Genomic DNA, 144179 nt, shown 5'->3' on the forward strand with positions numbered 1-144179 from the left:
GTTAGGCTTATCCTATGTATACTGTTATTTTTGGTTTAATTGTAAATGGTATTGTTTTCTTAATTTCTCTTTCTAGTGCTTATATTATTAATGTATAGAAATACAACAGATTTCTGCACATTGGTTTGTATCCTGCAATTTTACTGAATTCATTTGTGAGTTTTAGTAATTTTTTGGTAGAGTCCTTAAGGTTTTTTATATATAGTATGTCATCTGCAAATAGTGAAAGTTTTACTTCTTTCTTACCAACTTGGATTCCTTCTATTTTGTTGTTGTTGTTGTTGTTGTCTGATGGCTGTGGCTAGAACTTCCAGTACTGTGTTGAGTAAATGTGGTGAGAGTGGACATCCTTGTCTTGTTCCTGACTTAGGGGAAAAGCTCTCAGTTTTTCCATTGAGTATAATGTCTGCTGTGGTTTTTTCATGTATGGCTTTTATTATGTTGAGGTATGCTGCCTCTAAATCTACTTTGTTGAGGCTTTTATCATGAATGAATATTGTACTTTGTTAAATATCTTTTTCTGTGTTTATTAAAATGATCACATGATTTTTATTCTTTCTCTTATTGAGATGTGATGTATCCCGTTGATTGATTTGGGAATATTGAACTGCCCTTGCATCCCAGGAATAAATACCACTTGATTGTGGTGAATGATTTTTTTTTTTAACGTATTGTTGGATTCAGTTTGCTAGTATTTTGTTGAAGATTTTTGCATTTATGTTAATCAGAGATATTGGCCTGTAGTTCTCTTTTTTTGGTGATGTCTTTATCTGACTTCAGTATCAGGGTAATGCTGGACTAATAGAATGAATTTAGAAGTTTTCCTTATTCTTCTATTTTTTTTTTTTTGAGTGGTTTGAGAAGACTGGGTATGAACTCTTTTTAAATGTTTGGTTGAATTCACCTGTGAAATCTTCTAGTCCTGGACTTCTTTCTTTGTTGGGAATTTTTTGATGACTAACTCCGTCTCCTTGCTGGCAATTTGTCTATTCAAACTTTCTATTTCTTCCTTCTTCAGTTTTGGTACTTTATATGTTTATGTTTATAGAAATTTATCCATTTCTCTAGGGTGTCTACGTTTTTGTCATATAGTTTTTTATATAAAGTTGCTTGTGTTTCTGTGATGTTATTTTTCACTTCATGTGTGATTTTGAGTACTTTGTCTCTTTCTGTTTTTATTTGGTTTTGTTTTTCTGTCTTTGTTTTTTGATGAGTCTGGCTAGAGGGTTTTTCAATTTTGTTGATCTTTTCAGGGAACCAGTCATGGTTTCACTGATCTGTTCTACTGCTTTTTTAGTTCCTATATCATATATTTCTGCTCTAATCTTTATTTCCTTCCTTCTGCTGGTTTGGGGTTTTGTCTGTTCTTTTTCTAGTCATGTAGGTATAAAGTTAAGTTGTTTGAGATTTTTCTTCTAGATACAGGCCTATATTGCTATAAACTTTCCTTTTAGAACAGCTTTTGCTGCATCTCAAAGGTTTTGGACTGTTTTCATTTTCATTTGTTTGCATATAGTTTCTTATTTTTTCTTTGATTTCTTAGTTGACTCATTCATTGTTCAACTACATGTTATTTAACCTCCATGTATTTATAGTCTTTCCAGATTTTTTCTTGTGGTTGATTTCTAGGTTCAGAGCATATGGTCAGAAAAGACACATGGTGCAGCTTTGATCTTTCTGAATTTGCTGAGGTTTGTTTTGTAGCCTAATATGTGATCTATTCTGGAGAATGCTCCATGAGCACTTGAAAAGAATGTGTATTCTGCTGTTTTAGGATGGAATGTTTTGAATGTGTCTGTTAAACCCATCTGGTCCAGTATGTCATTCAAAGCCACTGTTTCCTTGTTGATCTGTCTGGATTATCTGTCCGGATTATCTGTCCATCAATGTAAGTGATATATTAAAGTCCCTGCCTATTATTGTATTACTATTGATTAATTCCTTTATGTTTGTTATTAATTGTATTATGTATTTGGGTGCTTTCATGTTGGGTGCATAAGTATTTATAATTGTTACATATTCTTGTTGGGTTGTCCCCTTTATTATTATATATGTTCTTCTTTGTCTCTTTTTACAGACTTTGTTTTAAAGTCTATTTTGTCTGATATAAATATTGTTACTTTCTTTTTTTTTAAGATTTTATTTTTTATTTTATTTTTTTAAGATTTTATTTTTAACTAATTTCTACACCCAACATGGGGCTCAAACTCCTCACCCTGAGATCAAGAGTTGCATGTTCCACTGACTGAGCCAGCCAGGTGCCCTGCTTCTTGGCTTCCTTTTGACACCCATTTGCATGATAAATGTTTCTCTATCCCCTCACTTTCAATCTTCTGGTGTTTTTAGGTCTGAAATGAGTCTTTTAAAATTATTATTATTTTAAAGGTTTTACTTACTTTTTTGAGAGAGAGCATGAGCGAGAGGGAGCACAAGCAGGGGGCAGGGGTAGAAGGAGAAGCAGACTCCCTGCTGAGCAGGGAGCCTAATGCAGGTTTAATCCCAGGACCATGGATCATGACCTGGGCCAAAGGCCAATGCTTAATTGACTGAGCCACTCAGGTGCCCTGAAATGAGTCTTTTGTAGGCAGCATACAGATGGGTCTTGATTTTTTTTTTTTAATCCACTGTCACCATATGTCTTTTGCTTGGAGCATTTAGACCATTTATATTCAAAGTAATTATTGATAGATATGTATTTATTGCCATTCTGTTACTTGTTTTGTGGTTTTTGTAATTTTTCTCTGATCCTTCTTTTTTTCTCTTTCATGGTTTACTGATTTTCTTTAGTGATATATTTGGATTCCTTACTCTTTATTTTTTGCATATCTATTACTTTTTTTTGATTTGTGGTTACCATTCGGTTTATATATAACATCTGCAGAGAGCAGTCTATATTAAGCTGATGATCACTTAATTTTGAACTCATTCTTTACTCCTCTCCAAATTTTGATACTTGTTACCATATTTTACATCGTTTATTTGTGCTCCTCTTGACTGATTTTTACAAGTATACTTAATTTTTTTCCTTTTATACTTCTATTTTTCTTACTGTTACTTATGATTTAGCTTTCTACTCAGAGTCCCCCTTAACATTTCTTGTAAGGCTCATTTAGTTGTTACGTATTCCTTTAATTTTTGTTTGTCTGGGAAACTCTTTATCTTTCCTATTATTCTGAATGATAGTCTTGCTGATAGAATGTTCTGGGCTCCAGATCTGTCTCTTTTAGTACTTTGAAAACATCATGCCATTTTCTTCTGTCTTGCAAATTTCTGCTGAAAAATCAGCTGATAGCCTTAGTATATAACTCTTGTAACCTTTTAAATTCTTTCATTTTCACCTTCCCCGTCCCCCCCCCCCATTTTATTTACTGTGTCTTGGTGTGGACCTCCTTCGGCTGAATTTATCGGGGCATCTCTCTGCCTTCTGAATCTGGATCTGTGATTTCTTTTCCCAGATTCAGGAAGTTTTCAGCTCCTATTTTTTTTTCAAATACCTTTCCTGGCCCCCTTTCTCTCTTCTCTTGCTAGGACTTATATAATGGGATGTCAGTATATTCTATGGTGTCACAGAGGTCCCTTAACCTATCCTTATCTTTATTTTTTAAAATTTTTAAAAGATTTTATTTATTTATTCATGAGACACAGAAAGAGAGAGAGAGAGAGAGACAGAGACAGAGACAGAGACACAGGCAGAGGGAGAAGCAGTCTCCATGCAGGGAACCCGATGTGGGACTCGATCCTGTGTCTCCAGGATCACGCCCTGGGCTGAAGGCGGCGCTAAACCGCTGAGCCACCCGGGCTGCCCCCTATCCTTATCTTTAGAAACTTTATTTTTGCTGTTTAATTTGGCTGCTTTCTACTGCCTTGTCTTCCAGATCATGAATCTGTGTTTCATCCTTTAATCTGCTGTTAATTCCCTCTAATGTAGTTTTCATTTTTACTTAGTGTATTCTTCAGCTCTTATATAAGATTGGTTCTTATATTTTTATGTCCTTGTTGAAGTTCTCACTGAGTTCATCCACTCTTCTCTCAAGTCTGATGAGCATCTTTATGACCATTACTGAAATCTTTATCAGGTCCATTGGTTATCTTAGTTTTGTTTTGTTCTCTTTTGATGTTCTGTCTTGTTTTTTCATTTGGAACATACTCCTCTGTCTTCTCACTTTGACTCTGTATTTCTGTGCATTAGATAGGTCAGCTACATTCCTGGTCTTGAAGGTAGTGGCCTTATGTAGAAAGCATCTGTGGTACCCAGTAGCTCCATCCTCCTTGTCACTAGAACCAGGCACTCCACGGTTTCCCATGTGTGGACTGTGTGTGTCCTTCTGTTGTGACTTGGCTGTAACTGCTGCAGACATGCTGGTGGGTAGGGCTGGCTTCCAGCACAGCCTACTGAGAGGCCCTGCTGCAGCTGCAGTGTGATGTTGGGTGGGGTTAGTCTCCAGTGAAGCTCACTGAGATTCCTTGCCACAACTCTTGCTGATGTGCTCATGGGCAGGGCTGCCTTCCCCTCCTTGCTGGTCCTGGCAAGGGCTGCCTCTTGTGTGTGTCAGGATGTTGGTCTCAACCAAAGCTGTCAGCTGGGTGTGGCTGGGCAGGAGTCCCTTTGGAGGGACACCTGCCAGGGTGAGTGGGTTGGGTCTGGAGGGAAATGCTGGGGTAGGGTGAGTAGTGCTAGCTAGGTAGATGCAGAGTGTCAGAATTGGCTCACATCAGCATTGGAGCAGTTAGGTTAAAGGAGGGAAAGAAAAATGATGTGTGCCAGTACTTCTATCCTTGGAGAAAGTCCTTACAGATTTCTACCCCTGTGGCAGATGCCCTATAGTCAGTCAATCTCCTTCATATATAACCCAGGTGCTTTTGAAACTGCGGTCTCTGTGATGAGTCTTGGAGTGAGTGATATAGTGTGTTTGCCCTTTAAGAGTGGAGTTTCGATTTCCTATATTCCTCTGGGTCTCCTAGAATTTAGCCCTGCTGACTTTCAAAGCCAGAGATTATGGGGGCTTATCTTCCCAAGTGCAGATCCCCAGGGTAGGGTATGCTGGACGTGGGGCCTGGTCCCCTCATTTCTCAGGGAGTATCTTTGTACCCATGAGAATCCTCCTGTTTGCAGTTCCTAACCTGTGGGTTGCCACACTGGGAGTTTCATTCCTAGCCACATCTCCGCCCTCCTACTCTCCTGATGTGGCTTTCTCTTGATGTCTTTGGCTGTAGAAAAGCTATTCTACCATCTTTGTGTCACTTTCAGAGTGAGTTGCACTATATTTAGGTGCAGCCTTAATGTGTCTATGGGAGGAAGTGAGCTCAGGATCCTTTTACTCTACCATCTTTTCCAGTTCCCCCTTGTCTCTAACTTCTGACACTTGAACTATAATGTGTCTCAGTGTGGGTCTCTTTGGGTTCCTCTTATTTGGAACTCTGGACTTCCTCTGTCCAGATGTCTGTTTCCTCCCCCATGTTAGAGAAGTTTTCAGTATTATTTCTTCATATATGTTTTCTGTCCCCCTGTCTTTTTCTCCTTCTGTTAGCCCTGTAATGCATATATATGTTGGTTTTCTTGATGATGTCCTCTAAGTCCCTTAAGCTGTATTCACTTTTTTTTCCGTCTTTTTTCTTTTTGTTCTTCTGATTCAATGAGTTCCACTGCCCTGTCTTTGAGTCCACTGATCCTTTCTTTTGTTTCATCTAGCCTTCTGTTGAGTCCCTCTATTGTACATTTATTTTGTTTGTTTTTAGAGAGGGAGACATTAGGGGAGGAGTAGAGGGAGAAGGAGGCTCCTAAGGAGGCTCCATACCCAGTGCAAGCCAGACACATGGCTCCATCCCACAACCCCGGGATCATGACCCAAGCACAGTCAAGAGTCAGATCCTTAACCGATGGATGGTTTCTTTTTAGTTCAGTTATTGTATTCTTCAGGTCTGTGGCTTTTATTTGGTACTTTATTTTCTCTTTGAAATTTTCACTTTGTTCAATCATTATTTTGAGCTTGGTGTAATCATCTTTATGACCATTATTTTGAACTCTTTATAAGGTAAATCACTTATCTCCATTTCATTATGGTCTTATTCTGAAGTTTTTATCTTGTTCTTTCTTTGGGAATGCATTCTTCCTCTTCATTTTTCTTGACTTTCCATGTTGGTTTCTGTGCATTAGATAACACAGCTACCTCTTTTGAATTTGAAGGAGTGATTTTTTTTAAGGTTTTATTTATTTATTTATTAATGAGACACACACACACACACACACACACACACACAGAGGCAGAGACACAGGCAGAGGGAGAAGCAGGCTCCATGCAGAGAGCCTGACATGGGACTCGATCCTGGATCTCCAGGATCATGCCCTGGGCTGAAGGCGGTGCTAAACCGCTGAGCCACCCGGGCTGCCCAGGAGTGATTTTTTTTTTTTTTAAGATTTTATTTATTTGAGAGAGAGAGATACAGAGATCATGAGAGAATGCACAAGCAGAGGGAGAAGGAGAAACAGGCTCCCCATGGAGCAGGGAGCCTGATGCAGGGCTTGATCCCAGGATCCTGGGATCATGACACAAGCCAAAGGCAGATGCTTAACCGACTGAGCCACCCAGGTGCTCCGAAGGAGTGATCTTATGTGGGAGATGATCCTTATTGCTCAACCCTGCCCTAGCTCTTGGGTGTCTCTTGAACCTTTGTGATCATCTGATCAGGCTACTTGATTATCGGTGACTCCCAGGAGTTGAAGTGTGCCAAGACCTATCAGTGTCCCCAAGGGTAGGATCTCGGTCAGCACCTAGTAGTAGCAGGCTGATTAGAAGCCAGAACCTCATACAGTAGCTTTTAAAGTATGCAGACATTCCTTTTTCAGGGGAAGACTGGGAAATGGGCATTTCTGTCTGCTCTGACTACACTGAGTCCTGGCATGATAGCCAGTTGAAAACTATTTTTTGTTTGTTTGCTTCTGTCCCATTGAACTTATGAATGGAAGCCCCACCAGCCACCAGATCCAGGCTATAAAGGGGCAGATCTGGGTGGAAGCGATAAATGCTGGAGCACTCGACATATATACACATTCCCTTCTCAAAGACACCAGTGACCTGGGGTGGGATGGAGGGAGAATGAAAATATGGTGCCCACTGGGCCCCCTTCCTGGGCTCCGCAAAAGATGGTGGTTGGCCTCCAGATGTATGTTTATTTTTTATTTTATTTTTTTAGATTTTATTTATTTATTCACAAGAGACACATAGAGGGATGCAGAGACATAGGCAGAGGGAGAAACAGGCTTGCTGTGGGGAGCCAGATACAGGACTCGATCCCAGGACCCTGGGATCATGACCTGAGCCAAAGGCAGACACTCAACCACTGAGCTACGTAGGCACCCCCAGATGTGTGTTTAATTAGAAGCCAGGCCCTCAGGCCACAGCTAGGCAGAAAGCTAATTGGCTTCACAGTAAGACTGAACAGGTATATTTCAGCCTGCTGTGTCTATGCTGTGCCTTGAGGGTAGTCGCCAGTTAAGAACTGTTTCATGAACAAACAATCCAATCATGAAATGGGCAAAAGACAGGGACAGAAATTTCTCCAAAGAAGACATAGACATGGCCAACAAGCACATGAGAAAATGCTCCCCATCACTTGCCATCAGGGAAATACAAATCAAAACCACAATGAGATACCACCTCACACCAGTGAGAATGGGGAAAATTAACAAGGCAGGAAACAACAAATGTTGGAGAGGATGCGGAGAAAAGGGAACCCTCTTACACTGTTGGTGGGAATGTGAACTGGTGCAGCCACTCTGGAAAGCTGTGTGGAGGTTCCTCAAAGAGTTAACAAAAGAGCTCCCCTATGATCCAGCATTTGCACTGCTGGGGATTTACCCCAAAGATTCAGATGCAGTGAAACATCCGGATACCTGCACCCCAATGTTTATAGCAGCAATGTCCACAATAGCCACACTGTGGAAGGAGCCTCGGTGTCCGTTGAAAGATGACTGGATAAGAAGATGTGGTCTCTGTATACAATGGAATATTACTCGGCCATTAGAAATGACAAATACCCACCATTTGCTTCAACGTGGATGGAACTGGAGGGTATTATTCTGAGTGAAGTAAGTCAGTTGGAAAAGATCATTATATGGTTTCCCTCATGTAGAATATAAGAAATAGTGAAAGGGGCTATAAGGGAAAGGAGGGGAACTGAGTGGGGAAAAGTTAGAGAGGGAGACAAACCATGAGAGACTCCTAACTCTGGGAAACAAAGGGTTGCAGAAGGGGAGGTGGGTGTGGGGGTAACTGGGTGATGGGCACTGAGAAGGGCATTTGATAGGATGAGAACTGGGTGTTACTTGTTGGCAAATCGAACTTCAGTAAAAACAAACGTACAAAAAAACCCCAAAACCTGTTTCTTGGATTGTTAAGGCCCTATGGGACTTGTGAATGTTAGCCCTGCTGGCCACCAGACCCAAGCGGTCAAGAGGTGTCTCTCCCAGGGAGTAGTTGCAAAAAGAAAGGCATCAGATGTGTGCACAAGCTTCTTTTTAGGAGATGCTAGTGACCTGGAGCAAGGCAAAGGGAGTGTGAAAATAGCACTGCACTCTTGCGGTCTTTGGGGAGGATTGTCCTTGGGTCTTAGATACATTATAGAAGCCAGTCCCTCAGGCCACAGCTATAAAGCTAAGCTAATGGACCTGTCACAGAAAGACAGGTATGTTTCAGCCTGCTGTCCCCGTGCTGTGCCCCAGGAGTAGCCAGTGAAGAACTCTTTCTCTATTTGTTATAATATGGGATCTGTGAATGCATGTAAGCCCAGCTGGCCACCAGAGCCAGGCGACCAGGGATGTCCTCTGGACCGATGTGTGCACAAGCTCCTTCCTCCGAGCTGCCAGTGACCTGGAGTGGGGCAGGAACAGTAGCCGCAGATGTGAGAGATCAGAAGCCTGCCCTTCAGGCTGAAGCCGTAAGAGAAGCAACCAGGCCTTTCACACGAAGCTTGGGGCTGGGTTTTAGTCTTAACTGGCTCTGCACTCTGCCTTGGGGGCAAAAGCCAGTTAAGAACCATTTCTGCGACTCAGTAGTGGAGCCTCTGCCTCTGGCTCAGGGCATGATCCCAGGCTCCTGCGGAAGCCTGCTTCTCCCTCTGCCTGTGTCTCTGCCTGTCTCTTTGTCTCTCATGAATAAATCTTTAAAAAAAAAATTTCTGCTTTGGTTACAGTCCCATGGGATCCACAAATATAAGTCACTTATGCCAGAGGTGTCCCCTGGGGGGCAGCTGCTGCAAAAGCTGGGCCACCAGACATAAAAGCAGGGCACCAGATGTGTGCATGAGCTGCTTTCTGGGAGAGTGGTGGCTGTGGCAGAGGGAGAGTGCAAGATGGACCTGACTTCAGAAGTGTTTCAGGGGCAGCCCCGGTGGTTTAGCAGTTTAGCGCCGCCTGCAGTGTGATCCTGGAGACCCGGCATCAAGTCCTGCATCAGGTTCCCTGAATGGAGCCTGCTTCTCCCTCTGCCTCTGCCTCTCTCTCTCTATTAATAAATAAATAAAATTTAAAAAAATATGTAAAAAAAAAAAAAGTGTTTCAGTAGGGCCTTCTGGTTTTAAATTGGATGCCTACCCCTCCAGTTGAAGCTGATTAACAACTAGGCCTCTCTCACAAAATGTCTGGGTGCTTTTTAGTCAGCTGCATCTGATCTGGGCCCTGGAGTGGATGAGTGTCCTTCAGTCCTCTTAGAGCTGTTTTTCAGATTGCTAGAGCCTTGGGGGTCCCATGGATGAAAGCTCCTTTGGCTTTCAAAGCTAGTTGTTTTGGGGGCTCATCTCAGGTGCAGGTCTTAAAAGCGGAGGTGTCAGATATGGAGTTCAAACACTTCACCCCTTAGGGAGATCTTGGTGTCATGAGTGTCCCTCCCAATTGTGGACTGCTGCATCAGAAGTGAGGTTTATGATAAGATATGGAAAAACAAGCCTTGCTTTGTTGACAGATCTAGATAAAGTTTTTTAGGACTATACAGTGGGCATCAACACACTATGGCCCATTGCCTACGTTTGTATGGCTTTGAGCTAGGAATGGTCCCTACAATTTTAAGAGGCTTTTAAAGTTGGGGAAAAATGACCCCCAGAGACCCAGCCTACAAAACTTAAAATGTTTACTCTCTGGACTTATACGCAAAAGTTTGCCAATCCCTGATATAAAGCAAAGTGTATTAAAACAACTTTGGGTTAAAGATGTACCTGTGAAATAGGTTTAGATTACAACAGTGGTTCGTAGTTTTTGGATGTGAAGTCACAGATCTGAGTTCTAGAACTATGAGCTCTGCCCTAAAAATGCACAGACCAGATTGTGCCCATGTCCATTCCAGCCATTATGGCCCCCAGCCATAGGATCCTGTTTAACCTAATTACCTCCTTGAAAGCCGTATCTCCCAAGTGGTCACTTTAGGGGTTAGGCTTCAATCTCTGAATGTGTAGGTGTGTGAAACAATTCACACAATCCGGCCTCTTCAATCTCCACGAGGAAGCATGCTTTCTAGGTGGTTTGCTCCTGGATCCCATGTACTAGTTTTTTTTTTTTTTAAGATTTTATTTATTCATGAGAGAGACACACACACACAGAGGCAGAGACATGGGCAGAGGGAGAAGCAGGCTCCACACAGGGAGCCTGATGCGGGACTCGATCCCGGGACTCCAGGATCATGCCCTGGGCCGAAGGCAGGCACTAAACCGCTGAGCCGCCCACGCGTCCCCATGTACTTGTTATATGCTAAGGAATAGCTGTTGAATAAATGAATAAATGAATGCTGGCCATCAGGCTGATGCACTAGAAAATTCATGGAGGAATGGAAGATTCTAATTTAAGTGTCATATTAAAATGCTATAGCAATTCTGAGGAGAAACTAAGAATAATCAAGGAAAGCTTTTTTGTTTTCCTTAAATGAAGGAAAATCTTCCTTAAATGAAGGAAATCTGTGCTTAGATTATTTGCATGGGGTGCCTGCGTGGCTCAGTTGGTTAAGTGTCTGCATTTATAGGTCAGGTCATGATCTCAGGGTTCTGGGATCAAGCCCCATATTGGGCTCCCTTGTTCAGGGAGGAGCCTGCTTCTCTCTCTGTGCTCCCCCCTCACTCATGCCCTTTCGTTAATAATATCTTAAATTATTTGTATGTATGGTCTTGCTGGCATTAGGACATTTATAGTCTAAGAGGGAAAGCCAAAGTTGAAATAGTTGATATAGAGATTTTGGAGAATCAGGAGGAACAGTTGAGATCTGGAGCCTTAAAGTTTTAAAGTATGTGTTTATTTACCGGAAAAACAGTTCATAATTTTGGCAGAAAAGCGTACATTATATAATTTTATTTGGGCTAGAGAGAAACAGGATCTAACATTTACTTTAACGAAAAATTTAAGTGATGAAATTCAGGGAAACATACTGCAAGATGCTACTGGAAAGATTCTACTCACACAAAATTGCCCTGGTAGAACCAGGCCATGTGATTTTGTTTGGAGAGGGACATGTTTACATGACAATGCTATCTATCCATTTGGCTGTGCAGGAATTTTTGTTTTGAGCTGGGAATTTAGATCAAGGCCAAAAACTTTGAAGGGCCATTTATGAGGGGCTGTGATAACCCTACTATTTCCCTACAGAGGAAGACTTTGAAAAAAAGGAGTTTTGTGTTCAGGTTAAGACTTTTTTTTTTTTTTTTTTTTAAATTTGGTTGTTTTTTTTTTTTATTATTATTTTTATTTATTTATGATAGTCACAGAGAGAGAGAGAGAGGCAGAGACATAGGCAGAGGGAGAAGCAGGCTCCATGCACCGGGAGCCCGATGTGGGATTCGATCCTGGGTCTCCAGGATCGTGCCCTGGGCCAAAGGCAGGCGCCAAACCGCTGCGCCACCCAGGGATCCCAGGTTAAGACTTTTGACCGTCACCATTTGAGTTTGCCTTCAAAGAATCTAGGAAATGAAAAAAAAAAAAAAAAAGAATCTATGAAATGGGGACCATTTATATCTGGTTCCTCCTTTCAGCAAAATGAGGTAGCTTTACATTTAGAAGACTGTGGTAACACATGTAGCAGGGTGTTTAGGTGTAGCTTAATAAAGGCTAATGCAGTTTTGTAGTTCCAATAAACTTTTTTTTAAACACAGTAATACAATATTCTAAAGTAACAAACATCAGAAACATAACTAGTAATAAATTTTTTTTTAAAGTTACTTATTTTAGAGAGTGGGCGGAGGGGCAAGGAAAGGGAGAAGCTGAGCCTGGAGCCCCCACTCAGAGCTTGAGCCAACGACCCTGAGAAAATCAAGAGTCTGATGCTCAACTACCTGCACCACCCAGGCACCCCAGTGATTTGCTTTTTAAGCTTAATTTTACAAATCATTTATTGCTTCAACAAGACAATGAATACTAGGATGCTCTGTTCAAAAACTTATCTGAACAACTAATTTCAGTCACTAGTTTTATTCTTTATTGTCTTTATTTTCCAAGTTTTGGCTCCCAAACTTGGCAAACATCATGGAGATCTGTACAAACATGCATATACATATATACACTAACACATATTTAAGTTTAAAGCCTCAGTTTCTCATTAAACCTTGTACTCAGGCTCCTGTTAAAAAGAGGGAAAGTGGTGAGAGGAATCAGGGAAAACACGAATAAATCCCAATCTACAAGCTCCTTATTGTTACGAATTAAAGCAGGCATTTTAAGGCAAAATCCATTACCTTGCTAAAACTTCACTAAGCTATAGACTCAGATATTTACAAGAAAATAAATAAACAGCCCCTTACACACTTCAGTGTGGTTTAATGACAAGCTAGCCAAGGAGTTGTGTTTTTGTTATTTCAGGTAAAACAGTTAATGTTTCAGTGATTAAAATTTCAGATGTTAAAAACGAACATTCAGAAGCTGAATGCTTCCGACACTTGTCTTTAAATTACTATGCAAATCCATGACCGTAACATTCAGGCTTTATAATTAAAATACTAATGTTTGGTGACTAAAGAGCAAACATGATTAGTTTACTCTAGGCCGTTTGATTTTATTTTTCTCTGTAGGAGCTTTCCTCTTCTGTGATAATCCAGGCCCAGGTTCCTTATTATTCTGAAGAAATGAAACTGCTTCTGGTAGACAGTAATTTTCTACTGGAGGAGGTGATTCCTATAAAAGAGGAAAATACATTGTTCATTTTTTTCCTTGACTATGCTTTTTAGCCAGAAAGACTTAAAATTTGTATTTTAAGGTATGCTAGGAATAGACCATATGTGACAAAATCTCACCTTTTATCAGAAAAATTTATAGCTCAGGTGGAATGGGGCCCGCTCAGACCTTGATAATGGTGTCATTTGTAGAGTAAGGTTAAGAAGTGACACCTTATACTTAGTGTCAACTTTTTTCCCCAAAGATTTTATTTAATCATGAGACAGAGAGAGAGGCAGAGATATAGGGAGAGGGAGAAGCAGAGCCAGATGTGAGACTTGATCCCTGGACCAGGATCACACCCTGAGCCAAAGGCAGATGCTCAACCACTGAGTTACCCAGGCATCCCCCTTATTGTCAATTTTTTTTTTTATTTTTTTAAATATTTTTTTTATTTATTTATGATAGGCACACAGTGAGAGAGAGAGAGAGAGAGGCAGAGACACAGGCAGAAGGAGAAGCAGGCTCCATGCACCGGGAGCCCGACGTGGGATTCGATCCCGGGTCTCCAGAATCGTGCCCTGGGCCAAAGGCAGGCGCCAAACCACTGCGCCACCCAGGGATCCCCCTTATTGTCAATTTTTAAAAATATTTTTAATCTGTAAACATGTGAGATAGGTGTTTCATATTCCCCATTTTACAGATAAGATAAAAAAGGCTAAATAACATTATATAAGTAGCAGGTGGCAAAGCCAAAATCATTACAACACTGCCTCCAAAATCCTTGCAACAACCATATTCCAATTAAAATGAACTTTTCCTCCAAGTGGCAGACTGGATAACATGAAAATGAATCACCATAAAATACTGGGTAAGTGCCTTTTGATTCAACTCTTCCCTGGATGACAACTTCCGACCCAAATATATTAAAGGCAACTATCACAAGACACTGGAGAGGAAATGAGATCAGGCAATATCAGAAGGGTTGACACTTGGTAGGGGGTCCGGTCTGAGGAGAAGAGTCATGTGGGCTGGCTAAACTAAGCCTTAACAGAAAGCAGGTAGTATTAATGGCCTGAAACCACAGCCACTGAAAAATGAGGTGGGAAATCCCAGGAAGGAGCAGGAGAAGCCCCAAACTCGGTCATGAACTCTGCCTCAATCTTTGCCCTCTCACCATGGAAAGGCAGAGGAGGCTTAAGCTTAAAGACTTGAGCCCCCCACTCACAGCAGCCAGTGCCTGTTAAGCAAACAGAATGGCATCCCCCTGAGAGGAAAATAGAATCTAATTTTTACAACTTAAAATGTCTAGGATGCATATAAAATTATACCACATCTGAAGAACATGACCCATTCTCAAGAAAAAAATCTGAATCCAAAACCACAAAAAAGATACAAAACTTAAAACACATGTATTGAAAATTACAAAATGTTCATGAAAGAACTTAAAGATGCCCTAAATCAGTAAGTTCCGGGATCAAAAGACTGAACATAGTAAAGATGTCAGTTCACTCAAATTAATCTGTAGGCTTAATGTGATTCGTATCAATCATAGCAAGAGGTTTCTGTAGGCATATAAATACGGTTATCCTAAAACTTACATAAAAGGTATAGGTTCTGGAATGGCTAAAATGATCTTGAAAAAGAAAAAGAGGAATCACTAATATCAGGGCTTAATACATAAATCATAAATAAGATGCTATTGTAGAAGAAAAGATACCTAGATCAACAGACCCCCACAATATACCCAACTGAATTATGACAAAGGGCCAAAGCAACTAGATGGAGGATAGTTCTTTTATAGACCTCTTGAAACAGATTTTTTTTTTTTACCTAAACTTCACACCTTATATGAAACCTCACACCTCATACATTTATGAAGTATACCAAAGATGTTCACTCTGACTAGCCATTAAGGACCTGCAAATTAAAACCACAGCAAGGGATTACTACATACCAAATGAAAAGGCTAAAATAAAGAAGTAAACATGCCAATGAGGATACAGAAAAAACCGGGATTGTTCATCTCATTGGTAGGAATGTTGAATGTGACTATTCTGGAAACACACTGAAGCATTTATCTCAGAATAGTCTATATCTCCACAGTGATCCTTCATTTTTGTCTTTTTGGATTTATCTCAGTGCAATGAAATCTTATTTTCACACAAAATATGTGTACAAATGTTCACAGTAGCTTTTTTCATAATAGCCCCAAAGTAGAAACAACCCAGATATCCTTCAACAGGTTAATGGTTAAGCTATAGTATATCTGAACTACTCAGCAATAAGTAGTAATAAAATTACTGATACAAGCAACACATGAATGATTCTCAAGAGAAAAAAACCAATCCAAAAAGATTACATACTATATTGATTCCACTTAAAATTTAAACAACAGATTAGTGGTTGCCAGGTGTGAGACCCCTGGGAGAAGAGAATGAAGGGAAGGATGGGTCTAGTTAAGAAAACTCAAAATGAAGGGTTGCTGTAGTGATAGACTGTTCTATATCTTGACTGTGGTGGCAGACACATCAAGTAGAAATGGAGAGGGATCCCTGGGTAGCGCAGCGGTTTGGCGCCTGCCTTTGGCCCAGGGCGCGATCCTGGAGACCCGGGATCTAATCCTACGTCGGGCTCCTGGTGCATGGAGCCTGCTTCTCCCTCTGCCTGTGTCTCTGCCTCTCTCTCTCTCTCTCTCTCTCTCTCTCTGTGTGTGTGACTATCATAAATAAATAAAAAAAAATTAAAAAAAAAAAAGTAGAAATGGAGAAATTGGAGTAAGTGTGGATTGCATCATGTCAATATCTCGGCTGTAATACTGTGTAATACTGCTAGATTTTTGCAAGATGTTATCCACTGGGGGAAACTGTTATTTCTTACAACTATATGTAAATCTACAATTCCCTCAAAATAAAAACAGTATATCTTGCTCATTACCCAGATGTTGGAAGTAGTAGACACACTATAGCTGCTCTTATCCTTGAAATGAAAAAGCAGAAAAATAGAAACTATAAAAAAAGAACCAAAGAATTCTATGTATAAAAAAATTTAATATCTAAATAGAAAATCTCATGGAGTAGGGTTAAGAACAGAATGAAAATACAGAAAAAAAAATCAGTGAAGTTGGAAACAGATAAACAGGAATTAATCAGAAAAACAGAAAAACTGCAGAGTAAACATGGTCTGAAGGACCTGTGGGACAATATCCAAAGGTATGAGTGATTAAATTCCCATAACTAGATGAAAGAATGGAGAAGTAATGGCCAAAATTTCTTTAATGTGGTGAAAGAAGTTTACAGACTAAAGAAGCTCTGCAGACACCAACCAGGATTACATTAACATAAAGAAACCACACCTGGCAATATCCTAAATGGTGAAAACCAAAGATGAAAATTCTGAACAGCAAGACACATACCCCACACGCAATGACACAGAGCACTGCATAGAGGAGAAGAATTCAAATTACCACTGATATATCAGAAACAATAGAGGCCAACAGAAAGTGGAATCTTTAAAATAGAAGGAAAAATATCAACTCCCAAATTCCATACCCTTCAAAAAGAACCTTCAAGCATAAAGGTAAAATAGACACTCAAATAATTAACTAGAATTGGTCCCATCCGACTTGTAGTACAAACCAGTTTTTCGGGCTGAAGGAAAAGTGATACTAAATAGGATAAATATAAGACTGTATTCTTCCTTTTAATTTTCTCAAAACATAGGATTGTTTAAGCAATTTTTTTTTAATTTTTTATTTATTTATTTATGATAGGCACACAGTGAGAGAGAGAGAGAGGCAGAGACACAGGCAGAGGGAGAAGCAGGCTCCATGCACCGGGAGCCCGACGTGGGATCCGATCCCCGGTCTCCAGGATCGCGCCCTGGGCCAAAGGCAGGTGCTAAACCGCTGCGCCACCCAGGGATCCCTGTTTAAGCAATTTTTACTTTAAGGCAGAACACTGTTCTGTGGAGCTGTATTAGACCAATGTAAAATATATGACAACTCTACAGAAAGTTTGCTGGCCCCTGCTTTATGTTCAACGACCAGACATTAAATATTTCAGGCTGTGGGGAACAGATGGTCCCTGTTGCAACTACTCACCCCAGGTACTGTAGTGCAGAAGAGAGAACATATAAATGGCTGGAGCTGTGTGTTCCAGTAAAACCTTATAAAATAGGCAGTGGGCAGGGTTTGGCCTGTGGGCCACAGTTTATCAGCCCCTGGTTTAAAAAGGATAGGGGAAGTAAAGGAACCTCTATGACTGCAAGCTTTCTACATTCTGTGTGAAGTGGCACAATATCATTCCAGCTACACTATGGAAAGTTAAGGAAGTATACTGTAATCTGTAGAGCAAAACACATCCTGTCCCCAACCAAAAAAAGGCAAGAAAGGAAGAACACAGAAACAAAGGAGACAAACTGAAGACAAACTGCGAAAAAAACTAAATCCAATCATATCAATAATTACATGATGGACTAAACATTCCAAAGAATAAAAAAGCAAGACCCAACGATACTCTGTTTAAAAGAAGGCCATTTTACGGGGCACCTGGGTGGCTCAGTGGTTGAGAGTCTGCCTTTGGCTCAGGTTGTGGTCCTGGGGTCCTGGGATTGAGTCCTGCATCAGGCTCCCTACAGGGAGCCTGGTTCTTCCTCTGCCTATGTCTGTGCCTCTCATGAATAAATAAATAATAAAATAAAAATAGTTATGAAATAAGATTATCAAGTGTACAAGTAGAAGTACTAGAAAATGAGAACAGAAAGTGGAGACAAAATATCCTTGCTGAAATAACTCAAGATTTCCTAGAAATGAAAGATACAAGTTACCAGGCCAGAAGAGGCCTGTCATGTGCAGCATAATAAAAACAGACCCTGAGAGCCTATCATTTTGAAATTTTAGAAAACTAGGGACAAAAAGAGCTTCCTTCTAAATTATAGTTACTTAAAACAGATTATGAATCAAAATACAATACTAAAAGCAAGGAGATTAAGAAATGTTTCAACCTAGAATTTGATGTCCATCCAAACTGAGAAATTTGAGCACAGAAAAAAGAATTTTCACATACAGAAAATCTGTTTATCCCCATGCGCTTTCTCAAGTTACTATAAAATGACCTTTGACAAAATGAGAGATTAGGATGACAAGGGATATAGAAATAGGAGATCCAACAGAGAAGAGAAAGGATGGTGGTGAATGGAGATCCTGGGATGACAGCACTGTGTAATAGAGGGTGACCATCCAGAGTGGAGCAAGGTAGCTAAGGACATGTCATCACCAAGATCCCCGTGGCCACTGCACCCAGCTTTTTAATGAATTAATACCTCACCCCACCACCAGCTTTTAACCTGAGGTCAGAACATTGGGGTAAGCCTATCTCAAGAGTCTTACTTGTGCTTGGCTTATCTTGATCATGAACTTGAAGTCAAGTATGCTTGACTCTCCCTCCCTAGTCTGCTGCTTTGCTTCCCTGAAGTGTTCTGTTTTGACCTACTTCTGAGAGCTAGGTTGGCAATGATGAGCTTAGACATAGAAATACAAAGCAGCCCACTCCGCCCAACTGCATTCCTCCAGACATCTACTGCCTGATACACAATGTAACCCTGAGAAAAGCAGTGAGTAAAAAGGCTTGAGCTTTTTAAAAAGTTACTTAGGTGTTTCTAGGAGTTAGTACTGGCTTATTAATTACTAATTAGTACATCCCACTGCTTTATAATAAAGGTTTCATGTTTATGTTTTAGCCATTTTTTCCTATATATCCTGAGCAACTCCGAAACACAAACAACAAAAATTACACAGCATGGTGAGTTTTGGCTTCCCCTTAGTTCTATACCATTCTATTTGAAATCCTTGGTAGTAAGGCATTATCATGTGTCATATCTTGCTGATTTCTGATGGCATTTCAGGTACTCTGGCATCACAAAGATTTTTCTTTGCCCAAATAAAAACTTAGGCTAATTGTGAATAGCACTATTCCAACACTAAGAAAGGGCATTTTTAATGCTTTTAGGTAACCCAGATTTTTATACCTGCTCTATTTAACTCCAAGCTAAATGTTTACGTATGTGTTCATTATAAAAAAATAGAATGAAACTGAAAGGGATTGCATACAGAATAAGAGGAGCCAAACATTCTATTAATAAACAAGTCAAAGGTTTTGTCGTGCAGTTACAACCCTAGGCATATAAGTCTATCTCTGGTGATGAGGAGGTCAAGGACAAAAATCTTACATACCTGCATCAGATAATCAGCAATGTACTCTGTTTTCAAGCAGTACACATTTTGGGCAGCAGCTTCTGCTATATTAACTCCTGAGTCATCTGGTTTCAGTTTATTGAAGTCAGAAAAGAGATGTGTAGCTTCTTTAAATAAAGGTACAGAATGACCAGGTAGTACCTAAAGAACAAATAATAAGCATCACAATCTATCAGTGTCCCAAAGTAGTTCAAGTATAATCTGTACTTAAGGACTGTCATCTCACAAAGTAGAGAAAATCAAGAACTTGGTCAAAAAAAAATTCACATAAAAAATTCTGTAAGTTGACTCAATACAAACCTTTGCTCCTCCTGACTGAAGAAGGCGTTTGAATCCTGCTTCTCGGGACTGGTCAACATGTAAGATAACCTTCCACCCACTAAATGCCCCCTACAAATGAAAAAATAATCAGTGTTGAAGTTATTTGGGAAATAAATGCAAATAATACATCATTTTATCTGTAAATGTAGTTTTACGTCAACAAATAATCTTATAACCTTTACTTCTGCCACAGTGGTAATTGTCTCTGGTCAGAATACTCTGAAACACATAGCTATGGTGTTTGGCACACAGTAGGCTATCAGTAAGTACTTGAAAAACGAAGGAAAATGTTTTGATGATTAATTAACATGAAAACAAAGCAACTTGGCTTTTATTTAGTCTTGTATTTTTTCCTTATAATTAATCCACGGTAGAACTTATTGTACAAGTTCTTAGATTAGATGAAGTCTCTATTATATTTCTCTTGAAAATGTTTGCAAATCAGAAATATTAAATATTTCACTAGGGAATAACTATCAACAAAAGCCAGTAGAATTACTCTAAAAGAAGGGAATTAAGGCTAACAAGGGCATGGATACAGTAGAGAGCTCAGAATACAACACACAAGATTATTTAATTTGGGTTTCTAACTTTTGTGACCATGGACTCCTTTGACAGTCCAGTGAAACCTCTGGACCTGTTTTCTTATTCTTTTAAAACAAAAGCTTTATTGAAATGTGATTTCTGTGCCATATGAACAATGTTTTAAAATATTAATTTTAACATAAACTATAAAAGATTACAAAAAACCATTTTATTGAAAACTGTCAAAATATTTGCAAATTTGTAACATAACAGATGCCCTTCTGTATTAATGAATTAAATCAAAAGACCTAGTGGTGACTGGAGCTATTATAATTTCAAAGTAGTAAAGACAGATGGTTAGCTACACTTCTGAGCATAATGTATAGTTGTCAAATCACTGTTACATATGTGAAACTAATGTAATACTGTGCATCAACTATATTTCAATTAAAAAAAGATGATAAACATAAGCAGTATCTCGAAATACTTGCAACTATAATGCAAAGATGTCTCTCTTCTCTTGGGGTAAAATCACAAGTACTGTTAAATGTTGTGATTGGTTACCTAGACTTCTATAATGAAAAGAAATGCTTCCAATTGGAGGTTAGTAAAAATAAGGATGTATTCCAATGCTCCATCCAAAGTCTATAAACAGTGAATTTTATCTACAACTCCTTTGGGAGAGTCTGTGGACCCCATGTTAAGAAACCCTGAAGGTAGATGCTGAAGAGTCTTTGGAAGAAATATAGCATGGGTCACATTTTAAAATTATTTTTACCATTCCTTTTTACTTTTTAAAAAAAGATTTATGTATTTGAGAGAGTGTGCATTCATGTATACGTGGTGAGGGGAGTGGCAGAGGGAGAGAGAGAATCTCTAGCAGACTCCTGGCTAAGCGAGGAGTCTGATGCAAGGCTGGATCTCACCACTCTGAGATCATGACCTGAACTGAAATCAAGAGTTGGATGCCTAACTGAGTGAGCCACCCAGATATCCCATATACACATATTTTTAAAAGAGACATCAACATTATATATACCTTCCTCTTGATCATAATTAAAGGAATTAGGAATTAACATTAGCCCTATTTAGAATGCTCAAACTAAGTATATCAACCGAGGCATAAAAGACAACTATATTTTGTTAATAAGCACATTCTCTTAAAATTAAAATCTGTTAATAATCATCAAACTGAATGCCGTTCATATCACCACATCTGTGAATACCTCAACAATGCCTGATTCTTGTCTTTGCTGGATTTTTTTCCTCCATCTCATTGCTGCAAGTGCTAGTCTTCGTTGCTGTACATTGATTCCAGTCAAAACATCAAGTATGGAACTACTTCCCCATTCATAGTCTTCTTCCTAGACAATTAGTACAATAAACTTCGGAGTTGTCCTACAGTATTGTCCTCAAGAAGTCCATGATCTCATAAGAGTTAAAAGCTATACATTCAATTGTTATAAATACAGAGCACTAAATATCAGTTTATGAGCACAGAGGAAGAATATGTACTTTAATTCATAGAAGGGTCATGTATGTGTTTTTTTTTTTTTTTAACGATTTTATTTGAGAGAGAGAGACAGCAAGCGTGAGCACACACAAACAGGGGGAGTGGTAGGGAGAGGGAGAAGCAGACTCCCTGCCACCTCAGTCAAAGGCAGATGCTCAACCAACTAAGCCACCCAGGCACCCTAAGTATATCTGGCTTTTAATTAGAAATCAGAAAAATACTGCTACATTTCTAAGAAATATAGTAACTACACCTTAGTAATTGGTAATATACAGATTACTAGGCTTCATCTATTATAAGACGAACTTCATAGAAGGACATGTTCTCAGTGGAGGTATGTGTTAATAGCTTGACTACCTGTCCATAGAAATCAGATCCCTAAGGGATATTGATTGAAAACTTCAAAAACTGCATGACAGATATTACTGTGATGGTTAGTTAGGAACCAAAATATTTCAGACAACTTAATATTTAAGGGGCTGGCAGTAAAGATAAAGCTTATGATGAGATAATCTTCACATTTTCTAATGTTATTCCAAAGAGAAAAAAACTAAGTCCACATTCAAATTAAACAAAACTGATATAACTAAGAATCTGGGTCTGTAATCTCTTAAATTTTTCTTTTTTTGCTTTGTTAATGTGGACCTTATAAAATCGGTATAATCTAACTGGTCATATTTGGTTATTTCCATTATATGAATGATTATGTGGATACTGGAATCAATTATTAAGTCTTACAGACTCCCCGCTGAGGCTCGATTCCCAGGACCCTGACTGAGATCATGACCTGAGGCAGATGTTTTTTAAAGAAAAATGATTCTTCATATTAATTTGAATACACACCAGCACGAAGTGCCCAGCAGTCCGGCATGCTTCCAGGTAGGAGCGATGAAGTACCCACTTCCCAGCTGCCACTGAGGCTAAATACTTCTCGTTTCGAAGAGGATGTCCCACAACAATGTGTGTACAATTGGGATCAAAGCATTGCTTCTCTATTACTAATCCACCTAAAGTAAAGAAAAATTGATACTTTATTGAAATTCTTAACTTCTTCCTAGAAAAAACGTCAACTCTACAAAGAAATTATTTATAAATAAAATGCACCAAATAAACCAAAACACTTTGACAATTATTCTACTTCACATACACATATTTTTATAAAATAATATTTTTTAATGAAAAATTAAAATAGAAAGAAATAGTAAAATGAAACCCTACACACTGGCCACCTAGATTCCAAAATTACCAAAATTTTGCCATCCTTACTTCAGTCTACCCTCTTTTTGGCTTAACTATTTAATTAATTTGTTTTAAAGATTTTATTCATATGAGAGAGAGAGAGAGAGAGAGAGAGAGAGAGAGAGGCAGAGACACAGGCAGAGGGAGGAGCAGGCTCCATGCAGGGAGCCCAACATGGGACTCAATCCCGGGTCTCCAGGATCACGCCCTGGGCCTAAGGCAGCGCTAAACCGCTGAGCCACCCAGGCTGCCTGCCCATTAACTATTTTAAAGTAAATTCCAGACATCAGGTTACTCTACCCCTACCCATTCAGTATGCATCTCTACAATACATGGTAATTTTCTTACACAGCCACAATGCCATTATCAGACCAAAATAATTAACAAAAATTCTTTGCTATTTCAATACTAAATTCTTATTCAAACTTTTCTGTTTGTACTTGGCTTGTTACAATTAAGATATTAAAACAAAAAAAAACAATATAAACAGAGTCCATTTACTACTGTTTTTTTTTTTTTTTTTACTACTGTTGTTATAGCTTTTAAGTCTCAACTACTTTTGCAATTTCCAACCACTGAGTATTGGTAACCAGGGAGATGGAAGTCAAGAAATGGCTTCTATAGAGTAAAAGCAGAAGAAAATTTTTTGAGTGGAAATAAGGTCAATAGCTCAACAACACAGAAGCTAGGGAGGAAAACACACACCCTAGGGAAACATGAAGCAGCAGGCAGAAGCTGAACCCTCTTCTCAGACACAGATGTATGATGTCCGATTTTGAGGAAAGAAGGCTTAAAAGCTTATGTAAAGCATGGCTTTTGACTGATCAATTTTTGATTTACACTTCAGAAATTAACTTGATTATTGGTTAGGCAAAGTTGTATTAACGACTTTGTAAGAATTCAACAAAACATTAGAGCTCTACTCATGCTTTACAGATAACTAATAAAGGAAACAATATTGTTTGACCACATACTATATGCCAGGGATTGTGGAAAGTACTCAGGATTATTAACTAATTTAATCTTCACAACTCTCTGAAGGTAGGTTACTATGATTATCTGCCATCTACCCATGATGACACAAGTACACAGTAACTCAGGATCAGAATGACAAAAAAACAAGAAGGTGAAAATTCCATATTATATTGAGATCTAATTCTATTTAACAAATTTATTCGGTAACCCAGACAACATAATAGATTTACTTATGTAAATCAACTGGCCACAGTTGCTTCATTTATAAGATGAAGGGTCTCTTTGCATTCTGGTATCAAAAACTTCCCACTCAGACTCCATTCCAGTACAATCTGTCCTCATTTGCCTCTCTTCTAGACCATTCTCTTGCCAGAGTTTACAGAGATGGAATAAAATACAGGAGGACAGATGCTTGGAGCATCTTCTTCCATTCTGAGAGCTCCAGATAAAGCTTAACAATCTTGATTTATGGGGTGCCTGGGTGGCTCAGTCAGTTAGGTGTCTGCCCCTGGCTCAAGTTGTAATCCTGGGGTCCTGGAATTGAGCCCTGCATTGGGCTTTCTGCTCAGCAAGACATCTGCTTCTCCCCCTCCCTCTGTTCCTCCCCTCATGCTTTCTCTTTCAAATAAATAAATATTAAAAAAAAAATCTTGATTTAGAGCTCCATCTCATTTGCTAGGTGACTGGGAAACAGTGTTCACGTGAGTCCTATTTCTAAGAAACATAGCGTCTCAACTCTGTATTTGACAGAAATCTTTTTTAAGATTTCTATCAGGGATCCCTGGGTGGCTCAGTGGTAGCGCCTGCCTTTGGCCCAGGGCATGATCCTGGAGTTCTAGGATTGAGTCCCGCATCGGGCTCCCTGCATGGAGCCTGCTTCTCCCTCTGCCTCTGTCTCTGCCTCTCTCATGAATAAATAAAATCTAAACAAAACAAAACAAAACCCAAAAACATCTATCATAATTTACCACATTCTTAAAAGGACAGCACTAACATTTAATCTTTTCTTGATGACTCAGGGCTATTATTAAAAACAACCATTATATTTCCTAATGTTTTCTCTGTATCAACCTGTCAGATTAAGTTCTCTTCCTATACTTTCCCTAATTCTGTAGAGTTGCTCTAATACAGTAACCACTAGTCACATGTGGCTATCAAACACTTGCAGCATAGCCCAAATTGAGATGTGCTAAAAGTGCAAAATATATATCAGATTTCAAAAACTACTTAGGAAAAAAAGTTAAGATCTCATTGATATTTTATATCGATTACATGTTGAATATAATATTTTGTGTACAGCAGGTTAAATAAAATGTTTTATTAGTTTTACTTGATTTTTTACTTTTTTAAATATGGCTACTGGGCAGCCCCGGTGGCACAGCGGTTTGGCGCCTCCTGCAGTCCAGGGTGTGATCCTGGAGACCCGGGATCAAGTCCTGCATTGGGCAGACTGCATGGAGCCTGCTTCTCCCTCTGCCTATGTCTGTCTCTGCTTCTCTTTCTCTCTCTGTGTCTCTCATGAATGAATGAATGAATGAATGAATGAATAAATAAATCTTTAAAAAAACAATAAAATAAAATGTGGCTATCACTAAGTTTAAAATTATGTATGTGGCTCTCTTTCTATCAGATAGTCCTACTATAGAGCACCAGAATGACATCAGGTGGAGAGGCTGACAACAGTAGAAAGGAATGTTACATAAAAAGGAGCTCCTCTCCAGGTATTACCATACCTTCAACTTCATTAAAATACAGTTTTATTTTAAGTCTGTAATTTCAATGATTTATGGCCCCAAGACTAAGAGTGGCGTGCTCTACCTGAGTCAGGTGCCCCACCCATCTTTTTTCCTCTCAATTTGTACATCTTAGAAATGCTATCAACTATACTGCCTTCCAAATAAGGTTACATTTTTGACTTAAAAAAAAAATACTTGTACCTAGTTTTTCAATCAGATGACAATAATCAATACGTTCTTGAGGATTCAGAGACGACAACTGAAATATGTACTGTTTTTTCGAGTCTTCATGGGTTTCCTCTATTGTTATAATCTGAAATGGAAGAGTTTTATTTTAGAAAGAATTAACATTAAAAAGGTTATCAATCAGGTATATGGGCTTTTTAAAGTGACATTTTTAATCTTTTCTCAAATACAGAAATAATAACGTGAAGAAATGCAGGTTTCAACATTCACGAACTCTTAATACTGACTGCAAATTTTTAATGCAGCATAACAGTAATATCAAAAAGGCATATCATAAAGGGATAAACTAACCTTTTCTCTAGGGTGTGGAGCCACAGGTGGGTTGGCTAGGGGGAAGGCAATACTGGGAGCTTGAGGTGTAGGGATCAGGTGGCTGTCTTTTACTGGTGTTTCCAGTTCTTCAGAGGTCGGGTGTTTTGGGGCTTCAGTCACACACATGTTTCCGGAATCACAGACTGCTGAGGGCAATAAAATGCTGCAGTGTGATGTTATCCAAATATGACTAAGAACAAATTCGGGCAAATATTCTGTCTTAACCAAGATGAAATTAAATACAAATTCTGGAATGTAAAAAGTACATGCAAAAGAAGTAGCCTATTTCTATGCTTATAAATAAATGTAATTAATTAGCTTTTTAAAAGGCAAATAGTGTTATCTGTAGGCTTCTGCCAACCCTTTCTTTAAATACTAAGGTTTCAACAGTAAAATGTAACCCAAACTTATAAAATGAAAGCAGTGCTCTACTTGGAGAATATCTAGCTAGTGCAGAGGCATGCTCAAGTGATACGAGAAAATGGGGAAAAAGATGACCAAAGACGAAAGACAGGAATCATTTTGTCTTCAAGGTAAAGCCCAAGGGAAAAAACTAGGAGAATTTAGAAAGGAACACCTACAAATCCAAGGAACAAATCTAGGTACCTGCTGGGTGGAATTTAGAAGGCTTAGTGAAAATAAGATGATTGAGAAAAAGACAAACATTAAGGATACAAATGTACAAAGGAATGAGAGAAAGAACAATAGTAAAAACTATGTCTGGAAAAAACTGTCCAATCCTCAATTTCCATATTTAAGAGCCAAAAATATTCTTCAATTTTACTGATACAGAGTTGCCTCAATTTATAATTATTTCTCTCTCACATTAAACCCAAATCAGAAATATCTAGTAAGTTTTTTGTTTACATGTGTTAAATTCAGAGAACCCCAAGTGCTTATCTAGTTTTAAGAAGTCAACATACACTTAATGCAAACAAATGTATAGATTTCCTTTCATTACCCTGTTCAGCAATTTCTGGATCATGTAAAGGCTCCTGGAAAGGAGAATCCTCCAATTTTTTAATGTCAACCTGAAGCTCAGAATACTGTGTGGGACAACTAGGCCACTGCAGATTGCTGGCAAGCCTTGCTCTCTCTTCCCTGGCTGTCGGGTCATCCCAAATGATCTGTTCATTCTGGGAGGGCTCTGTGTTGATATCAGGTACTGTTTGACGAGACTGCCTAAAGAATACAAGTGACAATTTTAATAAAAATATAGCTATAACAAAATCTACACTCATAAATTTGTAAATTAGACTGCAAATTTGAGGCTCACCTTTATATGCCCACTATCTAGCAGAGTAAGCACCTCAAAGTATTGAATAAATGAACTGTGGGGACATTTTTTCTTTTTAAAATATTTCTTCCAGAAACTTACAAAAATGCTTTAGTTAGAAAAGAAAACATCTATTTTAACTAAACGTCCATATATTTAAAACTTCAAAAGGGAAAGTTTACTGTCAGGAAATTGTTTTAAAATTCTAAAATGATTGCTACACTTAAAAATAGAATTTCTCTTAATTATATAGGCTTAGGGAAACATGGTAATGTTTAGAAAACTAGTTACTTTGCTTACCAGTGGTTGTATTTTTATCACTTGAAATAATAAGAACTGTAATTACACAGGGAGGGTACTATAAAAACTGCTTTAAAAGAAAGTCCCTTCGGCTCTTGGTAACCAAACCTCTCAGAGTCTAAGATCAGCTATATACCGAACTAGAATAAAGTGTGTTTTGTGTCATAATTGTACCAATTCCACTAGAAAGTAAATATAATACCAACAATTTTCCTTCTATGTATAAATATATAAAAGGAATCTTAGCAAAAATAATTTATGAAAGCTGATGGTATCCCATAGAGTTCATTCGCCTCATTCTTTTATTCTGAATGTATTTATCTACTCTGACTTGGCACAAGATTTAGGCTCTCTGTAATGACAAAACATGACCTAAAGTATATTAAGAAAAAAAAAAAGCCACTTTCACTCAGTATGCAGATACAGAATTGGCCTCATGAAATACATTATGTAGCTTAAGATAAATACATAGTTCTATCAATCAATTTAAGATACAAGTCCCCTAACGTTCATCATACAATTGGAGATTCTATCAGGAAAAAGATGAAGTTATGCTACTGAACTTAAGTCATATCACACTGAGAACTGTAATCACATTTCCTAAAGGATAAATTTGTAAAAAGAAAATAAAATACATGTAGTTCTAAGAAGAAATACCTTTAATTTAGAACTAATATTAATACTAACAAGAAAGAACAGAGAGAATTGCCCATTGAATTCATTTTAAATGAAGCAAACTGGATCTTAAAATCATTTCTTTTTCAGGGGAGGTAATAAAAAATATTAATCACACCACAATGAAGCAGTTGCTTAGTATGGAACAAACCTTTGTCTGCTTCTACCTCAAAGAAGAATTCTAGAACCGCTTGGAACAAGGGAGGGAAGGAGAAAAAGCTAGAAGTAGGGGAAGAGGGAAAAGCTAGCCAGTCAAAGGTTGCACAACCAATATAGTATCTATATACAATGTACATAAGTTTGGGCTAAATAAAAGCCCAGTAATATTACTCTTTTCCTCGTCCTGATATTCTAATCTGCTTTGCTGACAAAGAAAAGAGGGAGGGATGCAAAATTAGGCTTAACTCCTAGAACTGAGCCAGCAGGAGCCTAAATGAGTTCCCTTCTCTCAAGTCTGCTGGTCACTTCCTTCTGCCATCAGTGACAAGTACATACCTCAGTGCCTCCAGGACTCTACTTCGCCCACTGCGGGCAGAGCGAGTGCTATCAGGGGTTGAAGAAGCACTGTTACAACCACTTCTTGAAAGGGAAGCCCTTGGTCCCTGAGGTTTCACTATTGATGTTGCAGACATTATCTCTTGCAGCTGCTTTTGAAAATTCTCTCTCATCTCCAAAGTCTGTGTCAGAGCTTGAAACACAAATTATACCAATTAAATTTCTTTTTATCGTATCTCATTCACATTAACTATTTCATCTAGATTTGGATAGACATAAATTTATTAATGTGATATTTATTGAATTCTTACTACAGGCTACAGTAATGTACTAAGACTAGGAATACTGCAGAACATAAAGGCAGTCCTTACCAGGACAACTGTATGTGGGGAAAAAAAAAGAAACCAAGAAGCCCTTCCAAGACACAGTGCTAAGACCTGGTAATTATCCCTGTTGTAGAGCTCTCTGCTTGCTTCTGACTCTCTCCTGTGTTATGTACCATACTCTGAGGTGCATTAGAGGAATTATTATATGTGATTTCCCCCTGTGGTCCCTGAAAACAGACCACAATGTATTTATCTTTTCTTTTAGATTGAACACAAAAATAGGTATGAAATAAACACTTTTGGAATGAACTGAGTGGGACTAAGTAGGTAAGTCATCAGGAAAGCTCCAGTAGGGTAAGATGAGTTAAGAAAACAGAAAATATTAATCCATTAAAAATAGGACATCTATAGATACAAAGTTACTCACTGCAGCACTCTTTGTTAATACTAAGAAATCAGAAATAGCCTGGACACCCATAAAAGCGATGGGCTAAATAGCCATTCATGCAATTGTGAAAGATGATTCAAAATGAAGCACTGCTAAGAGTCACTCAAAACAGAGTCAAAGGACACTGAGGAAGTAGGGTGAATGTAGCTCGTGTTTCAATTCTTCTAACACCATAAACTGTTACAATAAATTACACATATACTAAAGCTTTTTGAAAGTTACTAAAAAGAACTGAACCAAAAGCCAAATTTTTACAAAACCACCAACTCCACCTACCTTTAATAGAATAGGGCTGTATCTCACTAACTCTGTAAAATACCTAGTCCCACAGATTTCACAAGTTTGACACTTAATAAATCACTAAAGCTCTGCATATCATTACTTAATGACTGGCATGGAACTTCAATTCAATCCTCAAATATATGCTTTATAGTGAATGAAAAACAACTTTGTTTTTCCATGCAAAGGAAGTATTTCGTATGGAAGATATATATGTATAGATTTTTTTTTTTTTTTTGGCAATTTAAAATATTTTACCTCCTTTAGAGTCATTCCTTCCATCTCCATTTGATGTTGCGGATTCTTTCTTACTGGTGGTCATATTGTCTATATCGTTTTCTTCTCCAGGCAAATGATCTGGCTATTCAAGGAGAAAAGTTAAAATTTCTTAAACCAAGTCACTGCATAAGTTCCATAGCACTGTATGATATGATTATCCATTCAGGTTAAGGAGACGGTAAATGTGTTATCCGTATCATCTACCTCATCATCCTTTGTCGTTGCATCAGCTGAGAGCAGTCGACTATTAGAGATTCTGCCATCTTGCACTGTACTGATATCCAAGCTCATTTTGGGATTATAAGTATGTGGATAAAGAGATTCAGGAAGATGTTTATACTCTTGGGCACACTGCAATATAATGGAATGCTTTAAAACAGGACTGAAAAACCTCTTAGTGAATAAATTACATTAAGTAGAATAAGGACAACAAATATATTATGTCCTAAGATGGCAAAATTTTGCAGAATTAAAGTTCTGAAAAGTAGGTGACACTGAAATGTCCATCATACAAGTGACAAAATTGTTCTCACTTTTTAATGTTATGTACACTGACGAGTAAGATCTCATTCCTATGCTTTTGTCAAGGTATCATTCATACTCCTGGGAATACTTAGAAAAGTTCTAAACTGCATTAGCATGCTAAATTAATTCTCCTTAAATTATCATAACATTACCCTTCACATCATTTTTAATTAGTGAAAAGAATCAGAGAAATTAAAAGACTTGTTAAGTACTTAGGGACTGAGCTTAAGTTTTTAATGCCAAAGACATGAAATGTGCACTGTTAACTAAGGTTATCGAACTTGTTTACATACATGGAAACTGGCTTGTGTCTTGAAATAGTGTTTGTATTCATTTTCATTTAATAGATAGGGAAGGAAAAAAGTACTGCTTACTTCTAAAAGCCAGTGCTCTGAAACAATGTGTACTCCTCTTTCTTTTACAGATTTATACTCTCGGTTTGTGTCATTTGGTCGGCCTTGATAAATGAAATGAGTCACGGTTTCATCAAAACTCCATCTAAAACAATCAAATTTTAAAAAACACGTAACTAAGAGAAATACCTGAGTTGAAGGTGATCATTACTCTCTATAAATAGAATATATTCACCTTCAAAAACATTCACAATCTAGAGTAAACATGAACATTAAATGACAGGCTCCATTTTTTTTGGGGGGGGGTCGTCAAATTTTACACATATATCTTTAGGTATGTAAGTGCAGAAAGATATCTGGAAAGGTATTCTTTAAAAATATTATTTCCTTCTTTATACTTTTCTGAATTGTTTAAATTTTCTTTTTTACAATGAGTATCACTTTATAGTAACATTATTTTCAAATAATAAAATAGGCAAAGTATCCAATCTGTCCTCTGGTTATTGGCAGTCACTAATCATTGTACATTTGCTCTATGCCCCATAATAAATTATGTACTTTACACAACATCTCACCTATTCCTCTCAACAGTCCTAACACACTGATATTATATCCACTTTACTGATAAGGAAACTGAAGGTTAAGTAACACATTTAAGGCTTTTCAGTAAGTGGTAGGGCCAGACTTAAAAACCCACACAATTATATTATGCTACAATCTCTCAATTCTTCCCCTGTAATAGTTTTCTGACCTAGGAAAATAATCCAAAAATTATAAAATATATGCCATCCTTCAAAAAATCAAGTAAAAACAAAGAGAAAGTAAAAATTGTATTTCTGAATATAATCACCAAAATAAATAGAGGTTTCTCATTAAGGACACTGAACATACTTTCCACTTCCTAAATAAGAAATATATCCAAACTTTTTAAATAGCCAAGTTTAATAAATTAAGAAGGCATGCATATTTCCTTCTAAATTATATTATAAACATCTCTATTTCCTATTCTATTGTCTGTTTCCTTAAAAATAATAGTAAAGAACATCTTGCCTAATTTAGTTGTTAAAGTCTTTCTAATAGTTTCTACTTCTGATGTTAGGGAAAACAATACAAACTTACATAAATTATAAAGATAATTTAAAAAATAGAGGAACATTTCTGCCCGATTCATCTTGCTTCACTCCTCACTGTGATGATATGGAAACTGAGTTTCAGTCCTCAGAGATCCTTCAACAGACTGTCAACCTTCATAAATGGTTTAGATCAGGAATTAGCAAACTTTTTCTTCAAAGGCCAGATGATAAGTATTTTAGGCTTTTCAGGGCAGAAAGTTGTTATAGTTTCAACTGTAAAAAGTTACAACTACTCAATACTTGCCTTGTATGAAAGCAGCCATAGATAATATGGAAATGAAGAGGCACAGCTCTGTTCCAATAAAACCTCACTTACAAAAACAGATGGTTAACCTGCCCACTCTCTAGTCTACAACAGTGCTTTCAGCAAAATTGTTAATTTACTTTACAAGCTACTTTGTAAATTTGTGAGAGTGATTCTGGTTGTTACAATATGTGTTTATAAGATGAGGAATGCTATTAGCACTTATTAAGGTCAAAGGATGCTAGAAATTCTGAGGAACCGTTTTACATACAATTATCCCGTATCTTACATGATTTTCTAATGTTCTGACACAAATTCAGAGGTAAAAAAAAAAAAAAGTCTCTTTATAAAATTGCACAGGCATCTGCACACTAAACATATATTCTATGATTACGAGCCTTCTGATGATTTTCATTTTTTAAGATTATAAAAATAGTTAAGTTATGAAGTTATGAGGTGGCTCAGCTGGTTAAGTGTCTGACTCTTGATCTCAGCTTAGGTCTTGATCTCAGGGTGGTGAGTTCAAGCCCTGCATTGGGCTACACACTAGGCATGGAGCCTACTTAAAAAAAAAAAAGTAGTTGTTATATTTGTGAAATCCCTTTAGAAGAGGTAATGCTATGACATGCTGAGGAGATCTGGTCTCAATGTTTAACTGTGAGAAGTGGGGGGGGCAGTGTCAGATGATCTGCACATATTAAAGTGTTCTTCCCTCCCATGTATCACCAAGCCTGAGAAATCCCTTTCAGGAATAGATTTTTTTTTTTCCCCTAAAGATTTATTTATTTATTTAGAGAAAGAGAGAGTAAGCATGAGTGTGAGAGTTGGGGGGTGGACAGACAGAGAGAGAAGTCTCAAGCAGACTCCTTGCTGAGTGCAGAGCCTGACATAGGGTCCAATCTCGTGACCCTGAGACCACAACCTGAGCCAAAACCAAGAGTTAGATGCTTAACTGACTGCACCACCCAGGCACCCCAAGGAACTGACTGAATGCAAACTTTTAATCAGTTAAAATCTTATTCAGGAATTTCAGATTCTATTTTTCACACCAAGAAGACGGAAATTTTAAGTCTTGTTAAAATTCAAGTCCTATAGGTTCCTTTATGCCTTTTTTTTTTAAAATTTTATTATTTATTCATGAGAGACACAGAGAGAGGCAGAGACACAGGCAGAGGGAGGGAAAAGCAGGCTCCACGCAGGGAGCCTGATGTGGGACTTGATCCCGGGACTCCAGGATCACTCCCTGGGCCGAAGGCAGGCTCTAAACCACTGACCCACCCAGGGATCCCCTCCTTTTACGTCTTACATCAAGTTCACATCCAAAAAGAATCAAAAATAAAGCATTCAATTTTGACAAACATATATATTCTCATCAAAGGACTCTTGTGGGAATGAAACAAGATAAAGCTTGGTTCATACTAAGAGCCCAGCAAGTGGTAAAAGGTAATAGGAGTATAATACATAATCATATAGTAATTATTATATAATAATATATATAAAACAGGTAATACAAATATTAGTCTTAACAAGTAAAAAGATTTTCTACAACAGATACATTAAACACATTAAGATACTCATAACTATTCCAGATACATTTTATTTTTATATTCTCCTGATCTAATTTATCAAATAGAATGCTAACCAAAATAAGACTTACCAAAGGGGAAGATAAAGCCAAACATACTTCTCAAACTGTTACTTGTAGAACCAATCATTATGCTAATCTACAAATAGCTGAATACAAATGATCAAGGAAGCTAGCACTGCAGAGTATGATTGATTCAGGATTGGCTGGCATGGGTAAGGCTCCTTCAATCCCTGGCACATACGACATCTATGCTAGAGGCCTGTCTCTAGCTTGGCAGTCAGGTGGAGGGCAGATCTGATCACCTATGTCTCCAAAGTAGTGAAAATGAATAGAAATTAAACCATCCTACAAAAAGACCACTGGAATATAGGAAGGCTGCAGTTCTCTAGTACTGCTCACAAAAGGACTCTACTCTGAAAGTCACTAAGGTACAAATATGCTTAATTTCATACTTCATATGAGTGAATGTCCTAGGACTCTTTTATTAAATGTATTTCGTAAGGATTCTTCTAGACTGTACTTATAAATTCATAGAACCCAAGTTTCTAGAATAGTGAGCGGCACAAAATAGGTTTTCAAATATTGGTTGTATATATCTTAAAGAATATATATATATCAACATGAATTGATACAGAAGAGGGCATTTTTCAAGGATGTAGAGTAAATGAAAAATCAACTGGAGACACTGTAGACAATGACACACTAAAAGGCAAAGTAAATGTTCCTTTGTGGATACTCACAATTAACTTTAGGTTTTCCTATACGTTTAGACAGTATCAGTACCAAACAGAAAGACGGGCCAACTACCTGTAATCTGCTCCTAAAGAGGCTGCGATCCCATTCAGTTCACTCTGCTTCTTACTGAGTTTCTTACTCACACATACCACTACCTTGTGAAGTGGCTTTGGAGCTTCATCCTGTCCATGGAAAATAAAAGAAACAGATCAACTCTTATTGTCAGAAATATTTTACCTACAACTTGCTTTTAATAAGTGATCTAATTCTACCTTCTCTGATTGGGCATCCTTCAGCCGAGGGCTGGCAGAAAGAGCAACAGCATTTCGAGAGCTATTTGCCAAAGCAAGTTTCAAGTTTCTGACAATGACTTCTGAAAGTGGTGTACTCAGTTTCCTTTTCTGCTGGCTGGGACCTCCTGGAGTTTCCAAGGCTGCAAGTGCATCCTATATGTATGGCAGGGGAGACAGAAAGGGGGGGAAAGAAAAGTAGGAGAAGAGGAGGAAATAACAAGAGAAGAAGGGAGAGAAGGGAAAAGGGAGGTCAAGAGTACATGGAAAGAGAAAAAAGGAGAGAGAGAAGAGACATAATTTTCAAAACTAATTGGATTACAGCTTTAGTCTCCTCCAAACAATAAAAGAAATGAGGGATCCCTGGGTGGCGCAGCGGTTTAGCGCCTGCCTTTGGCCCAGGGCGCGATCCTGGAGACCCGGGATCGAATCCCACATCGGGCTCCCGGTGCATGGAGCCTGCTTCTCCCTCTGCCTGTGTCTCTGCCTCTCTCTCTCTCTCTCTGTGTGTGTGACTATCATAAATAAATAAAAATAAAAAAAAATTAAAAAAAATAAAAGAAATGAAATATTATCTGCATCTAAACATAATAAAAAAATTTCATACTGTCCGGCAAATGGGTTCAAAGAAACTAGCACAGTTATATTTTCAGCTCTGCTCATCATATCTGGCTGAATCTTAGAGTGGGAGGTACAGTTAAAATGAAGAACATCAAAAAGCAAAATGAACAAAGACTAATAAACACAGATGGAAACAATCAGGGATGGCTTATAAGCAAGATCTGAACTATAAGGTTAATCAGTCAGACAGATCTGAGAATTGTGAAAAAACCTGAAAAGCACAAAATATATTCCTGTTACCGAGCCACTCACAGCTCCCTCATGAGAAGGGGCCACCACTATCCAGGCCACTGCTGCTCATTCTCTTTTCAATCTGTATTAACAGTATTCCATACACACAGCTGACTGTATTTACCACTGTTCAACTGATGAATATTTAGATTAACAATCTTTTGCCAGTATAATGCAACAGACCACCTTGTACACACACCATTTTGCACTTGTAAGAGTAAACGGAAACATTTAAGCAAAATCTATGTAACAGTGTTGGCAATTCCCATGAGCAAAGCAGTAGTATTTTTCAACATGCTTGACGGCACAGTGGGTAATCAGATTTTTCTTTTTTGCCTGATAGATTAAAAAAACTTTAACTGTATGCTTTAATTTCCCACCCTTTAATACTAAATGAGATTAAACATCTTTATGCATATATAACATTTCTATTTAATTTTTTGTGACAGCTATGTCTTCCTATTTTTTGCCATTTTTCCCATTGGTTTCTTTTTTTTATTCACTGAATATATTTGTATGAATTTATATGTACACATATCCACTGAGATATATACACATTTGTTCCAAATTTGTCATTTGTCAAGTTTTTGCCAGGGAGAATTTTTAAAGACTTTTATAACGCACATTTATAAAATCTGCAATTGAATGTGGAGAATTTTTTTAATGCTGTCAGATTCATAGGACTCTCTTATTTCTTTTAGGGTGTATGTTACAGGTAGAAAGGTCTTCCTAATGCTGGGATTATTGAAAAACTAACTCACGGCCTGTTGTGTAATTTTTATGCCTTCACTTTTTGTATTGAAATAAATATCCCCTGAAATGTATTCTGATGTAAAGGGTGAGTTTTCATCCCAACTGTTTCCTCAGATGGTTACCCAGTTGCCTGGTTTGAATGCCACCTTCATCATATAATACATTCTCCTATGTATGGAGTGTATGAATTTGAGTGCTCATTTGATGACACACTGACAGCTTCAATTACTGCAACTTCACATGATGTTTGAATAACTAGTAGGGCTAGTGCCTATCATCAATCATTCTTTTCATATTTTTAATACTATTTTTGGGGCACCTGGGTGGCTCAGCAGTTGAGCGTCTGGCTTTGGCTCAAGTCATGATCCTGGGATCCTGAGATGGGAGTCCTGCATTGGGCTCCCCTCAGGAAGCCTGCTTCTCCCTCTGCCTGTGTCTCTGCCTCTCTCTGTGTGTCTCTCATGAATAAATAAATAAAATCTTTAAAAAAAAAAAAACAAACAAAACTTTTTGCTTGCATTTTTAGTAGGATCTACATTACCTTTATAGATCTTTATGATGTTTAATCTTTTTTGTGAGGACATGGTAAGGCTTTCTATTTGCTAATTTTTTTTAAACATTTCTATACAGCATTTAAAAAGATTCTTCAAACAAAAAAGAAATCAGAACCTCCCATACCACATCTACCTGCCTTCTGTATTTGTGCCATTGTTAACACTGCTTTCCCTCCAGTTAAGCACTAGATCCCACCCTTACTCACCAATTCAAGGGATGTGGCTTCAGCAATTCTCCCCTCTTGTCTGCATCATCAACTGAATCTCTACTAGACTGGCCACACTGGTATATAATTAATTTTTTCTATTTTGAAACAAAACAACCTTCTTTTGACTCTTCTATGGCAATGACTCCATTTCTTGGTCCCCCCCTTTACAGGTAAGATTCCTCAAATGCATTGTTTTTTTTGTTTGTTTGTTTTTTAAAGATTTATTTATTTATTCATTCAGAGAGAGAGAGCGAGAGAGAGGCAGACACAGGCAGAGGGAGAAGCAGGCTCCATGCAGGAAGCCCAACGTGGGACTTGAACCCGGGTCTCCAGGATCACACCCTGGGCTGCAGGTAGTGCTAAACCGCTGCGCCACCAGGGCTGCCCCTCAAATGCATTGTTTATATTCAATGTCTATAAACTTCTCACATTCTCTTATGAGTCTACACTGCTTTCCATTTCCACCATGTCCTCAAAACCCTTTCTGTTAAGATCACCAACAACCTACCATAATGCTAAATCCAGTGGTCAGTTTTCTGTCCTCACCTTTCTTGACTTTCAGCAGCATGTGACACAGTTAACTATTCCTTCCTCAAATACTTTCTTATGTGGCTTCTAAGAATGTCTCAGGCTTTCTCTTCCCTCATGGGTGGCTCCTGCTGGTTCCTCCTCTATGTGAACCCCTCAGAGTGTTCCTTGGACATTTTTTCTACTGCCCTCTTGGCATCTATTCCCATATGGCTTTAAATATCACCTACAAACTCTAATCCCCAAATTTCTTTCTCTAGCCCAAATCATTGCCCAAACTTCAAGTTATATATGTAACTGTCTATTTGACAACGGTACTTGGATATCTATGTACCCAAAATACAAACTCTTGCTCTGAGGTATTGATCCCAACCCGTTCCATTCAACTCAGTTGACTGGCAGCTCCATTCTTCTCATGTCTCAGACCAAAAATTTGGAGAAGGATCTAAATTCCAAACATTTAAACAACTGCCATGTATCAGGGAAAACTGATGGAGAATAATCAATATCTAAGCATACTTTTGTAAAATTAGACTTTAAAGATAAAACTCCACATGGTCCTCAGGCCAAAAAAAAAAAAAAAGATGAAATATCATAAAAAAAAACAACATAGTTAGATTGGCATCAGAATTTTCAAAAATATACACAAAGAAAGGCAGCAGTGGAGTAGCATTTTTAGGAAACTCAAGGAAAAAAAAAAAAAAAAGCAAACTGAGAACAGTATATCCAAGCAATCTGTCAAAGAATCACAGCCTTGGTAAAGGCTTTGAATGTGCTGAACTCAGGAAATATTGTACACGTGTCTTTCCCGAGTATTCTAGAGGATGTCTTTATCCTACCAACAGATGACAGTGAAACTTCACAAAAGAAAGAACTGAGCATTTCACATATTTGACCTTAGAGTTAAGACTAAAACAAGGGTGGGGTGCCTAGGTGGCTCAGTTAGTTAAGCATCTGCCTTTGGCTCAGGTCATGATCCCAGGGTCCTGGAATAGGGTCCCATATTGGGCTCTCTACTTTACCCTCTCCCTCTCCCATTCCTTGTGTGCTCTCTGTTAAATAAATAAAATCTTTAAACAAACAATAAAAAAAAAGTTTTAAAAAAAGAGACTAAAACAAGGGTGAGGTCCATGGGTTTAAAGTACATATAAACACTATTTTCTGACAAAGTAGATAAATTAATTAAAAAGAGTGGAAGAGAGAAAATGGAGAAACAGAGTAAGACCACTGACTGCAACAGAAGCAATAATAAGTAGGGGTCAAAACATAATTTACAATTGACAAAAAGTTAAGAAGGGGGTTAAGGACACCCTAAGAATAAAACTAATAAACTCTTCCCTAAATATGAAAAAGGAAAAAACCCTCCCAAACAGAGGACACAATACGTGAAGAAACATGTAACATACACGCATATGTAATTACAACTATGACAGAATTGAGACCAAATATAAATCGTATTAAATGTGAATGGGGTTAAGTCACCTCGTTGAAAGAAAAAGCTCTTTAGAATGACTCATAAAGTAAAACTCAATTCTACATTTAAAATACAGCAATCCCAAAAGGCTAAAATAAGAGAATGAACAGAGTTATAAGGCAAATAAAAGTCATAAGATAGAAGAGATTGAAATCCTGATACTTAAAGTTGACTACAAGCCAAGAAGAATTAAACGAGACGAAGGACACATTTCAAGTAACATTAATAGCTATGAATATCTATGCACTAATATAGCAATCACCCACCTAAAACAAAACCATATGTGATGCAAGAACCAGAAACATACTATATTAGAAAACTTGAAAACACCATTTAGTATGAGATGAGTTAAAACAAAAAATGATATTCTGTGTAGGGGGGGTGGGGCGGGGCAAGGACTATCTGTGATAGAGAATATATCTTTTCATAAAAGTTTTCTCAAAAACTGATCACATTACAGGCCACAAAGATCAGTAAGTTCTATGGAAGAGAAATATTACAAACACTCTGATCACAATGTAATAAAACAAGAAATTAAAAAACACAAAGTCTTTCCATCTGGAAAGTAATGAAAACTATTTCTGAATAAAGGGTGTGCAAATGTTCCTTCTAGTATTTTTATTTTGTAACTTTTTATAAGTTAAGAATTATTTCCAAGTGAAAAGTTTAAAAAAAACCTTTTAATTCCTTGTTGGCAAGAATGGGGGACACTGGCTGCTCAACAAATTATTAGTAGGAGTATAAATTGATACGACCATTTTGACAGTTTGTCAATCTCCACTAAAGTTGAAATATGACCCGGCAATTTTACTTTTAGGCATATACCAAAAAGAAATGCATGCACACATATTCCAAGAGACATGCACAAGAATGTCTATATACCCACGTAATAGATTATGCAGGAATGAAATCAATGAACTAAAGTTACAGGTACATGGACACAGCTTTCAAACAAAGGCTGAACAAAAATGACTCAGAAAAATGCATAATTCCACATGTTTCAAAGTTAAAAAACAAGCATAACAAACCTACAGTGTTAGAAGTCACAAGTGTTATCTCTGGGATTGGGAGGAGGAAACAGTGATGAGACAGGAGGAAGGCTCTGCGGCACTGGCAATGATCTCTTTCTGAACATGTACAGTGGCCTTCTAACTGTTAACTAACATTTCATTTAGCAGCACGTTTGTACTTTTCTGATGTATGCCAATTAAAAATTAAGTTTAAACAGATTTTTAAAAAAGATTTTATTTATTTATTCATGAGAGAAAGAGAGAGAGAGAGAGAGAGAGAGAGAGAGAGAGAGAGAGAGGCAGAGACACAGGCAGAGGGAGAAGCAGGCTCTATGCAGGGAACCCTACGTGGGAACTTGATCCCGGGTCCTCGGGATGAGGCCCTGGGCTGAAGTCGGCGCTAAACCGCTGAGCCACCCGGGCTGCCCCTAAACAGGAGATTTTTTTAAAAATGTAAGGCCTAACAGATGTTCAATTTTGTGATTATTTCATGGGCTCTTCTGTTTTCAGAGAAAACATTCAATATACCATATTACATCAATTTGAAGAACCACTGATTGTAACATGAAGTACCATTTTATGCATCACCAAAAACCTCAAAACAAAAAGAACAATACTGCTAAGTAAACTTGCTTCTAAACAAGAAAATTTGGGATCCCTGGGTGGCGCAGCGGTTTGGTGCCTGCCTTTGGCCCAGGGCACGATCCTGGAGACCCGGGATCGAGCCCCACGTTGGGCTCCCGGTGCATGGAGCCTGCTTCTCCCTCTGCCTGTGTCTCTGCCTCTCTCTCTCTCTCTCTCTGTATGACTATCATAAATTTAAAAAAAAAAAAAAAAACAAGAAAATTTTTAAGTGTGTCTTGTGCCTTTCACTGAGACCATTTCAGAACTATCAACTTTCTGCAAGGTATCTTAAAGAAGAATGGTGCAATGACTGGGAATATTTTTGCTATTTTCTTGCCTACTAGTATCATCTCATTTACTATTCAAAGATTCTGTGAGCAATGAGACCTTAGAGATCATCTAAATATATTCTACAATTTTATAGATGGGGATCATGGAGCCCAAAGAGGTTAACCTGCCTTAAAAGGCAGCAAAAAGCAAAGCCTGATTCTAGATCTCAGTTTTCAAACTAATGGTTTTTCTCTATTTCTTAAGACATAGTGAGCAGCGTTAACCATAGTATAAAATTATTACTTTAGAAAAAGATGTGAGCAAGGTTTCACTTGGTAAAAAATGTCCCAAATATTAATTCATATTTATTTTCTGAAGATGAATAGTCTGTAAATTTTATAACCCTACTCCAAAACACACCAGTAAAAATTATCAGAATGTTGCTTTATTTTTTAAAGCCTAACACTGAGCTTGAACTTTCCTGACCCTGAGATCAAGAGTCACTTTATCAACTGAGCCACCCAGGTACCCCAGAATACTGCTTATTACCCTATCAGCAAAACTCCAACAGAGGACTAGTACTGCAATTGTGCATTTTTTCTTTCATGATCAATGATTTGAATAGCCATTTGAAACATCTACTAAAGGAATAGTGAAGAAAATAATTTTTTGGGGAAAAAAGGCAACCATTTATTGTCAAATGAGTTCTTGATTTGTGAATACATTTCTTAAGAAAGGGAGCCATATTCCAGTGCTCAGGAGAACAAACAAAGATGCAGACTTAACTCATTTTTTCAAAGGAAATGACTACAAAATAAGGTAATAGACACATTCTTCAAGATTTAGCACCAAGTGTACTGTTACAATAAAAAAAGAAGTAGCAATGGGTTTATATCATAGTTTATAAGATTATTTAATCAGATCATTTCATTTGATACTTATGATAAATCTGTGAGTTTTCGGAGCAAATGATATCCTCTCTGTACAAAAGAAAAAGCCTATACCTGTATATGTTAAATGATCTGTCTGGAATCATACTGTTTGTGACAGTCTAGGACTTGAACCCAGTCCTGATTTTTTTTTTAAGATTTTATTTATTTATTCCTGAGAGACACAGGCTCCCTGTGGGAAGCCTGATGTGGAACTTGATCCCAGGACCCTGGGATCACAACCTGAGCCAAAGGCAGATGCTCAACCACTGAGCCACCCATATGCCCCCAGCCCCGATTTCACACTATTTTATCTCCAGCTCTTATCTCAACACTAAGTATATGGTAGGACTCAGTAAAATGAATCTACCTGCCAATATCTCTGGAAAACTTACTATTATAAACTTTGAAAGTGATGCAGAATGTGGAGCTTTAACTTTATATACTACAAAATTGTTAACTCCAGGGCCATTTTCTATAAACCTTACCTTCACATCAAAGGAAGGCTTGAAGAGTTTGTCCTTGGACAGAAACTTTGATGGTGTATCCAGATGTAAGGAGGGCTCCTTCTGAAGTGGCTGTCCCACTGGCGAGGAGGTTGAAACCTGTTTGGTGTGTTGTGAGATCACAGCATGGAAAGCTCTACTCTGAAAGCGGTTCATATCTAAAGGTGTAACAGCTGTTTTCCTCTGAGTTTCCAGGTGTGCAACAGGCTGCTCTGGAGTATCTGGATTTAGATTCACCTTGTTTGTTATTTCAGTTTCCAAACTTTGTTCTAGAGATTTAAAATGACAAGAAAGAAATGTGAACCACTAAGGCCATCTTTTGTCCCTAAAGAGGCTGACATTTTTATATCGTATTGTTAGTTTTCATATGAATTCTCAAGTGCACTTTAAGACTTTATTTGACAGAGAAATTGAGAGGGAGAGAAAGCACACAAGCAGGGGGAGCAGCAGAGGCTGAGGGAGAAGTAGGTTCCTCACAGAGCACGGAACCAATGTGGGGCTTGATTCCAGGACCCTGGGATCATGACTTGAACTGAAGGCGGATGTTTAACCGACTGAACCACCCAGGTGCCCCTCACAATGCACTTTACTTTTATTTTATTTTTTAAAGATTTTATTTATTCATGAGAGACACAGAGAGAGAGAGAGAGAGAGAGGCAGAGACATAGGCAGAGGGAGAAGTAGGCTCTCTGCAGGAGCCTGATGTGGGACTTGGTCCGGGACCCTGGGATCACGCCCTGAGTCAGAGGCAGACGTTCAACCACGTGTCCCACAAGTGCACTTTAAATCACAAAGTTATATACCTACTTTCGAAAAAACAAATCAAACAATGGGTTAAAATACATGTTAAATCAGACAAACCACGTCAACTGAAACAAATGAAATTAGATTTCCTGTTTCATCTTGTAACTTGAAATATTTTCAATAAACCTCACAATTTGCCAAAAATTGTCATTTTAGTCAACGGCAGACTTAAAAAAAAAATCCCAATTACATGTACTTCAAGTTAACAACTACAGTGATGTTTCTGCAAAGTTCTTAATGAAATTTTAATATGATCTAAATATCACTTTGCCTCAGTTGTAAAATTTCTAGTCTGTGGGTAAGTAATGGTTCTGAGACCTGTTCCCAAGCTACTGACTTGTCCCTGAAGTTTGCCCTGGGGTGCCATCATCTTAGAAGAAGAGCAACTGTCCTCTCACCTGCCTACCTTTTCAACATTTATTTTTTTATTTTTATTTTTTAAAAAATATTTTATTTATTCATGATAGCCACAGAGAGAGAGAGAGAGAGAGAGAGAGCGGCAGAGACACAGGCAGAGGGAGGAGCAGGCTCCATGCAGGGAGCCCGATGTGGGATTCAATCCCGGGTCTCCAGGATCGTGCCCTGGGCCAAAGGCAGGCGCCAAACCGCTGCGCCACCCAGGGATCCCCCCTTTTCAACATTTAACAAAAACACTTATTAGATGGCTATGCCACACCAGGTCCAATGCTAGACAACAGAAATATATAATGCACAACACACGAGTATTCTTTGCCCTTTCAAAGCTTGTAACTGAGTAGGGAAGATATGAAAGCAAACTAGAATTAGACCACTGGTATCAGAGGTATAAAAGAGATAATGCAGGGAATTCTGGCAAGACAAAGGCCATACTTGGTGAGTCAAGGAAAATTTCCCACATGGAAACTAACATTCAAGCTGAGAACTGAAAGATAGGGATGAAGAGGCAAGCTTGAGGTGGGTTACAGGAAAAACGCAGAAGTCCAAAGATGAGAGGACCAGAGAGCACATGAATGACATGGTGTCAGCATATGACACAGAAGGAAAGGTAAACAGAGTCCTAGCCCACATCTTAAGACCTCAAATGCTTAGACCCCAGAATCCTCCTAGATTGTTTCGTATCTTCCAGCTTTTAGACAGTGCCTGCAGTAGAAAGCAGATATAAATTAAATATCTGTGCTATAAACACATTTATTTTGCCACCCAATAAGGAATGTTCAACAGCAGTGCATGACACTGTACGTGAAAAATGGAAAACAAGCTTTGGTATATTCATGTCCCAGAAACCATCAGATTGTAAAGCTACATATAAAAGAACAAATAAAAGTGTTAACCTTCTTTAGTTGACTTTTCAATCAGAAAATGGCTTTCATTTGCTCTCTTTCCCATTCTAGCAGTCTCCAACAGCCAAGATATGGTGACTGCTGGCAAATTCCACTTCTTTGCAGCTTCATATTTTGAACCACCTGGTTCTTTCAATACAAGATGTGTACTGGCAAACATGCCTTTCTTTGCATTGGATTTGCGAACAAAGAATTCTTGAACGCTGAAAATTATATTTAAATAAAAGCAAATGGTCATATACACAACTAGTGAGCAAGTTAAGACGGAAGTTTCTGATAAAACTGTTGTTAAGAGTTCTAAGTATAAGATAATACTCACTGATAAAGAGTTGATATATTGAAATTTACCTCCTTAATTAGTCATCATCAACCTACTCTGGCTTTTCTTCCCAAAAGGAAGCATGGAACAGCTAGGGAGCATAGCAATGGTATGAATAACACATTGTACCTTTCTAGCCCACTATGTCTCCCCTAAGCATTTTCACACATAATCTTATTTGGTACTCTTTATATTTGTGTAATACCAGTATCTTACAAAATATTGTAAAGAAACCTGGGAAAAGATACAATTATGTGACTTGCTCAAGATCACAGAATGTTAAACACAGAGAACATGCGGTATGGGGAGAGATGTCCATCACTTGACATATAATTAGAATTTTTTTTTTTAATTAGAATTTTTTTGGTAATAACTTCCGGGTTTTATACTCTAAGTCCCCACTTTTAAGATTCTTTAAATTTCCCACATTTTTCCTCGTACTTTAATGATTTCATTTTTCACATTTAACTCATTGATCCATTTGGTATTTATTTGGTATGAGACAGAACTCCAAAATTTTTGAATCCTATTTACTAAATAGAATAGCCATTGGAATATCACTTTTATCATACACAAAAATTCTTGTTTGTATTTGGGTCTATTTCTAGACTTTGTTCACTGAACTTTCTGCAACTTATTAAAGCCACACTTTTATTTAGTGAGGTTTTACAAAATATATTCAAAAAACTCTCTTATTAGCATCTTATAAGCTTCTGTAGCTCTTCCAAGTTTCATGTTAAACCTGTTAAGTATTTTATCTCTTATTATAAACTTAGTTTTCATTAGCTTTTCTAATAGGTTGTATGAAGGTCAATGATTTCTGTATAGTAATTTTTAATACACTTTGCTGAATTTTTCTGCAAGCATTGCTTATGTGATCTGGTGTCACACTTCTGTTACTTTCTAGATTTCCTGCAACTTCAGTTTTTTTTCTAAAAAGTTTTTTATTGTTTAGTATAATTCAAATACAGAACACAGCAATAAAGGAAATATACAATTTAGTGAACTAAGGTGAAAACCCTTGTATCTATCACTTACATCAGAAAACAGAACCTTGTCAGCCACTTCAGAACCTCTCCAATGTGTACCTTATTCAATTGCAAGCCTGCCTTACCTCCCTTCTTAATACTAGCCACTATTTGGATATTTATGGCAATCAGTTCCTTATCTTTCTTTAGTTTTATCACATAGTGCATTCTTAGGCACTACAGTTTTTTAAAAATGTCTTCTAGCTTATAGGCTTCATCCTCTTTCGCTATCCACTGTTATTATTTATAACATAAAGTTATCTGAGTCTGGATTTTGCTAACTGCATTCCTGTACTATAGTTTAACATATTATTCTATTTCCTATAAATCGGCAGTTGAATGTAGAGGCTTCATCAGATTGAGGTTTTATCATTTTGGTAAGGTCACTTTAGGTGGTAGTGTGTTCTTCAGCACAAAGGCATATAATGTTTTCCTCTGTATTATGTGATTACTGATTTTCAAGGCCTAGATGTATTCATTCATTAGGAGTTATAATCCTATCTTATTTCATTTATTTGTTGGAAGATCTCTTAAAGGGAAACTGTCTTATCCAATATTATGGTACTATGATACAGATTACATGGAGAAGGCAAGATAAATACTTGATCCTTTATCTAAACAGCTTTCAAAATAATGGCCTGGTTTCTCAACATCTTTCAAACATGACTGATTCGCTTTGCTTGGTGTTATAATGAAATCATGATTTAAACATTATTTGATGTGTTTGGAAACACTGCCATTATTTTCTCTAGTGATTCTTAAAATTTTTCCTGTCTTTGACCAATGGAGGTCCTTTTGACACAAATTCCTCAATAGTCCTTGCTATCTGGTCCAACAAGTGTCCCAGACTCATTGGCACCTTTCCTGCCCCAGATCTGGAATTAATCATTTCTTTACATTTTAGTTTCTTTTAGCAGAAAGTGGTATTTTAGTATCATAGTCTAGGCACTGGGATTGCTTATTACCATTGGGTTGATAATGATTTCGAGGCTTATAAATGGGTTTGAATTCCTCTTGGAACAAGGGGTTATGAAATAGTTCTAAAATGTCCAGTTTTCTATTTATTACTACTCATTTCTAGTCTTTCTGCATCATGATTAGAGAGTATTGCCTGTACTCTTTCTACTGTAAGGAATTTATTAAGGTTTCTTTGTGGCCAATTTCTTTATAGGCACTGTTTATAAGTGCTCTACAGGCACTCAAAAAGGTATGTTCACTGTTTCAGGGTAGAGGACTATGCTACTGAAATCTAGATCCTTCCCTGTTTTCTATGTTGACCTCTCATCAAGTAAAAGATGGGAATTAATGTCTCCTACAAGTAATGTATTTCTATTGATTCCACCCTTGTATTTCCTATTTTATCTTATGAACAACAGTCATGCTCTTTTTGGTATATGTTTTAGATGTAGTGTGAATACTTCTGTATTTACATTGCTCTTCTTTTTCTTATTTAATGCCTTTTCATTTGAATCCAAATTTGTCTGACATTAGAATTGGAATCCCTCCTTTCTGTTTACAGTTCTTTGACATACCTTTGCCCATCTTCCCCCCCCCCCCCCAGCTGTTCTGAATCAATGTTTTAGGTGTGTCTCCTGTTTAAAATGATTTTAGGTGTTGCTTCAAGATCTAACCTACAAGAACTTTTTTTTTTAAATATAAAAGTTGAGTTCATTTACATTTACTGATATAATAGTTTCTACTTCCCGTTTAAAATAGTCACCACCTAAGGTACACTTAGGGGTTGGGCTAATTTGGATTTTGGAAGTAACTTTCAAGTTCATTTTTTTTCCCCTTCCCAAATCTTCATTACTGAAAAAGAATAAATCACCCATACGGGCTGTGGAAGGGAATAGTGCTTAGACGTGCAATATTCAATAATGGCCTTTGTATTAGCTTTAAATATCCCCTTTCCTGGTAGGTAAGCACTAATGCCCATGGTCTTAATCTCTGCTAAGTATTCATCTAGTAGTACTGAGCCATCACACAGGTACATTACACACTACCCATAAACATTATAAAGATATCCCCTGGCCAATTCCGATTTGAATGTTCACCAATACGCCAAAACAGATAAAAGGTACACCATGAGAACAGGTGCACAGAAAAATACTACGTACCTAGCTCCAAGGCGATTTGCTAAGAATGTCAATGAATCTTTTTCTGCTCCTGCACACTGGCTGAATGAAATAACACAATCATCTAAAGGAGTCATTCCTGCCATAACTGGGACTGGCATGAAGAGAGGATTTGACTTTGGATCAATTAAAGTCTGATAGTCTATACAAGTTACCTTTTAAAAACAAGAGAAACAAAAACAGCAACCTGAAATAAGCAACCAGTGGTTAACACTTTTAGTTACAGAAGCAGTGAATTTAGTTTAGATAAAAAGCAGTTTTACTTTAACATAACCTCACATATACTCATTTTCAGTACATTTCACATTATATTAAAGAAATCAATTCATTATACAGGATATTAAGATCAATCAGGTTAATAACTTAACTTACTAAATATTGCTGTAAATTTAATTTCTTCCCAAGTATTAGTTTATAAATTTTCCTCTTAATTCTTGGAAAGTTTAAAAAAAATTGGTGAAGTTCCCAGTGTTTAGCCAATAACAAAGAGTAATACAAAAGTGCATGCACGCTTTGGTTGTGTGAAAACAGGGAAGACTGAAATAGTAGCAGATGACCTGGAGTAACTTCTTATGAAGTAATGCTGCTGCTGTGGCCCTGGGGAAACAATATGCTCTACTCGACCAGGATTGGGCCCAAGAAGCTTATGCATTTTCCGATCTTACAATTTACTTTGCTAAAAACAAAACCTAAATTGTGCTCAAACACAAACGCCAATTTACCTAAACTCAAATGTCCAGGAAATAAACATTAACATTTTCGGCATTTGATATCCTTCAACACTACATTTCAACTGCTACAGGGTTTTCTTACCAGCCATGTATTTGTGACGACTTCTCCTACAGTTGCTTCTACTTCACACCCCAGCAGAGGAACCACAGCATAATCAGCAACAATTCTGCTCTGAAGGGACACGACTTTTCCAGCATTTTCTCTTATGATATTTGCAATATTAGATTCATTTTCATTACTAAACCCCAAAACAAGGAAACTCTTTTGGCTAAATAAACCTTCTTCAGTAGTTGTAGAAGCATCAGGGAGGCAATGAGTGACAGAAGACTGGTTTTCTTCTTGCGGAGAAATATGAGTAGAGTCATTAAAGGGCTCAACTTCAGACTTGACAGCTTCACCTGAAAGAGAAAAATAAATATTTTCTAGCAGATAATTTCTCTTATACTTAAAGGTAACATGAAGCCTGAGAATTACGCCCACATTCACAAAAACTGTAGGTACAAAATGAAGAAAGGATATGAACCTATCTCATCTTCTTGGCCACCAGAAGTACTGTCATTATTTCTATCTTCCATTAGGAATGACAACAGAAATCATGTCAGGGTTTTAAGTATTCTGAGTAAACTCCAATTAATTGAAAATTACGATGCTCCAATAACTCCCCAGGCTTGTCTAAGTCCCAAAACCTTTTCTTAAAAATTTTATTTATTTATTCATGAAAGACACACAGAAAGAGAGAGGCAGAGAGACAAGCAGGCTCCATGTAGGGAGCCTGATGTGGGACTTGATGCCGGTATTCCAGGATCATGCCCTGAGCCAAAGGCAGACGCACGTAACCGCTGAGCCACCTAGGCGTCCCTCAAAACCGGTTGTGCTATTCACAAAAGAAACTGAGAAAATATTGGGGCGTCTGGGTGGCTCAGTGAGGTGTCTGCCTTCAGCTTGGGTCATGATTGAGCCCCGCATCAGGCTCTCTGCTCAGCAGGGAGTCTGCTTCTCCCTTTCCCCTCCCCCTGCTCATGCTTGCATACATACTCTCACTTTCTCTATTAAATACATACATACATACCCTAAAAATTTTTTAGAAAATATTATTAAGGATAAAAACAGAATAGGCCTAAGTGCTCAAGCCCACATGGAAATAACTATATAAATAAGATAATTATGGTTACTGCTTTTTATGGTTACTTATCTTTCAAAAACTCCTAAAAGTTTCATATTAGATTACAGCTGCTTAGCTACTACAATATGGACTTAAGAGAATAACTGATGAAGAACCCAAGCAAATGGTCTCAACTGCTATATTTTAAAAGCAAGTTGGCTGATGAGTAGGAGAAAAAACATAGCTATATAAAAACACAAATGTTAGCAACTAAAATATATAACCCCTAATAAGCAATAAACCGGTGAATCAAAGCTAAAAGTTTAAAAGGTAAAAACAAAATACTGGAAGTCTTAGCCTCAGTAATCACACAACAAAAAGAAATAAAGGCTCCAAAACATCAAGGAAGAAGTCAAACTGTCACTATTGGCAGACGACATAACAGAGTATGTAGAAAACCTGAAAGACTACACCAAAAAAATTGCTAGAACTGAAACACGAATTCAGCAAGTTGCAGGATATAAAAACAAAGTGCAGAAATATGTTGCATGTCTATACACCAATAAAGTAGCAGAAAAAGAAATCTAAGATCCCATTTGCAACTGCACCCAAAACCAAAAGATACCTAGGAATAAGCCTAACTAAAGAGGTAAAAGATATGTACTCTGAAAAACCATAGACCAGTTATGGGGATCCCTGGGTAGCTCAGCGGTTTATTGCCTGCCTTTGGCCCAGGGCATTATCCTGGAGTCCTGGGATCGAGTCCCACGTCAGGCTCCCTGCATGGAGCCTGCTTCTCCCTCTGCCTGTGTCTCTGCCTCTCTCTTTGTGTCTCTCATGAATAAGTAAATAAAAATCTTAATAAAAAAATTTATGAAAGAAATTAAAGATGACACAAAGAAATGGAAAAGCATTCCATGCTCACGAATTGTAAGAACAAACATTGTTAAAATGTCCATACTACCCAAAGCAATCTATCCATTTAATGCAATCTCTTATCAAAAGACCACCAGCAGTTTTCACGGAGCTAGAACAAACAATCCTAAAATTTGCAAGAAACCAAAAAGATGCCAAATAGCCAAACCCAACCGTGAAAAAGAAAAAGAAAAAAAATATGGAGGCATCACAATTCCAGATTTTAAGCTATATGACAAAGCTGCAGTCATCAAGGCATATGGTCGTGGCACAAAAACAGAAACATAAATAAATAGAACACAACAGAGAACCCAGAAATGGACCTACAACTACATGGTCAACTGATCTTTGACAAAGCAGGAAAGAATATCCAATGAAAAAAAAGACAGTCTCTTCAAAAAATGGTGTTGGGAAAACTGGACAGCTATATGCAGAAGAATGAAACCGGGCCACTTTCTTACACCATTCACAAAAATAAATCCAAAATGGATAAAAGACCTAAATGCGAGACAGGAGACCATCAAAATCCTAGAGAACACAGGCAGAAACCTCCTTAACCTTGGCCTAGCCAGTTCTTACTAGACACACTGCTGGAGGCAACAAAAGCAAAAATGAACTACTGGAACTTCAAGGTGAAAAGCTTCTGTACAGCAAAGGAAACAATCAACAAAACTAAAAGGCAGCCTATGGAAGGAAGATATAGGCAAATGACAATATCAGATAAAGGGTTAGTATCCAAAATCTATTAAAGAACTTAGAGAACAGTATGGATGGAAGTTTCTTAAGAAGTTAAAAATAGAACTACCCTATAATCCAGCAATTGCACTAGTAGGTATTCACCCAAAGGATACAAACATACAGAGCTGAAGGAGCACGTGCACACTGATGTTTATGGTAGTCACAATAGCCAAACTATGGAGAGAGCCCAAATGTCCATCAATTGGTGAATGGATAAAGATGTGGTATATATACACAATGGAGTATTAACCATCAAAAAAATGAAATCTTGTCATTTACAATGACGTGGATGGAGCTATACAGTGTATTACACTAAGTGAATTAAATCAGAGAAATACAAACACCATTTAATCTTACTCATGTGGAATTTAAGAAAGAAAACAAATATACATATGGGAACAGGGACAAGAAAAAAAAAAAAAGAGAAAGAGAAACAAGCCGTGAGAGACTCTTAAGGACAGAGAACAAACTGAAAATTGATGGAGGAAAGTGGGTAGCAGACGGGCTAGATGTGTGATGGGTATTAAGGAGAGCACTTATGATAAACACTGGGTGTTGTAAGGATGAATCACTGAATTCTACTCCTGAGGCCAATATTGCACTGTATGTTCACTAAAATTTAAATTTTAAAAAAAGGTAAAAACTTAGTAAGTTTTTGAAAACTCTAGTAGTGCTATGTACAGGGACTGGCAAACTATAGCCTATGGGCCAAACTGAGCCTGCAGCCTGTGAGTTAAGAATTGTTTTTACAGGGCACCTGGGTGGCTCTGTTGGTGAAGTGTCTGCCTTCAGCTCAGGTCATGATCCTTGAGCCTGGGGATTAAGGCCCAAGTTGGGCTCTGTGCTCACTGGGGAATCTGTTTCTCCCACTCCCTCTGCTCTCCCCCTGCTTGTGTTCTCTCACTTACTCTCTCTCTCATATAAATGAAATCTTAAAAAATAATTGTTTTTACATATTTAAGTGGTTGCAAAAAGCAGAACCCAAACGAAATAGAATACATTCAGAGACAGAATGTGGCTGATGAAGCCTGAAGTATTTACTGTCTAGTCCTTTGAAAAAGAAGTTTGTCAATCCCTGCTTTATGAGATCTCAACAAACCTGGAAGCTATTCAAGGATTCTTCATTTATTCACCAATACAGTGTGCCTAGGTGCTTTACATGCACAAAATTAGTGTTTGTGATACTATGATGTTGATGCTACTGGTATATCTATATTTAAGATTTATTTTTTATTTGAGAGAGTGAGAGACAGAGTACACACATGAGACATGGAGAGAGGCAGAGGGAAAGGGAGAGGGAGAGAAGCAGACTCCCTGCTGAGTGTGGAGCCTGACATGGGCTTAACCTCAAGACCCTGGTATCATGACCTGAGCTGAAATCAAGAGTCAGATGCTTAACGAACTGAGTCACCCCAGCACTCCACTACTGGTGTATCTATACCTTTTCTTCAATGGAAATCTCAGGCTTAAGTGGTTAAGTAACTTGCCTAAAGTCATACGCAGTTATGTTGCAGAAATGAGATATAAACCAAAGGCTGTCTGAGTTCAGAGCCCATAACATTGTTATATAAGTGCCACTTTATTATTTCTATCCTCATCTGCAAGAGAATTAACATTTTAATTTTTTTTTTATTTATTTATGATAGTCACAGAGAGAGAGAGAGACAGAGACACAGGCAGAGGGAGAAGCAGGCTCCATGCATCGGGAGCCCGACGTGGGATTTGATCCCAGATCTCCAGGATCGCGCCCTGGGCCAAAGGCAGGCGCCAAACCGCTGCGCCACCCAGGGATCCCAACATTTTAATTTTTAAACTAATTCTTGCCACATAAAATAAGACTTATAAAACTTTATAAATAAGGACAGCCCAGGTGGCTCAGTGGTTTAGCGCTGCCTTCAGCCCAGGGCGTGATCCTGGAGACCCAGGATTCAGTCCCGCATCTGGCTCCTGCATGGAGCCTGCTTCTCCCTCTGCCTATGTCTCTGCCTTCTCTCTGTCTCTCATAAATGAATGAATGAATGAATGAATGAATGAATAAATAAATAAATAAATAAAATCTTAAACAAAAAAAAAAAAAACCAAAAAACAAAAACATAATAAAGGCCATATATGAAAAACCCACAGCAAAGAGCATACTCAATGGGGAAAACACTGAGAGCCTTTCCTGTAAGGTCAGGAAAAGAAGAAGGATGTCCACTCTCACCACTTTTATTCAACATAATACTAGAAGTCCTAGCCATAGCAATCAGACAAAAAGAAAGAAAATGCATCCAAATTGGTTAAGGAAGAATTATTTTCACTATTTGCAGATAATGCACTATATAAAGAAAATCCGGGCAGCCCCGGTGGCTCAGCGGTTTAGCGCCAACTACAGCCTAGGGAGTGATCCTGGAGACCCAGGATCGAGTCCCACATTGGGCTCCCTGCATGGAGCCTTCTTCTCCCTCTGCCTGTGTCTCTGCCTCTCTATGGATCTGTGTCTCTCATGAATAAATAAATAAAATCGAAAGAAGAAAGGAAAGAAAGGAAAGAAAGGAAGAAAGAAAAGAAAGAAAAGAAAGAAAGAATCCTAGGGCAGCCCGGGTGGCCCAGCGGTTTAGCGGCACCTCCAGCCCAGGGTCTGATCCTGGAGACTCAAGGTTGAGTCCCACATCGGGCTCCCTGCATGGAGCTTGCTTCTCCCTTTGCCTGTGTCTCTGCCTCTCTCTCGATCTGTGTCTCTCATGAATAAATAAAATCTTAAAGGAAGGAAGGAAGGAAGGAAGGAAGGAAGGAAGGAAGAAAGAAAGAAAGAAAGAAAGAAAGAAAGAAAGAAAGAAAGAGAAAGAAAGAAAGAGAAAGAAAGAGAAAGAAAGAAAGAAAGAAAGAAAGAAAGAAAGAAAGAAAGAAAGAAAGAAAATTCTAAAGACTCCACAAAAAAACTGCTAGAACTGATAAACAATTCAGTAGTCACAGGATACAAAATCAATATACAGGGTGCCTAGCTGGCTCAGTTAGTAGAGCATGTGACTCTTAAGCTCAGGGTTGTGAGTTCAAGCCTCATGTTGGCTGTGGAGCCTACTTAAAAGAAATATAAAATACAACCCTCCCCCTTCAAACAACAACAACAATAACAATATCAATGTAACCTGTTGCATTTCTATACCAATAATGAAGCAGCAGAAAAAAAAAATTAAGAAAACAATCCCATTTATAATTAAACCAAAAATAAGATACCTAGGAACAAGCCTAACCAAAGAGGTCAAAGACCTGTACTCTGAAAACTGTAAAATACTGATTACAGAAATTGAATATGACACAAAGAAATAGAAATACATTGCATGCTTATGGACCGGAAAAAAAAATACCATTAAAGTCTCTAATACCCAAAGCAATCTACATATTTAATGTAATTCCTATCAAAATATCAACAGCATTTTTCACAGAACTAAAACAAACCATTCTAAAATTTGTATGGAACCAAACAAGACCCCAAAAAGCCAAAGCATCTTGAGAAAGAAAAGCAAAGCTGAAGGCATCACAATTCCAGACTTTAAGTTATATTACAAAGCTGTATTAATCAAAACAGGATGATACTAGCACAAAAAAAGACACACAGATCAATGCAACAGAATAGAAAACCCAGAAATAAACCCACAACTATATGGTCAATTAATCTTTGACAAAGCAAGAAAGAATATCCAATGGGAAAAGGTTAGTCTCTTTAATAAATTAGAGTTAAAACTGGATCACTTTCTTACACCATACACAAAAAAAGATGAAATTCAAATTTGAGACCTGAAACCATAAAAATCCTAGAAGAAAACACAGGCAGTAACTTCTTTGACATAGACCACAGCAACTTTTTTTCTAGATAGGCCTCTGGAGGCAAGGGAAACAAAAGCAAAAATAAGCTATTGGGACTACATAAAAAGCTTCTGCACAGCAAAGGAAACAATAAAATTAAAAGGCAACCTATAGAATGGGAGGAGATATTTGCAAATGACGTATCTGATAAAGGGTTAGTCTCCAAAATCTATAAAGAATTTATACAACTCAACACCCAAAACACAAATAAGCCAGTTAAAAAATGAACAGTCATTTTCTCCAAAAAAGACAGAGATGGACAACAGACACATGAAAAGATGCTCAACATGACTCATCATCAGGGAAATGCAAATCAAAACTACAATGTGCTATCACCACACACATGTCTAATGGCTAAAATAAAAACTCTAGATGACAAGCACTGGCAAGGATCTGGGAAAAAAGGAACCCTTGTGCATTGCTGGCAGGAATGCAAACTGGTCCAGCCACTCTGGAAAATAGTATGGAGGTTCCTCAAAAAGTGAAAAATGAACTACCCTGTGATCCAGCAATCTCACTACTAGGTATTTACCCAAAGAATACAAGAACACTAATTGAAAGGGATACATGTACCCCTATGTTTACAGCAGCATTATTTACAATAGTTAAGATACGGAAGCAGGCCAAGTATTCAACAAATGAATGGATAAGGAAGATGTGGTGTATGTGTACACACACACACACACACACACACACACACACACAGAGGAATATTATTTAGCTATAAGAATGAAATCTTGCCATTTGCAAGGACATGGATGGAGGTAGAAAGTATAACACTAAACAAAATAAATCAGAGAAAGACAAATACCCAATGATCTCAATTATGTGGAATTTAAGAAAGAAAACAAACAAAGGGAATAAAATGAGAGAGAGAAAAACAAATTCCTAATTACGGAGAACAATCTAATGGTAACCAGAGGGGAGGAGGTATGGTATGGGTTTAGTAGGTGATGTGGATTAAGGAGTGCACTTGCCATGATAAGCACCAGGTGATGTATGGAATTGTTCAATCAATATATTATACATCTGAAACTAATACAGCACTGTATATTAACTGGAGTTAATGTAAGTCATTAAAAAAAAAAGAAAATACTGGAAATTCCCTTCTAGAAATATGGTAGCTAGACATTTGAAACCCTCTCACAATCAAATACTTGAAAATATAAAATACAAGGCATCAGTACAAATGCACACTGAATTTGTAGGAAAATAAGGGAGATCCTCAAGGACTGAAAATGTAGTAGTATGAATACAGAGCATTAAGTGGTTACTAAAACTAATGGTTACCCTGAATCTTAATCTATCTTGGCAGAAACTCAAACCCTCAGAACTTAAGGACATCATATCAAGGGAAACAGAGTCAAGTCTTCAGTCTCACACAAATTAGAGGTGGGGCAGAGCATACCCTGAGAAAACAAACCCAGAAACTCTAAAGGGAAATGCCTTTGTTACAATGTAGTCCAAAATCAACCAAACAAAGACAACAACAACAATCTACCCTGTAAAAGAGCTGACAAGTACACTTGACTTTGACTTTGGGTCAAGAGGGAAAAACTACTCTCCTGACAATTTGTCATCACAGGCCTGGTCCTATGATGTAGGTTAGGTTAGGGTATCAATTTACAATACCCCAATGGTCCAAAAAACATTCAGCTAATAAACTGAGACGTGTCATGAGTTGGAAAACTAGAGTTCTGACAGATTTAAACATGAATCTTTTCTAAAGAAACAAATCCTCACCTTAAGCTTCTCAGAATTCTCACAGTCCTAGTAAGAATGAGTTTACAATATCACAAAAACATCAAGAATCTAGGCGCCAAGAACAATAAAGAGATTTACCTCTCCTCTCCATTCAGGTGTGGCAGTATCTTTAATGTATTTCAAGAAATAAGTAACAAGACATAAATATAGAGTAATAGATTATTAAAAAGAACTAGAACTTCCAGGAACTGAAAAAATAATTATTGAAATAAAACATTTAATGGATAGGTTAACAACATTAATCAACAGGTGAACAGAGAAACAGTGATGTGGAAGGAAATCCATAATAAATCATAGAAAGACAAAAAGATGAAATTTGAAGGGCAGGTTAAGCAATCCACACACAGAGCTAATGGGAGAGAATATAGAGAATGGGGAAGAAGCAATCTTCAAAGAGATAACAGATGAAATTTTTTTTGGAATGAAAAAAACAAAACCCCTCACTAATCCTCAGATTTAGAAAACACAGTGAATTCTAAGTAGGACAAGTACATGGTAAAACTCTAGAAATGAGCAATAAAAGGGAGATATTAAAACAGCCAGAAAAAAAAAAAAAAACCGAATTCCTACAAACGAATAACAATTAGACTAAATGACTTCTTATCCAGCAGCCATGGAAATAGGACAATGAAACAACATCTAAAGGAGCTCAAAGTAACTGTCTAGTACTATACTCTTAGCTTAACTACTTTTTAAGAACAAGGGTAAAAGTAAAGACATTAACAGAAACTGAAGGAATTTCTAAAGGATATTATTTAATAAGAGGAAAGAAAATGATTCCAGAAGAGGTCTCAGATACAAGGGATGGGAAGCAAAGAAATTGCTAAACATGTTGGTAAATCAAAATAAGTATGGACCACATAAAACAGTGTGTCTGATTGTGAAATTAAAAGGACAATGAAAATACTAGTCCAAATCACATAAATTGACTGTATTAGTATATGTAGGGGAGTGTGATTAGCAATGATGTTGAAGTTAGTGTCATAAAGTTTTTGTATTATTCAAGATGAAGATAAAAATTCTGATTAACTTTAGATTTCAAGTTTTGATGCACATTCATGTTCCAAGGAAACACTGAAAATACAAAAAGATGTAACTTCCACATCAGTAGAGGGAAGACAGGGACTTGGGAGATAGGGGTAAGTGGGGGCAAGCTCAGGCTTTCCTAAAGGAGGCAAAATATTAAACAAGGAAGCACAGAAAAATGAGACAAACAGAAAGCACAAAATAAGATGGTATAAAATAATAAAAATATATCACAAGTAAAAATACATGTAAATTGACCAAATTTGCAGTTAAAAGAAAAAGTCAGTCATACCAGATCACTACTGACTCATACAAGGCAGAGATAATTCTATTAATATCAGACAAAACAGAGTTTAAAGAAAAAAAAAATTAGGAAAATGAGGATCATGTAATAGATCAAAATATATTAAAAAATTAATTTGACAGAACTACATGGAGAAACTGTCAAAGCCACCATTACAGTGGAAGAGTTTAACACATCTATTAATCCATATACAGCAAACCAAATTTGATATTATGTAAATGTAAAGAAATCTCCAAGCAATCAGAGACATGGGTAAGAACAATCTCAGCAGTACTGTTTGCACTGGCAAAAAAAAAAAAAAAAGAAAAAAAAAAGAAAAGAAAAGAAAGAAAAATGACAACAAAAATGTCTATAGATAGGAAAATAGATAAACTGTGGTATACTCAACCAGTTACTGGGATTAAATAAAATCTCTCTCATGGTCAGAGGAGAGCAGCAAAATAGTACATACCATATATCATTCACATAAGCTAAAACATACACAAAATTAGAGTATATATATTTTGTACAGATATACACACATGTAAACTATAAGGAAAACAGTAAGATACTCCCAGGAGGCTTTTTGTACAGTGCAGTATTCTATTTTTTATACCTAGCTAGTAGTATATGGTTATTCATCACAGTATTCTTTTTTTTTTTTAAGATTTTATTTATTCATGAAAGACACAGAGAGAGAGAGGCAGAGACATAGAGAGAGAAGCAGACTCTTCACAGGGAGCCCAATGTGGGACTTGATCCCAGGACCCTGGGATCACAGCCTGAGCCAAAGGCAGATGCTCAGCGACTGAGGCACCCAGGCATCCCCTCATTACATTATTGACATCTCTTTCAATGTATTAAATATTTCACAAAAATTTTTTCTTAAAACAGAAGAAATGTTGCTCATAATTACATACAGAGGCTGTGGTCCACAGTGCAATACTGGATGCACTAAAGATCCTAATAACCAAGTAAGAGGTAATTACAAGGTTAAAATAAAAGTTCATACTGTTACATGGGGCACCTGGGTGGCTCAGCTGGTTAAGCACCTGCCTTTGACTCAGGTCATCATCTCAGGGTCCTGGGATGGAGCCCCAAGTTGGACTCTCTGTTCAGCAGGGAGTCTGCTTCTCCCTCTCACTTTGCCCCTTACCCCACCATGTGCACTCTAATAAATAAATACAGTCTTTAAAAAAAGTTTTTATGCTGTTACAAACTCATGGTAAAAAAGTGATGCTGGTATATAAAACAGATCAAAGGAGAGCCAGTGAGTTGAAGAGAGTCAGAGGGTTCAGCCCTCTTGGCCTTGCTTGCTTGGAAAAAGTAACAAAACATTAAGGAAAGAAAAAGGTTTAACTTAAAATCTAGGAAACCTGGCAGAAATATTCTACTACTAAAATGTTTAATGACTGTAAATACTAATCAACTATTTCTTACCTACTGTCGGGTTATTATTTACATATTGAGAGAGCAGATCTTCATCAGCTTGTTCATGCTTTTCATCAGAAGCAAAGTCTTTCTTAGAAAAGCTGTTGTTCTTTTTTAAAAGGGCTGTTTTATTTTCAGGTTGATCTGAAACTGGAATTTCCACTGGCTGGTAGTTAGCATGGATATATGGCTCTTCAGGAAGCATATAACCTTTACTAAAACATTCCAGCAACCATTTTGCTCCTACTACATGAGGCCTATAAAAATAATACATAATTATATATTAGTTTAAGCTACAGACCATCATCCTACTTGCCATGCAATTTCCATAATTGCATGGATATGCAGTTTTAAGGAAAATCATTACAGAGTAGAAATTGCTTTGAATTAAAAACTGACAAAACCTGTGGGCCGATTTATCCCAAAACTGCTTCAATTCATCATCATAATCTCCCACTATAACATGAGTTACATCTTCATTGAGCTGATTAAAACGAACTCCACCTCCACTGTTAATAAGCCTTCTTAGTTTATCTAGCCTTCTGCCACTAAAACCGCAAAGATAGATCTGCAAAGAAAGAAAATATTTACTTTAGACTAATGCATTTAAGATTATTTCTCTCAACAGAAACATACTAAAAATATGTATCTAAATGCACTGTGTGTAAATAAGACAGCTCTGTGTATATTTAAAATACATTACGAATGGAGTATATTCTGAAACCGATTTTAACAATTCCTTTAATTAGATTGTTAAAATTTATTCATTTGAGAGCGCACGAGGGAGTGAGAGGAGGAGCCAGGGAGAGGGGAAGGAAGAAGAGGACTCCCCACTGAGTAGGGAGCCCAACATGGGCTTGATACCAGGACCCTGAGATCATGACCAGAGCTGAAGGTACACACTTAACCAACTGAGCCACCCAGGCATCCCAACAATTCTGAAATTTTAATTTTTTATTACTTCTTCACAGTCCCATAGCATTGATATCCACAATAGATACTTGGTAAGTATTTTGAGGCTTTAAATAAAATAGAAGCTAGATATTACTGTAGAGCAATGTCTAAAATATAAGTAGCTTCTTGAATTCTTAAGATCTTACTACTTGTAAATTTAAATTATAGAAATAAACTGGAGTTCACATATATCTGAATTCAGAAAACCTGGGTTTAAATTTTGGTTCAGAGGCCAATAATTAACTACCTGACCATGATAAGTTACTCAGGTTATTTAAACCAATTTTTTTTACCTATAAATTGAGATACCTTTTACATAGTTGATTACACAAGAAAATTTAAGTTGAACTGAGAACGGTGCTTTGAGGATAAAACACACACAATAACATCTTTATTAAGTATGTATATATTAAAAAAAAGTATGTATATATTTAAACCAATTTAATAAATATAAAAAGACTTTTCATCTTTATTTCACATCATCTTTAAAAAAATTTAAGACTGGCAAATCTATTCCTAACTGCATTTATATCCCAAACTAAGTAACCTCCATATTAGAAGATATTGTAACAAAAATCAGGAATCATAAACTTCCTATAAGAATAACCTAGTCACGGGCATCTAAGGGGCTCAGTTGGTTAGGTGTCCAACTCTAGATTTTGGCTCAAGTCATGATCTCAAGGTCCTGAGATTGCGCTCCATGTTGGGCTCTGCACTCTGTGTAGAGTCTGGTTGAGATCCTTTCTCCCCGCTCCCGTGCTGTCTCATTCTCTAACAAAATAAAATAAATATTATTAGATAAGTAATCAGCTCTAGGAAATTTATAGCATATGATGTTTTCACCAAAGCGCTTATAAGATAGTTTATTCATACACTAAAAAGTTAAGGAGCCCAAGAGTCATTAAACAAAGCAGAGGGTCTAACGGTTAGGAATATAGGATTTGCAGTAGATGGCTAGCTATCTACTTAATGTTTGTGTGAATTTGAGTAAGAATTTTAATCTGTTAAACCTCAGCATCATATCCATTTTAGTTATTTGTGGGAATTAAATGAGATTATTTACAACATATTAACAATATATATGAATTGATTAGCACAGTCTAGCATCTTACAAACAATAAATGACAATTACGGACAGATGTGGCCTAATGCTTGCATCTGCTTCCCTAGAGTGAAAGGCTTATTTTATATGGATAAGGAGTAAGCCCAACTCTGAGGGGTCCTCAAAGTCAGACTAGGATCACTGCATATAAAACATAATCAAGACATACCCGACAACCATCTAATAAATCTTCAGGTGCTTGAAATGCACTGACATCCAAATTTTCTAGATTTTCAAGGGTAGGCTCCACTTTGCTATTAAGCACTGAATTACACATTGATTCATTTATGCAACTTGCATTGATGTTGGAAATATGGCTGACATCTGAAAGAGTACGACCTACATATCAAACAAAGATATGGAAATTTATGGAGATAAAATTGTGATTACCTATTTTCCTACTATTTTTCTTATACACAAAGAGCTGTGAACAATTTCCAAATTAAGCTTTAAATGGTTTAATTGAAATCTTGGTGGTCAAGTATCAAAGGAAATTGAAATAAATTAAAGTTCGTATCTTATTCAAATAAAAATACACTTAATACATTTTAATAGTGGTTTGCTTCCATTAAAATTCTGAAGTTGCTGACTGTAGGGTCTGGGAAAGAAAAAAGTATAACACCTGCTAAATTGCCAATGTGGCACCTACAAAATCGAAATGGTTTTCAATTTTCTATGAATGTAGATGGTCTATAACAATTGTAGCAAACTAATAAAAATGTATTAACATTTGCCCACCAGTCAGGCTTGGAAAAATTTATTAAGTATTTATTAATACTCTTGATTTCTTTAATCATCTTTTGCATTAAATCAAGGTATGAAAGAAAATATTCATCTATTATAAAAGGAAATACCTGGAGTTCTAGACTAATTTTCATACAATTTAGTTATAAAATTGTGCCTGGAAGCAGAGCAAGAAAGGATGGAATTCCCTACTATATCTCACTGATTCTATTTACAAATCAATTCTAACACAGAAAATAGTGGTTAAAAATGTCTACTTTAATCCCACTGAAACTTACTGTCAACTGTGTGGATCTGGCCAGTAGGAGTTGAAGTATCAGGCATAGTCTTTGTTTCTGGTCTAGGCTCTGTCTTGTATATGGATTCATCCTGACAAAAACCTTTGTCAACACTGTCAAAAAACCACTGTGTGGTCACACAGTGTACATTCCATCTCTTGGCACATTCATATTTTTGACCTATCATGTTCATTAGGAAACAGAAATGTAAACCATTAAATTCTATCTCTAGAAATATTCGAAGCATGATAGGTAATGGGGAAAAAAAAATCAACGAAATTAAAGTTACCAGTAATTAATCTTACACAAACAATAGGCTATACAGTGTATGTGTGGGGGTATCTCTTAAGATTGCATAATTTATGTGGGATAATTGAAATATTAGACTTAGTTTGAGTATAGCCTCCACTGCTTAATTTCTTTAAACCAATTTCTTAATCTATAACATGGGAATAACTCACAGAATTATATGGCTTTATTAATTTATTTTTATTTTTATTTTTTTAATTATGTGGATTTAATAAGACTACTTAAAACAACCGTTAAGATTGTAAATGTCTGTAATATAAAAAAAATACCAGCTTTGAATAGACCACTCCAATGTCAATAGGATTCAACCTGAAGTCAAAATAAATAGGTATATAAGAAATATATCTTTATTGCCTTAAACAACTTTTAACACAATGTATTTTGAAAGAGTGTCCTAGAGAAACTGGGATCAATATGTAGTAAACAACAACACAAAAAGGATTTTTTTGGACATTGAGAGTTGATGAACAGACTTCAGATTTAGAAATTCAACAGCAGTTACCAACTCCACTCACAATTATAAAGTCACAATTGGCCATACCCAAAAGCTTTGATTTAAGGACAATTACTAATTAATTTTAGCAGGGTTTGTTATTTTTTTTTCTAATTTTGTTATCCAGGTAGCTTCATAAAACACTATAAAGGGGATCCCAGGGTGGCGCAGCGGTTTAGCGCCTGCCTTTGGCCCAGGGCGCGATCCTGGAGACCAGGGATCGAATCCCACGTCGGGCTCCTGGTACATGGAGCCTGCTTCTCCCTCTGCCTATGTCTCTGCCTCTCTCTCTCTCTCTCTCTCTCTCTGTGTGACTATCATAAATAAATAATAAAAAAATTAAAAAAATAAATAAATAAAACACTATAAAGAGAACAAAAACATTAACAAAATTCTTACATCAATTTGTATATATTTTAAGGGTATTGGTATAAAAAAACAAAACAAAACACAAACCCAAAACACTACTTCCAAAATAGATATAAAGGTCACAGGACACCAAAATTAAACACAATTTTAAGGAATTTTTATTGGTAGTGTTATTTTTTTTCTTTACCTGCCTCATGTTGGCAAGGTGTATCTTCAAGTTACAACTTGTAATTCATTCAATAAAGGTGATTAAAAACTAAGCCAAGCCTTTTTTTTTTTTTTTAAGCCAAGCCTTTTAAACTTATCATTAGAAAGATATGTAATTTAGCTACATCTATTAGCCTTTGTGTTATTCATCCAAATTTCTTGTTTTGTTTTTGGTAATTATATAGGAAACTTTTTTCCTTACAAAAAATATATTAAACAATAAAAACCACTGGAAACAGAAAAAAATACTTTTCAGAGACCTGGGCCAACCTGGATAGTCATGTAATTTTTCTACAGATTGTGACCCAAACTATCTTTTTAAGACTTTAGGGGAGCAGAAATTACCAGATTTATAACATATCAGATAAAAAAAAACTATTCTGTAAAGATTTTTAATTTTAAATGCTATAGAAAATTTTCCATCTTTTTCCATTTGGAAAACACAGTTTTTACCTTTTGGTTCTTGCACAATGAGGTGTGTACATTCATTCATTTTCAGTTGTCCCATATATTGACCTCCATGCTTAACCGTGAGTTGCTGAACTGACTTCCTATCTAAGCTGCACAACCCAGTCACACAGATTATGCAACCAAGAAAAATTGGGCACTTGAAGTCTTCCATGTTTACATCAGTATATCTAGATATTTTTCTGGGGAAAACAAAGGAAAAATTAACATATTAATACACTAGATTGTTTAAAACTTATACGAATGACAAACAAAAGAAGTCATTAATGCTTTCCTCATTTTTTTAGAAAAAAGGGAACTGACACTTAAAAAATTACACTAATTGCTCATCTAGCTCAACCATGTCACTAGTAAAAAAATATTTCAGATGGTTTCCCAAATAAAACTGTTTTAAGTAATATGCATTTCATTAACTCTGTAAGTCCATGCTGGTCAAAGTGGTGTATTTTCCAATATTTTAATTGTGAATTTACTTAAAAACTCAAAGGATCTTGGTTACTTACTAGAAAAATGACTTTTTATCCATCCATTATATCAAATAAATAATAAGCAATGATTTTTGGCAGAATACTAACAAAAATATCATCATTCTTTTACCATGTAAGAGAGATGTGCTAGGAATGAAGGTACCCATGTGGAGACACATTTAGGATGCGGATAGTGTTGAAAGGAAGACTGGAAAAATGTCCAACCCTAAGGTTCACAATGGCAGGGATGCTATTTTGGTTTGCTTAGTGTGCATGGTAAATGCCTCACTCCAGGCTAGGTATATAAAATGAGATTGATTACCATTTACTGAATGAATACATCTTAGTTAATGGCTTACATATGTTTACATTCAACTTCACACAGATACCTCTGAGAAGGATTATGGCTGCCAAAATGGCTACTTCACTCTCCATCTTAACATATGTGTAGAGTAGTGGAAGGATAATGTAACTTAAGAGCTGTAGTTGCTACAGTGATCTTCTCAACTATTTAACAAGAATTTATTGCTGAAAACAATGTTTCTTTCTTACTTATAGCTAATATTAAATCAATAGCCTATTCTACCTACCATCTTATACCCTGATAAGGTATATCTTGATAAGAGCTTGCAGATGGTGCTTATTTTCACTGAGGAATAATAACCCCATTTTTTGTCCCTGAATAACAAATCCCAAGAGGACAACATAAAACCTCCCCTGTAAAAACCCACAATATGCCAAAATGATTGAACATATCATTTTTTTCAAATCTAGAAAACACATAAATGTCTTTCTTACTTCTCTTGTGACTTTTCCCAAAGTGTTTTAATCCAAGAAGGAAGCAAAATCGGTTTCTTTAGGTTTGCAGCAACTAAGTATTTTTTGCTGCCAACTTCTCCTGCAATAAGATGAGTTACTGATATATTAAGATCTCTATATACACGTCCACCCATCATTTGTACATATTTATGAACTTCTTCCTGTAAACCCAAAAGAAAGTACATTAATATTAAAGCAAACAATATCTCTTCCACTTTTTTAAAAAAGATTTATTTATTTACTTATGATAGACATGGGGGGAGAGAGAGAGAGAGAGAGAGAGAGAGAGAGAGAGAGAGGCACAGAGACACAGGAGGAGGGAGAAGCAGGCTCCATGAGGGGAGCCTGACGAGGGACTTGATCCCGGGACTCCAGGATCGTGCCCTGGGCCAAAGGCAGGCGCTAAACTGCTGAGCCACCCAGGGATCCCCTATCTCTTCCATTTTTTTATACAAAAACCAAAATACCTTTTGTTGTTAGCTTGAAGACACAAATATTTCTCACCATTATAAAGCTAAATAATTAATCAAATTGCTTTTTGGATAAAGATAAATTTGAATTACAACAAATTCAAAAATAATTACCTTTGCATATTATTTTCTATAGTTGTTTCTTTCAACTCCATGACTTTATTAACCTATGTTGTTTCTATAATATACTTTGTGCAGATACATATTTAAAAATATAAATTATATACATATATAAAAATATGTATTTTATCTTAGGGAGCATTATTAAAGCATTTCTTACCTAACAGCTGATGCTAAACTCACAGCCCATTCTATCAATGCTCTTTTAAATTATTTTTTAAAAAAGATTTATTTATCCATTAAAGTGTGAGAGAGAAGGAGTACAAGTAGGAGGAGAGGGAGAGGCAGATTCCCTGCTGAGCTCAGAGCCCAATAACCCCAGGACGCTGAGATCATGAACTGAGCCGAAGTCAGAAGCTCAACTGAGCCACACAGGCACCCTATCATTTTTTTTTTTTTTTTTTAAAGATAAACCATCTATAGTGGAAAAATGTGACTCTAACTCATCAACTGCATAGGGGAAAAAGGATGTTTTCTTTCAAGTAGTCAGTTCTCAATAAAACAGATTCCACTGTGTTCATTAAAATAGAAGAGCTGTTCATTGGTGTATACTGACATTAAGTCATGAACACCAAGTACAAGGTCTTTCAAAGTGTCTCCTCTGCAGTAAAAGATTAACTATGGAGATAAACATATTGATCATGATATTCTTCTCAGCACCTACCCTTTTGTCTTTTTCCAGGCTTGTACAAGATATAGTTACATCAGACATAACCATATTATAGACTGGATGTTCAGCTCTTGGGACACATCGCTGGTGGTGCATACAAAATATGACTACTTGAGGGCCAACAATTCTGCAGCCAAGCTACAAAAAAGAGGAGAAAGCTCAGTATGTTGGAAAAGACCTCCTGCTTATAAAATTACATTTTTTAATATTTACCGATTCTATACAGTTGAACCACTGCAGAAAAATCACTAAATTATTATAAGAAAAAATAAAGACCATTATAATTTCTCAGAGACACTACACATTAAATAAACACAGATGCAAATCAAACAATGCAGTCTATCAAAAGATATATGCCCCAAGAGCCACATTTAGTCACAACAGCCAACAAATTTTAGTATCTGAAACGAACATAGTCTGAGTGAGAGGGTACAGGACTAACAATCTTATGCTATAATTAGGAAACATCCATATATACTTTTTAAATGAAGTATCCAATCAAGCAGTTTAAACGTTTAAGAGCCTAATTAACCCCTTCTAAAATACCTATTCTGTCACACATAAAAAAATCCCAGGCAGTGTCTACATTTGTGTTTTAAATACTTTGTCTTCAACTCAATGTCTTTCCAAGTAAGTATTTCTCAAAGATATTACAGGTTGTTAAAAATATGGCCTTTCATTTTCATTGATAACTTGAGTTTAGAAAAGTTGAGTCTTGCTCAACATCAGCATATTCAAGCCAGATCTAAAAAGGATACGGATGCCAAAGTCATTAAGTCATGACTGATTTAAAAGATCTACATGGTAAATGACTACTGCTATCTTTTTGTTCAGCCAAGAAAATTTGAGTTTTTAATGCTATTGACTCTATCTGACAAGGAGTGTTATTTCCAAAAGGAGGGTAAGACCAACAATGCTTTTGGCAAAGGTGGGCACAGACCTTCCATAAATTGTGCAGATACTGCATCTACCTACTCTTCTATGTTTTCTTCTCCTTCAAACAAGAATCACTTCTTTGTAATCTGGATGGAATTACAGCCAGTTTACTTTTATTTCAACGCTTCTCGCTTGTCCAGACACCAAAAAAGTAATGAGTCAGTAGACTCTGGAATCAACAAAGAGAAATAAGATGGCTCATTGGTATATTAGCAATACTCATCCCCAAAATGTTTCCTTTAGGCATATAATGTTTCAGACCCTCTACAAGGTACAGGTACTAAAATTCTGCGTGCAAGTGCACATAGGAAAGACAGTAAGTAACCAAGCGTTATGTTGAGATCTTTTCCTACTCTTTACTGAAAATCTGAGTTTAAGTACAGTAGAACTCTGTCATTAAAATGTTTCATTACTATACAGTTCACTTAAGCTAAGAGAAGTTAAATCTCCTGAAATATAAAAATTACATACAACAAAAGTCTGTTGTAACATGATTAGCCTTTAAAAATACTAGTCTGGTTTCCTAAAACCAAAGGATTCCTCTATATTCATAATCTGTATAATACCTCATGGTCAGTAAAGAACTTATGTCCACTGAAGCAAAAACAAAAATCAGACTATGGAAGGAACACATGAAAAGTTAGCAAACCTTTTTGAGGTGATCAAAGACAACGCCACTAAAAGGGTCACAGATATAAAGTGACCTATCATTTTCCTGTATCTTCAATGCCTCTTCTTCTGTAATAATCTGAAGATATTCTTCTGATTGAAATTCTTTTATTGACTGAAAGAAAAAAAAATGAAAGAATGCACATAAAATTTTCCACCTGTATTTAAGTCCTATGAGTTCTACCTTCAAAATCCATCCAATCTTTTCCCCCATTGAAAGCTACTATCATCTCTCACTTAGACCTCTGCAGAAGTCTACAAAGTGGTTCCTTCTCCTTTCTCGGCCCTAAATCTCTTCTCCATACAGCAACTAGTGACTGATTTCTAACAATACAAATCAGGTCATGAGTCTGTCCCCTGTCTATCTCCTCACTCTTAACCCTCTACCTCTCACCTCTCCTACTCTTCCCTAGCCACTCCTACTTTCTTGCTAGGCCTGAAACAAGATAAGCAGGACCTAATGAGAGGCTCTGCTATTGTTCCTGCTACCTGGAATACCCTCCCAGTCTTCATCTGACTTGCTCCCTCACTTCCGATCTGTTCAAATGAAAAAGAGAAAGTCAAAGTCCTTACAATAGTCCTTAAGGCCCATTACATGACCTCTGTACCCTTACTCTCTAAAGCACTTTTTAATATTCTTCCATCCCCCGTTCACCATACTACAGCCATACTACTGTTGGATAGGCACTCCCAAGTACTTTCTCAGGGGCCTGTATATGGCTGTTCTCTCTGCCTGAAAGCTTCTTCCCAGACATCCACATGGCCAACCATCTCACCTCCTTCAAGTGTACTCAATTATCTTCTCTATAAAGCCTTCACCAATCACACTCTAAAGATTGTAACCTTCCCTTCTCCCCTCAACAAACATTCTCTAGAACTCCTTAATCTGTTTTGTTCTTTTCTCTTCCCATAACACATAGCACCCTATTAACATATCATACAGTTTACTCATTTACTCTGATTCATGTCTAGTTCTTATTGCTAAAATAGAATGTAAGTTCTGAGAAAGTATGGATCTTAGCTTGCTGTAATCACTTGTGTATCCCATGTACTACAATAGTGCTTAACACGTCATGACACTGAATAATTATTTGCTGAATGAACTTTAAGAGAAATCTGCTACACGGCAGCCTTGGTGGCTCAGCGGTTTAGTGCCGCCTTCAGCCCAGGGCATGATCCTGGGGACCCAGGATCGAGTCCCACGTCAGGTTCCCTGCATGGAGCCTGCTTCTCCCTCTGCCTGTGTCTCTGCCTCTCTCCCTCTGTCTCTCATGAATAAATAAATAAAATCTTAAAAAATATATATTAAAAAAAATCTGCTACAATAGTGCTTCTTAAACTTTGTAATCACACTGAGGATCTTTTTATTTTTTAAAGATTTTATCTATTTATTCAAAAGAGACACAGACTGAGAGAGAGAGAGAGAGAGAGAGAGAGAGAGGCAGGCAGAGACACAGGCAGAGGGAGAAGCAGGCTCCATGCAGGGAGCCTGATGCAGGACTCGATCTGGGGTCTCCAGGATCACACCCTGGGCTACAGGCGGCACTAAACTGCTGTGCCACCAGGGCTGCCCTGAGGATCTTTTTAAAATGCAGATTCTAATTGGTCAGTCTGAGTTGGGCCCAACGTTCTCCATTTCCAACTCTACTGATGTGGCCGGGGTCTCTAAGTAGCAAGGCTCTAAAACACCCCCACACCTTCCCATATTACAGTGTACGTGGTGAAACCTACTTTAATTACCAAAAAATGAAGTGTAACCAGTACAAAACAGACTCAAATTTCTTCAACATACAAAGGTCTACTCTGGCTAGTAGACAAAGAAAGCAATGTAATTTTCAAGAATAGCAGCTCTGCTACTTTATTTTTATTTTATTTTACTTTTTTAGTTTATTTATGATAGTCACACACACACACAGAGAGAGAGAGGCAGAGACACAGGCAGAGGGAGAAGCAGGCTCCACGCACCGGGAGCCTGACGTGGGATTCGATCCCGGGTCTCCGGGATTGTGCCCTGGGCCAAAGGCAGGCGCTAAACCACTGCGCCACCCAGGGATCCCTAAATAAAAATGTCATAATAGGGCGCCCTGGCTCAGTTGGTTAAGTGTCTGCCTTCAGCTCAGGTCATGATCCCACGGTCCTGGGATCCAGCCCTGCATCAGGCTGCCTGCTCCATGGGGAGCCTGCTTCTCTCTCTGCTTTGTGCTGTCAAATAAATAAATAAAAATCTTTAAAAAAAAAAAAAAGAAAGTGATAGATTTCATGCTCCCCAAAATATATAATAATGAACTATTTACCCCAATCCAAAAATATGTAATGACACATCCGTGTTAATGTACACTACAGTAAAACTAGAGTGAAAATAAAACATTACTAAGACATAAAAAGCCCAACAAATGAAAAACACTAAAACGGAGGAAATGAATTCACGGCCATCAAAGAGGGCATTTTCAAACTATTCTTACCTCCAGAGCTTTAAAAAAACATTCGGAATTGTCTGAAGACTTTAAAAACTTCACAAGAAACGGTTCTTTGTCATTTCTGGACATTTTTGAACTGTCAAAATAGAGGAACCATTAACAAGGACAAAAACACATCACGTATGAAGTTACATGTTAAAAGCACCTAATTTTTCTGTGCAGAGCAGCAATGCCCAAGGATAGAGACGTCCTGGCCTTGCCCATGAATTCGTTCATTAGTTTCTAAGAAACGCTGGAATGTGGGCAAAGTCAAGGAAAAAGAGGACAACATCAATCCTTGCACGTCAGAGAATGACATGAATGTCTTTAAACTGAATTCGTTCGGGGCCTCTGGGGCTCTACGACCCCTAAGCCAAGGAGCAATTCAACCGCACTCAAGGATACACAGAACCAAACTGTCCACGCTTGTTCACTCAGTAAACGGACTTGACTATAAACAGGGAAGCCGGTTGGCGAGGTCAAGCCCCTAGAAGGCCGATGGCTCCTGCTTGCCTCCTGCCACCGAAAGGCCCGGCTCTCGGTCCAACCGCGGCCCCATCCTCTACGGCGCCAAGGTCCCACCCGCCGGTCCGAGGGCCCCGTAGGCGGCGGAGGTGCCGCGACCCCCCAACCGGGGTGGGGAGGGAGCCAGGTCCGCCCTCCGCGCCTCACTCACCTCGGCGGAGCCTGCGGGCCTTCGGGCGGGGAGCGGAGGGGCGCGCGGCCTGCCAGACGGCGGCTGGGGTCGGGCGCCAGCCCGGCGCACACCCGCCGCAGCCCGCGGCGCCCCCGACCCGAAGCCGACGCAGAACCCGGAAATTGCCGAGGCGGCGAACCGACTTTCGCGCCAACCGCGCGGACGCGCCCGCCTCTTCCGGCGGAAGTGACGCCCGCGCCGCCGCGGCAGGGTGGCGGCGAAGTCTACAGCGGCGGCGACGGCGGCGGGAGTGGCGCTGCTGCCTGTCGGCTTAGGGGGTGCCGGGGTGTAGGGCTTGGAAGGCGGGCCCAGGCTCCGTCGGGCGTTGGCCGGGCGTTCACAGCTCAGGGCGTGGGGTAGCAGGCCGGGACGACCTGGCAAAATAAAGCCCCGGGGAAAATCGGGTTTCCTCAGTCAGTAAAATACTACCATATGCAGGGCAGTGTGTGAGAAGCCGTGTATTACCGCCCCAAACAATTTTCTGGGGCACATAGTGTCGCATCTATTTGCGTTTTACAGATGTGGAAACAGAGTCTTCTGTAAGTTAAGCGATGCAAGGTCACGTGGTAAACGGTAGGCTTGAAACTGCGTCCAAGGCTCTTTGACTCCATGGAAGGGTTCTTTTTCCTCCAATGTCGGAGGAACGTGAGCCTTCCGGAGGAATATGGCCTCCAGAAGGAAAGAAAGATGTCAGGATGACTTGAGTCACGTAGCCCGAGGAAGAGGGTCTGGGTCAAGATCTTCAGTGGTCTCTGCTCCTCTTCCAAGGCTATCTCATTTCCTTTAACTCCCTGAGGGTTGGGGAGATTCTGGGGGTGGAGCCTGATGTTCAAATGGCAAAGGAAGGACAGGGATGAGAAGGGTTTAATGGACCTGCAGAATCCTGGCTTGTTGACGACCCGTGACAAATTGCTTAGCTAATGTTTCTTTTCTTTTTCCTTTTTTTTTTTTTTTAATTTATTCATGAGACACAGAGAGGGAGAGAGGCAGAGACACAGGCAGAGGAAGAAGCAGGCTCCATGCAGGGAGCCCGATGTGGGACTCGATCCCGGGACTCCAGGATCGCTCCCTGGGCCGAAGGCAGGCGCTCAACCACTGAGCCACTCAGGGATCCCCCAGTCATGAGCTTCTTAATCTCAAGAGTGAGAAAAAAAAAAAAAAATCTCAAGAGTGAGGAATAAAATAAAAAAACACAAGCAAAGGGGCAGCCCGGAGGGCTCAGCAGTTGATCAGCCCAGGGCATGATCCCAGAGTTCTGGGATCTAGTCCCACATTGGGCTCCCTGCACGGAGCCTGCTTCTCCCTCTGCCTGTGTGTCTGCCTCTCAATCTCTCTCTCTCTCTCTCATAAATAAATAAATAAAATCTTTTTTTTTTAATTTTTTAGTTTTTCATTCTTTTTTTTTTATAAGGTTTTTTTTTTAATCTTTATTTTATGATAGTCACACAGAGAGAGAGAGAGAGAGAGAGGCAGAGACACAGGCAGAGGGAGAAGCAGGCTCCATGCACCGGGAGCCCGACGTGGGATTCGATCCGGGGTCTCCAGAATCGCGCCCTGGGCCAAAGGCAGGTGCCAAACCGCTGCGCCACCCAGGGATCCCAAATAAATAAAATCTTAAAAAAAAAAAAGAAGAAGCTCATGACTTTGGGTTGAGCAATATGACAGTTTAACCCCAACTGTTTTTCCTTTTACTGCCCAAGGATGAGTCTACGTGTGTAAATACACCTGTGCAAGGTGAGTCAGAATCAGTAACACTGGGGCTCAGAGGTACAGGTCATTGTTGGGGAGAGAGTGAGGAGAGTCTTAAAAATGAACCAAAGTTACTAGAGTTGTAAAAAACAAAAAAATAAAAACCAGGAGAATGAGCCACCACTGCTACAGGTTATTGTTAAGGAGCAAATCTGTCACAAGCTGTGGCAATAATTACTGTTTGTGGGGTACTTTACAGTCAACAAAGGACCCCTGCTTGCACTATTCCCGTCTACTCTCCTCAGCAATCTTCTAGGAAGTGGGGATCATCATCCCGTGTTGTGTAGATGGGGAAAGTGAGTCCCAGGGCCACACAGCTGGGGAGTGGCTGCACCCAGGCTTGATAAGAGGTAGTGTGACTGGAAGCCCCTTGCCCTTCCCACACCACCCTATCCTTGTCACATGCTGCCTGCCTTCTCTGTACCAGGAGGCAGGAGCCCATCCCTAGCACTTCTGGGCCAAGTGGAGGCTTCATGAGAGGAGAGTCACAGATGCTCTAATGAAGAGGAGGAGGAAAATGAATTCAACCCTTTAGCTCTTAGCCAGCTGATTTTAATAACAGAGGAGTTGGTCTTGTCCTTAGAATAGACCAGGTGACAAGTTCTCCCATCTGTGTCTCTAGGTAGGCAGGGAAGGTCTGTATCTGTCCCCTAAGTACCTAGTCTTGGAAAACAGAGCAGTGTTTCTCAATCTAGTGTTGTGCCTGCACCAGCTGCATCAGCATGAACTAGGAATTTGTTGGAAATGAAAATTCTTGGGCCTAATCTCAGACTTGCTTAGTCAGGAACTCTGCGTGTGGGTCCTGGCATTCCATTTTAGTAAGCCCTCCAGCTGATTCTGATACACACAAAAGTTTGCCCAAACAGCATCTCTGAGGGAAGGGTGAAAGTGGTGATATGGGTTGTGGTCTATGAAGGTTTTGGTGAAAAGGGGGAACAGCTGTGATTTCCCTACGGACAGCTGCCTCAGAAGATGGAGTTCAGAATTAAGTTTGTCTTCACTGGCATTCAGGGTCACCTTCTTGTTTCTTTGGCATTTCTGTCATCAGTAGTCAGACACTCCAAACTCTGCTTGAAGTAGGATTAAAGGGAACTTGATGTTTACAAAAAAAAATTCTTTTTAAGATTTTATTTATTTATTCATGAGAGACACACAGAGAGAGGCAGAGACACTGGCAGAGGGGAGAAGCAGGTTCCATGCAGGGAGCCTGACGCAGGACTCCATCCCAGGAATCCAGGATCATGCCCTGGGCCGAAGGCAGATGCTAAACTGCTGAGCCACCCAGGGATCCCAGGAACTTGATGTTTAATTGTAGAATGAAAAAAACACAAGAAACAAGTATAACAAATTAGAAATTAAAATTATCTTTTAAAATATAGGTGTAGGGAATATGAGTATTTCTTGTTATATTTTGCTACATAGATAAGATTTCTGAAAACTAAAAATATTTTTAGTATTTTTCGAGTGAAAGAGTTTAAGTTTCTAGTGCTGTAAATGGATAAATGTAGGGATTATAACTTAAAAATGAGGTTAGTAAATGATCTTTATTGCTGCAGAAACCATCTTTGCAGTGACAAAACATTTGTTTAAATTGTTGTATGTAGTAACCTAGAAAGTAAAGCATAAGCATACTGAGTCTACTGAGGTGCAGGGAAAAGGAAATAAAATAGTGTTAGTGGCATGTGTTGCTACTGGTTGCACTTAATTAGGTACTAATTAGGTATTTTAACAGAGGAGTTGGTCTTGTCCTTAGAATAGACCAGGTGACAAGTTAATTTCAGGTGACAAGAAAGAAGAATTGGCTTGTTTGTATGCAAAAAGATAAAAGAGAATTTAAAAATCCAAAAATGTAAGGTTTTGCAAGGTTGGAAAAGCTGAGTACATCCAGGCCCTAAAAACAAGAGATGCACCGGAGGGAGGTTTTGCCCAAGAAATGTTTATTACAACCTATCCATGTGGGAAAGATCTAGTTGAGAGTATGGTTGTCCCAGCCAGGCTGGATAGGCACCCTCAACTGAGAAAGAAATGTGTGGCCAAGATAGCAATCAGGCTTGAAAATTAGTCTAGGGGAAAATTGTGTGTGTGGCTACTACTGTAGGGGGACAGCTCTACCATGACTTCCTGGCAAACTTGGATGTCCATATATGGAAGGGTTTGGAATTGCAGCATATTTGGTGGTGCCTCATCCAGACCTTGTGATCTGCTGGAACATGAGAGGATGGGAAGCTTCCAAGGAGCTGCTAGCTCAGAGGCTACCTCCCACTTGCCTTCCTGTCTCCCTTAGCAGGCTGTGGTCAGATAGTTTCTTATGGCTTCCCAGATTCTGATGATGTATGGAGTTTTCTGCACTCCCCCCTCAGAACAGAACCACTTGGCTGCTGTCTAGGTTTGGCTCCTTGGAGATGGGGTTCCCCACAATTCAAGTTATGGTCCTCAGCCCTTTTGTTTCAGTGTCCTCCCTTTTGGTGTATGGGACAAAAGGAACGCCATGGCACCTTTGGATTATTCTTTTTTTACTATCTGTGAAATAGTAAATGATCTAAAAGTGTCTCGTGTATCTTCACCAAGCTAATCAGTCAGGCCTTCCCCTTGCTCTGTGTGTGTGAGGTTGATGACTAGCACGTGAAACTGATTGGAAGCAAATGTATATATGAAGGATACTAAGGTACTAAGGTTTTGAGATAATTGCTTTGTGAAGGCAGCCAGAATTCTGAAGTGTTCAAATTTTGACACAATCTTCAAGCTTGCACAATAGGAAATGGGTGAAAAGTTCCTATCGCCCCCAAGGAGCACAAACTCCTCAATACCCAATCCAGATGTGGCTAGAGAGGATAATGGAGGAGGAAGATCCTCCCAGAGGGAGATGCCAGAGACCTTGGAGGGTAATGAACAAAGAATTTACTTTCAGAGAGTAGAATCTGAACCTAATCGGGCAGAAGAACCACCTGATACCTGCCTAGTAGGACTTGAAGATTTTATTTATTTATTCATGAGAGACACAGAGAGAGAGGTAGAGACATAGGGAGAGGGAGAAGCAGACTCCCTGCAGGGTGCCCGATGCAGGACTCAGTCCCAGGACCCCGGGATCAGGACCTGAGCCAAAGGCAGAGACTTAACTGCTGAGCCACCCTGATGCATCTTCAAAGATGATACTGACTAGCAAGAGCTGTGGGTCTCTACCCCTCCCCTTTTGGAAAGGGAGTTTTATTAGTTATTCTGTTCCTGCTCCGTTGCATATCAGGTATGTTATTGGGCAGGGCTGAGGAGGGGGAAGCAACTTGTCTTTTGTCACCATATGTCCATATGTCACCAGACCAGGAGGTAGATTCTGGCAGAGACTGCAGCAGACCTGTAGTGTTCCAGGCATATCCCTTCAACACTTAAGCACCCTGTGAAACTTCCAACTGCCAGCATCTGTGTTTCTTTGCATAATGGCATTCTGTGATGCCAGGAGTCTGCTTTACCACCTACACAGTACGCTAGAGGGTGAGATTATGACCCATGACTGACAGGTATACATATACTCTTAGTTTGCAAGATTTTTTTTTAATTTTTACTTATTTATGATAGTCACACACAGAGAGAGAGAGGTAGAGACATAGGCAGAGGGAGAAGCAGGCTCCATGCACTGGGAGCCCGATGTGGGATTCGATCCCGGGTCTCCAGGATCATGCCCTGGGCCAAAGGCAGGCACTAAACCGCTGCGCCACCCAGGGATCCCCCAGTTTGCAAGATTTTTGAATGGGATACTCTACCCTGGTTCCCAGCGTTTCCCCAGGGTAACTGATTTGTTAGTAGGTGCTTTGGATGCTTTATTTTCCCTGCCTTACTCTCATCCTCTTATCCATGTTTCTTTACTTACCAAATATGACATTTGAAAAGTCTTATTTAAGAGTCGATTTTCTGGGGAAACTCAAACCGAGACAAAAGACCCAAGACAGGGGAAGCGTGGGTGGCTCAGCGGTTGAGCGTCTGCCTTCTGCCCAGGGCGTGATCCTGGAGTCCCGGGATCGGGCCCACATCGGGCTCCCTGTATGGAGCCTGCTTCTCTCTCTGCCTATATCTCTGCCGCTCTCTATGTGTGTCTCTCATAAATAAAATCTTAAAACAAACAAACAAAAAAAACCAGACCCAAGACATGTGTTCCCTTTCATAGTGTGTGCTGTTGCTGGAAAGTTGTCCAGCCAGGGATTGAAGTTCCCATCCTCTTTGCATTTAGGTGAGGTCATGTGACTGAGTTATAGCCAACAGAATATAGGTAGAAGTCGTCCATGAAAACCTCTTGTACTGTCTTCCATAATTCCTTATTCTGGGTGTCAGCACACAGGGCAATCTTGGAAGCCATATGTTGAAAATGGCAGAGCCTCTCTGAATCTTGATCTCTGAATGACTGACCAGAGCTATGCAGTTGAACTCCGCACCCCTGCCTCTCTAACAAATCACCACCACTGCTGCCAGTTGGGCTTTATTTTGTGAAGTCATTGAGATTTGGAGCTTCATCTTTTATGGCAACTAATATCAACCTAATCAATCTAAACTTGGCAAAGTTTAAACAGATGTGTAGCTACTTCAGAAGTTGTTTTTATTACCACAAAGGCCCTTGGAAAGAGGAAAGAGTAAAATTGTTCCAGAGGCAAAAGCCAGAGGTCACATGGGGAAGAGCATGGACTATGGAAGTGGGCTGCCTAGTTCAAATGCTGGCTCTAACAGGTACTGACCTTGAGCAAGTTACTTAATTTCTCTGTGCTTCTCTTTCCCGTGTATGAAATAGGAATAATAATAGCATCTACTCATAGAGTTAATATAAATTAATATTTGGAAAGCACTTATTTCAGCGCCTGGTACACAGTCAATGATAAATTTACAAATTCCTAATTTTCCAAAGGCCATCATGAAGTTATTTTCCACAATATAATTTTCTAACCTTCTGCTCTGCTATTGTGAGAGTTGTGCCAAAGAAACAGAGATGGCTTTAGCACTTTGGATGTTCCTCCTTTGCAGTATGACTTTGTTCCTGTACATAACGTTTTCAGAGTTTGCTCCACTCAGAGGTCAGAGGGCATCTCTGCCCTATTGGATACAGGCTGTGTTAGCTTTAGGTAGATCATTAACCTTAGGAGAAATGTTCACCTCTTAACCCTATTTGGTTTTTGTCCACAGGCCTGTAGAGAAGATTGCTCAATCCACTTTTTTTTTAAAGATTTTATTTATTTATTCATAAGACACACACACGAGAGAGAGAGGGAGAGAGGAGAGAGAGAGGGAGAGGGGCAGAGACACAGGCAGAGGGAGAAGCAGGCTCCATGCAGGGGAGCCCAATGTGGGACGGTCCTGAGTCTCCAGGATCACACCCTGGACTGAAGGCAGCGCTAAACTGCTAAGCTACCTGGGCTGCCATCAATCCACTTTTAAGACAACCATGTATGTGCATTTATTCATCTATTTGATAATGTTTTTTAGCCCTATATAATACCAGTCACTATTTTCTTTTTCTTTCTTTCTTTCTTTCTTTCTTTCTTTCTTTCTTTCTTTCTTTCTTTCTTTCTTTCTTCTTTCTTTCTTTCTTTCTTTCTTTCTCTCTCTCTCTCTCTCTCTCTTTCTTTCTTTCTTTCTTTCTTTTCCTTCCTTCCTTCCTTCCTTCCTTCCTTCCTTCCTTTCTTCTTTCTTTTTCATTTATTTGAGAGAGAGAGAGTACAAGCAGGTGGAGGAGCAGAAGGCCAAGCAGACTCCCTGCTGAGTGAGAAGCCTGATGCAGGGCTTGATCTTAGGACCCTGAAACCATGACCTCAGCCAAAATCAGATGCTTAGCTGACTGAACCATCCAGGTGCCCTCCCAGGCACTATTTTCCAAACTTAGGATTAGTATGTTGAACAACAAAAATGTGATGTCTGCTCTTACAATAGACCCTATTTCCTTTCAAAGATATGGATACATGAAGGAAGAGCTGGAGCAGTTATAAATGAGCACAATAATCCATAAAAATCATTAATCCAGTAATAATACACTAAAGTTTTAAAAAATAAAGATGAAAAATTAGCAGCTAACATAGTTTTCACTTGTGCCTCTTTTATGAAGAAGTAGCTTATGCAGGAATTGTTCTCTTGTTGAGTGTATCTAGAAGGTGTGAATAAAGAACCATAAAACATCTGCTTAAGAGCTTTAGAAACTTAGAGGTGCCAAATTTATAGAAAAGGGAGGGGATAACAGAGGGGTGAGATGACATTATACAACCACATTTCTTCAGGGGAATTTGCCACTTCTGGGCACAAAGCATGAGGTATCTGGATTTGTCTGAGCAGAGGGCCACTGCTGACAGAATTTATGGCAGTCTCCGGGCTGGAGAAACAGAAATAGAGGAAAAATCCCATTAAGAAAGGAGGTGCAGAGAGCTGCCTGACAACTGACCAGTTTTCCCCTTAAGATATTGGCACAAATTGAAGCTTCATGGAACAGGAGGCAAAGAAAACAACCCCAAACCTTAGAGTGGGCCCAAAGAATCCACCAGGTTACTTTCTTATTGCTGCTGTAACCATTGCCACAAATTTAGTGGCTTAAAATAACATGTTTATTATAGTTCTGTAGGTCAGAAGTCTGAAGTGGGTCTCATTGGCTAAAACCAAGGTGTCAGCAGGGCTGTGTTTCTAAAGGCTTGACAGGAGAATCCATTTTCTTGCCTTTTCCAGCAGTGGAGTTACATTTCTTGGCTCATGGCTCCATTCCCTTCCATCTTCAAAGCCAGCGATGGCAGAGTCTTTCTTACATTGCCTCACTCAGACACCAACTCTTCCCTTCTCTCTTCCACAGTTAAAAGACTTTGCGATTACAGTGGCCCACCCAGCTAGATAATCCAGGCTAATCACTTTATCCTGAAGTCGCCTGATTAGCAATTTTAAGTCTATATCTACAACTTTCATCTTCCCTTGCCATGTAACATATTCGGTTTATGAGGTTAGGACATGGATATCTCTGGGAGGCCATTTTTCTGCCTACCATACCAGGCTTTCAATTGGAAACAACAACCTAGTCTTGATTCAGCCCAGCCTCGACTGGTTGAAAGTGATCAGTCCTCATTCTATCTTCTTAGCAGGATAAAGGAGTGAATACACTTTGGAAATGATGGTATATCATCTGGAGCCTCTAAAAAAAACTTAGGAACATGTCTAGTTATTCCAGCAAAAATTAAAAGGCATGCCAAGTGAATTAAGAAACTAACAGAAAAACACACAATATAAATACATCTACAAGTAATCCAGATATTGTAGTTAGCAGGCAGACATGGACCTTTAAAAACTATGATAAATAGGGCAAAAAAGAAAAAAAAAGAAAAATTTGGTGACAACAGAGGAAAAGATGGTGAAAATAATGGAAGAGATGGAGAATTCCATTGGAGAACTAAAATCTATGAAGAAGAAATCAAGTGGAAATTCTAGAAGTGAAAGAGGCAGGAAGTTATTCCATTATGGATGCAAGAAAAAGTGTCTTCATGCTTTCAATCTGTCTGATTGGAGCAGCCAAAATTGTGTGGCAAAATACAGAAATTACAAAAATATGGAAAGAATTTTTGCAACTCAGAAATAACCTTGTAAATGGCAAAAAGATTTTCTTATTGCAAAAAACAATCTATGTGATTTTACACGAAAAGGCAATAATTGATGGCAATTTCTCGATAGATGGACTTAACAGCACAATAGATACACAGAAGAGAGGATTAATAAACTGAAAGGCAGGTCAGTATAAAATATCCAACTGAATCACGGTGAGAATAAAAGAATGGAAATCTAGAGAAAAAGCATGATACATGTGTGTAGTTTTAAAACATTAATACACAATTATAGAAGCAAAAAAGCAACAGAAAACAAGCAGAAAGAATATTTAAACAATGAGAATTTTCCAAAAGTGCTGTAAAACAGGCCACAACTAGGATAAAATCATAATTAGGCATAGCATAGTCAAACCAAAGAGTATAAAGAAGATAAGGAGGCTATTTTAAAGCAGCCAGAGAAAAAAGACAGGTTACCTTCAAAGGAACAACTGTTGACTTTGGTTGACTTCTCAAAAGGAATTATGGGTAAAAGAAAACCGTAAAGTGACATTATTGAATTTGTAGAAGAAAATAACAGAGTGAAACATACTCAGTGGGGAAAAATCTTATAAAGCTATTAGTTAAAAATACTCAAAATCCTGAGAAAATTCTTTGTCAGAAGATTTGTACTAAGGGAAAGAAATTATTTAGACAGAATGAAAATGATCCCAAATGGAAACACAGAAATTGAGGAGGGAATGAATGAAGAGAGTAAGTATGTGGTGAAATATAAATAAATATTGACGATATTTGTAAATATTGACTTATTGATATTATGACATTCTAAACTATAAATGTAATTAAAAGTACGTAACAACACAACAGACAACAGAGAGTAATTGAACTTAAATTTTATAAAGTTCCTAGGATTAGCAAGGAAGTTAGAGGAATGATAATGTTCCTTACACTATAATAAATATTGTAATCTATTGGGTATTCACAAAAGAATAGAAAAAGAATGTGTAACTAACAAGTGAATAAGAGAGGAAAAGATGGGGTAATTTAAAAATTACTTAAGAGTGACTGGGTGGTTCAGTCAGTTAAGCAGCTGCCTTGGGCTCAGGTCATGATCTCAGGGTACTGAAATCAGGCCCCAAATTGGGCTCTCTCAGCAGAGAGTCAGTTTCTCCTTCAACCTCTGCCCCAGAGGCCCCCACACCCCACCCCTACTCTCTATGTCTCTCTCTCAAATAAATAAGATCTTTTAAAAAGTAAAAGAAAATAAAGAACATAAATCAGGTTAGCCAAATAGAAAACAAATAGTAAGGTCTAGATAATAATATATCCGTAATTACATTAAATACCAACAAATTATGTATGCCAAATAAAGTCTAAGATTGTCAGGTGGAATTTTAAAAATATTTACTATTTATAGAAGACACTCTTTAAATATAAGGACACAACACTGAACACAAAAGGATTAGAATATATGGCATGCATACAATAGCTAAAAGAAAGCTAGTGTAACTAATACCAATATTAGACGATACTTTAAGGCAGAAACATTACTAGAGATAAGAAGAGGCTTTTCATAATGATCGTAAGTATAAAAGGACTAACCCACCAGGAAGATACCACAATTCCAAATAGGTATGCACTCAAAAATAAAATTTTAGGGAAGCCGGAGTGACTGTAATCTGGGCCATCAAACAATCTTCAATACATTTCAAAAGATAATTCAGAACATGTTATCTTACTATAATGGAACTACACTAGACATAAACAACAAAAGTTAGCTTGGAAATTATAAACACTGGAAATCAGGCAATACACTTCTTAATAAATTATGAGTCCAGTAAGAAACCACAATGAAAATTAGAATCTCTATTGAATTAGAATATGTATTTTTAAAATATTTTGGATAATCATAAAGATATATCCAGAAAAAGAGTGCTTATAAGGATATTTATAGCCTTTGATGCATATATTAGAATGGAAGAGAGCCTGAAAATCAATGTTTTTAACTTCCTTTCATAAAAACTAGAAAAAGAACAAAACCAAAAGAAAATCAAGATAATGAAAATTAGTGAAATAATAAATGCATTTACAATGAAGAAAATCAACAAAACCAAAAGCTGGCTCTTCACGAAGATTAATAAAATAGATAAAACCTTGGCAGTAAGAATCAAGAAAAAGGAGAAAATAAGAATTACCAATATCAGCAATGAAAAAGAGGATTGTAGCAAAAATCTCCCCACATTAAAAATGTTTAAGAGTTTTCAGGTTGGTGAATGCATGTATGTGCTGAGAAGGTGATACACTCCAATTCCTCAAGGACAGAAGTTCCTGTGCTTGAGACCCTTTCAGACCTCACCTATGAGCCTCATCATCTGGCTGCTTATCTGTACCCTTTATAATATTCTTTGTGATAAACATTAAAAAAGCATAAAGATAATATTGAGAAAACTTTACATCAATAAGTTGGAAATTTAGATGAATTGGAGACATTTTTTGAAAAACAAAATTACCAATACTTGAAAAAACTTGAAGAAACAGAAAATCTGAACATTTTTCTAGGCATTACTGAAATTTAATCTGTAATTGAAAACCTTTCTACTAATAAAACTCTAGACATGAGTGGCTTCACTGGTGGGCTGTTCCAAAGATTTAAGAAGAAAATAACATTACTCTTATGCAATGTATTCCAAAGAATAAGAAAAGTGACATTTTCCAATTTATTTTATGAGCTAACATAACTTTAAAGCCAAGCTTATGGGATATTAAAATAAGAGTAAAATTGAAGAATAATTTCTCTCATGAAAAAAGATGAGACAGATGCAAAAAATATCCTAAACAAAATGTTGGAAATTCAAATTTAGCTGTATATTAAAAGCGTTATACATAACAATCAAGTGGGGTTTATTCCAGGAATGTAATAGTGGTTTAACATTTAACAGTTGGAGTAGTTCATCACATCAACAGAAAAAGGAGGAGAAATCATGTGATAATCTCCATAGGTACAGAAAAAAACTTGATAAAAATTCAACACCCATTCATGATTTAAGGAAAAAAATTAACCAAACCAGGAAGAAAAGGAGCTTCTTTAATCTGGTAAATAATACCTAAAACAAAGCAAAACACCAGCAAACATTTTACCTCATGGTGAATTATTGAAAACTTTCTTCCTCATTCACTACTTCTATATAGTGATGTACTGGAACTTCTAGTCAGTGCAGTAAATGAAGAAAAAAAATTATAAGAACTGAAAAAAAGGAAACAAAAACATTATTCACAAAGGCACCAGGATATACACAGAAAATCCAAAAGAATAATTTATAATTAATAACAGTACAGTCATTAGACTCAAGATCAATATAAAAAGTTGTTTTTTTCATATTCCAGCAACAAACAAATGGGAAACTGAAATCATGGTCCTATTTATAATACCACCCAAAACCAGTTGATAACTGGGAACAAATATAGTAAGTATGTTCAAGGGCTCTAAACTGAACACTATAAAATGTTATCAAGAGAAGAGCTAGTAAAGAAGGCCTAAATAATTGCAGGGGTATGCCATATTCATGAATTGCAAGGCTTAATATTGTGGAGAAGTCAAATCCCTCCAAATTGATCTGTATTTTTGTATAGTTCAATAAAATCTCTGCAGGTTTTTTTGTTTGTTTGTTTCTGGAAATTGACATGTCAATTCTAAAATTTACATGGAACTCCAAAAACCAAAACAATAACAATGAAACCCAGTCCATCCTGAAGAAGAACAAACCAAGGACTTACATTATGAGATATCAAGATTTAATAAAGCTATAGAAATTGAGACAGAAATAAGTGGAAGGACTGATCAATGAACAAATTAGAGAGTTCTGAAACACATACACAATTGCCTGATTTATAAAAAAAAACTTGTACTAAAGTACAGTGAGAAAGAAATCAGCTTTCTGGTAATGGTGCTGGGTCCATTGGACATATACATGAGAGAAAAAATGAATATAGGCTCCTGTCTCACACCATTTACAAACATCAATTCCAAAAAAACATCTAGGCTATGTGGCTTAGTTTTTTCTTCTATGACATTATGCTAGCTCACCAAGCTATTTAGTTTATAACTACAGTTTTATAGCACAAATTAAAGGGCTTATAAATCATTTGTTAAATTTGAGGAGACCTAATGAGTGAATATTTGAAGCAAAAAAAAAAAAAAGTCTGGGCAGCCCAGGTGGCTCAGCGGTTTAACGCTGCCTTCAGTCCAGGGTGTGATCCTGGAGTCCCGAGATCGAGTCTCGAGTCAGGCTTCCTGCATGAAGCCTGCTTCTCCCTCTGCCTCTGTCTCTGCCTCTCTCTCTCTTTGTCTCTCATGAATAAATAAATGAAATCTTAAAAAAAAAAGGCACAATAAGAAATCATCTGCTTTTTTTTAATTTTTTTTTATTTATTTATGATAGCCACACAGCGAGAGAGAGAGAGGCAGAGACACAGGCAGAGGGAGAAGCAGGCTCCATACACCGGGAGCCTGACGTGGGATTCGATCCCGGGTCTCCAGGATCGCGCCCTGGGCCAAAGGCAGGCGCCAAACCGCTGCGCCACCCAGGGATCTCCTCATCTGCTTCTTTTAACCTAATTTCTCTCTAGCATGAATGGAAAATAAATGTCTATGGATAAAAAAAAAAATCAGTTCCAGGTGGATTCTAGATCTAAATATGAGGGGTAAAAACTATGAAGCTTTCAGAAGGAAACATTTTCATGAACTTGGTACAGGCAAAGATTTTTTAAACAGTATACAAGAAGTGCTAAACATAAAGGAATATGTTGAAATTGGATTCAGAAATATTTAAAATTTCTGCTTACCAAAGACACCATTAAGAGAGTGAGAGGCAAGCCACAAAATGTGAGAAAATATTTGAAATACATCCAAAAAAGTTCTCGTAGCTATAATATATAAGGAACTACTACAACTCAATAAAAAATAAGCAAACAATCCAATAGGAAAATGGGCGCATCACAAAAGAAGATATCTAATTTACCAATAAACATTAAGAAGTATTCAGCTTTATTAGTTATCAGGGCAATTAATATTAAAACAATATTAATAATGAACTTCATGTGCTTCAGAATAGCTAAAATTTAAATAAAATTTAAATTTATATTTCATCCCAAACTGAATATTAACAAGGATATGGGGCAACTGGCACTTTCATACACTGTTGGAAGTAGAGGGAGTGTGGAAGTTGTACAACCACGTCAAAAAATGCAGATATTAAATGCAGAATATAGGTGTACCCTGTAATTCAGCAATTGCATCCTGTTTATATATCATTAGAAATGCATACACATGTTCACCAACAGACAGGTACAAGAATTGTTATAGCAGTTATTCCTCCGTAATAGCCTTAAATTGGAAAAAAAAGAAAACAACAACCAAATTTCCGTCAGTACTCAATGATATATTCACCATTGAAATACCACAGAACAATGAGAATTGTAATAAAGGCATGCCTCATTTTATTGCACCTTGCTTTATTGTATTTTGCAGATACTGTCTTATTTTACAAACTGAAGGTTTGTGACAATTCTACGTCAAAAAAGCCAATAGGTACTATTTTCTCCAACAGCATTTGCTTGCAATGGGTCTCTGTGTGTCATTTTGGCAATTCCCACAATATTTCAGACTTTTTCTTTATTGTCATATTTGTTACAATTATCTAGGATCAGTGATTAGGACTCACTAAAAGTTCAGGTGATGGCTAGCATTTTTTAACAATAAAGTATTTTTAATTAAAGTATGTACATTTTTATAAACATAATGCCAGTGTACACTTTTTAAAAAGTTTTATTTATTTATTCATGAGAGACACAGAGAGAGGGAGACACAGGCAGAGGGAGATATAGGCACAGGGAGCCTGCTGTGGGACTTGATTCCAGGACCCTTGGATCATGACCTGAGCCAAAGGCAGACACTCAACCACTGAGCCACCCAGGTGCCCCAGTTTTACGTTCTTAAGTTTTACCATCTTAAGGATGCTTTATTACACAAGCCTCGGTTCGTAGTTTGACTAATTGTATTGCCAGTCCCCAAACTTAATTCAAGGAAAGTCTATTTAAAATGTATTTAGTGCAAAAGACTTGAACCAATACTTTATACAAGAGGGCATCCAAATAGCCAATATGCTCATAAAAAGATGCTCAATCTCATTAATCATTAGAGAAACTCAAAATTACAGTGCAAAACCAGTAACATTCCCATTAAAATAGTAAAAATGTGGAGCAACCAAAATCTCATACTCTTGGGAGTGTAAATTGGTTTCATTTTGGAAAACTGTTTGGCAGTATATATTAAAGTTAGACGTACTTCTACTTTATGACCAAGCAATTACTCTTCCCAGAAATATCCTGCAGAAATGCATACCTACATGTCTAAAAGACATGTGCTAGAATGTTCATTGCAGCACTCACTGGCTCTTTAGAAGAGCCCAAACAAGAAACTACAATTACCAACAGGAACGATCAAAGTACAGGATAATATGCAACACCAAGAACTCGTGAAGGACAGCTATACACAACATCATAGAGGAATCTCATGAATACAACCTTGAGTGAAAGAAGCCAGACACAAAATTGTATGTATTGTATGATTCCATCTCTATCACATTAAAAAATCCACCGAGTTCATCTTCGTTGTTAGAAGTCAAGGTAAAGTATATCTTTGTGGGGGGAGATGGGAGGCAAGTGGAAGAAGGCACCGGGGGGCCATCCCGGCCTTGTCGATGTTCTGTTCCATGATGTGGGTGCTGGTTATAAGGCTATGTTCACCTGGCGATAATTCATCAAGTTGTACACTTAGGGTGTGTGAAGTTTTAGGTATGTTTACTGTACTTAAACAAAAGTTGTTAAAACTTTAAATTTTCCCCAGGTGGAGCTCACAGGCTTCAGAAGGACTGGGCTGCAGGCCGCAGGACCAAGCAGAAGCAGCCCTCTGGGGTTCAGCATTTCACCTGACTTTAAGCCTTCAGCAGAGGGTTATAGGAAACCCTGTCTTTTGGGCGGGAGTGGGGGTGGTGGGGTGGTGGGGTGGTGGGAGGGTGGGGGTGGTAGAGGGCTTCCGGGAGGGAGTCGGAGTGGGCAACCGAGGTGCTTTAGGGGGTAGAGTCTGAGGATCCCTGAAAACTGCAAAACATTGTACCTGCACACATGCTTTCTTGGGGGAAGAGTCCCCAAGTTTCACCCTGTAGACTGCCCCCCACCCCATTCCTCTGGAGTCTGTGTTTTCCAAACATCTAAGCTGCTTGGGCTAGGTGAAGATCAGGGGACCTCTGTTCTAGGCGGTCAGTCCCGCGGGCTCCCAGGTGGCTTCCGCTCCCACCTGTGCCCCCCCCCCCCCCCCGACCCCGCATCCCGAGAGCAGAGGTGCAGCCGCGCAGCTCCCGGCGGGGCCCCAGGGGGCGGCCGCGGGCCGGCGGCAGCATAGCTCGCAGACTTGCCGCCCTGCAGCGCGGTGGAGGGCCCGGGAGAGGTCGGAGGTGTGGCAAGGGTGACCCGCCCAAAGGGCTACCCCGTTAGTAGGCGGATCCGCCCCCCACCCACCCCCCGGGGCACGCAGAGCCTGCCTAGGCGCCGGCAGCTGTGTCAGTGTCCGGTGGCCGCCGCGGTGATGAGGCTCCCCATCTGCGCCCTGCTGTGTGCGGGGACCCTGGGTGAGTGCGCACTGGGAGCGCGGTGGGGTCTTGCCCTTCAGGACCTGGACTGGGTGTCAGCGGAGGGTCGGCCGCAGCGGGACCCTGCACAGCCTGGGTCTAAGGGGTCCAGAAGCAACCCAGCACCTGGCTGGTCCCAAAATGCTTCGGCTTGTGGTGTAGACACGTACCTGACAAACTTCTGTAGCCTACAGCAGGGGGCCGGATCCAGCTTGCCCGCCTGATGTTGTGCAGCTGGATGAGCGAAAGATGATTTTTACATCTCTAAATGGTTGAAAGGAAATAAAAAGAACGACCGTTTTGACACATGAAAATTACAGGAATTTAAAATGTCAGTATCCATAAATAAAATTTTATTGGAACACAATCATGCTTATTCAGGTTAAGTATCGTCTGTGGTTGCTTTCCCACTTTGGGGACAGAACTGAGTCATTGCTACCGAGACCGCATAGCCCACAAAGCCAAAAATACTTATTAGCCCATTGCTGACAAGATTTATGACACTTGGCCTGGAAGCTACTGATCCTGTTCACAGCCAAGGAAACAGGATTAGAAGAGGGAAGGGATTTTCCCCAAGGGCTCATGGCTCTGTGTTGGTATTAGGTGGGGGAGGGCTTAATGTCAGGTATGCTTGACCTGTCAGGTATCTAAGGAGAAGAGTTTTTCCTGCTTTGAACTGTACAGCATCTCCCATCCTTACCATACAACAGTGAGGAATGTATGGGAAAAGCAATCATTCTAGAATAGGATCCCCCTGCCACCCAGTTCGGTGTGACTCTGGGCCATCCCTTGACCTCTCTGAACTGGTTTCCTCCTCGGTTGGGTAAGAATTGCTTTTTCATAACCAACACTGTGAAAGTAGAATGAGATAATGTACCTAATGACAGAGCTCTAGACACAGGTGAGTTATCACTGGTAAAATTCCTGCACATAAATGTAGGGGGCCCCTTCCTGTGTTGGGCAGGGGGAGCCAGGTTTCTTGGCTGGGTAAGGTAGGTAATGGTACACAGTTAATGAGCTCATGCACGTGGAAAACGCCGCAGGGGCACCTGGGTGGCTCAGTGGTTGAGCATCTGCCTCTGGCTCAGGGCATGATCCTGGGGTCCTGGGATCGAGTCTCATATCAGGCTCCCCTCTGGAAGCCTGCTTCTCCCTCTGCCTGTGTCTCTGCCTCTCTCTGTGTGTCTCTCATGAATAAATAAATAAAATCTTAAAAAAAAAAAAAAAACCGGCATGGTTCAACAGCTATTGGTTCTTGCCCTGGTTCTGTCTGGCCTCAGGATGTCTTAAATAACTTCTGGAGTGGTCAGGTGTCTTACCTGAGGAGAGGACTAACTTGGGAACATGAGAAGGAAAGGCAGGAAGGGCAAGCTGTGCCATGGTGGGTCCTCCCAGGCCTATGCTGCCACATAGGGCCACAGAATGAGCCCTACTGGGGCTGGGGAAGGCTGGAAACGTAGTGTACAGCCGCGTTCCAACTACAGCCACCAGCAAATCCAGAGTGAAGCCCCCTGCTTACTCCCTGGTTCCTTCTGGATAGGATGCATGTTGTTTTTTCTTCCTCCATCTCCTCTCCTGGCAATGCCAGGCACTGCCCAGTAGCTCATTTCCCAATCGGCTCTGTATTTACAAACCAGAGACAAGAGCTGCCTGCCTTCCCCCATCTCCACTGCCCACAGTCCTTCCTACTGGGCACTGGATGTGGATCAGGCTAGAGTCTAGGATGTGCTTTCTTCAAAAGTCAGTGTTTTCTTTTGACAAAAACTCTTCTGATGGCAAATGACAGAAATGCAACCAAAATAGTTTAAGATTAAAAAGATCAAAAGAAGGGCGTTTGTCATTAGTAGACCTTGCAAGAGCCAAGGACCAAAGGTTCCCAGACAGCCTGTATGTCCACTTTGGCCTCCACCTCCTACCTCAGCCTCTCTGGAGCTTAAGAGATTTCTCCACACAGTGAGTATGTGACCACCACCAGGATCAATCTGAAAAATCCAGAGTGGGTGCTGATCACCCTTTCTTGAAATTGTCACATGGCTGGCGTGGAGTGTTATTGAATTGGCCTAGTCTAGCTGGCTTGCAGTCTCTCTCTCTTTTTTAAAATAATTTTTACTGGAGTATAATTCACATATAATAAAACACACTCATTTTAAGTATACATGTGGTCTAGTGAATTTTGACAACTATACCTATCCATGTAACTACCACCACGATCAAGGTACAGAACATTTTCATCACTCCCAAACCGTCCTCTTTCCAGTCATTCCCACTTTCTGCCACTATAGGTAAGTTTTGCCATTTCACAGAAATGGAATCATACAGTACACAGTCTGTTGTGTCTGGTATCAGCACAATCGTTTAGAGACTCATTCACATTGTTGCATATATCAAAGTTCATTTTTTTTTTTTATCGATAAGCCGTGTTCCATTGTATGGTTTCACCATAGTTTGTTTACCTCTCCACTTGTTGACTGATTTTTAGCTTGTCTCCAGGTTGGGGATATTATGAATAAAGCTGCTGTGAACATTAGTGTACAAGTCTTTGGGTAGTCATCCATTTTCATTTCTTTCAGGCAAATTTCTAGGAGTAAAATCTTCTTAAACTAGTTAAGAAAATACCAAACTTTTTTGAGTAGTTGTACTGTTTTACATTCCTGCCAGCAATGTAGGAGAATTTCATTTCCTCCACATCCCACCCACACTTTGTATTGTCAGTCTTTTAACATTTAACCATTTTAATAGGTATGTCATGGTATATAACTATGGTTTTGCTTTGCATTTCTTTGATGAACAATGATGTTGAGCATCTTTCTATGTTCTTACTGGTTACTCATATATCTTTTATGAATTATGTATTTAAATCTTGTCCCATTTTAAATTGGGTTATTTGACTTATTATTGAATTTAAAAGCTCTTTATATATTCTGGATACAAGTCCTTGGTCACACAGATGTATTGCAATTATTTTTTTCCAAGTTTATGGCTTAGCTTTCCATTTTCTGAATGCTATCATCTGAAGAGCAAATGTTTTTGATCAAATTAACAAATTTAATTTTTTGATTTGTATGTTCTGTGTCCTCTCTAAAAATATAGTTGGCAACTCCCGAAGTTGCAATATTGTCTTTTGTTTTACTTTAGAAGTTTTATAGCTTTAGCTTTTGTGGTTTGGTCTATGCTACATTTGTAGTTATCGTGTATGGTTGAAGTAAAGGATGAGATTCACTTTTCTCACATGAATATCCGGTTATTCTAAGACTTGTTTTTGAAAAGGATATTCTTTCTCCACTGAATTACCTTAGTAGCTTTGTTGAAAATCTACTGACCCTATAAATGTAGCTTAATTTCTAGACTCTGTTCTGTTTTATTAAGCTCTATGTCTCTCCTTGTACCAATATCACACTGTCTTGATTATAGTAGCTTTATAATAAGCTGATTTCTTTTTTTTTAAGACTTTACTTATTTATTCACAAGAGACACAGAGAGAGAGGCTGAGACATAGGAAGAGGGAGAAGCAGGCTTCCTGTGGTGAGCCTGATGCGGGACTCAATCCCAGGACCCTGGGATCACTCCCTGAGCCAAAGGCAGATGCTCAACTGAGCTACCCAGGGGTCCCTAAGCTGATTTCTTATAAATATAAGTAAATATAAAATACCTGATTTCTAGGTAGAATAAGCCCTCCAATTCTATGATACTACTTCAGTGTTGGTTTGGCCATTTAGGTATTTTGTGTGTTCATGTTTTTGAATTGGCTTATCAATGACTATAAAAAGGCCATTTAATCTTGAAATATTGTAGAGTTTGCATTTAATTTATAGATCATTTTGAGGAGTGTTAACCTAAAAAAAAAAAAACCCTGTCAATTATTTTACCAGCAAAAATGGGGTTATTTGGGAATAGCAGAAAGTTACATTTCAGGACATGGCAAGCTACAGCAAAACCATAGGCAAGACTAGAGAACAAAAGACAGGTAATTTTTTTAAAAAAAGAGAGAGAGAGAAAGGGAGAAGTTGGTTGAGGCTATAATAAACAAAAAGTCCAATGAAGTAAACTGGGAATTCTGAGTGTAGTGTGTTTTCATTGGCTGAGTTGTGACAGTCTCTCATTGACTGGGCTGTTGCCTGGCAAGGAGAAAATTTCTTCCTCCTGCTGGGGTAGTAAAGTATAGGCTTCTTCCTGTTATTTAGGGTACCTCTCTTCCTATTGGGGTTTGCGATTGACAAGGAGTGTTAGGGTATGGGAACTGCCACTTGTAGCCTTCCTGCTTTATTTTATTTTATTTTATTTATTTTATTTTATTTTATTTATTTTATTTTATTTTATTTTATTTTATTTTATTTTATTTTATTTTATTTTAAGATTTTAGTTATTTGTTTGAGGAGAGGAGAGTAGCAGAGGGATAGGGACAAGCAGACTCCCCACTGAGTGCAGATCCCTATGTGGGGATTGATCTCAGGACCACAAGATCATGACTTGAGCTGAAATCAAGAGTTGAATGCTTAACTAACTGAGCCACCCCAGCGCCCCCTGCTATATTTTAAATGAGGTTTTCTTTACTCGGTTTCACAGAATTGGCAACACTCACAGGAGTGTTGAGTTTTGTAGTCTATGAGCACTCTGTATGTATTTATTTAGTCTTCTTTCATTCATCTTAGGAATATTTTGTAGTTTTTATTGTGCAAGTCTTATCAATAATTTGTTATATTTTGAGTGCCCAGGTGGCTCATCAGTTAAAGATTCTGACTCCTGATTTTGAGTCAGGTCATGATCTTAGGGTTGTGAGATCAGCCCCATGTTGGGTTCCACCCTGGGCATGGAGCCTACTTAAGATTCTCTCTCTCCCTCTTCCTCTGATCCTCCATGTGTCTCTCTCTAAAAAAAATAAAATAAAAAATAATAATAATTTATTAAATTTATCCCCAGATGTTTCATAGTTTTTGGATGCCATTGTAAGTAGTATTTTAAAATTTTTCATTTCACATTTTTTCTTTTTAGTATTATAGAAATTTAATTGATTTTAGTATATGAAATCAAACCCTGTGAACTTTCTTTTTTTTTCCCTCTGTGAACTTATTAAACTTATTTATTCTAGTGGCTTTTTTGTAGAGTCTTTAAAACTTCCTATATAGACAAACATGTTATCTGTGAAGAAAAACAATTTTATGTCTTCTTTTCCAATCTGTATCCCTTTTATTTCTCTTTTGCATCTTATTAAAATGGCTAAGACTATGTTAAACAGAAATAATGAAAGTATTATCTTTGCCTCTTTTACACTTAAAAAAGAAACTAGAAGGGCAGAAACTAGTTTTAATCATTTGGACATAAGCATGGTGGTGATTAAAAATATAGGCTTTTAAAAAGGCTTTCCCCAAAAGTGTATACCTTTGAAAAAGAAAAAAAAAACCTGTATGTAGTTGGATACAGTAGCTCTTTGTATAATTTAGCCTGCTTACAAAGCTATTTTCATTTATAGAGTTGTATTGTCTCTACTGCTATCAGTTATTTCTGAGCACAAAATGTTTCAGCGATCTAGTTTAGCAAGCAGAGTAAACATGCTTTGAAAGGCTCAAAATGCAAATGTAAGCTAATCGACTCCAAACTATGCTGCCCAAGGGCACGTGGCCTCTATAGTTCCATTCCTAGCTTGCTCTCCCTTCCCTGGGTTGCTACTATCAAAGACTTTTTCAGATAGAGTTGAGGGGCTCCATGTGTCATTCTGTCTTTCATATGGAATTCTGTCAAAGGTAATTTGGCATCTCCTGTCCTATTTCTTTTGATATTTCCTACTTAAGGCCAGTTAAAAGGCAGTACAGATTTTGGAGTCAAACAGACTTGGGTAGTTCAAATATCCTGGACTTCATAAAAAATGAGGAGCTGCTACTGTTGTAACTTTCATCTTCTAGATTTTATTTAAAATAACGTTTGGCTCAAATTAGTACTACAGGTTTGTAAAGAGCATTTTGCCTTTGTAATATTTTCTACACTTATTAATATAGCTTAAAATGCCAGTGAAATAAACATGCACTGATGTTAATGCTCCAGCAAATAGTACCATGTGAGGTCAGAGTACCCAATGTCAAAAGAAAGAGTAAATCAGTAGGCTCAAGATTCCTTCCCATAGGTTTCTTTTTTCTTTTTCTTTTCTGAGGTGACGTTCACTAATGTCAGATCAGTTACTTAAAAGTGTACAATGCAGTGGCATCTAATATACTCACAGTGTTTTGCGACTATTATTTCTGTCTAATTCCAAAATAGTTTCATCACCCCAAAAGAAAAACCTGTACCCATTAAGCAGTCAGTACCCATTCTCCTGCCTCCCAGTCCCTGGCAACCACCAGTTTGTTTTCTGCCTCTCTCTGTATTTTTTAACCTATTTTACATATTTCACGTAAGTGGAATCATATAATGTATAGCTTTTTATATTTGGCTTCTTTCATTTGACATATTTTTGGGGTTCATCAATGTGGAGCATATAGGACTTCATTCTTTTTATGGCAGAATAATATTTCATGGAATGGATACACCGTATTTTGTTTATCCATTCATCCATTGAGGTTCTTTTGGGTTTTTTTCTGCCTTTTTTGACCATTGGCAACAGTGCTGCTATGAATATTTGTGTATGTGTATTTGAGTACCCTTTTCCAATTCTTTGAGATATATACTGAGGAGTGGGATTTCTGGGTTATATAATTCTATGTTTGACTTTTGGGAGATGCTTTTTTTTCTCTAAGACGAAAGGCACAATCAGAGAAATGGGATCTGAGAATTCATGTGAGCCATGCAGCCAACCCAATTTTTCTCTATCCCACTCAGCCAACCCTTTACCTGTCTTTATTTTTATTTTTATTTAAGATTTTTTATTTATTCATGAGAGACACCGACAGAGACAGAGACATAGGCAGAGGAAGAAGCAGGCTCCACGCAGGGAACCTGACGTGGGCCTCGGTCCCGGGTCTCCAGGATCACTCCCTGGGCTGAAGGTGGTGCTAAACCACTGAGCCACCCAGGCTGCCCACCTTTACCTGTCTTTAAACTCTTCTTTCAGCCGAGAAAGATGAGTGCTGTGTTTTCTTCACACCTCTGGCCTCTGTCCCCCAGGGCTGTGTCTGGCTGTTCCTGGAAAAACTGTGAGGTGGTGCACTATCTCAAATCATGAGGCCAGGAAGTGCTCCAGTTTCAGTGACAATATGAAAAGAGTCCTTCCAGAGGATGGTCCTCATGTCACCTGTGTGAAGAGAACTTCTCACCTTGAGTGCATCAAGGCCATTACGGTAAGTTACAGCTGCCTACAGGAGAGTGGAAGAAAATCCATACTTCTTTTCTCTGTGCTTGTTATTGTCTATTGCTTCAGATGAGTTTTCTTTCTGCAGGAACTAGACTATGCTTTATAGGAGAAAGTATTAAGCTAAAGACCTGAAAGTACAGGGACTATGTGTAGAAAACAATACAAGTGCTCAACATTCACTAATAGTAAGACAATAATAGTAGTGAAACAACTAATAGAGAAGGATTCAGTGAAGAAGCCTGCAGTAAAGCAAGGCCAGAATTGCACTGGAAGAGAAATCCATAAACAGCCAGAAATAAACAAGAAGTACCGTATTTTAGTACAATAAGTGATGATGATACAATAAGTATCACCATTATTACTTAAATTTGTTTTTAGAATTTCCCAGGAAAGATATAAGATACAAAATGCCTTTGAGATAGAAAGAAACAAAATATCAATATTTACAGTTGATTGCATGCCTGGAAAGTACAGTGGGATCAAGAAAAATACTACTATAATTCTTTATTAATGAATAAATTAGTCTGGCAAAAGAAACATATCACAATGTCATTTTCATATTCAACGGTCATTAGCTGGGAAGTAGACTAAAATTGTGACATATGTTCATTTAAAATAATAAACTATAATTCTAGTATACTATAATATATTCTACTATAATATAATAAAAAATGTTCCAGGAAAAACAATCATATGAGAGATGTGCAAGATTGTTATAATACAAAAGTCTAGGACAAATGAGCAATATTTATTAATAAATTAAAACATGCTATATTCCTAGATGGAAAGACTAAATATCATATACTTGCATATTTTCCCAAAGTTAATAAGTTTAACATAATTTTCATCCAAATATAATCTCTTAAAAAGAATCAATTAAATAATTATAAAATCCTAAGAAGAAGCACATGGATGAGAATATAAATAGTATTATAAAAAGAAAATAAGCAGCAAAGGAGTGGCTGAGACCTACCTGAAACTATAAAATATTAAAATAGCAGTGTTACAAAGACCAGCATCCTGGTGTAGATGTAAGAGACCTGGAAGAGAACAAAATCCACACACATTAACAGTTTTCTTTATATACATTCACCTATCTAGTTGTCTACGTGCTATGATACAGATGCCAACTATAATCAGTATCCAACATTAGGGCACTAGGGCCCTAAGTTTACTAAGTTTAGGTAAGATATGTGTAGATTTACATAGATTTGTATGATAAGGCAAACTTTCTAAATAAATGGCTGAGAAAAGATTCTTTAACTGGACAATTGGGTAGCTATTTAGCAAAAAAAAAAAAAAATCAAATGAAATGTTTAATTCATTCACCAAAACAAGATCTCAGTTTGACTGAATTTGACTAATACAGATTAGACATAACAAGATAAATCATAGAGGTAGATAACCTTGGAAATGTAAAAATTATAAATCTCTGACAAAATTTTTTTAAAGCCTTAAGCATATGAAAATATATTCACACCAAGTGTGACAAAACAGCATAATATAAAAACTAGATAAAGATATCATTTAAATTTATAAGAAATGCTTGGGATGCCTGGGTGGCTCAGTTAGTTAAGCTTCTGCCATCAGCTCAGGTCGTGATCACAGGGTCCTGGGACTGAGCCCTGCGTTGGGCTCTCTGCTTAGCAGGGAGCCTGTTTCTCCCTCTTCCTCTGCCTGCCACTCCCCCTGCTTGGGCTCCTCTCTCTTTCTGTGTATGTCAAGTAAATAAATAAAATCTTTAAAAAAAGCAAGATGTATGAGAAATGTTTAAAAAATAATAAGCTATGAACAAACCACTCACAGAAAAGAATTTATAACTAATAAATGATATAAACAAAGGAAAAATATTAATCCTTTTGATAATCAAATGCAAATAAATGCAAATAAAGCCACTTTAAAAATATATTTTATTTATTTTTTTCATGAGAGACACAGAGAGAGATAAAGAGGTAGAGACACAGGCAGAGGGAGAAGCAGGCTCCATGCAGGGAGCTCGACGTGGGAGGTTTCCAGGATCACACCCTGGGCTGAAGGCAGGCGCCAAACCGCTGAGCCACCTGGGCTGCCCAATAAAGCCATTTCTTAAAGTAACAGTTTATACCTAGAAATGTAATAACATTTCTTAAATGATAGCATTTCTTGCTGGAAGGTTTCTGTGACATTAGGATGCATTGCTATTGGCATTATAAATGATAAATTTTGTGTCATTTCTGGAAAATAATTTGGAAATGCTCGATTAGCATCATAAGCATTCACACAAACTTTTATTTATTTATTTATTTTTTCTCTAATCCATTTACGAGTGAGGGGAATGATTTGTCACAAGAATTTGACCCTGTGCAATCGTGGGAGCAGGTTAAATGGTCTCTATGACACTACTGTCTTTGCACCTGCTCTTGGAGCTTAAGGGAGAGGCAGAAAGGAAGGAAGGAAGAAAGGAAGAAAGGAAGGTGTATGTAAAGCGGGGGAAGAGCAAGAACAATCTGGAATCATAGTCACAACCTGGAGCCCATGGCTACGAACTGAAACCTATGTCTAAAATTGCTTCTGACCTTGACGGTGTTCACTAGGCCCAGTGGCCTTCTTGTCCTTTTACCTTTATACTAAATTCCTCCTTTTCTCAAGTTAATTTAAGTTGGGTTCTGATACATACAATCAGCACAGTGTTAATTATATACAACACCTGTATATGTAAATATATGAGTATGTATGTAAGGAAGACAGGATGGGGAAAAAGGAAGAAAATATATAGAAATGCAATAATAAATTCAGATAAAGTTGGGGCCCCTTGGTGGCTCAGTGGTTGAGGTTCTGCCCTTGGCCCAGGTCATGATCCCGGGGTCCTGGGATCAGACCCCAAGTAAGGCTACCCGGAGGGAGTCTGCTTCTCCCTCTGTCTATGTCTCTGCCTCTCCCTGTGTGTCTCTCATGAATAAATAAGTAAAATCTCTAAAAGAATAATAAATACATAAATTCAGATAAAGTCAAGTTACTTCAAACGTTAAGTAATCAATGAATTTAAAAAATGATTTCCATGATGCGTTGAGAAATGATCCAATCTCATTTCTGAGAAAAGGCTGTGAAGTTGCTGCCTCTCACAAGAAGGAAGGAATGCTGGGCTGACAGATACTTCACAGGGAATCCAGATCTGTGAATGCAAACCATGACTTACAGATAGAAATATACGACAATTCACTCACTTATCCAGCAAACATTTATTGAACATCTACCTGTAGTAGGAAAACACACACACACACACACACACACACACACACACACACACACCCATCTAGGTGGAGCTTACATTCCAAAGGGGAGACCATGCAATAAACAACAGAAGTTTGTCAGGTAGTTGATAAGGGCTAAGGAAAAAACAAAGAGGAGTCTAGCATTTATGCATGAGGTGGGAGTTCTAAGATGTGGTTGGAGAGAGCCTCACTGAGGTGACATTTTAGTGGACGCTAGGGAGGGAAGGAGGTCTGACCCATGCAAGTATCTATGGGTCAAACATCCCAGCAGAGGGCTGAGTTGGGAGCTCCATTCACGGTCTGGTCTGTTTTCTTTCAGGCAAACGAAGCAGATGCTGTGACCGTTGAAGCAGGTTTGGTGTTTGAGGCGGGCCTGTCCCCCTTCAACCTGAAGCCCATCGTGGCCGAATTCCATGGGTCAAAAAACAGTGCGTTCTCCCCGGGGCCCCAGGTCTCTGGTTTGACACTGCAGCCATGGGGGGAAGGCGGGGTCTCTGTCAACATTACACCTGAAGAGAATTGCCCAAGCTCTTTGGATTGAAGGAGGCTGTCATCTACACTGACCCACAAGGCCTGGAATGTGGATTCTGCCTGGAAAGCCATGAGCTGTGTGCATCCTGATGGAAGTACCCTTGGTACTGCTGGATGAGAGGGGGCAGTGCTGTCTGGGGTTCATCGCCTACCCAGTGGGATGACACCCCTGGGAGGCCTGCCTCTGGAGACACACAGACCTGGACAGCCTCTCCCCTGTGCTGAGTCCCCTGCAGGTGCTACAGAGCAGGAGTCTGTGAATGCTGTGATGAGAGCTTTGGGGGGAGTCGGAGAATAAGGCTTTGCCTCCTCTCCATTTTTATCCATTAGTGTCACCACTGTGTGCGTGAGCCCTGCCCTCCTCAATCGGACTCCAACTTGCGGGGCCCTGGCAAGATCCTGGGGTCCCCCCTGCATCCTTCCTCTAAGATCTTCACCGTTATGTCTGGGCTGCAGACAGCGAAGCAGAGAAGGGAGAAAAGCCAACAGTAACATCACAATGACTGGCAGCTGAAGACCTCCCCGAGCATGCCCTGCAGGCCCTGTAGTAGCTGGTGGCCCCCAGCGCCATGTCTCCACTGGCTTAGAGGTGCTGACAGAAAGGCACCAGTGTTCATTGCCTTGAAAAGGGACTTTCCCCCCTCCTGCTAATCAAAGGCTTTTTCTTTTCCTTTTCTATCTGTCCACCGGGGGATGGTACAGATCCTAGGATCCCCTAAAGCTGCCCATTGCACACACTCTGCAAGATGAGTTAGTGACCATGTGGTACCTTTCTTTAGCCCTTCTTTCTCTCTGCTTCTTTGCAGATCCACAAACCCTCCATTATGCTGTGGCCGTGGTGAAGAAGGACAGCAACATCCAGCTGAAAGGGCTCCAAGGCAAGAAGTCCTGCCACCCGGGCCTAGGATGGTCTGCTGGGTGGAACATCCCCATTAGGATATTTTTTCCTTCTGTCTCTGTTGAAGAAGGTAAGCTGGCTAAGGCCGGGTGCCCTCAGGCAGGACTCCTACTCCAGTTGCCCACGCGGATTGTACTGGGGCCATACAATCACTGTGTAAGGTACACCAGTTTCACAAACAGCAAGATGGGGTGAGGATACCCTGAGTAAAATGTGATCAGCTGGGGTTGCTGCAGCAGCAACCCTTGGGAACTGGCAGCTGAATCTTCTCTCAGCAAAGGTGCCTTGGTCTCTGAGCTCCCCACGACCACGTACTTGTTGTAATCCCAGCGATTTGGCTGACAAGGGCCAGGTTGAGGCTTGTGAGAAAGGGGAACTTCCTTCTGGCTTCTCAGGAAGGCTCACTAGAGATTATAGGCACTAGAAGGCAGGCCTCAGAGCTTGGGGTAAGGGCTTGGGATGGGGGCAAGAAGAGACGAGTGGACCTGAGGCATGATTTTTTTTTTTTTTGATACTTCTTGTTCAGTTATGATGAGCCAAGGGAGCCTAGGGTGCCTCTTTAGCCCTTGGAAGATGATGGCCAAGTCTTTCTGCACTTTTGAGGCCTGCCAACTCTGTAGCATTCACGTTTTACCTGTGATAGGGACAAGGGGCCGCTGGGGCCAGATAGACTACTATAGCCGGGGCCACAGCTCTGACCATGTTTGACCTCTCTTGGGGTCTTCCTCGCCTCAGTGTCAGACACTGCTGGATGTCTGTGTGGCTGTTGGCATGTCCCCTACCTACCACCAGGCAAGTTATCCCAACACCTTTCCATGGATTCCTGGAAGATGAATCCCCATAAGCTACCACAGCCCCTGGATCCAAAGGGGAGAGGGGTGGGTGGGACCGAGTTCTGAGGTGAGGAGGGACTGTCGGAGGTCCTGTGGTGTCTGGAGTTCTGCTTACCACACCTAGGGCCTCCATGGCGGTGAGTTAACAAGTGGTACTGGGATTGCAGCTCGGCTCAGTGTAGGTCAGCCGCCCTCGTGTCTTGAGTGGACAAGCTAGGAAGCATCTGGTGGGCTGGAGCCCCAGGCCCACGCATTAGGGTGATGCCTGAACAGTGGGGACTTTGGGGCATCCGTTTCCTCAGCCACGGGCACTATCAGCCACCTCTGCACATCTGCTTCCTTGAGACAGTTCTGGGAAGTGTGTGCAGCCTCGTGGGCTCTCACCTAGGGCCACTCGCTCACACACACGTGCAACCTGGAGGTTGCTGGTTCGTGCCCTTAGGTCCTTGTGTCTGTGTTAAGCAGCCACAGCAGAAATGGCCCAGTTCTTCGTCGGCAGCTGTGTCCCCTGTGCAAACAGGATGGAGTTCCCCAGGCTGTGTCAACTGTGTGTGGGGGAAGGGACAGACAAATGTGCCTGCTCCTTCCAGGAACCGTACTTTGGCTACTCGGGCGCCTTCAAGTGAGTGGGGGCCCCCCTCCCCGCCCCCCCTCCCCGCCCCTGCCGTTCTTCCTCACTCTGATGACAGAGAAACTAATGTACAGGGAGTGGATAGGACTTTCTCAGATCACCTAGGGTGTCAGTGTGAAACCCAGGGTCCTGAGTGCCTCCCATGGCCTGCCCTCACTCCTAACGTCCTGAGGAGCCTAGGGTCTGTGTGCTACCCTCCTGGACCAATGAGGTATCTGGGACTCGTTGAAGGGTCCAAGCTGTATCTGGGACTCTGGGATTCATAGACACAGGCTTGGGCGTCCAGCTGGGGCAAAAGCCAGGACCTCCCAGCTTGCTTCTTTCTGTCTGAGCTTCTCCCTGTGTCATGTGCCTGCCTCTCCCCACCTCCATCTCAGCCCCCTGCAGGCACCTCTGCATGTCTATAAGAGACAAAGCTACTACTCAAAACCAGAACGAAACTGTCCAGGAACCCAAGACTATCCTGAGTTTTTATCCTACATATTAGGCTTTAAGCCTTTGTTAAAAAAAAAAAAAAAAGTCAGTCACTTTAGGCTACCTTTGAAATAGAAGGTGACTCCACATCATTCCTCACCAGAGTTACCCGTGTTGTGGTACAGAGCTCCTGCTTGCTTCAGACTCGGGTTGGCTGTCGAGGTATAAAGTCCCCTCAGGGCCATGGCCTCTGTGAGGACACGTGGAAGCCCGGGAAACTGTGGGCAAAGCCCTGTGAGCCAGTGGTCAGGGCAGAGCCTCAGAGGGGTTGCACTGGGCAGCGGTGAGCCCAAATCACGGAGACTGGCCTGACTACTGCTGTCCTGTTCCTCAGGTGTCTGCAGGACGGTGTAGGGGATGTGGCCTTCCTGAGGCATGTGACAGTGTTTGGTAAGTGTTGGATGGAGGAAGAATCATGTGAGCCATACCCTGGCGGGGGGCACTGGCTCTTGCCTGAAAGTTTCCCTACATCTAGAGATGGGTAATGACAAGACTATTAATGAAATAGGAGAGTTTCTGTATAAAACCCATTTCTGCTATACTTTGTTTAGTGTTCAATTGGTGTAGTCTGTAAATCTACTAAACAAAATTTCTGAACATTTAAATGGTATTTACCAATTAATAAGATGAAAGAGGTTTTAATAATTCTCTTAGCCACTGCAATGTCCATTTCAAATGTAATCACACTCTCCCGAATGCTTCAGTGTAAATATGGTTCCTAAATGCTATAAATACCTTAAACAAACACACAAATTATAAAAACAGTTTCAGAACTTCTTAGCACATCTACAACTATATGTGTTGCAAAAGCATTACTACTGTAGACAAAAGTATATTTCTTTTTTGTTTCTACATTAAAAAAAACCCTTTTTAACAGTTTTGAACAACTAATCAGAAAGAAACAAAAAAGAAACAACATAAATTTCAGACAAGTTGAAGTTATAGAATCTGGGTTTTGTTTTGTATAAAACAAAACCAATTATATTTCTATCATATACAGAATACACTTGTATCACTCAGGATGTTTAAAGCAGACATATATTCAGGATGCTAGGTTCTTTTTGAAGATTGATGTTGGCTACCTCAGGGAATTTTAAGTCCTTGCTTTGTACATGGGCCTTAGATCCCTATAACCTCTTGCCTTTCTCTAGCATGAAGTAGGAGTTCGGTGTTGTTTGTTCCTTTGTTCAGCCATTCACAATTCACTGTCCCTTCATTATCACACACTGACCCGGTTTGTTGGTATTTTGGGAATTGATGCCTGTCTTATTACGGTAAATTTAATTAGTGGGGTCATATGTGGGTTTCTACTCCTGGAATCAAGTTGTTCCGGATAATTGTCATTGTTATTTCCTCTGGTTGCTGCAGTGGGCAGCAGCTTCTAACTCTCACTCTGAAGTATTTGAAGACATCGTCACTTTCTGGAAACAACAGGTTGTCCCAGGACATCATGGTTTATTTTTGCTGAAAGTCCCTTGTCTGCTAATATGTAAGATCACTCACCGCTTTATAAGTAGAAGGTTATGACTATCCATCAGGCTTCTGGGGGTGCAAACGAGTGCTGGTGTGGAGCTGCTACCACCACTGGGCCCCTGAGTGATTCATGTAGAGAAGTTCTGTCTTCTTGAAGCTGTTAAATCATATTGAGTCTATTTTTTTAAAATCATATTGAGTCTTGGTGATCCCTGGGTGGCGCAGCGGTTTGGCGCTTGCCTTTGGCCCAGGGCGTGATCCTGGAGACCCGGGATCGAATCCCACGTCAGGCTCCTGGTGCATGGAACCTGCTTCTCCCTCTGCCTGTGTCTCTGCCTCTCTCTCTCTCTCACTGTGTGACTATCATAAAAATAAAATAAAAATAAAAAAAATCATGTTGAGTCTTGATTTAATTCTGACGTTACTAAATCATTTTAAATTTTTTCTTTCAATATCAAGATGTAGAGTGTGTTTTCTCTACAACATACCTAATTAAGCCATTCACAAGAACTCTAATTGTACTCCTCCTCTTTCAGTATGAGAATTTATGAACCCCAAAGACCTCTATGAGTTTGCTAGGGCTGCTATCACAAAGTACCACAAACTGGGTAGCTTAAGCAACAGCAATTTATTGTCTCACAATTCCAGAGACTAGAAGTTCAAGATCAAGGTATGGGTTGGTTGGTTCCTTTTGGAGGTTCCTTGCTTCTGATTGGCTGGGACCGCACAGTCAACCTTGTATGGGATGAGAGGGCCCAGAGTGGGCCTTGTGTTTGGGGACTGGCTGACTGACAGGGACACAAAAACTATCTAAAGTTTGGCTTGTTTATGTGGCACCTGGCCAGCAGCCGCTCCATCTTGGGCCTAGAAAGTTATTACAACAAGGTCAAATAGTTTGCAATTCAGGGAAGAGCAGAGACCACAGCTCATGGCTCTGTCTGCAGTTGGCTTATTTGGGGTTTCCTCTTCCAGAGAACCTGGCAAACATGACTGACAGTGACCACTATGATTTGCTCTGCCTGGACAACAGCCGGAAGTCTGTGGACAAATACAGGGAGTGCCACCTGGCCCTCTTCCCTTCTCATGCTGTCATGGCTCGAAACATAGGGGGCAAGGAAGACTTGATCTGGGAGCTTCTCAACCAGGCCCAGGTATTCCCACCCTCCATCCTCACCTCCTGCTTAGCAGTGGGAGGGGGGGTGTCCCTGTTTGGATTTGGGGCATTCTCCTACATTCCATTGTAGCCACTCTGAAAGTTCTTTTGGGCATAGGACAGGAACCATGCCACTCATCATTTGCTTTGCTGACAAGCCACTCAGTGTATAAATGTTATAGACAACAGAGGCCATGAACCCCTCATCTGGCATCATCGACTCCATGGACCAGACTCCGTAGAAGTGCCTCATTGCTTTGTTTTTCCTTTTCAGTTCTAGAGGGGTCCTCAGGATGTAGGGGAGATACCCCTCCTCCATGGAGTTTTCCCCTATTACCTTGTTGGCATGTGCTCCTGTCCTCCTGACTTACCTCAGTGGCAGGTTCCCTGGCCATAAGTGTTTTCTCTGTCTGGTGTTGGTAGCAGCCTCTCCTAGCCAACCCTCATTCATTCCCCAGCCCCTCTCTGTTGGTGCTCTCTGCTTAGCATTGAAGATTCAGAGATGAAGTGGACAATGACTTTCCCTTGAGTTGCTCCCCGACAAGTGTGAGGGACATGATGAGTACACATACAAATTATCATCAGATGAAATGGTACAACCTTGGGGGCATGGATTGTGTACTTTGTAGAGGACAGAGGAACTGGTTTGCAGGGCAAATGTAGTGGGATTCTTGAGCTCTGGGAAGGAAGCTGTGCATACCTCTAGGAAGGAGGGGGCAGTTTGCCAAAGAGGGCAGCAGGTGACATTTCACATTTTGCCATTGCAAAAGCAAAATGCAGACAGACATTAGAAAGAGCTTGGGAGGTAGGTGCTATAGTCAGAAATGGCTTTGGGCCAGTTAGTGGGAGTTGTAGGCAAAGAAAGGGCCCTTCCATTTTTTGGAGGCAGAAAATTCCCAGGTAGGCTTGAGGTCAGAGAAAAACTCAGGACTCCTGACCTCCAGGCTCAGTGGCAGGCACTGGGCCATCAGCAGTTCCGGGATGAAGACCACCAGAGGTACTGGGGACAGTGGGATGGCCAGCAATGAGACAGCCTTTGCTGCCTGCCCCATGGGAATATTGGAGAAAGGCAGCTGCCTGGCATATAGCAACACATACCTCTTGGTGTGGATCTTGGGGAACAGCCTCTAGCAGTTTCCCTGAAGTTCCACCCAGTAGACTGGCTGGAATTGGGGTAAAACATTCCCTGGAGAGAGGCATGAGAACTCTGGGAACTACAGGGACTTTGGTGGCCTGGGTGCTTTGTCTTTTTTTTTTTTTTAAAGATTTTATTTATTTATTCATGATAGACATGTCCTGTAGGGAGCCTCATGCAGGACTTGATCTCAGGATTCTGGGATCATGACCTGAGCCAAAGGCAAATGCTTAACCACTGAGCCACCCAGGCATCCCTGGGTGCTTTGTCTTCACTCTCAGGTGCTCATATTTTCTCCCTTCCAGTTGTCCTTGTCTGGTTTTGGATTTGTTTTCCCTTTCCCTTTCTATACCAGCTTCCCTCCTCTGTTTCTTTTATCCTTTGAACAGGAACATTTTGGAAAAGGCAAGTCAACAGAATTCCAGCTCTTTGCCTCTCCTCATGGGAAGGACTTGCTCTTTACAGATGCTACCGATGGGTTTTTAAGAGTCCCTCCCAAGATGGACGCCAAGCTATACGTGGGATACGAATATTTTTCTGCCATTCAGCGTCTAAAGATAGGTAAGGGCCTATGAGGACAGCAGAGCAGGAAAGCCAGAGAGGCTTTCCCAGTGCCCGCAAGCCTCACCTCATGCAACCTTCACTGGCCTGTGGAGCTACCAAATGCACTGGGTTAGTGGGGGGATTTTCTGCTGAGCTGGGGGAAAGGCCTGAATTATGAGATTACAAAAGGGTTTTGAAGATCTTCAGATTACAGTCAACTTGAAGTAATGATGGTTCTTGCTCCTGTGTATTAACCAGGATTACCCCACCCAGTGTTAGGTCTATATGACAGGGAAACTAGCACATTGACAACCTAAGTGGGAATGTGGCCTCTGCCACTATTAGGAGTGGAATTAGAATTTCGGAGGGTGTTAATCCAGCTTTGCCTTCCTCTGGATCTCTGTGGTTCATTACTTCCTTCTTCTTTCCTTACTTTTGTCTTCATTTAGTCAACCAATAGTTACTGAGCATCTACAAAAGCCACTGTGTTAGCTGTGGGCATCCTGTGGTGCGCAGACATTGGATAAGGGGGAGAGCCATCAGGCCCACCCAAATGAGAGCACATGACTATCACCTGGGGAATGCTACTGGGTGGGAGAACCCATTCCTGTCAGAGAAGACTCTGAAAGGTCCTAATGTGGGCAGGTGCTCAGAAAGGTCTTCCCTCAGGAGGATATACCCAAGGAGGTGAGGTAAGGAGGGTGGGGAACTGCTCTACTTACACTGCTCATTCTCAGTACTGAGTTCTCCATTTCCCCTGGAGGATGATAGGTAGGAATGAATGGTGATATGGGCATGAGATGTGGCCACTCTGCTGCTGCAATTGAGGGCCCCAGTGGGTAGCCATTCTGTAGCCAGTGGCACTAAGCTCCCAGACTCATATTGGGACTTCTTTTGGATCCCTGGTTTTTCTCCATCTGTCCTAGGTGTGGAAGACTCCCCGAGGGTGCTGTGGTGTGCAGTGGGTCACCATGAGAGGGTCAAGTGTGATGAGTGGAGTGTCCTAAGTGGAGGTGCCTTAGAGTGCACCATAGAGGAGACCACTGAGGACTGCATCGCTGCCATCACAGTAAGGAGGGCCCCATCTCTACAGCTGGGCTTGGACACCCAGACATGTGGCCTCTCTGTCCTCTTCTCATATGTCTTCCTATTGGCCATGAGGCTAAGATGCACCTGTTGTGTGCTGCCCCCACCCTCCAAAGCCCAGCCCAACTCTACTCAATGTGCCCCTGCAGCTCAGGCTGGCCCAAGGCACAGACTCCTTAGGTGCTCAGCTCTAGAGTCCTGGGAGCTCTGAGTTTTGTCCTGCCTAGGAGCTGTGGGAAGTGGGGTGACATCCCAGGGGGTGGTCAGGGCCCCTATGGATTGTGAAAGCAAATCAACCTTTTCAGTTCTTGAATTGTAAGCATAATTTTTTTTTTCTGGTGATAAAAATATATGTTGAAAGAGAAATTAAAGATAAATAAAATCATTCACAACTTTATAACTCAGAAATTATTGCCACATACTTTCTGAGTTATGAAGTTGTATTGTTATTAACTTTCCATTTCTCTATGGGCAGATAATATTTTTGTGATTAGAAAAAATAAATTTATAAATAAGAGACTAAAAAATTGACAAACTCAGGAGACACACATTCTTCTTTAAGAAGACCTTTATTTTGATAAACTTTCCTGGGACTAACCCATACCATAAGATCTTGCAATTTATATAGTCTCTTAAATTTGTCAATGTTAAGGATTAAATGAATCTGAGTGCTCAGGATATTGCCTAGCATATAGTAAACACCTGATAAATGTTATCTGTTATTAGTATTTAAAGTCAGTACAGTAGTTCACTTTTTTTAAGTAATGAAATATTCATTTAAAATCTTTTCAATGGCTGCACAATATTCCACCAAGTATTTCTGCCTTAATTTATTTCACTGATTTCTAAATGTCTACATTTGAATTATTCCCAAATCCTTTACTATTGTAGACAATATAGAAATGAAGATTTTTGTTCTATAACCTCAACATTTCTGGGTTTATCTTTAATAGTAATAATAGCTAATATTTTGGAAATTACTTACTACATGCCAAACATGTTTATGAACTCCTAACTTGCCTTAATTCCTTGAATCCTCACAATGAGCCTATGAGCCCATCTTATGGATGAAAAAATGTGTATAGAATAGTTTTTGGGTATATGTCCTTTGGAATATATATCAGATCCAGGAGGCTATGTGGTATAGTGGTTATAAGCAGAAGCTAAGTAATTAAACTAAGTTAAAGTTAACTAAATTAAAGTTAATTAAAATTAACTAAAGTTTTAGTTTTAGTGACCATCTATTGGAGAAATTATTTAACTTCCCTCTGCTTTACTTCCCTAATGTATGAAAGGGGAAGAATTACAGGACCTACCTTATTGGGTTCTGTAGGGAATACATGAGGTAACCACTGTAAGGTGTTTAGAAGTGGCCTGGCACATAGTAAAGGCTTGGTAACTTTTTGTTTGTATAGTTGCTACTGTTTTAAGATAGATTTCTAGACGGGCAGTTCATAGGTCAAAAGCCAAGAGAGAGTATGTGTGTTTTTATTTCAGAGATCTTATCTGTCACTGTAAGTATACATTTATTGCTCTGTTTCTGGAAAATTTCATTGATTGAAATAATAAGTTAATTATTAATGAATTATTGAATTAGAGAAATTGTTTATTGAAAGTCTTTTTTGTGCCAGGGCTCTGAATATAGTGCTAATGGGATTGTGGGAACAGAATTGAACTCCATCATACAGAAAAAAACAAGTTGCATAGAAACATAGTAAATGCAAGGGCACCTGTGTGGCTCAGTTGGTTGAGCATCCAGCTCTTGGTTTTGGCTGAGGTCAGGATCTAAGGGTGGTGAGATTGAGCCATTGTGTGGAGCCCAAGCACACCTTGAGAGTCTGCTTGAGATGCTTTCCCCCTCCCTCCTCCTCAGCTCCTCCCTATTTGTACTCTCTCTCTCTCAAGTAAATAAATATATAAACAAACCAACAAATAAATAAATTTTTTAAATCTTAAAAAAAGAAACAGTAAATTCAATCCCTGAGTCTGGCCATATAGATTGCTGAGTGACAGTGGTCATAAATAAAATGTGGTGAGGGCATGTCCAATACTCAACATTGGTCTAATGAGAGGTCAGAGTTGCCAAGGAGCATGATCTGGGTTGGGCACTTGTTCGTGGGTCAACACGTCCAGTTTTTTTTTTTAAGACTTGATTTATTTATTAATGAGAGACACACAGAGAGAGGCAGAGGGAGAAGTAGGCTCCTCATAGGAACCTGATGTGGGACTCAATCCCAAGACTCCAGGATCACAACCTGAGCCAAAGGCAGGTACTCAATCACTGAGCCACCCAGGTGTCCCAACATGTCCAGTTTTCTAAACCCTGTGCTTAAGTGGCAGAAGTTTTTGGTGATCCATGATTTGATTAATCCAAAGGACATGTGACATAAAGCCAATGAAATAGAAACCTCTGAGGGTCAGTGAGACAGGAAACGGTCTCAGGGTTGTGCTACTGATTTATTTCTTAACTTCAGAAAGGAGAGGCTGATGCCATGACTTTGGATGGAGGCTTCATCTACACAGCAGGCCAGTGCCGTCTAGTGCCTGTCCTGGCAGAGAACTACAGTAAGTGGAAGGGGTGCCTCTCAGTGTTTTATTTTCTCTGGGCCATGGATGTAGAAAGAAGGGGAAATGATCTAGTTCATTGTTGAGATAATAATCAACTACTGGTGAACTGGAAAGGCTAGCAGATAGTATCCTCCTTCCCCAGAGTTAGACAGAAAGAGATCAAAAGAAATCTTTATTACTTAAAGGGTGATATTAGAGGGCATGGTACAGAACTGGCTGCAGGGCTCTCCAAATTGCCATTGAGTTAGAGTTACCCACTAGTTCAGGAGAATAGGTCTGTTGGCTTACCCCAGGCTGAAGGCAGAGGAGAACATGTATTGTCATAGAGCTTCATTGAAAAGATCTAAACCATCCCCTCCCCACTCTCTTCAGTAAAGAAAGTAGGGGCTAAGCCACATGTGCCTCGCTTGATACTTTTGCCAAATTCACTAGTCCAAAATTAACTCACCCTAGCTGCACTGGAAGGTTAAGGGTTGGAGAAGGTCATGTTCTTCAGTGGAGATCCTTTCACAAAAAAAAAATAATAAAAAAAATAAAAATAAATAAATCTGGGGAAAAGAGGATTTCACCAATTTAACTTATTAGGCAGGTGGGAGAAGGAAACCATACACTATCCTTCAAAAAAAAAAAAAACAACTCTGAAGTAAATAATGATAGCTCCGTTTTACTGATATAAAAACTACAGCTTAGAGAAGTTACATGATGTGTCCATGGTAGAATGAAGATTGTATCCAGGTTTTTCTGACTCCATGGACTGGCTTTTGCCCCTCCAACATAACAAGAATATAATGATTGCCTACCACAGTCCAGAGGGAAGAAAGATGTCAGGATGACTTGAGTCACTTAGCCAATGCAAAAGGATCTGGGTCAGGATCTTCAGTGGTCTCTGATCCTCTTCGAAGGACATCTCATTTTCTTTCTCTGACTCCCTGAGGGGTGGGGAGATACTGGGGTGGAACCTGATGTTCATATGGCAAAGGACAGGGATGAGAAGGGTTTAATAGCTGCAGAATCCTGGCTTGTTGACAACCAGTGATAAACTGCTTAGCTAATGCTTCTTATTTTACTCCTCACTCTTGAGATTTAGAAGCTCATGACTCTGGGTTGAGCAATATGACAGTTTAATGCCATGAACCCTGTTTTTCCTTTTAGTGCCCAAGGATGAGTCTACGTGTGTAAATACACCTGCACAAGGTGAGTCAGAATCAGTAACATTGGGGCTCAGAGGTACAGGCCATGGTTGGGGAGAGGGTGAGGAAAGTCTTAAAAATGAACCAAAGTTACTAGAGTTGTAAAAAAAAAAAAAAGAAAAAAAAGAAAAAAAGAAACCGGGAGAATGAGCCACTACCGCTACAGGTTATTGTTAAGGAGCAAATCTGTCACAAGCTGTGGCAATAATTACTGTTTGTGGGGTACTTTACAGTCAACAAAGGACCCCTGCTTGCACTATTCCCGTCTACTCTCCTCAGCAATCTTCTAGGATGTGGGCATCATCATCCCATGTTGTGTAGATGGGGAAAGTGAGTCCCAGGGCCACACAGCTGGGGAGTGGCTGCACCCAGGCTTGATAAGAGGTAGTGTGACTGGAAGCCCCTTGCCCTTCCCACACCACCCTATCCTTGTCACATGCTGCCTGCCTTCTCTGTACCAGGAGGCAGGAGCCCATCCCTAGCACTTCTGGGCCAAGTGGAGGCTTCATGAGAGGAGAGTCACAGATGCTCTAATGAAGAGGAGGAGGAAAATGAACTCAACCCTTTAGCTCTTAGCCAGCTGATTTTAATAACAGAGGAGTTGGTCTTGTCCTTAGAATAGACCAGGTGACAAGTTCTCCCATTTGTATCTCTACATAGCAGGGATGGTCTGTATCTGTCCCCGAAGTACTTAATTTTGGAAAACAGCAGTGTTTCTCAATCTAGTGTGGTGCTTGGACTGGCTGCATCAGCATCACCTGAGAACTTGTGAGAAATGCAAATTCTTATATCCTGGATATAAGCTCCGTCCCAAATCTACTGAGTCAGAAACTCCAAGGATGGGGCCACTGCTCTGTTTTAACAAGCCTTCCAGCTGATTCTGATGCACATGGAGGCTGAAAAACAACTGTGGTAGAGGACCCTGAGATGAAAACAAGTGCATCCTTGGCTTTGGAGTTTCTTATGAGACAGGTGGACTGGGAGAGGCGGGTGGGTTTGGACCACCACAGCACCAGCAACATCTCTGTTCCCTGCTGAGCACAGGGTCACAGAGGCCCTGCAGCCCCACACTCCACCAAGGCCTCTAGAGTGCAAAGCAGCTCCCCTGCAGCAGCTCCCCTCCATGTGCAACAGGAGTCAAGCCCTATGATATGCTGTCTCTCTCCCCCTCTGCTTTTATGGCTAACAGTCTTCAGTGACTTGTGTCTTATCCCCAACACTAAGGGCTGGTATTTCATAAGCCATGCAGTCTATCGATTATAGAATACATGAAGTCAGAAAGAACTCTGCTTCAAGAATGGTTGAAATTTCCAGGAACGCAGTAATAGGCAAATGCAGGTCAGCAAAGATGCTTAGAAGACAGTTTAGGGTGACTGGCTGTGATGGAGAAGGTTAGATTTGAGTAGAGACAGAGAGGGATCAACCCCAAACACACACACACACACACACACACACACACACAGAGGATGGTAATAATTAATGTCATTTGTACAGGAATATTACACATCCAGAAAGGCACTATTAATGCATTTGGCTGCTGGAGTGGTGTAACAGAGCACAGTTTGGCAAGCAAGGGTTTGCTGTGGCCTTAGGAGAATTTGCTGCACTGAGAGAGGGGCTCTGGTGCAGTTTGTGCCACTAGCAGCACCGCTGAAACCCAGCAATGTAACCTCCCCCCATACTATCCTAATACTGTACAGTGTGCCCATATTAGGACATCTGATCCCCCAAATAACCCCCCTTCCCGATGGGTATCATTGACACCATTTTACTGAGGAGAAATTGAGGATCCTAGATATAAGTGGCTTGTCTGAGGTTATTCAGGAAGTAACTGGCAAGGCAGGTCTTCCACCTGCAATGCAGACCTCCAATTTTTCCAGGCTTGAATATGTAGAAACCTGAACCACAATGGCAAGAAAGGGAGTGTAGTAGGGAGAGGGGTTCGGAGTGGTGGTGGAGGACCACATTATCTTCTAATTCTGAAGATTTAGGATTCTAATCTTCTTGTAAATTCAGCTTTGCTGTTTAGGCCTCACTCAATAAGCACAATTCAGTTGTAGAGTATTGGGATAAGAATATATGAAGTATCAGTGGTGTTCCCATTAGAATCAAGAATAAGAGAAGAAAGGCCCACTCCCAACAAAGACACTTGGTATCACTTTGGAAATGAATGCAGTATGATTTAAAAGATTAGAAAAATATCTTTAATATTGGAGAAAAAAGAGAGTCAATCGCCACTATTAGAAAATGATGTTATCATAAATCTAGAAAATCAGACTTAATTTTAGTTTTTAAGATTTTATTTATTTATTTGTGAGATATACACACAGAGAGAGGCAGAGACCTAGGCAGAGGGAGAAGTAGACTCCCTCTCCCAAGGACCCGGGATCACAACCTGAGCCAAAGGCAGAGCCACCCAAGTGCCCAGACTTAACTTTAAAAAAGAAGTTATTAAAGCTCTTTCTTTTGGATTTCAACAGAAGCACACTTATATGTACAAGGATTTATGTAGATTATTTGTAATATGGCAAAGTGGGTCACAACATAAATGCCCACCAGTAGAGGGATTACAAAGCATCTTGCAGTAAAGAATGTATAACGGGATTCCAATGAAAAAGTATGAAGTATGTGTGTAAATATTTCTGGATATATGTATGTAGACATGCCTGGAGAGCAGTAGTGTCAGACTGTTTGGCCCCATACCTAATAATGATAGTTATTGGGAGGGACTCAAGCTTCCCCCTCCCCTGGGAGAGTGGCAGGCAGGCACTAACTGTAGCAGCCCTAGAATACATTTTCAGAGGGTCCTGGAGCTACTCAACTTGCATTTTGCTATCTCTCTTGCAAGGTCATTACGTCGTGGCAGTGATTAAGAAATCAGATCCCTCCCTCACTTGGTACTCTCTGCAAGGCAAGAAGTCCTGCCACCCTGCAGTTGGTACTTCTGCAGGCTGGATCATCCCCATGGGTTTAATATACAACAAAACCAGGTCCTGTAAATTTGGTAAGTGTGTTCTGGGAGGCGATGTGGCCAGCCCCTTCCTTGTGCCTATGCCTGTGTAGGACAGGAATGAGTTCAATGGCACGGAAAGCCAAAGGATGGCATAAACAGGTAGTGGGGTCAAGAGTTGGGCAGCTATTACAGGTGAGCTGTCTCTCTCTTTGAGCAGGTGTTCCCCTTTCACCTAACCTCCTTCCTTCTGAGAGTGGCTTGGCCTAGAGGGCAGATATCAGGGAAATACCCTAGCCTTTACGTGTTACAACTGGCTCCGGGAACAAGTCAGTTGTAGAGCAAGAGTGGTGTGTGTGTGTGTGTGTGTGTGTGTGTGTGTGTGTGTGTGTGTTTTGTTTTCCCATAGAAACCAGACTGGCTGCTTTGTGAGGACTGAAAATCATGTACCAGCAAGTCCTTGGGTGCCTTTTCACTTGCATCCTTATCTCCCTTAGATTCTCATACTATTCATTTTAGCAGCACTTTTGCCAATACCTAAAAGGCTCCTGGTCCCCTGCTTTCCCCAGGCACCTCACAAATCTCACCTCTGCATGAACCCCATTACCCGCTCTCTTCACTCTCTGTACCTTTGCAGCTAAACATGGCTGGAGAAGTCATGGGGCAGAGTGGTTCACTCCGCTGGAAATGCCCCAGTTGCTGGCCTCAGTGGGCCTCTCAGAGTCATACCCTCACTGTGTCACCACTCCACACCCCCACACTTTCCAATAATCATCCTAATGTCCTCACTGTCCACACATTTCCAACCCACTCCCATCTACCATCCTTTCTCAGCAGATGATTCATCTTGCAGCAAGAGACAACTGAAATGGTCAGAAAGTTTCCCCGTCACCATCCCCTGGCCAAAGCTGCGGGCCTCCTCATGGCTGTACCTGCTCAGCCTCCCTCCACCTGTACTTTGGGTGTGGGCCCATCCCCTGGTCCCCTCCCGAGAGCCTCATACCTTGGGTTACTACTTCTCTCTCTAGTGTAGCCAATAATTTCTTTCAACATTAAACACATCCAGTGTTTCCCATCTTTAAAAGTCCTCCCTTGCTCAGCAGTCTCCTCCAGCTTCTGACTTGTTTCTCCTCCTCCTTTCCTGCCAGGCTTCTTAACAGTGTGGTCTGAGCCACTCCTCTCCCACTCACCCCTCCACTCCTGTCCTCTGGCTTCTCTGTGTCCTTCCATAGAAGGACTTTGGTCAAGGCTACCGGTAACCTCCATGTTGCTGAATTGGAAGGTCATGCTCCAGTCCATTCCTCCATGCCTTCTCTTTCTTCAGATCACCCCAAAACACTATCTTTTGGCTTTTGTGAAAACACAGTGGATTGATTTTTCTCCTGCCCCTTCAAAGTCCCCTTTCCCAGTCTGGTTAATACATGTTTCACTTCCTTAAAGCAACTTTTTCCTCCACAGGCACTCACATCCATGACTACAGCCTCATTTGTCATCTAAACAAATAATATTATATATACAAAACTAGGCATATAGCCAGCACTAGATAAATGTTTGCTATTATTACTATTATATCTATATGTTGATAACTATTGTGTCTTTATCCCTAGCACAGATCCCTGCTTTACCTTCACACCTGTGTATATTGAACTGCCTATTAATGCTATCTAGTTGGATATCTCAAAAGCAATTAAGCTCTAAATAGAATGCATAATTTCTTCTGAGCCTGCTCCAGAGCTGCCTAGCTTGGTGGAGGACCCTATGGTCCATCCATTAGCCCCAGCTAGAAACCAAGCTGTCATCCTCCATGCACCAATCAATTAGCAGTGATGAGTCCCTCCACTGTCTCCCTCCCCATGTGTGCTATTCTAGTCCAAACTGCCCTCATCTCCCCTGGACTATTACAGTAACCTGCTGCCTGCACCCCATATCTGCCCTGGATTCCATTCCATTCCATTCCATTCCATTCCATTCCATTCCATTCCATTCCATTTCATTCCATTCCATTCCATCCCATCCCATCCCATCCCATCCCATCCCATCCCATTCCATTCCCACTGGTAGACCAATCTTTACAAAGTGCAGTTCTGGAAATATCCTGCACACTACCCTTGGTCCAGCATTGCTGTAGCCCTTCAGAAGCTCCCCATTTCTCTAAGGATAAAGAACAAAACTTACACAAAGGAGCAAAAGCAGGTCTGGACCTTGCGTCCTCCCAACTCACTCTTGCATTGGGTGGCCTAGCCCAATAAACTCTTACTAACCTTTCTGTGCCTTTGCCCCCCACCCCAACGCCTCCCCTAGGCCATTACAGATGCTCCTCCCTGTCTGGAAAACTCTTGTCCCTTCATCCTTCACTTAAGTAATTTGCTTAATTACTATTGCTATTCATTCTTCATCTCTCGACTTGAGGCCTCTCTCTGATTTCCAGGCCTGTACCAGATTCCTTTACCTGTAGCTCTAGAGAACCATATTAGTCTTTCCCATTGCAAGCTGGAGTAGGGGGTGGGGGTACAGATTCACTGGTGTGGCTCCTTGAGTTATGACTGTTGCTCATGGACTTGAGTTCCAGGAGCGTGGGGCCTATGTGATGTCCTCACCACAGTGCCCTGGGGTCCAGCCAGGGCTTGGCAGCTGGGCCTCTCAGGCCCCTTCTGGATTTGGATCAAGATGGGATAACTTATAAGGGAGGGTAAGGATAGAAGAGGTCAGGAAAAATGTGGGTCAGTATCAACCAAGTGGGGCTTTTGGTTTTGTTCACTCTCTTAGGATCACATCTGTGTCTGTCCTTCCATACTTCCACCCTGTGTCACTTCTATCCCATAGACCCTTGTGCCAACTTCAGCCAGTCCCCTTTTACTCTAGTTGCAAAAGGTTCTAATTTGTAATAATATGGTACCAAACACCTGAATGTGTCTTTACAACATTCTGGTAGTTCTAGAGACAAATTCTGCAGCTTTCTTGCTAACACGGGCAAGAAGAGCTGACCTCTTGTGTTTTTCTGCACAGATGAATTCTTCAGTCAAAGCTGTGCCCCTGGATCTGATCCAAATTCAAATCTCTGTGCTCTGTGCAGTGGTGGAAGTGATCCAGCCCACACATGTGCTCCCAACAACCACGAGAGATACTATGGCTTCAGTGGAGCGTTCAGGTGAGTAGTATCCATGCAGCACCTTTCTCTTTGGCACCAATCCAGTGAACTTCTTGTCCTTTTTACCTTTTCTATCGCCCCAGAATCTGGATGCTGCATATAGGAGGAACCAGAATTAGAAACCAGAACTGCAAATTCCCACTAGCCCCAAGGACTCAAGACCAGCTCCTTTCTGGAACACTTTTCTGCAGACCAGCTGACTTAGGGCACCTGAGGAGAGGCAAGAATGATGGGTGCAGGGTCATGACCCTGGTTCTACTTTTGTTCTTTTCTTCTGTGTGATGTGAACAAGTCACAGAATCTTTTAGAGTTCCAGTTTAAATTTAGAGGAGGAGTATTGGACATGTGCTTCTTACACCTGGCTGATGAGTAAATTTTATTTTATTTTTAAAATTTATTTTTTTAAGATTTTATTTATTCATGAGAGACCCACAAAGAGGGGCAGAGACACAGGCAGAAGGAGAAGCAGGGTCCCCTGGGGACCCTGATGCAGAATTCAATCCCAGGACCCTGGGATCACGACCTGAGCCAAAGGCAACACTCAACCACTGAGCCACCCAGGAGTCCCTAATGAGTACATTTTATTTTATTTATTTATTTATTTATTTATTTATTTATTTATTTATTTATTTATTTATTTATTTTTAATATTTTTATTTATTTATTTATTTTAATTTTTTTTTAATTTATTTATGATAGTCACAGAGGGAGAGAGAGAGAGGCAGAGACACAGGCAGAGGGAGAAGCAGGCTCCATGCACCGGGAGCCCGACGTGGGATTAGATCCCGGGTCTCCAGGATCGCGCTCTGGGCCAAAGGCAGGCGCCAAACCGCTGCGCCACCCAGGGATCCCCCTAATGAGTACATTTTAAAAATAGGTATTCCTGTGCTCCTCCAGCCATTCAAGAAACCTTTATTGAGCACCTACTGTGTGACAGGTACTGGTCTAGGTAGAGGGGTAGCAGCAATAAGACACATGTAGCTCCCCTGCACTTGTCTCATGGGGAGAACAGGACAATAAACATATAAATGAGGGCCATGAGGGCCATTCACTTCCTGACAGTGCTACAGAGGAACCAAGGGGGGTGGTGTAGTAGTGACTTGGGTAGGGGAAAGTTTTGAAAATGGTGGCCAGGGAAAGCCTCAGCAAGCAGAAGGGACCATGTGACCTGAGAATTAAATATGGAGAGGGAATCAGACCTGACAAAATACAGAGGAAGAGTATCAAGAAAGAAGGAACAGCAAAGACAAAGGCATGAGGTGGGACAAATCATGCTGTGTGAGAGGCCAGAAAAGAAGGCCCTGAAGTGGGGCATGGGAGGGAGTGGATTGTGCGGGTACCGAGGCCGGAGCTGTGGCATTGGACATGTCTCAGTGCCCTATCAGCCTGACCAAGGAGATAGATTTACTTCTAAGGATGCTGAGCAGCATGGGACACTTTGAGGCAGTAAGGATGTGGTGTGGATCAGGGTTTTCTGGCTGCTGTGTGGAGAATGTGTGGGCATCTAGGAAGGACCCCTTTATTTGTTACACTGCCAGATGACTTTGTCCTGCCATCACCAAAGTTTTATCTCTTTCATAAGCCATACATAATGACATATTTCCACAGATCCCACTACATGTATGCTAAACATGAAACTTAGGCTAAAGTAGCATGTGTGTGTGTGTGGGTTGTTTCTTGGTTTTGTTTTGTTTTTTTACATCAGAAAGTGCATTGGTATTAGGGTTGATGGTCTTATAGGTACTAATATGATATCACAGAGGACCCAGAATGGTCAGAACTCTGTCCTGAAACACAACTTGCCCTCTTCCCTAAATGAGGTTGGATGCCCACAGAACCACCTTAGCTTCTGATGGCTCAGTCCCCCCACTACCTCCTGCCTGCCTTTTCACTCCCTTGGGTTTCCTGACTCCAACAGCTCTTCATTCCTACAGACTTGTGACCTACAGATCCTGTAAACTCTTCCCCATTCTGTCTCCCCTTCATGTTCTTTTCCTCTCCACACCCAGCATCCATTCCACAGCCAACCACAGTAATCATTCCCCCGTGCATAGCCTCAAATGCCTGCCCGAGATCTCCTGGCTGAAGCAGGGCATTGGTTAGGTCCAAAGTTCCACTCCTTGGTGTCTTCACTGCTGGGATGCCTGACCCAACCCCCTCCCCCCTATTAAAGCAAGGAGAACCCACCTCAAATGTGCACATGTACCTAGTCCCTTCCCCAGGCACTCTTCTAGAAGATGAGTCCATACTCTCTCCTCGCCTCAGTCCTCCAACACATCTCCCTCCATCTGTCATTCCTTTGTTTCCTATTTTACCTGAGAAAACTGGAGCAGTCCAAAGAAATGCCACAGTGTCCCACTGCCACATCTACCCCTATATGGCATCTGTGCCCACAGACACCGCCCTCCCTCCGCTTGCTTGGGTCACCTCACTCAGCCCTGTCCTGGACCTGCACCAGCCTCTCCTCCAACCCATCCAAAGACATTGCTTGGCACTTCTTCCCTCTTGTTCCTGCACCATCACATCTTCTCTACTAGGTCATTTCTACCAGCATCCACATGTGCTGCTGTTTTGTTCATCTTAAACATAAATAAATAAGTGAAATCTTTCTTTGATTTCACTTTCCTCTCCAACAACTTCCCATTTCTCTTCTTCTCTTTACAATAAAATTCCTTGGGCAGTCCAGGTGGCTCAACGGTTTAGATCAGCCCAAGGCATGATCCTGGAGACCCGGGATCAAGTCCCACGTCGGGCTTCCTGCATGGGGCCTGCCTGCTTCTCCCTCTGCCTGTGTCTCTGCCTCTCTTTCTCTCTCTCTCTCTCTCTCTCTCTCTCTCTCATGAATTAATAAATAAAATCTTAAAAAAAATAAAAAACAAAAATAAAATTCCTTGAAGGAGTTTAATATCCTCCCTCATTCCAATTTCTCTCCTTTCAGTCTCCTCAGAACCCAGTTTAAGAGTCTATTCCTCTCTCTCACCCCCAACTAGTGGAGTTGGTTTTATTATTTTTTTTAAAATTACCTACAGAATTCATTCCTTCTCATTGCTGGTGCATATTCCCACCACACACCCCCTTTGGTTCATCACCATCTGCCAGCTGCACTTCTAAATCACCAATGACCTCTGTGTTGGTAAATAAATCTAATGACCACTTCTCAGTCCTTGCAATGCTTCATCTACCAGCATTATTGGCACCATGGATCACTTCCTCTCCATGGATGCATTTTCCTCCTTGGCTTCAGGACACCACAGTCTTTGGATTCCCTCTTCCCTCTCCTGCTACTACACTCCAGTCTCTTTGCTGGTTCCACCTTACTTTCCTACCCTCAGCATGTTGGTGTGTTCCAAGGCTCTGTCCTTGAACTTCTCTCTATGCCCTCAGTGATTTTATCAACTCTCCTGCCTCAGGGCCTTTGCTCGTGGTCTTACCTCATCTGGAGTGCTCTTCCTACTCATGTCATAGCTACTTCCCTCATTTCCTTTAGGGTTTCTCAGGGAGTCTTTCCTAGCCACTATAATTTCACATACACACACATATGCCTTTGCCAATATTTCATATCCCTCTTTCTTGCTTTATATCTTTAAAGCATCTTTCACTCTTTAGAATACTATATATTTTATCTACTTGTTTAATGTCTTTTCCCTTTAATAAAATGAACAAAGTCTTCTTTGTTGAAATGCTGAGTGAAGTAAGTCAATCGGAGAAGGACAAACAGTGTATGTTCTCATTCATTTGGGAAATATGAATAATAGTGAAAGGGAGTATAAGGGAAGGGAGAAGAAATGTGTGGGAAATATCAGAAAGGGAGACAGAACATAAAGACTTCTAACTCTGGGAAATGAACTAGGGGTGGTGGAGGGGGAGGAGGGCGGGGGGTGGGGGTGAATGGGTGATGGGCACTGAGGAGGGGCACTTGACGGGATGAGCACTGGGTGTTATTCTGTATGTTGGTAAATTGAACACCAATAAAAATTAATTTATTAAAAAAAAAAAAGAAAGTGAAAAAACTGAAGGTGCTTACTCTTTATAAGGCCTGAGACTTGAGCCTCAGAAATCAGCCAAGATACTTCAAGGTAAGAGTTGCCAGATGAAATTGAGGACACCTAGTTAAATTAGAATTCCAGAATGAATGTTTAGCATAAGATAACACACTCTTCCTTCTTTGTCCTTCTCTACTTCTCCTCTTTTTCTTTCTCTTCCTCCTCCTCCTTCTCTCCCTCTTCACATCTGCCTCATTTTCTCTTTTCCTGCAGGATAGTTTTCTCTATTTCTCAGTTTACATGAAAGAAAATGTCTGTGACTAGCATTATTATTAGCTTCTCAGTTATAAAGAAGCAAACACAGACCACAATGTATTCATCCCAATTCTCAGGAAATGGGACTGTCAGCCCAGTTCCAGTGAAGGCTTCGTGTTCACACCACTCATGCAGCAAAGCTGCATTATTAAGTTTTAGCTGCCTAAACTAAACTAAAAGTTTTAGTTTTAGTTTTAGCTGTGACCAGATGGATTGGGGAGTGTGGGGGGAAGGAGTCAGTTCTCAAAGTAAGACCAAACAAGAGTCAAGAATTTTTAAATGAAATTATACAAGGGGAATTTTGTTTTCCTAGCTATAAAAATCACATTATAATACAATATAATACTGTAATACTATGATCAGTACATACTGGTTTGCATGCAAGAATGACAAATCAGTGGGAGAGAATAGACTTCAAAGACTTATTTATACATGGGTACATTATATTTGGTGTATAACAAAGGTGATATTTCAAATTGGGAAAGGATGACCTTGAGAGGTCAAATAAAATGAGTATGGTAAACTGGCCCCTGGATTTGGTGGGAGCAGATTCAACAGTCAGTCCCATAAGCTGACTGGCAGGAGTCAGTGAGGGTGGTGTGAAGCGGTGCTGATCGAAAGTGCAATGATTCATTTTAAGTGTTTGGATGAGTGGGGGGGGGGGAGGCCCATCACTAAGAGCAGTGTGGGATCAAGATAGAGATTATTGCTTTTTAAAAAAGAAAAGAAGTATGAATGCTGATAAAAAAGAGCCCAGTGAATGGAGAAAGATTCCAATTACACAAGGAAAAGAGGGTAACTATGGGAAGGTGCCTAAGAGTGTGGGTGGGGATGGGATGCAGGGTACCTGGGAAAGACACTTTTGTTGGGAGGGAGACCTCCACTCCTTCTTTGTGCCTAGAGAGCAGGAGAAGAGCACTGGAGACTTGGGCGGACAGATTTGGCAGAGGGAGGCTGAAAGAAAGCCTATGTAATGATACCTGTTTTCTCTGGGAAGCAGGAGCACCTGTCAGAGTGAGGTGCTGCTGAAAGGGTATGTGGAGAGACAGAGGCATGCAGGAATCTGGAAAACGATTTGGTCATTGCTCTATAGAATAGGGAGGGTGGCCCTCTCAAACAGTGGTTCTCACCATTAGGGCACAAAATCTCTCAGGGGGCTTCTTAAAACACAGTTTGCTGGGCCGCACCCAAGAAGTTTCTGATCTAGTAGGTCTGGGGTGGGGCCCAACAATGTGCAATTCTGACAGGTTCACAGCTGGTGCCGATGCTGCTGACCCCAGCCCATATGTGAGAATCACAGATCTAGAGAAGAGCAAGGAAAGCAGGAAGGCCTAGAAGTTAATGATCATGAAGGTCTCTGGTCTGCCTCCCTGCTGAGGTGCAGACACACCTGAGGTCATCCATATTCAGGCCTGGAATTATATGAAGAGCAAGAAGAGGAAAGAAACAGGGCAAAAGGAATTTAGGAAACTTGAATGAAAGTAATTGATCCTAGCTAAGTATAGAGAGACCTGAAGTTAGGAGAGAGAGAAAACCAGAGAGGTGTTCCTGAAAATGAATCATTAATGTCAACTGCCAACTGACTGGATGTCGTAGAACTGATTGTTAATGTATTCAACATTTCTCATAAGGAATGGACTTTAAACACAGACAAATGTTTTTCTGGGTATTAAGAAATATTAAGATATGTGTGAACACATATCTAGTGATGCATATTAACTAGTGATCATTAAGGCTGACTAGACATATGGATGTGAAAAGACTACGTCAAGATCATGTCTCCCATGCTGATTTTAATCTCTGATGTGAATTTTGATCACACCAGAGAGTCATCCTTGAACATGCCTGTTAATAGGAGAACCTTCTTTGGAGAAACCAAACAGTATTTAAAATAAGGAACCAAACAGTGGTTATCGACAATAGAAACAAAAATAAGCAGGTTTCTTTTTCTATTACAGTTCCCCTCTAATTCTCAGGGACAGCTGAGTGTTACAGTTGTGTGTGTGGATGTGGTCAGTGTGCAGTGTGCCTGGGGGCTCCGGTGGAGGGGTTGTGATCTTCTCGATGGTTCCCTCTGGGTGTCTCCACCTCCCACTCCTATTGACCCTCCCTGACCTAATCCTTGCTGTGCAGGTGTCTGGTTGAGAAGGGAGATGTTGCCTTTGTGAAGGAGACAACCGTCTTCCAGAACACTGAAGGTGTGTGCTTGTGCTGTCATTTCCTCCCTTGGAAAAAATCTGAGTTTGCCGAGAAGTCACTCCCCAGTTGGGCAACCAGGAAACTTATTAAAGCATGTCTGGTTCTCTTAATTTATTGGCATTCCTTATATATTTTGGATACAAGTTTTTGTCAGCTACATGAATTGACAATATCTTGTTTCTCTCTGAAAGGCTTGCCTTTTCATTTTCTTAATGATGTCTTAATGATGAACATTTTAATATTTAATGTGGTTCAATTTATCAGCCTTCTTTCTTTCTTTTTTTTTTTTATCAGCCTTCTTTCTAGCTAGTGCTTTGTCAGACCTGTTTAAGAAATCTTTGCCCTTTAACAGGACTGAAAAGGCATTAACCAGAGAGGCTATGAATTTATAACCATGAATTTTTCTCTTCTGTTTTATTTTTAAAGTTTTATTTCATTTTCCTGTGTCTGTGATTCTTCCAGACATCGTTAGTTAGGTCACAGCCCCCGGGGGAGGGCACCTTGACTGAAGCTGTGGCTGACTGACCTTCCTTCTCCACAGGAAAGAACCCTGAAGCATGGGCTAAAGATCTGAAGCAAGAAGACTTTGAGCTGCTGTGCCTTGATGGTACCAGGAGGCCTGTGACTGAAGCTCACAGGTGCCACCTGGCCATAGTCCCAAATCATGCTGTGGTCTCAAGGAAAGATAAGGCAGCTTCTGTTCGCAGAATGCTCTTCAATCAACAGGTATAGGCACAGAGGAGGTCCTGTCCACACATTCCCCCCAACTGAGTGCTCAGGCACCTTCAGAACTGACTGACACACCCAGCCCAGTCTCATACCCTCTCTCCCTGGGCAGTGGAACTAGATTCTTGCAGCCCTGCCTCTGATGAAAGCAAAAAGCTAGCTGGTGGCTATGTTTACTTTGCGCTTTGGGGTTATCTAGGATATTCAAGTGGACTGAAAAAGCCTCGGACACATGAGTATCTGAAGGGTCTCCCTGAGACCCACTTGCCTTTCTGAGCACACTCCTGGTACCTCATGGACTTGTTCAGTTCCTCCATGAGAGTTGTCTCTTTCTTCTTCTGTCACAGAAATAAGGGAATTGGCTCAGTGCCTTTTACACTAAGGTGAGGAGGTATATGTGGAAAAAGCAGAATGGAGGCTACTCTACCTGACTTAGGTTGGGTCCCAATGCATTGCTGAACCTGGGCAGACTGAGCACCGTTTTAGGCTTCATGAAAGTTCAAGAGCCAACATTCAGACAACTTATGACCTCTACAGGCAGCCAACAAAGGCTATGAAGTAGCAGGATGCCTAAACCAAATGATCTTAAGGAAAACCCAAAGCCTCATCTGCCTTTTGCACTCACACATCCCCTTCCTGGAAGAGCCCCAGATGAGTATATTCTGGCCACACATCCCAGTTAAAGGACTACAACCCAGGGAGAACCGGCAAAACAAAGGGCTCTTGGTCAGGTACTTCTGAAGGGATGTGTTTCCCAAAAGGGAAGCTGCCCCTGAACAAAGAAAAAGAGAGGAGGAGAAGGAAGAGATGGAAACAGTCAGGTGCCTGGGGCAGACCTAGAGAAGAGGCAAGACAGCAAGGGCTTTCTTTGGGCAGCAAGAGGAAAGGTAGCATGACCGGGAAAGTTGAAAATATCCAGCAGTGATTGGAGTAGTGTGATACACTGGCCACAAAACTTGAAGCTTTTTTTTCCATTTAGCAATTACTTCACATACATTATCTCACTATTTAGTGTTATCTCCATTTACCAATGAGTAATCTGAGGTTCACTGAGTTCAAGAAGTTTCCTAAAGTCACATGACAAGGCAAAGCTAGGGCCAGGATTTGAACCCAGAGGCCATATTTTTTGCCTTAATAGTGCTGTGTGTCCCAAGTCTCCCAGGGGCTGGAGCTGAGCAGCACAGCAGACTCAGATCTGAGCAGAAGAAGCCTCAGAAGCACAACCTCATGCTCCTTGGCACTGTGCTCACTGTCTGTATGTCTGTCTGTCTAACTCAGGAGCTCTTTGGAAGAAATGGGTTTGAATACAGGATGTTCCAGATGTTTCAATCCTCATCCAAGGACCTGCTCTTCAGTGATGACACAGCATGTTTGGCTAACCTTCAGGATGGAACAACTTATCGAAAATACTTAGGACCAGAGTATCTTAAGGCTCTTGATAACATGGGACAATGCTTACACTCTGGTGAGTAGAATAAAACACTGAGGAACAATACCATGGGAATCAAGGTAAACATGTTTGTATTAAGGACCGTCGTATGCCAAGCCCTGGGCCAGGACTGATAGGAACACATAGATGGAGAGGGCTTGCTCCTGGCCCTGCAGGAGGATGCAGACTTACCAGTGAGGCAGCTCAATTAGACAACAATATAAGAGGCTACCTGAAAAAAAAGACCTTCATTTGAAGGAGACAGAGAGTGTAATTGAGATCATTTGGAAGTTAAACTTGTTTAATTGTGCTTTTCCATTTTTTTCATAACAAAATGAAAAGGTACACATATGTGAGCCCTTCAGTGTAGGGAGAAGGTTGGGAAATGACTCCTATATATCATTCATAAAGGATCAACTTTCAAAGATTATAAGTAAAATGTATAAATAATATCAATACAAACAAAATGAAGTTAGTACAATAGTGTACCCTTTCTAGTTTTTTATATACATATATATTAGAATGGCATAATTTATATGTATGTGTGTGTGTATGTTTTAGAATAACATAGTTGCCTCAAAAAGGATTATGTTGAAGAAATAAAATTGAGCTAGGATAATCAAATTGCTGGGAGTGTGCCTAAAGTTTTGTTGAATTATATTGTGTGTTGAAGATGATGAGAGCAGGAGGAAAGGAAAATGTAGTTATTTAAGGATAGCACTGATGTTAGTTAGGGGGGAGAGGGAGAGAGAGAGAGAGAGAGAGAGAGAGAGAGAGAGAGAGGAGAGAATGAAAGGATTTTAAAGAATTATTACTGGGACTCCTGTGTGGCTCAGAGGTTGAGCGTCTGTCTTTGGCTCAGGGCGTGATCCCAGAGTTCTGGGACCGAGTCCCATATCAGGCTCCCTGTGAGGAGCCTGCTTCTCCATCTCCCTATGTCTCTGCCTTCTCTCTGTGTCTCTCATGAATAAATAAATAAAATCTTTTAAAAAAACTATTATTACCTTGCATTTACTTTCAGAAAACAGGAACAGACTTGTTGAGTAAGCACAGGAAGTACCTGAAAGTCTTTCTTATGTTTTGCTTCACAGAACTTCAGGACGCCTGTACATTCCATGTACATTAAAAACTGATCAAAGTGGGCAACCACAGAGATGCTCAGCATCCACAAATACAATGGAGACACATCCTTGTTTGTCTGCATGTGGACCTCTATTAACCTCAGTTGTTTTATAATTACATGTTATAACTGATACAAAAATTAAAATGAATAAAAATTATTGTGTTTTCTCAGAAAACTTCATTAAATGTCCTCAGATTTTTTTTAAGGGGAGAAAACTATGTCTTTATACTAGAGTTATAGATTTATGCCTCCAAATTTAGTATCTATTAAATTGTACCTTTTAAAAGAACTATATAATACTAGCTCATCTTCCCTCCCTATTCTTTATTTTACCCAAGAGTCAAATCACTTAAATAGAATTAAACAATAAATCTATCTGAAGGGAGTCTGAGTGGTGATTACAAGTGTGAAAAAAAAAAGCATCTGTGTGTGCAGTATCAAGGACTTACATAATAAAAACAAAGGATAAGGAATGAGCTTGTCTATTTAAAAATATATTTGAACATTTAAAATTCATAAAGTGGAATCAAAATCATGACTCAGATTAATTGAAAACATTAAAATTACTGCAAAAATCTAACCCTACTCCCTTTTTACAGTCAATTTCCTGAAAGTATGATTTACACTCATTTAAGTCAGTTTCTTATCAGAGATTTTGCTATATCTAGTATTACCATAATTGTACCTTATGGCAGTGACTCAAATACTGAATGGGACCCTAAGGTATATATTGTTAACTGTTAGTTTTATGAGTGTAGGACTTCTACTTCTGTCTGTGAGAGAGCAACCAGTACAGGACTTGCCCTCTTTCCATAAACAACTAAAAGACTAGACAAAGTGTATGAAACAACTGTTTTCAAACATTGGACAATAGCAGCACAGGACTCTGGTCCTTGAAAGAAGGGAAAGAAAAGAGGTAAGCAGAATGATGACCCTACTTTTTGTCTAGAGGAAGTTTCCAGATGATGGCACAAGGAGGGGAAACCCAAGAAAGCCTGTCTCACTGAGCTGAGGAAACAGAGAGAGGAGCATAGGGAAGCAAAATGACTGGAGTTTGTATACAGAAGAAATCTGTAGAAGAGTCTCCTTGAATGTTTGGTGAAATACAAATCCACATGAGTATAGGATGAAATTGAAATCCATTCAACTAGACAAAGAATAACTGAGAGAAAACTATAAGCTGAATAATTCCCAGCATCCACACAGAGCTAGGAATCATTTGTGTTCCTAATCAGAGTGAAGAGACCTATTCAAACACCTAAGGATTCCACTGAAGGTTAAATCTTGGATGTGAGGATAAATAAAGTAACTGTAGACTGAAGGAGCTCCATAACTGCCCTGAAAATGAAACTAGCCTTGGTAGGATCCAGCTGATATATAAGTAACTTAACTGCCTTCTAAAATAAACTTCAGGGCAGCCCCAGTGGCCCTGCAGTTTAGCGCTGCTTTTGGCCCGGAGTGTGATGATGGAGACCCGGGATCAAGTCCCACGTTGGGCTCCCTGCATGGTGCCTGCTTCTCCCTCTGCCTCTCTCTCTCTCTCTCTCTCTTTCTCTGTGTCTGTTATGAATAAATAAATAAAATCTTAAAATAATAAAATAAGCTTCAATACCTATTAAAGGAAGACAACTAAATCTAAATACGTTGAAAATGTAGTATACGTAATATCCAGCATCGTATGCAAAAATTACCAGATATGCAAAGAAGCATAAAATTTGACTCAGAATCAAAAGAAAAACCATTCTATAAAAGCATACTTAGAGGGGCGCCTGGGTGGCTCAATCGGTTAAGCACCAGAATCACAACTTTGGCTCAGGTCATGATCTCAGGGTCATGAGATTGATTCCTGTGTGGGGCTCTGTGCTCAGTGCAGAGTATGCTTAAGAATCTACTTGAGATTCCCTCTGCTCCTCTTCCCTCTCTCTCAAATAATAAATGAAAGCTTTTTTTTTTAAGCCTCCACATACCTAAAAACCAAGGAGATGATGGTATTTAGATAATGAACTTAAAAACATTTTTTTCTTCAAATTTTTATTTAAATTCTTGTTAGTTAACATACAGTGCAATATTGGTTTCCAGAGAAGAATTCAGTGATTCATTACTTACAACACCCAGTGCTCACCACTAGTGCCCTGCTAATACCCATCATGCATCTAGCCCATCCCCAACCCCCCCATCAACCCTCAGTTTGTTCTATTGTTAAGAATCCCATATGGTTTGTTTCCCTCTCTCTTTTTCTTTCCCCTCCCTTCCCACATGTTCATATGTTTTGTTTCTTAAATTCCACATGACTAAAATCATATGGTATTTGTCTTTCCTGACTGACTTATTTTGCTTAGCATAATGGACTAAGTCCATCCATATTGCTAAAATGGCAAGATTTCATTCTTTCTGATGGCTAATATTCCATTGTACATATATCTTCTTTATTCATTCAATAGTTTTTATTCATTCAATAGTTGTCGGACATTTGGCCTCTTTCCATATTTTGGTTATTGTTGATAATGCTACATACATCAGGGTGCATATACCCCTTCAAATCTGTATTTCTGTATCCAGTGGGTAATTACCTAGTAGTGCAGTTGCTGGATCATGGGATAGTTCTATTTTTAACTTTTTGAGGAAATTCTATATTGGTTTCTACAGTGGCTGCACCAGTTTGCACTCCCACCAACAGTGTAAGAGGGTTCCTCTGTCTCCATATCCTCGCCAACCCCTGTTGTTTCTTGTGTTGTTATTTTAGCCATTCTGACAGGTGTCTCATGGTGTTTTTTTTTAACCTTTTTCTTAAAAAAAGATTTATTTATTTATTCATGAGAGACACACACACACGCAGAGAAGCAGAGACATAGGCAGAGGGAGAAGCAGGCTCGCCGCAGGGAGCCCGATGTGGGACTTCATCCCAGATCCTGGGATCATGCCCTGATCCAAAAGCAGATACTTAACTGCTGAGCCACCCAGGTGTCCTTCATTGTGGTTTTGATTCGTATTTCTCTGATGATGAGTGACGTTGAGCATCTTTTCATGTGTCTGTTAGCTATCTGGATATCTTCTTTGAGAAAATGTCTATTCATGTCTTCTGTCCATTTCCTAACTGGATTATTCATTTTTGGAGTGTTGAGTTTGATATATTCTTTATAGGTCTTGGATATTAAGCCTTTATCAGATACAGTCAATTAACTTTAAAACAGTTGTTATAAACATTCCCAAGGATTTAAATGAAAACATGAGCATAACAAAGAAAAAAGTGTAAGGCTTAAAGAAGACCCAGTGAAAATATAGAACTGTAAATTTGTGTTTTTCAAGGAATTTTTCTATTTTATCAAAATGGTCTATTTTTGCCATAAACTTGTCCAAAAATATTTCCTTATTATCTTTTAATATCTATAGGATGTAAATGACATCTATTCTTCTACTTTCCATATTGGTAATTTGTGTTCTATCCCTTCATTTTTCTTGATCAGTCTAGTTACTTTATAAATTTTATTGAACTTTTCAAAGAACAAATTTTTGTTTTTTTTTTAATTTTCACTATTTGTGTATTTTCTATCTCATTTTCTGTTCTTGCCCTTATTTCCTGTCTTCTATTTACTTGTCATTTAATTTGCTTTTTTCTTAGATTCTTAAGGTACAAGTTTAGATCAGTTTAGAACAGTCTTCTAATACAGACATTTAAAACTATAAATTTCCTTCTAAGTACTATTTGGGTTGCATTCCTAAAATTTTGGTATGTTATGTTTTCTTTACCATTCAGGTAACATTTTTTCTAATTTCCCAAAGATTTCTTGTTAGATCTGTTGATTACTTAAAAGTTATTTTTGATTTCCAAATACTTGATGATTTCCCAGATAACCTTTTGTTAATTGATTTCTAATTTAATTCCTTTGTGGTCAGAGAATATATTCTGTAAAACTTCAATCCCCTTAGACTTATTGAGTTATTTTTAATGGCCAGAATATGGTCTATCTTGGTGGTTGTCCCATGCACACTTGGGAAAAAAATGTAATCTGTATTTTGGGGGTGTAGTTCTGTAATGTATAGATCTGTAACATGTAGTGTGACTCTATAAATAGCAATTAGGTCAAATTGGTTAATGTTATTGTTCAAAGTCTCCATCTGGACTCATTTTCTGTCACTTTTTGCATTAATTTCCAACAGAAGAGGATTGAGATCCTCAACTGTAAGTATGGATTTGTTCATTTCTCCTTCTAGTTCAGTCAGATTTTGCTTTATATTTTTTTGTTCTGTTAGGTACATACACATTTAGGATGTTAGGCTTTCTTAATGAATTGACTGCTTCATCATTATGAAAAGTCCCTATTGTCCCTGGTAGTACTTCTTAAGTCTAATTCATTGGATATTAATTGACCACTCTATCTTTCTTTTGACTGGTATGTGCTTGGGAATATTGTTTTCCAATCTTTACTTTAATCCATCTGTTTATATTAAGGAGAGCTTCTTATAAAGAGCACATGGTTGGGTCTTTATTTTTTCATTCAGTATGACAATCTCTACCCTTTTATTTATTTTTTAATTTTTAAAAAAGATTTTATTTATTCATTTGAGAGAGAGTGAGAGACAGAGCATGAGCAGGGGCAGGGACAGAAGAAGAGGAAAAAGCAGGCTCCCCACTGAGCAGGGAACCCAAAGCAGGGCTCAATCTCAGGATCCTGAGACCATGACCTGAGCTGAAGACAGACACTTATCCATCTGAGCCACCCAGGTACCCCAATCTCTACCCTTGTAAAGGATGTGTTTAGTTCATTTATATATAACGTAATTATTAATATTTGTTTTCTGTCTCCTGTGTTCTTTATTTCTTGCTTCCTCTTTTCTGCCTTTTATTGGCTTACATTCTTAAAATATTACTTTTTATCTTCTCTATTGGCTTTTAGCTATTTTTCTTTTATTTTTAATGTCTTTAAAAAGATGTTCAATATCACTAATCATCAGGGAAATGTGAATCAAAACCACAGTGAGATATCACTTTATACCTGTCAGAATGGCTAAAATTAAAAAGTCAAGAAATAACAAATGTTGGTGAGGATGTGGAGAAAAGGGAATCTTTATGTACTGTTGGTGGGAATGCAAATTGTTACAGTCACTGTGGAAAACAATGTAGGGTCCTCAAAAAATTAAAAATAGAATTACCATATGATCTAGTAATTCTATTATTGGGTACTTACCCAAAGAAAATGAAAATGATAATTTGAAAGGATACATGCAACCCTATGTTTATTGCAGCATTATTTGAAACAGTCAAGATACAGAAGCAACCCAAGTGTTAATCAATAGATGAATGGATAAAGAAAGCATGGTGTTTGTATGTGTATAATGGAATATTACTCAGCCCTAAAAAAGAATTAGATGTTGCCATTTGCAACAACACGGATGAACCTAGAGGATATAATGCTAAGTGAAATAAGTCAGAGAAAGACAAACACCATATGATTTAACTCATATATGGAATTTAAGAAAAAGAACAAATGAACAAAGAAAAAAGAGAAAAAAACGAGACTCTTAAATACAGAAAACAAACTGATAGTTGCCAGAGGGGATCTGGGTGGGGGAAGGGGTGAAATAGATCAAGGAGATTAAGAGTACACTTATCCTGATGAGCACTGAGTCATGTATAGAATTGTTTAATGATTATATTATACACCTAATATAATACTGTATGTTAATTACACATCAACAAAAATAAATTTAATGTCATATCACTTCGTGTATAATGTAAGATCCTGTAATATTATAGTTCCTCTTTTGTCAGTGATTTCTGTATAAACTTTCAACAACAAGGTCTTCAAGGTAAAAAGAAAAGGCCCTGATTTGTATCATTTGCCAATTTCATGAAGTAAGTACTTTTACCATGGATGATTTCAAGCTACCAAAGTGATGTCAATGAATACAGCGGTTTTTTTTTTGTGTGTGTGTTTGTTTTTTAAAGATTTTATTTATTTATTTATGAGAGACACAGAGAGAGAGAGAGAGAGAGAGAGGCAGAGACACAGGCAGAGGCAGAAGCAGGCTCCATGCAAGGAGCCCGACGCGGGGACTCGATCCTGGGACTCCAGGATCACATCCTGGGCCAAAGGTAGGTGCCAAACAGCTGAGCCCTCCAGGGATCCTGAATACAGCATTTAGAAGAGATATAGACAATCAGTTTTTGCAAGCTAGCACAAGCTGACTGCACTAACCCACTGATTATCCTCTTTAATTTGTGTATTCTTACTATCACATATTTTACTTCTACATACATTAGAAACTTGACAATAACTTTTATTGTTTTTACATCAAGCATCAATTATCTTTTAGTGACATTTTTAAGTGATAAAAAGAAATCTTTAGTATCTACCCAAATCTTTATTGTTTCCAGCTCTCATCATACCTTTGTGTAGATCGCAGGTTTTGGGTATTTAGTGGGCAAATCTTTCTGGCAAAGTCTCATTGTCTGTAGACATATTATTTTTTTTATTTTTGTGTACAAACAGTATGATATTTGACTGTGGTACTTTCTGTTGTTCAACTTAGGTTAAATTTGTTTCCCTGAACTTTTATAATAAGGCTGTTTTTAGAAAAGTGTTTCTTACTTCACAGAGCTCCTTCTTCTGTCATTTTTTGCATTATTTTAAAACATAGTAACTTGCTTTCTAGGGCTTCTTGGTTTTATTCTCTTGTCTACTTTGGTCTAGACCTTGTTTGTTTCTTCATCCTTATTGTCCCTTTTCTGTGCGATTTTGATTCCACTTCTAGCTCCAGATTATTCCAGACACTTTGGTCCTTCTTAGGAAAGGTATTTTCACATCTACTCCTAGGTCATCTCCCTGCAGGCTGCCCCCAGGAAGCCACCTGCATGTTTATCTTTTATGTTGGTGCTTCCAGAAGGCTCCTAGCGTTTCATCTCTTACAAAGTTCTCAAGGTCTCTTGACAAAAGCCTCAGAGACTGTTGGCTCCAAGGGGCTTAGATTTCTGCTGCCAGTTTTCCCCACCAGGAGAGCCAAAGACTTCCCCACCTGAAGTCTTTGGTGGCATAACCTTGAGGAAGGAGCTCAAAGATCCTGGACCAACAGAGATCTGGCACCAGGTAAGAGTTATCAAGTACTCTACCTACTTTTCTTTGAATTTTAAGAACTTGGAAAGATGACCAGAGCAGATAATTAATGTTTCACATTTCAATATATTTAGGATACCATTGGACTTGTTTCAGATGTAATAAAATCCTGGGACTCTAACCTTAGTAACGCACACACACACACACACACACACACACACACACACACACACACTACTTGGCCTACAATTTTTGTGTATTCATAGTTCCAGCTCAGTGATTTTTCTGTGACCTCATACCACTTTCCTCTGAGGTGAAGGAGTGAGGTTAGTAACTAGTTAATCTGTTTTCAGGCAGATACAACCCTATGGTGCTAAGAAGACTTACTAAATTACACATATAGACAAGCTGTACATATTTATGTATAAGGCCTATCTATAGGAATGTTTAGAACAATTAAAAAAGTAAAATCATTCAATTGTAGAATCCAACAGTTGATACCAATTTTATATAGATCTGTATAGGCCAGAGGTTTACTTTGGAACAGCTGAGAAATAGGTAAACTTTGCTCTTCTCTTCCCATGGAGAGTAGGACATCAAACAGAGGCGTTTGCTGTGGGGCAGTAGAGGGACCAGTGATCTGTTTGTTTTGCCCCACAAGTACTAGACTCTGCTCTGCTTAACTAGTCACGTTTCATGGGCCCACCTGAAGATCTCAGGACTGGGCTTCTGATGAAAAAGCAATGGGAAATGAAATAACCTAAATAATCCTGGGAGAAGGTATGAATAACCCTCTAGTACAGTGAGTTACAGGATGATGAAGATAGTTCAGGATGTTGAGTCCAAAGTAGGTTCTAGCTTTGCCTGCCCTGCTGGACACTCTACCAGTTATGCCTTCTAGTTGGGCCTCAGTTTTTCTCTCCATAAAATGAGGTCATTGTACTAAATGGTCTTGCAGAGTATGTTTTGCTGAAAGGTCCATCAGCAATAGACAAAGCCATTAAGAAATTATGTGGGGTCACTTCATTAAGTCACTGAACATGTTGGTAGTATTTAGTCCATACTAGCTATTTAGTAATAATGATAATCATTACCATCTGCTGGCAGGGCCAGCACTTTAATAGCACTGGGAGTAATCTTCAAAATGGCCCTGGAAGATACGTATTCGTATTCTTATTACTAATGAGAAAACAGAGTCCAGTAGTAAAACTGGAAAAAACTTGTTCAATATCATGTAGCTTTTAAGTGGTTTATGATTTAAACCCAGGGATCTCTGGCCCCAATTTCATTACCATTTTATTCCACAGACTGTGCATGTTAATACTTAGTACCTGCCCTCAAGAATGGACAGGTGAATAAGAAGCAGCATACAGGTAACTGGTATACAGACAAAATAATGCTGCCAGGCTCTGCCTGGGGTATTGCCTATGCTACATTGTCTAGGATATAGAGGTCAGCATGCTTGTAGGATTCTCTGATGTGATGTGACCTGAGGGGCTAGGCTCACAGTGCTGTGTACACAGGACTTAAAGGGGAAAGATATTGGTCATGATACAAATAAAAATAAGAAGGAGAATAATGTGCTGGGTACTATACTTGGTGATTTACTTTAATTGCTAATTTAGTTCTCATAACAAGCCTATGAAGTAGGTATTATTATTCCCACTTTCTAGATGGGAAACAGACACCAAGAGTTAAGTAACCTGCCTAATTCACTAAATAACTGAAAGTCTTATTCTATAGAAGTAAATGTCCAAAGCACACTAGCTTTAGTCATGTTCCCAGTCAGGGAGAACCAGGGCCATGTTCTTTTCTTGTCCTAATCTTTGCAATTGTGATCATTTCTCATACTTACTTTTATAATTATCTAATGATACTTTTATCATCACTACATTCCTGCTTTATATGGGTAGATGATCTCCAAATACAAATCTGGGAATAAACTCTACTTCTGGGAACAGATTCCTATACCTGAGATCCTTCCCTTATTTTAAAATCCAGACTCCTTGACATTCTGGTGTCCTGCCCCACTTTATACCGTGCTCTCAAAATTCGCCGCCACCCTTTCTTACTCCTCCCTAGTAACCCACTTTATGGTCAAGGAGAAGCCAATTGTCAGAGGGGCCCTGGAGTGAGAACTGAAGCAGCTTCTGTAACATATTACCTGTTTCACAATTTTGCCTGAAACCAGCCCTGCCATGGAGCTCTAAACTATGCCCCTGGCCCTGACCTCTAATCCTATTCCTATCTTTGCCAAGCCTGACCAGGTGTCCTGCAAATGGCATGCTAGAGAAGACCAGCTTTCCCTGAATGCCTACCTTTGACCAGGGACTTTTGTTCCTTTACACATGACAGTTACCAGAGTCTACTTAGCTCCAGGGTCAGTGGCCTCTGCACCTGTTGGCCTAGAGGTCAGGTACAGCTGGGTTAAGTTGAACATTATACTGAAAAGGAAAGGGTTTTCTTAGGAAGTTCTTTTGCTTGCAGAATGGATATTTCTAGATTTTGAAATGAAGATAGTCTGCAGTCTTTCCCAGTATATTATAGAAGAATGACTGAGTTGAGGAAAAGAAGCCCAGAACTTTGTAACAATGAACAATGCTGACCATCTCTGCTCAATTATTCCTCAGTCTGCACAACATCCTGCTATGTGCCCTTCAAAGTATGTGACTGTGGAGACAGATAAAAAGGCTCCCCTTTTTTACTCTTCCTTTTTCTTACCTTTCTCTCTTTCCTTCTTTTTTTTTTTTTGTTCTTTTCTTCAGTTAAAAAATAAGTATCTGTTCTCTACCCTTTCCTGTCCTTGAGATGGCTAGGGGCAGTGGAGCCTGAGAGACTGGGACAAAGAGGCAGCTGGAGATCAGTAGATTGATTATGTATGGAGGAAGTGTTAGCAAAGAGCTAAAAAAATATTGAGAATATTGGGATCTAGGTTTCTCTCTCAGAGAAGGAAGTTGCAAACATGGAGAAGAAAATTAGAAGATTTGCTGTGGTGTTCAGTTGGAATTAGAGGAATCAGTAATGAACTCATGGTTGGAGAGGGAAAGAGGGAAATAGATGGAGATGTATGTTATGGTGTGTGTGTGTGTGTGTGTGTGTGTGTGTATTCCTAGCTCTATTTGTTGAAAGATCCTAGTATTAATTTCTTTCCAAAGCAGTTACCATATGTGGCACCCAGATTTTGGTTTCTAAATACCACTCTATACTAAAAGGATAAAGTTTTGTAGAGAAATGAGATTCCGGAAACAGATATTCCAGAGCTGGTACAGAAACTATAAGATAGGCCTGTCTTATTCTGTCAGAAAGTGAAGTGCTTAAAAATATTGGGGCTTGTGAAATATACACCAGAACAAGCTTGAAGGGCCACCCAGTGGCCAAATTTGCAAAAATTTGAACATCAAAATAAATGAGGAGTAATATTCTGGGAAGATGACAGAGTAGGAAGCACCAGGAATCTATCTCCCCACCCAGACAACAATTACACTGGTAAGATCTGTTTGATGTAGCTACTCTGGAATTATGGAAGCTATTGAAGGTTTTCAACAACTAGGGAAAGTCTTGCAAGGAAGATAAACTGTAAATTAATTTCAGTTCTTACTTTGGCTACCCATCCCCTTCCCCTTCTTCCCACTCTGCGTCAGGCAGCTTTGCACATAGTTCAGGAGATCCTTGTACCCAGCTGTGGGGCCTGGGTGGGCAATAAGCATCCTGTCATGCAAATATCAAGTATCTATGTTATGGTCACTGATTGTTGCTTCTAAACATGGAGGTGCAGTTACAGAGGAGGGAAGCCTTTTTCATTGCACCTCCCCTCATTGTTGCAAGTGTTTCTTCCTCCAAGTGACTTCCAGAGAATTTGAAGGACTAGCACCTTTTTCCCCTTTCATATTTCTCTTTTTCTCCCTTTTGAGAGCCATACACTTAAGATTAGGGCATTCAAAAGCAATGATATGTTCCAGAGAAATTAGAAAGTTACCGCGAAAATTCAGGGAAAGGAATAAGATCGAAAAGGACCTTAAGTTTTCTTTCTTTCTTTCTTTCTTTCTTTCTTTCTTTCTTTCTTTCTTTCTTTCTTTCTTTCTTTCTTTCTGATAGTGAGAGAGAGAGAGAGAGGCAGAGACACAGACAGAGGGAGAAGCAGGCTCCATGCACCGGGAGCCCGATGTGGGTTTTGATCTCGGGTCTCCAGGATCGCGCCCTGGGCCAAAGGCAGGCGCCAAACCGCTGCGCCACCCAGGGATCCCGTCCTTAAGTTTTCTGATCCTAGGTACAGAAACAGCCTACAGCAATAAAAAACAAAAACAAAAACAAAAACAAAAACAAAACAAACCTGGGAACATTGGGGAAGAAGGGGGATTTTGTTTCCAGAGTTACTACGTTATTAGATTCAAATGTCTAGTTTTCAACAGAAAATCACAGGCATACCACGAAACAGTAAAGTATAGCTTATTCAATGGAAAAAAATAAACCAACAGAAATTGTCCTTGAAAAGGACCTAATGATGGATCTAGTAGACAAAAACTTCAAAACAACTGTCCTAAAAATGTTCAAAGAACTAAAAGATGTGGAGAAAGTGAAGAAAACAATTTATAAACAAAATTGAAATATTAATAAAAAGAAAACTTAAAAAGAAACCAAAAAGAAATTCTGAAGCTAAAAAATGTACAATGATTGAAGTAAAAATTCACTAGAGAGATTCAAAGGTATATTTGAGTAGGCAAAAGAAAGAATCAGTGAATTCAAAGATGGTATAATTGAAGTTATAGTGTGGAATGGAAAGAAAAAAGATGGAAGAAAAGTGAACAGAGCCTAAGGGGCCTGTGGGACATCAAATGCAGTACATTATATACATTGTGGGAGTCACAGAAAGAAAGGAGAAAGGAGTAGAGAAAGTATTTGAAGAAGTAATGGCCAAAAAACATCCCAGATTTGATGAAATACGTAAATATAAATATCCAAGAAGCTAAATGAACACCAAGTAGGGACTCATACGAAGACATATAACAACCAAACTGTTTTTTTATTTTATTTTTTATTTTTTAATAACCGAACTGTTAAAAGCCAAAGATAAAAAGAGAATCTTGAACATAGCAAGACAGAAGTGTCTTATCACATATAAGAGATCTTTGATAAGATTAATAGCATATTCATCCTTAAAACTTTGGAAGCCAGAAAGTAGTGGGCTAATATATTTAAAGTGCTAAAAGAAAAAAAACCCTGTCAACCAAGAATCCTGTATCCAAAGCAAAATTGTTCTTCAAAAATGAGGGAAAAATTAAGATGTTCCCAGATGAATAAAAGCTGGGGAAGTCTGTTATTACTAGACATACAAGAAATGCTAAAAGGAGTCCTGCAGATTGAGAACAAATGACACTAGATGATAATGTGAAATTTTATGCAGAAACAAAGATCACAGTAAAGGAAAATAAATGGGCTCTTGTAAAAGCTAGTATTATGACAATGTAACTTTACATTTTGTTTTATATATATGAAACTAATGCATTAAACCAATTATTCATTTGTCTTTATTTTATTTTATTAATTTATTTTAAAGATCCACTTATTTATTTTATTTATTTGGAAAGAGAGAAAGAGAGTGAGTAGATATGCACAACTGGGGGGAGGGGCAGAGGGAAAGAGAGAATCCTCAAGCAGACTCCCCACTGAGTCCAGAGCCTAATGCAAACTCAATCCCAGGACTCTGAGATCTTGACCTGAGCTGAAATCAAGAGCCAACTGTTTATCCAACTGAGCCACCCAGGCGCCCCCATTTGTTTTTAGACACATGATGTATAAAGATGTAATTTTATGACATCAACAACTGAAAGCAGTGGGCAATGAAGCTATGAAAAAGCAGGGTTTTTTATGTTATTGAAGTCAAGATTATATAAATTCAAATGAGTGTTATAACTCTAGGATGTTAAATGTAATCTCCATGGCATCTACAAGGAAAATAGCTATAGAATATATCCAAAAGGAAATGAGAAGGGAATTGAAACGTTTCACTAAAAAAAAAAAATAAATAAAAATAAAAAAAATAAAAATCAACTACACAGAAATGAAGATGTTAATGCAGGAAATGAGGAACAAAAAAGCTATAAGGCATATAGAAAACAAATAATATGTTAACAGAAGTAAGTCCCTCCTTATGAGGTAGCTACTTTAAATGTAAATGAATTAAACTTCAGTCAAAAAACAGAACTTAGCGGGATCCCTGGGTGGCGCAGGGGTTTGGCGCCTGCCTTTGGCCCGGGGCGCGATCCTGGAGACCCTGGATTGAATCCCACGTCCGGCTCCCGGTGCATGGAGCCTGCTTCTCCCTCTGCCTCTCTCTCTCTCTCTCTCCCTCTCTCTGTGTGACTATCATAAATAAATAAAAATTAAAAAATTAAAAAAAAACAGAACTTAGCATAATGGAAAAAAAGAGCATACTATCTAACTATATACTGGACAAGAGACTTACTTTTATCCAAAGACACAAACAGATTAACAAGTGAAGTATAGAGAAGATATTCTAAAAGAGAGCAGCATTGGCTATAATAATATCAGATAAAATAGAGTTTAAACCAAAAGAGTTTATAGGAGGCAAAGAAGGACATTATATATTAATAAAAAGTTCAATACATCAAGAATATGCAATAATTATAAAGCTAATAACAGACCATCAGAATATATGAAGTAAAAATTGATAGGATTGAAAGGAGAAATAGCTCCTTTTAAAAATTTTATTTAATTAAAAATTTTTTTAAAGTTTATCTATTTATTTGAGAGAGAGAGTGGAGGGAGGGGCAAAGAGAGAGGGAGACAGACTTCTCAAGCAGACTCCCTACTGAGCATGGAGCCTGATGCGGAGCTCAATCCCAAGACCCCAAGATTACAATTTGAGCTGAAATCCAGAGTCATCCCCCCAGGCACTCCAGAAATAGACACTCTACCCGATAACAACAGAATACAAATTTTTCTCAAGTGCACATGGGACATTTTCCAGGACAGCCCATATGTTAAGCCACACATTGGGTCTCAATAGATTTTAAAAGATAGATACAATACCAAGATTCTTCTCTGATAATAGTAGGATGAAGTCAGAAACCAATAGCAAAAGGAAAACTGGAAAATTCACAAATTTGTGGAAGTTAGACAATCCATTGTTAAGCAACCAATGGATCAAAGAAAAAGATAACAAGTGAAATTGGAAAATACTTAGATATAAATTAAATGAAAACCTAACACAACGTATAAGCAGTCCTAAGGGGGGAATATATAGCTATAAAAAAAACATTTAAAAAGATGAAAGATCGGGATCCCTGGGTGGTGCAGCGGTTTGGCGCCTGCCTTTGGCCCAGGGCACGATCCTGGAGACCCGGGATCGAATCCCACATCGGGCTTCCGGTGCATGGAGCCTGCTTTGCTTCTCCCTCTGCCTGTGTCTCTGCCTCTCTCTCTCTCTGTGACTATCATAAATAAATAAAATAAATAAATAAAATAAAAAAAAATAAAAAGATGAAAGATCTCAAATCAACAGCCTCGTTTCACAACTTAAGGAACTAAAAAAAAAAAAAGAATAACAAACTAAACTCAGCTGGTAAAAGGAAGGAAATACTAAAGTAGAAATGAATGAAATAGAGTATAGAATAGAAAAGCTGGGAAAAGAAACTGCAGGAAAAGAAAACTATAAATCAATATCCCTATGAACTTTGATTCAGAAATCCTGAACAAAATACTAGCAAACTGAATTAGCAACATATTAAAAGAATTATACACCATGACCAAGTGGTATTTATTTCAGGAATGCAAAGATGATTCTCTATATAAAAACCAATTAATGTAATACACCAAATTAACAGAATGGAGGAAAAACTGCACATGATCATCTAAATTGATGCAGAAAAGGCATTTGGCAAAATCCAACTGTTTTTCATGACAAAAAAAAATCACTCAACAAACTAGGAGTGGAAGGGAACTACCTCAACATAATAAAAGCCATATATGAAGAACCCAAGCAGAAGTCATATTCAACGGTGAAAGACTGAAAGCTTTTCCTTTATGATCAGGAACAAGGTAAGGAAGTTCACTTTTACCTCTTCTGTTCAACACAGTATTGGAAGTTCCATCCAGAGCAATTAGGCAAGAAATAAAAGTAAAGGCATCCAAACTGGAACAAGTAAAATTATCTCTGTTGGCAGATGGTATGATCTTATGTGTAGAAAACTCTAATGATTCTCCCTCAAATTTTTTGTTAGAACTCATTAACAAATTTAGCAAAGTAATAGGATACAAAATCAACAAACAAAAATCAGTTGCTCTTCTATATACTAACAATAAACAGTCCGAAAAGGAATTTAAGAAAAACAATTCTATTCATGATAGTATCACAAAGATGTTTAGAAATTATCTTAATCAAAGAGGTGAAATACTTGTGCAATGAAAACTACAAAATATTGCTGAAAGAAATTAAAGAAGACACAAATAAATGCTATGATATCCCATGTTTATGGAATAGAAGACTTAATACTGTTGTGATGTAAATATTACTCCAAACAATCTACAGGTTGAATGCTATCAAAATCCCAACAAGTTTTTTTTTCATAAGCAAAAAATCCAAAAATTCATCTGGAATCTCAAGTGATCCTGAATAGCTACAATGTCTTGACAGAACAAAGCTGGAGGACTCA

At 39.3% G+C, this 144179-nt stretch overlaps 2 protein-coding genes across 7 annotated transcripts; one reads left to right on the forward strand and one right to left on the reverse strand.

Annotated features, from left to right (window-relative positions):
• Positions 1–11248: 11248 nt before the first annotated feature.
• Positions 11249–72697, reverse strand: TOPBP1 (DNA topoisomerase II binding protein 1). Of its 5 annotated transcripts, none has more exons than XM_055321386.1 (28): positions 72542–72697; positions 71872–71962; positions 69390–69524; positions 67799–67942; positions 66524–66705; positions 65244–65440; positions 63413–63592; positions 62560–62714; positions 60739–60902; positions 60344–60591; positions 49311–49627; positions 48480–48652; positions 45007–45218; positions 42875–43161; positions 35166–35339; positions 34966–35075; positions 31215–31338; positions 30520–30666; positions 30295–30397; positions 28984–29176; positions 27199–27419; positions 26217–26383; positions 25881–25992; positions 22573–22736; positions 21443–21580; positions 19671–19760; positions 19350–19511; positions 11249–13138 (listed from the first exon to the last, which is right to left on the reverse strand). In XM_055321386.1, exons 2-28 carry the CDS (start codon positions 71953–71955, stop codon positions 12995–12997), a joined length of 4527 nt encoding a protein of 1508 aa, XP_055177361.1. In that variant the 5' UTR covers positions 71956–71962; positions 72542–72697; the 3' UTR covers positions 11249–12994. The 5 variants fall into 5 exon arrangements, with proteins under 5 accessions (XP_055177361.1, XP_055177359.1, XP_055177360.1 ...); XM_055321384.1 differs by having other exon boundaries at positions 62560–62729; positions 72542–72696; XM_055321385.1 differs by having other exon boundaries at positions 26217–26380; positions 62560–62729; positions 72542–72695.
• A 16735-nt stretch (positions 72698–89432) lies between these two features.
• LOC129507264 (inhibitor of carbonic anhydrase-like) lies at positions 89433–128756 on the forward strand. Of its 2 annotated transcripts, none has more exons than XM_055321597.1 (17): positions 89433–89537; positions 96630–96802; positions 100387–100495; positions 101405–101566; positions 102792–102951; positions 103769–103824; positions 105880–106058; positions 107585–107756; positions 108665–108807; positions 111299–111389; positions 112545–112586; positions 115431–115586; positions 118539–118680; positions 125112–125176; positions 125719–125903; positions 127182–127368; positions 128424–128756. In XM_055321597.1, the coding sequence occupies exons 1-17, from the start codon at positions 89495–89497 to the stop codon at positions 128456–128458; spliced, it is 2100 nt and encodes a 699-aa protein (XP_055177572.1). In that variant the 5' UTR covers positions 89433–89494; the 3' UTR covers positions 128459–128756. The 2 variants fall into 2 exon arrangements, with proteins under 2 accessions (XP_055177572.1, XP_055177573.1); XM_055321598.1 differs by having other exon boundaries at positions 102795–102951; positions 128424–128755.
• Positions 128757–144179: the final 15423 nt, after the last annotated feature.

This window comes from Nyctereutes procyonoides, unplaced genomic scaffold, assembly GCF_905146905.1.
Source record: "Nyctereutes procyonoides isolate TBG_1078 unplaced genomic scaffold, NYPRO_anot_genome, whole genome shotgun sequence".
NCBI lineage: Eukaryota > Metazoa > Chordata > Mammalia > Carnivora > Canidae > Nyctereutes > Nyctereutes procyonoides.

What these genes read in the sequence shown, in the direction of transcription:
- TOPBP1 (XM_055321384.1), bottom strand. Translation starts at nt 71,955, where the DNA reads ATGTCCAGAAATGACAAAGAACCGTTTCTTGTGAAGTTTTTAAAGTCT. An exon ending in TGGGATAAATCGGCCCACAG is followed by an intron (nt 60,592 to 60,738) that starts GTTTTGTCAGTT and finishes TTATTTTTATAG; the next exon opens with GCCTCATGTAGTAGGAGCAA. An exon ending in TCTTTAGGAGCAGATTACAG is followed by an intron (nt 31,339 to 34,965) that starts GTAGTTGGCCCG and finishes TGATTGTTTTAG; the next exon opens with ATGGAGTTTTGATGAAACCG.
- LOC129507264 (XM_055321597.1), top strand. Translation starts at nt 89,495, where the DNA reads ATGAGGCTCCCCATCTGCGCCCTGCTGTGTGCGGGGACCCTGG. An exon ending in ATTCCATGGGTCAAAAAACA is followed by an intron (nt 100,496 to 101,404) that starts GTGCGTTCTCCC and finishes GCTTCTTTGCAG; the next exon opens with ATCCACAAACCCTCCATTAT. An exon ending in GAGGCATGTGACAGTGTTTG is followed by an intron (nt 103,825 to 105,879) that starts GTAAGTGTTGGA and finishes TTCCTCTTCCAG; the next exon opens with AGAACCTGGCAAACATGACT.